Below are 138901 nucleotides of genomic sequence, written 5' to 3'. Positions count from 1 at the left end.
TTGTTTTTTAAAATGGAAATATTTTTGTATTTTTTTTCTCTTATAGAGTGTGATCACTGTGGAAATTTAGATAATATACCAGTAAAAGCCTCTCTATTTTTACTATCCCATAAAAATAACCATTGTAATAACCTAATTTATGTTTGCCTTTCTTTTTTATGTATTTGCATTTAAAATTAATGAATACAAGAGGTCTTGGGAGGTTTGTTTTTTGGTTTTGTTTGTTTTTTGGAGGGGCCACCTGGGTAGGATGTTTTGTTTTAAGATGGTAAGAAGAACAGCATTTTGTGTGCCAGGAGAAAAGCTCAAAGAAAAAAAGGAGGCATTAAAATTAATGAATACATGCATATACATTTTCCTGAAATCTTTGTAAATATGTTTCCTTTGACTGTGATATGTTTTTCAAACATTTCCCCTGAGCTCCTTTCTCCTCCTCTTCTTCTGGTATCTGCTCTTTGCAGACAGATTGTGCTTCTCACCTGGTCAAACGTGCCAGGATTTTCTTATGATGATGTTGGACCTTACTGTCACTTTAGGCAAGGCTTCCTTCCCTAGCCTCATATAAAAATATTCCCTTATTTTTCTTCTGTTACTTTTGTTTGTTTGTTTTAATATTTAAAACTTTAACCCACCTGGAATTTGTTTTTGTGTCTTTCGTGAGGTAGGGCTTTGTGTTTCCCCAAGTGTACAGCTAGTTGTTTCAGACAATTGATTGACTATCCTTTCTTCACTAATTTGAAATGTCACTTTTATCTTAGACTTAATTACCCCCTATACGTTGTAAATTGGATTTGAGAGTTTCTTTCTTTTTTCTTTTTTTTTTTTTTAAAATATATCTTTATTGATTTCAGAGAGAGGAAAGGAGGGGGAGAGAGAGATAGAAACCTCAATGATGAGAGAGTCATTGATCGGCTGCCTAGCCCGCAACCCGGGCATGTGCCCTGACCGGGAATCGAACCCCGATCTCCTGGATCCTACCTCGATGCTCAACCGCTGAGCCACACCCGGCCGGGCGAGAGTTTCTTGATATGCCTGTTTCTGTGCTGATATCACAGTGATTCAGTAACTGTAGCTCAAATTGCTTTAAATTTAACAAATTGGAGATATTAATATCTTTAGAATATTGAGTCTTCGCATCCAGGAACGCGGGTTGTCGTTCTGGTCATTCTTTATTACGGCTTCCTGCAAAAGCTCTGTAAGTTTCTTCATAAGGCTTGACAAATTTTTAAATGTCCCCCCCCCCAACCCTGGGGTATTTTGGCTGTCTTGTTAATGGGATTTGTTCCCCATTGTTTTCAAACTGGCTGTTTGGGGCATGTACAAAATCTATTAGCTATGTTTAATTTATTTTGTATATAGCTCCTGCTCCGTTCCGTTGTGAACTCCTGAAGGCCGCGTACCGCGCATGGAGCACACGGTGCTTTGCTCAGCGTGAACACGACGCAGGATGCTGTAGGTGGCTGTTGTGTTAGGCTTTTCCCTTATACTCTGCAGCCAAGTGGAGGGCGGCCTCAGGGAGCCATGATATTTGTGGAAATGATAATGATTGAGGGAAGTTTAGTGGGAAGCCAAGGAGAGCTGGATTTAACGCTGACTTTGCCACTTCCTAGTTGAGTAAACTTGGCATCCCTGAACCTCAGTTTCTTCCTTAGGCTCACCTCTGAACCTAATTTATAAAATGAACTAACGTACATAAAGCATATTGTGACTGGCTCCCAGTAGGTGTTCCAGAATGGATGGCTGTGAAGACCATTATGAATCCATATTGTCATGTAATCAAATCTATCCAGTAAGATATCCATTTAAGAAAGCACAGCCGGGCCTATGTGAGATGTAGATTATAGATTCAGTGAACATATTCGAATCATCATTCAAGGCACATGTTACAGAAATTTTCTAAAATCCTTTCTCCTGAGAAATGTGTTAGGTATTGGTCTCCTCGCTCTAACTTGTAAGTTTCCTGAGAGCAGAGGCCAAGTATTACCAGTCTTTTTATCCCCAGAACCTCACACCTGGTAGACACAACTTAGGTGGCTGCATTTGATAGCATGAAGCACAACAATTTATTTAACCATTCCCTTCCTACCTTCCTTTTCTTTTGTTGTTGCTAACAGAAAAGAAGCTGAATTTTCATTTTTATTAGGAAGTGTAGGCAAGTTTAAGAGAGGATGTGTAGATGGCAACCATCACTGCAGTAACAATTATACTACATAGTTGGCTTTAAATCTAATTGCTATGTCAGGGCCAGCAGAGGGAGCACAGAGCACAGCTTTGAAAGAGAAAGCTTTCAATTAAAGAGAGAGAGAGAGAGAGAATTTAAAAAGGCCACTCAGACTTTTACAGAGAAAGGAAATTGGAGCTAGGAGGAGGGCCATTCCTCATTTTCATTCCCATCTGCCTTGTTTTTTTCTGTAACTCATTCAGGCCCAGACAGGCCTATTCTCATCTTTCTTTAGTCCCTTGCTCAGCAGCTCTTCACAGCCCTTTCCTTTCCTCTAGTTAATTACACAGGAAGACCAACAAGTGCCATCGCATTCTCCAGGCTGGTTTCCCTTTTAGCCAGCTCAGTTACTTAGCTCAGATTCAGGGGGTGGACACTGGTGAGCGTCTCAGAAAAACACTGAGGAACCTTGATTCAGCATCCCCACTGAACACGGCCGTGTGGGGGGACTTGAAGGGGGGAGAGAAGGCCGGGGTTGGGTTCTTTTCTACATGAGGCAATTCAGAGGCAAGTGAGAGCTAGACAGGGTTGTAGGGAGAGGGGTTTCTAGAGCGTAGGGGCAATGCCACTTCCTGCTTTATTGTCTTGTGTAAGATCCATAGTGCGTACAGAACCACATGTGATGTGCCTCCAACCACATAGGAGCTAATATAGGCCAGTGTTTATCAATCTTTTCTGTGTAGTACTAGGATATTAATAAGTATCATGTGAGAATAAGATCTGTGATAAAATAAATTTGTGAAAACTCTGGGTTTTCTCTACTGTGGGAGTTCTTAGATCCTTTTAGTAGGCTAATTAATATAGTTGTGAATCTCTGATAGATGGGGATATAATATGTGCGATTTCCCAAGCTTATGTGGACTGGACCTTTTTAATAGATCTGTGGAGTATTCTTTAAAATTTTTTTAAAAATTGAATTTATTGGGGTGACATTGGTTAATAAAATTATGTAGGTTTCGCCCAGCTGGTGTGGCTCAACTGTTAAGCGTTGAACCTATGATCCAGGAGATCGCGGTTTGATTCCTAGTCAGGGCACATGCCTGGATTGCAGGAGGCAGCCAGTCAGTGACTCTCTCATCATTGATGTTTCTATCTCTCTCTCTCTCTCCCTCCTCTCTCTGAAATCAATAAAGATATATTAAAAAAAAATTATATGGGTTTCAGTGTACAATTCTATAATACATCATCTGTATTGTCTTGGAATGAGTCTTCTGTGAATTACATTTTGGCAAGTAGAGAAATACACTTGTCTAATGTTTAGGAAATTAGGCAATTGCTCCATGAAATACAGCCATTGAAGCACTTTCAAAAAGGCAGTGTTTTCTTCAGAGGTTTCCTGTGGCTTTTCATTCCCACTAAGGAAGGTGTGGAGGGATGAGTGAAATGCTGAAGGAAGGAATATTATAATCTCAAGTGGGGCTTTTTGAAATCTCTCCTGTGTCTTACTCCCCCACTCCCCCCAACCCGAGATTCTAATACCATCCTTACTACCTCATCTCCAGATTTGAGGATCTCTTGAATTGTGAGTCATTGCTGTTACTGGGCGTGATTGCATCTCTCAAGTGTATTAGAGGGGAGAAAATGATTGTGCACCTTTGTCCTGCAAGTCAAGTCCAGAACTCTCTGCCGGGTGTTTAAAATTTTCTCTTGTCTTCTCCAGCCTCAGTGTCTCCCTAACTTTAACCTTCTTGTCTTCCCCGTATTAATCACCACTGTAGCCAATGTGTCTGCTCGCAGATCTGAGATCATATTATGCCAATTCCATACTGGAAGCTTTTGGTGATATAATCTTTCTCACATTCTTCTAATTCCTTTTATATCCTTCAAAATCTAGTTTAAGCCCAGCCGGGTGTGACTCAGCAGTTGAGCATCGACCTAGGACCCAGGAGATCAGTTTGATTCCCGGTTGGGGGTATGCGGGAGGCAGCTGATCAGTGAGGACTCTCATCATAGATGTTTCAACTCTCTCTCTCCCTCTCCCTTCCTCTCTCTGAAATCAAGAAAAATATATTAAAAAAAAAAAAATCCAGTTTAAGTGTTACTTTCCTCAGAGGTCTCCAAAAATCCGCCAGTTCACACTATTTAGTTTTTACAATATTGGTTTTAGCCATTGATTGCATACAGCCAATTCTTTGTTAACAAATTGTTGGGTTTAAAAAGTTTATAAGGTGATTGTTTGGAATGTAGAGCTCATTTCTCTGCAGAAATATTAGAGCCGAGGCAAGGTGTATTTGAAATGGAAATAGTAGAAAACAATCTCTAGTAATTAAACAAAACAGTAACTCTAGTGATTAAACAAAACAGGGAATTGATGAGATTGAATTAGCTTAGTCTCATTTATCTTGGTGCTGATGTTTAAGGAAGAGCAGTTTTAATTAAAGGAGGCCAAGGAGGTGCTGGAATTTAGCGGATGTTCTGAATGGGCCTTATGGGGCAATTTTCACAGAAGACGTAACCTCTTTGTTACGTCTTCATTGTTTCACAACTGCTAACGCTCCATTTCCATGCTGCTGCTGTCTAGCTACTAGTGCTTTTGCACTTAGCCATGGTTTTGATTATATTTGGCTTAAGAAAGGTTATGGGGAATGTCAGCAAAAATGGCAGAAAAAAGGACTTCCAAAATTTTGCTCTTCCATGAGAGCATTGAAAAAAGTGGCAAAATTTTTTGGAATTAATTTTTTCAGAACTGTAGAGATTAACCAAAGGCTTACAACAACTTGGGAGTCATTTATTCAAGAAAAATGGCTACATCTTAGTAACAACAGTGAGCTCTGTGGCATTTTAACTCGCCCTAGGTCTCCTCCCCACTTTCCAGCTATGCAATAATGTAAAAAAGAAAAAGAAAAAAAAAAAAGCCTCAGCCATGGGGCAGCTTGGTAGCCACCAGAGGGAGCAGAATGTATTTAGAATTCTTCCAAAGCCTCATTCTCATAGAATTGTCACCATCTGACCTGTCTGGTGGTTCTCTGGCAGACTTCACTTACAATGCTGACTCCAGTTCATTCAATGCTAAAAATCTCCGCACAACACCGTGTATTGTCCAAAACAATCAAGGCAAGGTTTTAACTTTACAGGTGCCTTAGGCGATGGATAACAGTTGGGGCAAACAATAGAGTAACAAAAAGCTTAAAAGGAATAGCTGGTGAAATGCACTGTCCATGGTGTTTTGAAAAGCTCTGACATATTCCTGGCAATTTAGAAGGCCATGTACATGGAAGAGCTTTGAAATGCTTAGGAAAGACCTCAGAAGGCCCTAAGCTCTCACTTCTGGTTCACCTTGAGGTTCCATGCACGCAGGAAGTGAAGGCTAAGATGGAGTTATAAACTGAGTTTTAAAGGCTTTTCCCAACACCCACGCAGAGCCACTCACAGCAAGGTCTGGGAGATTTATTGGCTCCAGGTGGTTAAGAAAATTTCTCTCTAATCATTAGTGGCCCAATAAGCTACCCAAATAGAGACACAAAAATGACAAAAATGTAGACTTTACAGAGTTAGTTCAGAAAAGTTACTAGACAAATGAACAACTATAACAAGTGACAACAAAAACAAACTCTGTAGGTGGGGTAAGGGGATCTGAATGCCAGAGTTGTCATGTTATATTATTTTAAATGTCTGGTTTATAACAAAAAATTATGAGGCATACACAGAAACAAAATATTCTCCATACAATGAAAAAAGCAATGAACAGAAATTGTTCTTATGGAACCACAGATGTTGGACTTATAAGGCAAAGACTTTAAATCAGTTGTTTTAGATATTTCCAAGAGCTAAAGCAAACCATATCTAAAAAATTTATGTGTGATAAAGACATCTCACCAAATAGAGAATATTAATAAGAGATAAAAAAAGAGAAATTATGATAAGAACAAAATAGAAAATTTGGAGTTAAAAAGTATAAAAATGGAAGTGAAGAAAACAAATAAAAACCAGAACCAGAGGAGCTCAACAGTAGATTTGAACAGCCCCCCCCCCCAATCAGGGAACTTGAAGATGATACATTGATATTATCCAATCTGGAGAACAGAAAGAAAAAAGAATGAAGAAAAATGAACAAAGCCTCACGAACTAAGAAATGTACTAACATAAGTATAATGAAAGTCCCAGAAAAGAGCAGAAAAAAATACATGAAGAAACAATGGGTGAGATGCATAGTGGAGGTAACTGATCGATGTTTCTCACATCAGTTTCCTTCTCTCCCTCTCTCCCTCTCTCTCTTCCGCTCCCTTCTTCTCTCAAATCAATAAAAAGCATATACTTGGGTGAGGGGAAAAGTCATGTAAGCCAGAAGACAGGTGACATATTCAAAGTGCTGACCCACCTCCTCCCCAAAAACACACGCACACCTGTCAACCAAGAATTCTATATCTGTCAAGGAGAAATAAGTCATTGCCAGGAAAATGAAATGTAAGAATAACTAAATGAAAGAACTCTATACAGTAACTCAAATCCACATGAAGACATAAAGAACAATGGTAAAGTAAACATATAGGTAAATATAAAAGGTAATATAAATGTAGCTTCTGATTGTTATTCCCTCCATATCCAATTTAAAAGATAACTGCATAAAACAGTAACTATAAATGTATGTTGAGCACACAATGTATACAGATATAATTTGTGATAATAGCATAAAGGATAGTGGGGAATGGAGTTATTAAGAGCAATTTTTTATATACTATTGAAATTAAGTTGGTATTAATTGGAACCAGATTGTTATAAATTAAGATTTTAATAGTACTCACCACGGCAAACAGCAAGAAGATAACTCAAAAATATATAATAAAATAATTGATGAGGGAATTAAAATGGCACACCAGAAAATATCTGCTCAACACAAAAGTAGGCAGTATTGAAGGAATTCAGGAACCAAAAAAATCAGATATATAGAAAACAAATAGCAAAATGGCAAACATAAATTGTATCTTATCAATAATTAAATATAAATAGATTATATGTTCTAATTAAAAGGTAGAATTAAAAGCCATGATCCAACTGTATGCAGTCTACAAGGGACTCACTTTATTATTATTTAAAAAAAATAATGCTTTATTAAATTTATTGGGGTGCCAATTGTTAATATGAACAGATAGGTCTCAGGTGTGGGTTTCTATGTTACAAGATCCATATATTGCCCTGTGTGCCCACCACCCAAAGTCATATCTTCTCCCTTCACCATATATTAAGACCCCCTTCAGCCCCCACCCCCTTCCCTCTGGCAACCACCACACTGCTGTTTGTGTCCACAAGTTTCAGCTTTATACCCCACCTATGAGTGAAATCATATGGTTCTTAGCTTTTCCTGACTGACTTATTTCACTTAGCATAATATTCTCAAGGTCCATCCATGTTGTTGCAAATGGCAGTATTTCATCTTTTCTTATGGCTGAGTAGTCTTCCATTGTGTACATGCACCACATCTTCTTTATCCAGTCCTCTATCGCAGGACATTTTGATTGTTTCCATGTCTTGGCCACTGTGAATAGTGCTGCAGTGAACATAGGGGTGCATATATCTTTGCAAATACATATTTTCAAGTTTTTCAGATAGATACCCAGGAGAGGGATTGCTGGGTCATCGTATAGTAGCTCTATTCTTAATTTTTTGAGGAATTGCCAGCCTACATTCCCACCACAGTGAATGAGGGTTCCCTTTTCTCCACAACCTCTCCAACACTTGTTATTGCTTGTCTTGTTGATAATAGCCCCCCTAACAGGTGTGAGGTGGTATCTCATTGTAGTTTTGATTTGCATTTCCCTAATTTCTGGTGAGGTCAGATATCTTCATGTATCTATTGGCTGTTCATATGAAGAGACTCCAGAGATGCAAATAGTTTGAAAGTAAAAGGATGAAAAAATATATACAAATAGTAACCAAAGAGCTGTTGTAGGTATAAGAGACTTTAAGACAAAAGTCACTAGAGACAAAGAGAACATTTTATGATTAAAGGGTTAATTAATCAGGAATATATAGTTATAAACATCTATGAACCTAATACCAGAGTCTCCCCCTTACATGAACTCACAGAATTAAAGGAAAAAATAGAAAATTAAAAAAAAAAGTTGAGACTTCAATACCCCACTTTTAATAATGTATAGACCAACTAGGCAGAAAATTAAGGAAATAGAATTGTGTAATGCTGCACACTAACTAGAGTAATAGATAACTGTAGAACACTCTACCCCAAAACAGCAGAATACACAATCTTCTCAAGTGCATGTGGAACATTCTACAGGATAGCCATATATTGGGCTATAAAGCAAGCCTTAATAAATTTAAAAGGATTGAAATCATTATAACATATGTTTTCTAACCAAAATTTTTTTGGTTAATTTGTCTTTATTGTTGAAAGTATTATAGGTATCCCATTTTTTCCCCCCACTGACCTCCTCCACCTCGCTCCCACCCCCTTCCCAGGCCTTCACCCCATTATTGTGTGTGTCCATGGCCTTCACCCCATTATTGTGTGTGTCCATGGTTATGCCTATATGCATATAACTTCTTCGGTTAATTTCTTCCCACTCTCCACCCCCCTTTCCTCTTCCCTGAGATACCATCTGTTGCATGCTTCAATGTCTCTGGATCTCTTTCATTTGTCAGGTTATTTTGTTCATTAGCTTCTTCTTAAAGAAGACCCTTCAACATTTCATGTAGTACTGGTCTGGTGGTGATGAACTCCTTTAGCTTTTTCTTATCTGTGAAGCTCTTTATCTGACTTTCAGTTCAAAATGATAGCTTTGCTGGGTAGAGTAATCTTGGTTTTAGGTTCTTGCTTTTCATCACTTTAAATATTTCTTGCCACTTCCTTCTGGTCTGCAAGGTTTCTGTTGAGAAATCAGCTGACAGTCGAATGGGTGCTCCCTTGTAGGTAATTAATTGCTTTTCTCTTGCTGCTTTTAAGATTCTCTTTGTCTTTAGCCTTTGGCATTTTAATTGTGATGTGCCTTGCTGTGGGCCTTTTTGGGTTCCTCTTCTTTGGGACCATCTGTGCTTCCTGGGCTTGTAAGTCTATTTCTTTCCCCAGGTTGGGGAAGTTTTCTGTCATTATTTTTCCAAGTAGGTCTTTAATTTCTTGCTCTCTTTTTTCTCCTGGTACTCCAATAATATGAATGTTGGGTCGCTTGAAGTTGTCCTAGAGACTCCTTACACTATCTTCATATTTCTGGATTTTTTTTTCTTTTTGCTCTTCTGGTTGGGTGTTTTTTGTTTCTTCATGTTCCAAATTGCTGATTTGATTCTCAGTGTCCTGTACGCTACTGTTGATTCTCTGTAAATTATTCTTCATTTCAGTTCGTGTAGACTTCATTTCTGATTGGTACTTTATTATGTAATTGATGATCTCACTAGTTTCCTTAATAGTCTTACTAATATCCTTGAGCATCCTTGTAACCATAATTCTGAATTCTGTATCTAGTAGCTTGCATGGTTCTATATCATTTAGTGCCTCTTCTAGAGATTTCTTCTGTTCTTTCCTTTGTGTCATGTTTCTTTGCCTCCACATTTTGGCTGCTTCCAGGTGTTTGTTTCTATGTATTAGGCAGAGCTGCTATGTCTCCTGGAATTTGTAGAGTGCCTTTGTGTAGTAGGTGTCCTGTAGGATCCAGTGGCTCAGCCTCCCCAGTCACCTGAGCTGGGCCTTCTAGGTGCTCCCCTGTGTGGGCTGTGTGCACCGTCCTATTGTAGTGGAGCCTTGGTTGCTGTTCACATCACTGGGAGGAATTGACCTCCAGGCCAATCAGCTGTGAGGACCAACTGCAACTACAGCCAGAGAGCTGCTGTGCTGGAGACACCCCTATGGGTCAGGATTTACTCCAGTGGGGCTTTGGTGTTCACCAAGTGTGCCCCTTGAGTGTGTCACTAATGGATGTGGTAGGATTGTGGTTGAGTCTGACCACCAGGTGCACTGCCTCTGGGGCCTCCTTGGAGGTTGCAAAGTCAGTCTCTGCCTGTGCTTTGTCCAGGGCCACCCAGCATGAGCTACACAGGAAACCATAGTTGGCTGCTACTTGTGCTGGACTTAGAGGTGTCCAGGAGAGGCCAAGCTATGAACCAATGCAGGCTGCCACTAGTACCAGGCCTGGGGCCACTTATGAAGAACTATAGGGAATGCTGCTGCTTGTTTTAGAGATTTTAGGGAAGTCCTAAGCATGAGGCTTGAGAGGCCACTTGCATAGAAAAGCCCCTGGAAATGGCCTGGATGAGCTTGCAGGTAGGGAGGGGCTGAGCCTCCCGGAATCACCGGGGCAGGGCCAAAGGTGTGAGTCAGGTGCTGGTGATTTAAATGTGGCGCCTGCCTGCTGGCTATGTGTGGGGAGGACTCACCAAACGACCAGTGGCCTCCGCCAGCCCTTCTGCCTGGGAGAAAGCTGCCCCTCCACTCTCGCCCCGATTTTAGGCAGGTTAGTTCCTCCCCAAGTGTCCCTGGTCTTTTCAAGCTGCTGCCCGGCGCTGGGGCTCAGAGGGAGCGAGTTTGAGTGAGTCTGTGTGTGGGCCCTTTAAGAGGGGAGCCTGGGACTCCTGCAGCCTCCGTGGCCCTCAGGGACAGTGCCCACTGGTTTCACAGCCTGAGGGTGTGGAGATTTCTCTTCCCGGCCCTGGAGCCCTGGGCTGGGGGCCTGTTGTGGGGCTGGGACCCCTCACTCCTCCGGGAAACCTCCACTGCTGACACACCCTCCTGGGTTTAACCCGGGGCACTGGGTGTGGACCTGAGGCTGAGTCTTCACAATTCAGCCCCGATCCCCCTCGTCCCTGCCCCTCCTACTGGTCTCGATGCTCCTTTAGTTCCCTGGTTGTAGGGTTTCTGTTCCGCCTGATTTCAGGAGGCTCTGAGTGATGGTGGTTCTGTATTTTAGTTTTAGTTTTGATGTGGCTGTTGGAGATGTCGGGGACTGCAGGTACCTGTGCTGTCAATCTTTTTGTCTACCTCTAACTACAATTTAATAAAACTAGGAATTAATAACAGAAGGAATTTTTGGAAATTCAAAATATGTGAAAAATAATACATTCCTGAAATAAGCAGTGGGTCAAAGAATAAATCACAAGAGAAATTCATTCATATGTTCACATGAATGAAAATGAAAACACAACATGCTAAAATACAGGCTGCAGCTAAAACAGCCCTCAGAGGGAAATTTATAGAAATAAAAATCTTAAATGCAAATTTTATAAACAAACAAATAAAAAATACAGAAGGTTATCCAGGGCATGTTCTAATGATGATAGCAGGGGAGCAAGAACAAATAAACTCAACCAAGCAAGCTCTTTGAACCTCTGCTTGTGTTACAACTGCTAATACCCTATTGGCCAAAATAAATGACCATGACTGAGCCAGAGTCAGGGGGAGGGGCACAACATACTCTCCACAGTGGGAGGGTCCTGTGCACTCACTGGATTATACTTCTCTGTAAATTGCTTGTTTTTGTTTCCCTGTTTGTGAAGTAGGCACTGAGTTATAAAAACCCAAGAAAAAAGCAGTGAAAACCTTGTTGCTTTCATTGTTTAAGATCTGTGGTTGTGAATTAATATTTAGCATGAATTCACATGTTAGAAAACTGCTTTAACTGTGTATTCTAATCATTCTTATATTTTGAGGTTGTCCATCTTCAAGTAGTGAGTCCTGCTGGGCTCTATTTATTAGCTAGGGATTAATAGCCCTTTACTAACCTGTGAAGTTGGAGAATGGAATTTGAAGAAGCCTGAATACTGTATCATATAAACTAATTTTTGCATTGTCCACTTGGTGGTAGAGTTGTTTTTAGAAAGCAGTATGAAGAGTAATGAGCCCAGTAAAAGAAAATAGAATCTCATGAATTTGTAGCCATGAGAAAAATGCAGCATCCATTCTTCTGAGCAGCATCATTACTTTTATTAAAGTATAAAAGATAAAAGTAATCCGGGGTAGACATTGTATGTAATAGTTGTCTGTTTGCTAAGGAGACATGATAATTCCATTTCCCAACACATCAGATGAAGCTGCTTGCTTACTGGTTAGAGGTCAGTCCTCAGGAATATAGATTTCAGAGATTGTCTTAATTTGGGTAATTCTTTTTTTTTTTTTAGTATTTTATTTATTGATTTCAGAGAAAGGGAGGGATAGGGAGAGATAGAAACATCAATGGTGAGAGTCATTGATCAGATGCCTCATGCACGCCCCCTGCTGGGGTCCGAGCCCGCAACACCCGCATGTGCCCTGACTGGGAATCGAACCTCCATCTCCTAAGTCATAGGTCAGTCTTCAACTGCTGAACCAAGCGGGCCAGGCAATACTTGTTCTTTTTTTTTTTTTTAAATTAGGTTTAGAAATACTGAAAAAATAAATAAGAAAAAAAAGGACAACTTGTAATCTCATGAAAAAGAATAATTCTATAGAAAAATTCCAATAATATAAAGAGGAAAAGTTAAAATAAGACTTTCCTTCTCCCACCCCTGATCTCAACTTCTTTTCTCCAGTTTTATTTAGGTACAATTGACATATAACATTGTATTTGTCCAAGGTATTTAACATAATGATTTGATATGTGTATATATTGTGAAGAGGTTGCCACAATAGATTTGGTTAACATCAGTCACCCCTGATCTTTACTTCTTTGTGACCAAACTGACCAAGCTATTCTTCCACAACATTTTCACGCATATGCAATATATGTTTAAGTCCTTTTAAGATGTTCACAAAAAGATCATATTACTGTATACTCTTTTGAAAAACTTATGTCTTGAAGACAGATGTCTTCATATTGGTACATACACTTCTATCTTACTCGTTTTAATGGGTTTTCCATTTAAATGTATCATATTTCTTTTAATCAGTCCTCATATGTGGATGGATATTCAGGGTATTTTCAGGTTTTTTTCCCCATTATAAAAATGTTGTGATAAACATTTTCATGCTTTTAGGAGTACCCTCAGGTAAATTCCTAGTGGTGGAACTCTGATATCAAAATGTATGTGCGTTTAAAGTTGATACTATTCACCTGTTCCCCAGTCTTTGCCCCCAGTTTAAACTGGCGATGTATGAGAATGCCATTTTCCCACAAACTTGTGCATGTTTGATAGTAGGCATCTTTTGCTATTTTTTTGCCACTTATTTTTTGAGAATTGCTAGTGCCTAGTAGAGTGCTTGTCTTGTAACATAAATAACAATAGCAACATCTAGCATTTTGTGAGCCGTTTTGTACTTTAAATATATTTTAATATTTACAGAGAATGAAGTAGGTACTATTATTATCTGCCTGTGGCTGGTGGGGAAACAGAGAGAGATTAAATAAACTGCTCAAAGGGTGGCATGTGCCCTGAGCGGGTGTGCCCACCCTAGAAAGGGAGGATGCAAATGATACTGAATCTAAAAAAATAAAGAATAGTTGTTGAATGAATGAATGATTTGTTTGCTTCCTTTGCTCATTTTTGTACTGAGTTGTTTTTCTTTTTTATTGGTAGAAGCTTTTTTATATATTATGAATATTAACTCCTTTCCCGTTCTATGTGTGGCAAATATTCCACCCCCACACCCTGAGGTTACTTGTCTTTAACTTATTTACTTTCCAGATTTTGGCATTCATTTTTTGTTCATGTTAGAAAACCCCAAAGCAGTAGTTAAAAATATGACCTCAGATATTGTTGTTAAAACTTGTACTGGCCATTTGAAAAAAATAGTGATACTTTAGGCAAACAGAGGAACTATGATGTGGGTAATATAAAGTCTCTCTAAGTTAATCTAAATATGAAAAATAATCTCAAGGGAATTTAGTTGCTTTCTTCACATTGAGATACTTAAAAATTACAATTCCCCTTTAGCCATGTTTATAATTGAAAAAACAAGGAGTTGGGGTTTTTTATATGTATTAGATTGACATTTGGGGAAATGAGTTTTTACTTCATCTGCAATAAATGGATCCTAATCATTTAAGTGGCTCTGGGCTAAGGGAATTATAGCAACTTCCTGCTTTTATTTTGTTTTCACTTTTGGAAATGCTCTTCTCGATCCTATGGAACTCCCCCATCCTTCTGGCCGAGTCGCATGTTACTTCCCTCGAGGCCTGTAGCCCTTTTCTGACCCCCTGAAACATTTTTTTAATCCTCACCTGAGGATATGATTTTACTATTATTGATTTTTAGAGAGAGAGAGAGAAACATTGATGTGAGAGAGAAACATCGATCGAGTGTCTCCTGTATGTGCCCTGACCAGGGATCAAACCCCAACCTATGGATGTGTCCTGACAGCGAATCAAACCTGCAGCCCTCAGGTGTACTGCACGGTGCTCAGCCACCCGACCAGGGCCCCCTGAAGCGTTTTTCATAGAGACTCTCAGGCCGGCAGAGTCTGTCTTGCTCTCAGAGCCCCAAATTTGTTTAGGTGTCCACTTTCCATCCTGTGTCCTCAGGGATGTGATCATGCCGTAGCCTCAGGGGTGGAATCAGAACTGTTCAAAGCCTAAGGCAGTGTTAGCAAGCATTACCTTCACCGGGGGCTCCTTAAGGCAGACTGCTGAGCTCCACCCCCGGAGTGTCTGATTCGGTGTGTCTAGGTGGGGGGGCATTCCTAACAAGTTTTGAGGCGATGCTGATGCTGATGGTCCAAGGACCATACTTTGAGAATCACTGACCTAAGCTGGTCATAATCCAGTATCCTTTACCCATGATTGGTTTACAGATATTATTTTTGATCTTTTCTATTATGTCATGCAGACTGACTGTCGCGCCTGGAAAATGACACAAAAACAATTTTTTCAGATGATAGCTTTCAATATGCACTGTGTAAAAATGGTCACTATTTTATATAATTTCTGTGCTTTTGTTTCTAAAGGCTGTGCCCATAACACAGACCCAAGTATATAAACACACAGGGATGCACAAAGATGCGTTTGCAGCTGCCATTACTGGGCTTGTGAGGAAGGCCGATACACGGGCTTGGATGCCAGAGTGGCCTGTGTTTGAATTATGCTTTGTTTGCACTGTAGTAGCTGCATGAGCCGTGGGCACATGATTTAATTTCTTGGCCTTTGATTTTTTTTCATCTGTCAAGTGGGGTTAATCATTCTGATCTCTTGGAGTTGTTGTGAATGTTAATCATAATGTTTTCAAGGTGCCTGTCATATAGTAGAAACCCAAGAAAAGGTGGCCAATTTCCAGGGCTGCTAGGCTAGTAGAAACTTGGTTCTTAGGTATCAAGTCCCTACCACCAGGCTTCTAATAGCCACATTCTTAGTTGACACTATATGCTTACTCTGGTTCGTCTGTCATTCCCTTGGCGCCTGTTTTATGGACCAGCATCCTAACTGGGAACAGAAAGCAGCATGGAGACTGCAGCAGGCGTAGCTTTGTCTCACTCTCTGTATCTTGGCGAATGTGGCTGCTTCTAAATGGTGAAAATATCACTAACAGATAATCCTTGGTTCCTTTTTAGCTGATCAAAAAGGATACTTTTTGAATTACTTACTGAGGGCCAAACCATTAAAGATTACTGCTAGTCATTTGTGAAATTTATTCAGGGAGATGTTTTAAAAGGGTGGCCTTCATAAGTTTTTCTTCTCTTTCAGTACAGATTCAATGAGAACTGCTGAGAATAACTTGGAAACCACAGGCTTTAGGACTTATTGTTATTTCTCAAGCCACTTAGACCCTAACCAAATATTAACATAATTGAAAATTCAAAAGAAACCATGATGAAGCCACCATTTTTCCTAATGTACTTCTATATTCGGTACATATAGTCAATAACGTTTGATAATATTCATGTGGCTACTTCATGCATGATTACTAGCTATTCATTTAAAATCTAATTTATCTGTAGGACAAAGGTTAACTCTGTTTTTATGAAAACTGACTCCTCAAGCCATTAGAATTTTTCAAATGCAGGTTTTCACTGAACTTGTAACTGCTTGAAGGCTGGCTTCCAAATCCGTTCTATTGGTACAGTGGAAACCTTTTAGAGTTGTGCATGGGCACATTATTATAAATTATACCTCTATCTCATTTTGATGCTTTTAATATTTTTTAAAAAACTTGAAAGGCCAGGTAAAATGCTTCACAGGGGAAAAGCAATACAGTAATTTTCTTTTCTTTTTATTGCATCAATGCTCTTTATTTGTATGTTTTAAAGTATAAGTTGCTCAAATTGCCAATCCTCCCCAAAACAACAACAGTCTTGAAGTAAATAACAATATAGAATTCCAAAACTAACCTTTGCTCCATCTAAGGATAATTAGATTGTAAGTATAGTTTCTAATCTACTTATACATCAATAGAAGCCACATTTATCAAACCACTTTGGGTTATCTGTGATTATCACTCAAACTTATTTACTAATTATTTTTCTAAATAGCAAGATAAATCTCCACTCAGCCTTTCCCCTCCCATAGTCCCATAAGAAATCATTTTCCTATTAGCCTGGAAACATTCCAAAAACAGAACAGTGTGGTGGCAGTCTGCAGCATGGCCCCAAGGGAGACATCAGATGTTGGTTCAAATGTGACTTTTATGCTCCTGATCCCACAGCTGCAAGTGAAGTTGCAGTGTCTCGGTAAAGGTAGTACTGAATAGGAGTGTTCTGTCTCTGCCAGCTCATCAGCCCCTGGGGAGGTGCAATCTAAAAGCTATCAGTGGACTCCTGGGCATTGCCTTCGATCTGCGTCCTTTTGGGGGTCTTGAAATATGGCAGGAGTAACCAATTTAAAAGCAAATGCTAATCATGCAGCAGCCGGCTGTATGAGCAGCTCCCATATGGGGATTTACAAACACTTTGCAAAACGTAAGTCATTAATCTTCAGAGTGGCTTTCGGGAGTCGTCAACATCCATCTCCACCCATCTTTGCCACTGGGAAATCTAGGCTTTCAAAGGCACAGCGTAGGGCCGCACCCAAGGTCCCAGGTGGGTCCTGTAATACAAACTGTGTTCCGAGCATCAAGCTCTGGAGCTGATCTCGTGAGCAAGGCACTGTGGGCCTGTGGACAGATGTGGCCGACATTGTGGGGCCACGTTTGGGTCTGTGGAAGTGTTGGCTCTACCTGGACCCCACTCAAGTGCTATGTGTTGCCTGAGGAAATGTTAATGGGAAAAGACTGCCCTGTTACATTGGGCTTCGGTCTTTTCCTTTCATTATTTCTCTCCCTACAGGCCTCTCTTTCTTATAATCACTCTCTTAATTTGATTTCTCCTGTCTGAAGTCATAGAGTCACAGCTTTTTGGAACACAAAGAAACCCCAGAATTTGGCCATTTTTAGTTTTTCCATAAAACTTTGATAACCTGGGTAGTGGTATGAAGTTATTGACAGTGAAAACCTAGGCGTTAGGGGAGAACTCTGTTACTATTGCTTTATCTTTCCTCCTGAAAATTTCTAGCCCATGGCAGGTCCTTCATAAATGTCTTATGAATGAATTTATGAATGAGTAAAACCATGGTGGGGGTAAGGGTTGGAAGAAAAGGACCTGTGGGAGTGATAATTGTTCAGATACCACTTGAGTAAGGCTCCGTGATTTACTAGATCATCTCTTCAGGGTGTTACACTGATGGTTGGCAACCTTTAATCCATGTAGGGCCTTAATTTTATAGAACAAAATATTAAGGACCATAGGCATGCCTCAAGTCTCATGATTCTTTGTTGTTGTTGTTTTTTAATCTTCACCTGAGGATATTTTTTCCATTGTTTTTCAGAAAGAGGAAGGGAGAGAGAGAGAAACATTGATGTGAGAGACACATTGACTGGTTGTCTCCTGTGCACACCCCATGGGGATTGAGCCTGTAACTGAGATAATTGCCCTTGGTCAGAATTGAAACCGGGACCCTTCAGTCTTCAGACCGATGTTCTAACCACTGAGCAAAACTGGCTAGGTCAGGTCTCATGATTCTTAAAAACATAGACAACCAGTAAAATATGAGCATCACTGGATTCTTTCCTATTTGTCTAGAATCTAAGAGTCATTGCTATCTGTCTCAATAAGTGAGTTAAAGCCCTAGTCTGTCATTTACTATCTGTGACTGGCCAAGGTCACTTTATTCTCATGGGCAGTTGTGTCTTCATCTGTAAAATGCTAATGATACCAATCATTCAGGGTAATTGTGATGATTAATATGATAATGAATATAAGTGTGTTTACTAGATGGTTCAGTATTATATATTAATAAATAGCTATTTTATAATTCTATTTGCGTATAAGGTAGTGGAATGTTTTTTCCCCCCTGGATTATTGAATTATGGGTAGCAACCTATTCATAGTGACTCATTAGACTTCCAGACAAGTTTGGTAGTTATTAAGCAGAAGGGTTTATCATCTAAAGATGAAATGTTGTAAATATGTCTGGCTAACGTCAACCATTCCAAACAAAGAACAATTAGATATTCTCTCATGGATAATGTTGAAATGAAAATATTTAGGAAACAATTTCAGGAAGCTTGCTGGAGGCTTCCTGTGTTTGAGAGAGACAGGGGAGCGGGCAAAGCAAGGCAGACAGAGTGTGTGTGAGTCATGGGATAGACAGAATAGAAACCGTGAAGGCAAAAAGTGGGGCCTCAGTTTTTTTTAAGAAGGCTTTATTTTTTTGTTGGTATAATATGTATACATATATTTATCCATCTGCTTACTGCAACCCCATCCATCCATCCTGTATCTAGCAAACACTTGAGTGTCTACTCAGTATTTCCTAGCACCTCTTCCCTTCAAGAAAAGTCTAGTTCTCTTAAAGGAAGTTGAAAATGTTAGATTCTCATTTTCTCAATGTATTTGCAGCTTATGGCATCCATGTGACCCGGTTCTGGCCAGTGAGATAGGAAGAGAGGTCTGCTGAAGTGCATCTGGTAAAGCTTAGAGATTTGTATTTTTCTTTCAGTTTTATGTACTGTGTGAGAGAAAGGGATATTTGGAGTTGTTGCAGCCATTTTATCACCATGAGACAACCAACTAGGAGGTGAAAATCCGAAGTGTTGAGGATATTAGAGTAAAAGGATGAGAGATCCTGGGACCAGGATGGCATCCCTGAGCTGCTGGACCAATTCTTGAACTGTATGCCTTCAGAATTATTCCTTTAAATGATTGTATGTTTTTATAGTTTAAGTCACTCTAAGTTGGGCATTCTGTAATTGCAATCATAAGTATATGGATTCACTTTTTCTACTTTTTTGTCCCAGGAAGAATTTAAGGTACCCACAATATAGTATGATTAAAGAAATTTGAAATAGGTGAAAAATGATGCCAAATTAAAAAAGGATAGGACAAAAAGATGGAATGAGGACTGATGTTAATACACAAAAGGTGTGCAATGAAATCCTATATACTTTCTAGAAGAGTGTTATACTTTCATTTTGTGGTGAAATAAACACTGTTAGGGCACAATATTCATAGTTTCTTCTGAAATTTATTGAATGCATACAACCCACCCCCCTAAGAAGGACCTCCCTCTTTCTCTCTCTCCTCCCCTCTTCTGAGTATGAAGATTTTAATGTGGAGAGTCAGGGAAGTCAATGTACAGACAGACACAGATACTGAGGCCTGAACATACCACCATCAACTTTTTTCCTGTTGGCCACTCTGCCAGAAAGAGAAAAGGAACTCTGCCACAGAGCTGTAGAAGGCTGAGAACATTAGAAAGGAGTCCCAATTCTATGACTCTGTTGAAAAATTACAAAACATGGAAAGTGTTATTGCTACATAATCTGTAATGGCAAGAACTGCAGATAACTTAAGTGTTATCCTAAAAAGATGGGGAATGGTACAGTAAATTGTGACTTATCCATTTGATGGAAAGTTATGTGGCTAGCATTTTTTATACACTTCTACCCATATCGAAATTTCTAAACTACAACAATAGCATGCATCTGCCAAAGAAACACCCTCTTCCCGGAAAAGGGAGACCTAGCATCCCGTCCTTCAATGTGCCCACCTCCACTGCGTCTTTGCACCTCTCCCTTTACTGGACCGAGCTTACAGAACCCTGTTCATCGTTGTCTTGGTTCGGGACGCACTTTCATCTTTATTTCTGAGTGATGTTCAAAACTCTTCTAATTCAATCAGAATCCCAACCTGATTTCCTATAACCTAAAAACTATGTTATAAAGTTTATCACATCAACATACCTTGTATAAAATAGGGAAGAGATGAATGAAAAAAGTATAAATAAAAAAATATATGTGTACACTACAGTCCTCCTTTATGCAACTGGCCATAAGATTAGAGTTGTTTATAACTTTTTTTGCCTTTTTTTAAAAAAATGTCTTTATTGATTTCAGAGAGAGGAAGGGAGAGGGAGAGATAGAAACATCAATGATGAGAGAGTCATTGATTGGCTGCTTCCTACACGTCCCCCACTAGGGATGGAGCCTGCAACCCGAGCATGTGCCCTGACTGGGCATTGAACAGAAATTGCCTGGATCGTGCTCCACCGCTGAGCCACGCCGGCCGGGCTTCTTTTTTCTTTAGTGTTGACACTATTACAGATGTCCCCGTTTACCTCCCTTTGCCTGCTTCCACCCAGCCCCTGCCTCCCTTCCCTCTGGCCATCACCACATGTCTGTGTGTATGGGTTATGCATATATACCAATTCCGTGTTTCCTTTGCTTTCAGCCAGCACCTCAGCGGGCTGTGATTTATTTACCTGGTGGTGACTCAAACTCCCACTTCTACTGAGTGTGGGCCTTTGGTTGTCCTGAGTATATTGGATTGTTAAGTCTTCTGTTATTTTTCACAAATGGCTAGAGCGGCACTAGGAAGCACCATTTCCTGGGTCCAGACTGACTCATCCCAGCCCCAAGCTGTAACCAGCGCTGCCTGTTTCCGATCCCAGGGTAGGTCTATGTTTTCAGTCCTTATTTGTCACTAGATTTTCTTTTTCTGGGTCATAGTTATGCTTATTTTATTTTCGTGTGTAGCTGTATCTTTTTTTAATATTTAAAATTTATGCTTACTATACTTTTGGAAAGGAGGCGGGGATGGGCTTTTCCGTGCTCTACACATTGACACATTGTGATGCTCACCTGATCCCCTCTTCAGGGCAGGCACATCCATCCCCAGCTGCTGGGAACAGGGGCTGCCAAAGGCTCACAGCTGTGCCCTTCACTGTGATTCAGCCTCTGCTGTAGGGAACTACCTTGCCAAAGTTATGCCTCCTCCTGGCTGATGTGGGTGTACAAACCCTTCCCCCCTTGCCTCAGTTGGGAGCAATTCTGGAAGACCATGCTAGCTTTAGAGCTCCTGCAGGATTGGCTGAGATCTGTCTCAGTTGGACTTGCATTGTAGTCAGCTTCCCCCTCTGCCCACTCCTGTCTTCACTACCTTACAGGTGAAATATCTCCAGAGAACACTCCCTAATATCCTCCTGCACACACCTTCCACCTTAGACTATTTGAAAACCCAGTCAATCTAAGGCAGACTAGAGATTCACCAGAGAAATGATTCAATGGCCTGCTGAAGACACCTATGCTTTAACTGGGATGGTGAATGTCTATTATTTTTTCCTGGCAAGCCGCCTCATCTCTGGAAATTGTTCTTTCTTTTGGAAACTGTCATTCTCTGTGACTCCATCACATTGTTTATTGTAGGCTCTGCCATATATATATATATATATATATATATATATATGTATTATATGTATATGTATATATCTTTATTGATTTCAGAGAGAGGAAGGGAGAGGGAGAGAGGGAGATAGAAACATCAATGATGAGAGAGTCATTGATTGGCTGCCTCCTGCTGTCCCCTTACTGGGGATTGAGCCTGCAATCTGGGCATGTGCCCTGACCCGGAATCGAACTGCGATCTCCTGGATCCTAGGTCAATGCTCAACCACTGAGCCACGCCAGCTGGGCTGCCATATTCTTCTGGGACCTTACATTTATTTATTTATTTATTTATTTATTTATTTATTTATTTATTTATTTATTATTTTTTATTTTTTAATGAAACACAGCCAATTTTATTCAGATTCTCCAAAATTTATACTCAATACATAGTCCCTAAAATGTATACCATTCTTTATATAATGGTTTTATTATCTTTTCTTTATAGTTTTTTTCTTTTCTTTACAGTTCTTTAATAGAAGCCAGAGTCTTGAGTTGTCCAGTTAGGAGCCTCTGACCTACTATTCTAATTATGTTTCTTCTCAATATTCATGGCCAACATCTGGCTTCTAAATGAGTCTTTTGGTCATTTCAATCACTTGCTGATAGCATGAGACTGCATTGTTACCCATAACCACATGACCTAATTTAGAATCAATCTTGGCATCCAGTCTTGCATTTCTAATCAAATTTACAATCCACCTTTCAGTCTCTTCTGGAGTCATGTTCAGTTTATCTGCCAACATGTTAGTGCTGATACACTGGTGGATGCGACAAAAGTCTCAAATATGAAAAGATGAGCATTTTCAATAAAATCCTCAAGACAAGCCACCAAGAAGAAGTCATTTACAAGCACAGATTCACATTCCTATAGTCACTCAACAAACTCTGTAATTGGGTCTTTATATGTGTAAGACTCCTGTTGAATAACTTTGACTAGATCTTTTAGCACCTGCTGGCATTTTCAAACATCTTTGTTATAACTGCAATATTCAAATAGTGAAGAGTATGTGGACACATCGTCTGAGTTGCATTAAGATATGGTGGCCGGTAAAGGAAGAGATCAATAATATTATCTTGCCCTTTGGGGTGGTTGAAGAAAACAGAGACCAGTGAATGAGCCATGTTTGCTGCTGAAGACACTGGAGAGGAGAACTCACAGAGTTATTACCTATGATGTCTTTTAACCGTGTAAGGTCTTCCATGCTGCATCCCAATTCTTCATTAAGATTTAAGAGGCCGGTTTTCCCCAGAGTGAACTCAAAGCATTTCTATCTGTTGCTGAAACCAACACTCTAAAGAAGTAAAGATCTTCTGCTGCTCCAGAGTAATTCCCACATTCATGTTGTAATTTTGCATACCTGTAGAGTGTATCTAAAAATCCTTGCCTAAAACCATGCTTGTCTGCCAGGTAGTCAAGCAGCATCCCCAAATCCCTGGCCGACGGCATTTGCCTTATAGTTTCTGGATCTTCAAACATCTTCACAATTGGTTCTGTTCCTGCCCGAAGCTGTTTCATTTGTGCAACAACTGTGGTTCTTTTTTCTCTCAAAGCATGAGGAATATCATCAGAATAAAGGTTTTTGTATATATCCATGCAAATTAATAGGCCTGGTGTATTAGATTAACTTACTGCAGCCCAGCAAAAGGCAGGTTTTAAGAAAGGATAGATAAATTAAAAAATGTATTTATTATTTTTTCCCATAATGTGAAAAGTAGTACATGATCATTGTAGAAACTTTGAAAGTAATAGGGAGGAAATAAAGCTCAATCCCACTATCCAGAAATAATTACTGTTTATTATCAATTGTCATGTGTCCTTCTAGTCTTTTATCTAGGGTTATATGTTTATATGTTTATATTTTCTTTTACACCAATGGGATCATACAGTTGGTAGTGCTTTAAACTGGTTTTAATATATTGTGAACATATTTCATGTCATTAGGTATTCTTCTCCCACGTGCTTTTAAATAGCTACATAGTATTCCACCACATGGTTGTATCGTAATTTATGGAACCAAGTGTAAAGTTAGGTTGTTTCCGAATTATTGCTGTCACCAGTGATATAGTGAATGAGGTCTTAGGGCAGGCCTTTGAACACAATTCCTTGAAGCATAATTGCTGAGTTGAGATGTTTGTAGATTTTAAGGCCTTTGATATGAATCACTAAACTGATTTCTGAAATGTTTGTAACACTTTACACAGTTGCCAGCAGAGTATGAGCATGAACTTTTTTTGCACTTTTCTAATATTGGGTTGTTTTCTTAAAAGAATTTTGTCAATTTGATAGGCAAAATGATACTTGCTTTCTTTAATTCATATTTCTCTGTTTACCAATGAATGAAACATTTCCACATGTTCATCTCTCTTTCTGTGTGTATATGAGTATGTATACACACACACACACACATACACATGCACACTTCATACAAGTGTGTGTAAGTGTATGAATTGCCTATTACATCCTTTGCCCAAATTTTTCTTTGCATGTTAAAAATTTTCTATATTGTATCATGCAAAATTGTTTTAGTTTGTCACTTGCCTTTTAATTTTGTTCATGGCGTCTTTTTATGTACTCAGTCAAATTTAGTAATTGTTTCTTTTGTGGTTTCTTTTCTGCTTGGGAAGGATTTCCCCAACCCTAGGGAAGGGGAACGTTGATGAGAGGTGGGTCATCTGTAGGGGACGTGGTGGGGGCGAGACAGAAGGCAGTCCACAGAGAAAGCTGATTAAGCCTGCGGCTAACTCCAGGATCCTGACAAAAGCCCTGAAATTGTGTCTTCTAACTCCTTCATTTTACAGATGAAGGAGCAGAGATCTGGGGAGAATAAGAAATAAGATTGAAGCAGCAGATTACAAAGTTTCCTATTAACAGCATTATCCGTAAAGGGCTATATTACATTTTTATAAGCAATAGTTTGGTGAAGAGAAAAAAAAAATCTCCTTTTGTGTTCTTATGTTCTTATGTTAAATTCTTTCTGACAGAAAGAATTTAAAATGCCTCTGAAAGCTGATTACATCTTTACGCCTAGAATTGATGGTTCTAATTTCTTTTTATTGATTGTGTAGCATTTTATAAAAGCTGTATGGATGTCATGGTGCTTACCCAAAGCAAACTCACTGCAGCAATCATCATCCATCTGTAATTGTTAACAGTGCCTACAAATTAAACCGGAGCTACTTGAAACTGAAGAGGAAGAAGAGACCATATAGTATTCAATCTATAGTAGTTTGTCTTGTCAAGGACTGGAATCAAACAGCAAATAATGGAACATTCCAGAAACTGGCCTTGCATCTATGAGGTGAGATGTAGGGCTGCCAGGTTTAACAAATAAAAATATAGGGCACCCAATTAAATTTGAGTTTCAGATAAATAATGAATAATTTCATAGTATGAGCATGTCCCAAATAATGCATAGGCTTCACTTGACTTCTCATAGGTGTGAAGTGGTATCTCATAGTGTTTTTTAATCAGCATTTCTACATATACGGTGTAGTAGTCAGTTGTGATCTAAATTACAAGTAATGTTTTTTAAAACTTGAAAATACTGAAGTTTGTAAATGGTTTACTTTAAAAAAACTAGAGTGGATTTAACGTAATTTCTTGAATAATATCGGCTTCGCCTGCTTGCATTCTGGTATGCTTTCCTGAGTGGGGGGGTAAAGGGTAGAAGTATTTCGTGCGCCAGGAATTAAGTATAACCTGTACAGTTGCTACTCTGAGCATATGCATGTGAACACTTTGCCAGATGTTAATGAAGCAGGTGAATAAAACAAGTTCCCTCATTGTATGTTTACAGATGTGGGGAAGCATTTTCGTTATTAATGCTGCTAATGGAATTTTATGTAATGAAATGGCCAGCTATCTCCAGGCAGCGCACTGGGACGATGCTCTGCCCGGCGTCCCTGCATTACCTCCTTCCTCTGGTGGAGCTGCTTGCCTTCTGATCGGCCAGCAGGGGCTGGGCCGGCAAAGCCCTCCTCATGCCTTCCCGGGCTGCTCGGGGAGGTTGCTTCCAACAGCCCTTTCAGAACAACCCCAGGCGCCGAGTGAGCGCTCGGGCCGGGGACCTGCTGTGTCTCTGCAGATTGCCGTGAGGTGCTCAGGGGTCATTCGGTGGCACTGTGTCACATCGCTTCAGGTTTTCCCTCGCCTCGCTTCCCCTTCTAATCCAAACCATCTTGGGCTTGCGACTTCCAAATAAACTATCAGCACTTTAAACCATAAGTTTTGCATCCTAGAGTGTTTGGGCTAAGACAGCACTCAGTGTGTATCTTGTGCTGAATTGTTCTGAACTGACAGCGTGTAACTGTAGGTGGTGATATAAGACTCATTGAATTCTATTTCCAAAAATCCCTTTTCTAAAAGCAGTTCAAACTAAGATCCCATTTCTCCTTGATATTAAGCTGTGGTTCTTGAAGCTTACTGAAAAATTCCTATTAAAAAACAAGGTAAGCACTTCTTTTGTCATATATGATTATCTTTTATTAATCATACATACAATACATGTTCATTGCAGATCTATCAGAAAATAAAATAAACGAGAGAAAGGATAGTAATCACAACACAGAGACCACAGTTGGTTGATATCTTTCCAGGCCCTTCTCCATATATTTCTGTATATACATATGTATGTATATGTATGTATGCATGTATATATCTTTTTACAAAAATGGGATCAGGCAATCCATTCCATTTTGAAACCAGCATTTTGTACTCAATATATTATGTATATATTTCTGTTATTTTGCCTGGCAGCATAATAGTCCATTATTGTTGTAGTATCCTCTAATGTTATTAAGTAGGCTGTTGTGAGCGTCACATACAGAATAATACATTTAAAATTTCTTAGTAAACTCTAAAGCATTATAATGTAAATTATAATAATTATTCTTTTTTGCTGAACTGGAAACCTTTTGTTCGTGGTTATGTTTTCCTGCTGTATCTATCATTTTAGCCTTTGAATTTTCTTTTTTAATTTGTTATTGATTTTAAAGAGAGAAAGGAGGGGAGAGAGAGAAAAACATTGATTTGTTGTTCCACTTACTTATGCATTCCTTGGGTGATTCTTGTATGTGCCCTGATCAGGGATCGAACCTGCAACTTTGGCATATCAGGATGATGCTCTAATCAACTGAGCTACCCGGCCAGGGCTGCCTTTGTCTTTTCTGAGTCATCTATTCAGAAGAGGTTACGATAATGGTAACTGAAGTTAGTGAAAGTTTTCCTGCTCTTGGGCATGGGATTTGAATTCTGCTGCCCTGAAGAAAACTCCTGAATGGTATTATGTGAGTTTAAGTTATATCTCTTTGTTTCTAAAATTAAATTGATTGGTGTAATGTTGGTTAATAAGATCATATAGCTTTCAAGTATACATTTCTATGATACAAGATCTGTATATTGCACTGTGTGCCCACCGCCCAAAGTCAAATCATCTTCCGTCACCATATATTAGGCCCCCTTCCTCCCAACCCCCACCCCCTCCCCTCTGGCAACCACCACAGTGCTGTGTGTCCATGGGTTTCAGTTTTATATCCCACATATGAGTGAAATCATATGGTTTTTAGCTTTTCCTGACTGACTTACTTCACTTAGCATAATGTTCTTAAGGTCCATCCATGTTGTGGCAAATGGCAGTATTTCGTCTTTTCTTATGGCTGAGTAGTGTTCCATTGTGTGCATGCACCACATCTCCTTTATCCAGTCCTCTATCGCAGGACACTGGTTGTCTCCATGTCTTGGCCACCGTGAATAGTGCTGCAATGAACATAGGGGTGCATATATCTTTGGAGTAAATGTTTTCGAGTTTTTTGGGTACTCAGAAGAGGGGTTGCTAGGTCATATGGTAACTCTATTCTTAATTTTTTGAGGAATCACCAGACTGTTTGCCACAGTGGCTGTACCAGTCTACATTTTTACCAGCAGTGAATGAGGGTTCTCTTTTCTCTCCAATACTTCTTATTACTTGTCTTGTTGAAAATAACCATTCTAACAGGTATGAGGTGATATCTCATTGTAGTTTTGATTAGCATTTCCCTAATTGCTAGTGAGTTTGAGTATCTTTCCATATATCTGTTGGCTATTTGTATGTCTTCTTGGGAGACGTGTCTGTTCAGGTCCTCTGCCCTTTTTTAAAAAATATATGTTTTTATTGATTTCAGAGAGAGGAAGGAAGCGGGGGAGAGAGAGAGAGAAACATCAATGATGAATCATCGATCGGCTGCCTCCTGCACCCTCCCTACTGGGGATGGAGCCCTCAACCCAGGCATGCGCCCTGACCCGGAACCAAACTGCGATCTCCTGGATCCTAGGTCAATGCTCAACCACTGAGCCATGCCGGCTGGGCCTCTGCCCATTTTTTAATTGGGTGGTTTGTTTTTTTGCTGTTGGGTTTTATGAGTTTTTTTACATATTTTGGTTATTAAACTTTTGTTGCAGCTATTGTTTTCAAATATCATCTCCCATTTGGTCGGCTGTCTCTTTGTTTTATTGTTGGTCTCTTTTGCTGTGCAGAAGCTTTTAAGTTTGCTGTACTCCCATTCATTTATTTTTGCCTTTACTTCCCTTGCCTTTGGGGTCAAGTTAAAAAAATATTCTCTATGACTTAAGTCCATAAGTTTAGTACCTATGTTTTCTTCTGTGTAATTTATTGTTTCAGATCTTATGTTTAGGTCTTTGATCCATTTTGAATTAATTTTAGTACATGGGGACAAACTGTAATCAAGCTTCATTCTTTTGCATGTATACCATATTTTTTTCCTTTATAGTGCATCTGAACTCCATCTTCCTTTGCCAGTTCAGACCTTTCCGCCCTCCTCTTTTATGTTTTTGTCATAACAAATTATCCCTGTTTATGCTGTAAGTTTGGTGGTGATCTTACTTGTAGTTTTGTGACCTATGCTCTTTGTTTCAGGTAGAATAACCCCCTTAATTATTTCCTGCAGTGGAGGTTTTCTGGTGATAAATTTCCTCAGCTTTTGTATGTCAAGGAAAGTCTTTATTTCTTCTTCATATTTAAAGGATAATTTTGCTGGATATGTTATTTTTGGCTGGTAATTTCTCTCTTTCAGTCATTTGAATATTTGGTTCCACTCTCTTCTAGCTTGTAGAGTTTTTGCTGAGAAGTCAGATGATAACTTGATGGATTTTCTTCCTTTGTCAGCCACTTCCTTCTTTTTCCTGGCTGCTTTGAGAATTTTTTCTTTGTCGTTAATTTTTGAGAGTTTTAATAAAATGTGCCTTGGAGAGGGCCTCTCTGGATTAAGTTAACCAGGTGTTCTATTTGCTTCTTGGATTTGATGATCTAGTTATTTCCATAGGTTTAGGGAAGTTCTCATTCACTATTTATTTGAATAGGCTCTCTGGTTCCTTCTCTCTCTCTTCCTCTTGTGGCATGCTTATTATTTTTATATTGCTTTTTCTGATGGAGTCAGATAGTTCTTGTAGAACTCTTTCCTTTTCTCCCCTCCCCTCCCCTCCCCTCCCCTCCCCTCCCCTCCCCTCCCCTCCCCTCCCCTCCCCTCCCCTCCCCTCCTCTTTTCTTTTTTTTAATGTTCAGGTCTTTCTTCTTCCCTCTGCATCATTTCTAGATTCCTATCTTTGATATTACTAATTCTTTTCTCCATCTGGTCAGCTCTGTTTCCTATGCTCAGTAGTTCATCCTAATCTTAATTTAATCCTTCATTTCCAGAATTTTTTCTTGGTTCTTTTTATAAGTTTCAATCTCTTTGTTAAAGTACTCATTTTGTTCATTAGTTTATTTTCTGAGTGCATTTAATTCCCTGTCTTTTTTTTCTTGCATCTCCTTGAGTATTTTCAGAACTGCAATCTTGAATTGTCTGTCATTTATATCACACATTTCCATGTGTTCCACTTCGTTTTTGGAGATTTTTCATTTTCTTTCTGGGCTGCCTCGCTAGCATGGCTATTCATAGTATTTTCTGGTCTCCTCTGCTTAGGCATCTAAGTATTATTGGCTCTTCTCTAGCAGCTTTCTATGAAGAGGTCTTTCTACTATTTACCAGTAGGTGGCACTGAATCATAACATTTTTCGCTTTGCGATCCCCCAAAGCTGACCTCCCTGGCTGCCATCGGTCAATATACTCCTGATGCTTGGGGGTAGGGTTTGTTTTGCCCTCTGTGACTGATCCTCTGCCCACGCACCCCAACCAGGGATCGGTCACAGAGGGAAACAGAGAGATTCTGCTGCAATAGCTCTTGGTTTGCAGATAATGTGCTCCTCTACCTGACACCAAGGGTGACGGGAGGCGAGTTTTGGGAGTCTAAGGGGTGGCAGGGCTCTGTGGCTCCGTTTCTTTGTCTAAAACACCCACCGCCCAACAATGGACAACCAAACAATGGACAATGGACAGGCAGAGGGTGGAAGGCCATGATGGGACCCTTGCACTGTGTCCTTGCCCAGGCATCTCTGCTGGCTCAGGTGCAGTTACTCACTCCTGTAGGAGTGGTTACCGAGACTGTCTTCCTCCCAGCTGAAAAAAGTGCCTGCTACTGCTGCTTCCTCCCCTCTCTGGGCCGAGTTGGTTGTGAGCTCCTGGCTGCAGGGCTGCATCCATGGCCGTCTGAGCTCTCCTCCCTTCTCACCTCCCCTGTTTGTTCCTGTTTGCCCACCTTTAGATACTTCAATGTGCAGATCTCTCAGACATGCCTCTATATTGAGCAGGGAATCCTTTGTTGAGTTACAATTGATCAACTTGTTGAAGTTTCATGGGGAGAGACAAGGTGATCTCTCACACCACCATTCCTCTGATGTCACTAAATCATCTTGTCTCTTTGAAGGGCTGGTGAAGCTGATTAAAAAATGAGCTTACTCTGTATTACTTCTTTATGCATGCTCATCTTTTTACATTCCTAATAAGAAATGTGAAAAAAAATGCATGCCCACTACCTACTATTAGGGGGAAATGTGCAGTGTAATTTCAGACATGTCAACCCTTTCTGACACCGCCTAATGACTTTTGCTGTGCAAAGAGTAGTGTCACCTGGAGGGGCTGTAGTAATGAGCAATTTCTTTATCAATAATAGATAGAACTAGTCAGTGTCCAGGTCCAAACTTTTAGGTAAATTGGGCACAAATTCCCAGTGGTCACCAGTGTTTCTCCATGATTATCAGAGGATAGTTTCACTTACTGGCTAAATGGAAAGCTGGGCAGGTAATTTAGTAGTGTCTCCTAAGGGATATCTTTTGCCTGATAGCGAATGCCTGGACATGGATGGGAACTGGTAGAATGTTGGTACTTGTGTGTTGAAATAATCTTTAGTTGAATTTGTTAAACATTTGCATCTTTATGTTACTCAGAAAGAAGCTAAGACACATACACAAGCAATAATATAAGACTGTTTTGTTTGGCAGTTGCAGACAAGATCTTTTTACTCATGCCTTTGACCGTGGTGTTCATCATATTCAAGGTGTTTTCCAAACTTAAAGATTTTTTTTGGGATTTTACCTGAGTCAGAAAGATCTCAGTAAAAAGAACAAAGCATTTCTCTCAAGAGTAAATACTTCTGAATTTGGCCTAGAAAAATGTGGGTTGGTCTCTAGCAGAGCATTCTTTTTTTCAGGTAGGGATAATAATGATTAATGTTTTATTTATAATGTTAGCCAGAGCAAAATGCGAGGTTGTTGCTTCAGAAATCCACCTAAGGAATCAAAGAGAGAGGATTCTTCTCTTTCTTGGGAAAGACACTGTTCATTGTTGTAGCCAAAGGAGGCTCAGGAACAACTCTGGCATGCCTTGAGCCTACGTTACTTTCCAGGCTGCTTGTGAAATGATCTTATTACCCCCATCTCTAACTGCCCTTCTTAATTAGATTACATATTGGAGAAATATGTGTTTAGCTGCAGTTAAATATCTAGAAACTCATTGGTGTAAAAAACACATGAAATAGAACTCTAATCAGCTTGCAATATGGTAATAAAACATGAGGATTGTGAAACTGACAAATTGTTTAAGTATTTTTAATAGTTCTGTTTATTGTTTTGAATTCTATTCCTGTTGCCTGTAAAACACAAATCTACCTCCTGTGGTGCTTATCATAAGTTTGTTTTCTTTATTTATTAGTTAAGTACTTTTGTCTATATTTTCCTTATTGGAGGATTTGTCTTTGAAGAAGGGTGGTATCTACTTGTTTATTGGTCATTAAGATGTTGAACTTGACTCTAGATCTGCTTCCTCCCAGAAAATAGACTTTAACTATGATTTGTGTTTATTCTTCTGTGACATTTGACATAGTTTTCATGAGCAAAGCTGCCCTTTGTTCAATTTCAGTAGCTATTTCCAAGTGATTTCTTTATGCTCCTTTTCTTCAGTGAGTCTTGGAGAATGCCATGTCCCTGCTGTGAGATGTCACTCAGCCATTAACATGTGTCATTGAGGAGACAGTCCTAGGAGAGCTCAACAGAGGCTTTAAAGGGAAGGTCACGCAGACACAGTATCACCTCTGTCATCATCGCCCCCTCATATTTCATCCAGTGTATACCACATATTGTTTCCAGAGACTTCACCATCCTTCTCTGCTACCACGTTGGCTTTTACGTATTTATTCCCTGGCCACCCTGCTTTGTTCCAACTGTGGATAGGTAATACTCCCACCAAGAACCTACATTTTCAGGAGAAACAAAGGAAAGACATTATTTGTATTTCTCTTCAATGATGTCGACATTCTGCCCCCATTTGGTGACTGATTGCAGAGGTCTGATGTGGGACCAGGAAGGTGCTGATGGGAGAAGGATTTCCCATTCTTCAGAGCTGGTCCTCAGCTGCATAACTGTACTTCATTTAACAGTGGTTTGCATCCTGCCAGGCACATAGTAGTTGCTCAAAAATATTTGTTAAATTGTTAAAAATAATAATCAGTTTTTGTGGAGTGCTTACTATATGCTGGGCACTATTTTAAGTGCTTGATCTTCATTAACTCATTTAATTTAACAAATAAATGAATGTTATGAAAGATAACAGAAGACATGGCCTCTGAATTGGACAGACATTAACATGGTGAATACTTAATTAAAATCTCGGGATGTTCACACTCACTTTTGAGGTTAGTAGGAAATATTTACTGAACATAGCTACTCAACTTATAACATTTTTACTCTCAATTTCTGTGCTTGAGGCAGGTGTTTAATCTTCTCAAGAATCTGAGGAACTAGAAAAGAAGTTTCTCTTTCCCCTTTCTCAGATTTGATATAATGGTTGGACTTTTGGAAGTTTGGAAGGTATTATTGTAAACCAAAATTATTAAACCTCAATAGACTTTTCTTATACGTATTTGAAAGTGGATATTGCAATTTTACACTACAAAAACTTGTGTGATAACACACTATTAGCGGATTGTTTTGTGATACATCGCATTATTTTCTCTGAGAACTCTTTTGCAGGGAGGCAATGACTGTCTTGAATATTATAAAAATAACTCATGTGCTTTAATAAACAACATGGCAGTTTCTTATCCACCTTTGTCCTAGTTTAGGACCTTTAACTTAGGATCTCAAAAAATGTTTGTTGAGTTCAATTAAGATAATTTGGAAAAAAATCATCCATGTTCTCATCAATAAACACATCCACTATTAGCGTTTACAAGTACTTCATTCTAGATCCTTTTTATCGCCAAGGTTAATGAGCAGTGTTTCTGTGTTAGGATTGTGATCTTTGTAACCATCATTTATTTTCACTATTTTTTCTAAATGAAAATACCTATATATTTTTCCTCATTATAACAAGGAAAATATAACAAATTTAAACCTTTAGACATGTATAAAGTACAAAATAAAAATTCTTTTTTCTTTACTTCCCAGAGATGATGTGTTTAATGGTTTTACTCATCATTTGAAATACCTACTTGTTACTCCATTCAGTGAATATGATCATAGTTTACTTAGGTTTTTCATTATTATTGGGTATTTAAGATTTTTATTCCAATTTTTGCAATTATAAATACTACTCCAGTGAATGCATATCTTTGCATATAAAGTTTTTTCCATATTTATTTCTTTAAGATAAAATTTTCAAAATGGAATTATTAGGTCAAAAGCTATGAATGAACTTAAGGTCTTTGAAAAATATTTTCAAACTGTTTTCAAAATGGTTGTGTCAATACATATTTTCAGCAAGGTTCAAATGTTGAAACCTAGTATAAAAGTATCAGGCTCATAATACTGGTGCTAGTGTAGAACATTATCATTCACCAAAGCACTTGCTAATTTCATGAGAAAAATAAGACTTTCCTGTGGTTATTTTGCATTAAAAATTTTTTTTATGGAAACATTTTCCTATGGTTGTTTATTAGTTGTATTTTCTTTTGGGGATTGTTTACATTATTAGGCTATCAGAGTTGTGAGGTTTCCCTTGTATACTTGAACCCTATAAATAACAATGAGAATAATCATTTATCTACCACATAAACTAATTTTTTTCTGAGTTTATGCCTTTTAATTTTGACTATTTATTTATTATTATTATTTTAAATTTATCTTTATTGTTGAAAGTATTACAAATGTCCCTCTTTTTCCCCCATTGATCCCCTCCTCCCTGTACCCCTCCCCCCAGGCCTTTATCCCACTATTGTCTGTGTCCATGGGTTATGCATATATGCATATAAGTTCTTATGTTAATCTCTCCCCACCCTGCCACCCACCCCCTCCTTCCCTCTGAGATTCGTCAAGCTGTTCCGTGCTTCTATGTCTCTGGATCTATTTTATTCATCAGTTTATTTTGTTCATTAGATTCCACATATGAGTAAGATCATGTGACACTTGTCTTTCTCTGACTGGGTTATTTTGCTTAGATAATACTCTCCAGGTCCTACCCTGCTGTCTCAAAGGGTAAGAGATCCTTCGTTTTTACAGCTGCATAGTATTCCATTGTGTAAATGTCCGAGGAGATGCTTAATATGATTTCAATCTTCTTGAAGTTATAGAGACTTTTTTGTGTCCTAACATGTGGTCTATTTTTGAGAATATTCCATGTGCACTTCAGGAGAATGCCTAATCTGCAGCTTTGGAGTGGAATGTTCTGTAAATGTCAATTAAATCCGTCTGATCTAGTGTGTCATTTAGAGTCACTGTTTCCTTGTTGATTTTTTTGTCTGAAAGATCTATCCAGTAAAGTCAGTGGGGTGTTAAAGTCCCTACTGTGACTGTATTGCTATTGATCTCTCCTATAAAGTCCTCCAGAAGTTTTTGTTTTTCTCCAGGTTGTGTAAGTCCTTTGTTCTGAGGTGGGCCTCTTGTAGACAGCATATATTTGGGTCTTATTTTCTTATCCATTCAACTACCCTATGGCTTTTGAGTGGGATATTTAATCCATTTATATTTAAGGTTATTATTGATAGGTACTTATCTATTGCCATTTTATTTCTTTATGCTTATGTTTCTCATTCTCTCTATTTCAACTTCTTATTACAGCAGTCCCTTTAACATTTCTTGTAATGCTGGTTTGGTGGTGATAAATTCTTTTAGTCTATTTTTTGTCTGGAAAGCTTTTTATTTCACCATCTATTTTGAATGATAGCCTTGCTGGAGAGAGTATTCTTGGTTGCAGAACCTTGTTTTGCATTACCTTGAATACTTCATGCCATTCCCTTCTGGCCTGTAGAGTTTCTGATGAGAAATCAGCTGACAGCCTTATGAGAGCTCCTTTGTAGGTAACAGATTGCTTTTCCCTTGCTGCCTTTAAGATTCTCTCTTTGTCTTGAAGTTTTGGCATTTTAATTATGATGTGTCTGGGCTTGGGCCTCCTTGGGTTCTTCTTGCTTGGGACTCTCTTTGTCTCCTGAACTTATGTGACTTTTTTCTTGACCAGGCTAGGGAAGTTTTCTGTCATTATTTCTTCAAACAGGTTCTCTAATCCTTGCTTACTTTCAACCTCTTCTGGCATTCCTATGACGTGAATATTGTTATGTTTCATGTCCCACACCTCCCTTAAACTGTCCTCCTGTTTTTAAATTGTTTTTTTCTTTTTGGATCTCTGATTGAGTGATTTTTTTTTACCCTGTCTTCTAATTTGCTGATCCGATCCTCAGCTTGCCCTAATCAGCTGTTTATTCCTTCCAGTTTTTTAATTTTTATTTCTACTATGTCATTCTTAATATTCTTCATAGTTTCTATATCTTTTTTCATGCTGTTGAGCATCCTTATGATCAGTATTTTGAATTCTATATCTGAGAGATTGCTTATCTCCATTTCATTTAGCTCTTTCTCTGGAGAATTCTTTTGTTCTTTCATTTGGGGCTTGTTTTTTTTTTTGTCTCCCCATTTTGGCTGCCTGTTTGGATTTGTTTCTGTGTATTAGGTAGATCTGCTATGACTCCCAGACTTTTGGGTGGTCTCTGGTGCAGGCCAATGTCAGATACTGTTTGTGACTGGCCTTGAGTACCCTGTTTGAAGATTTCCACACTCCACAGCTTCTGGTTTCCTCTGCTGGGGCTGGGTGTGTTTGGACAGGACCAAGATGCCCACCAGGTCTGCTTTTCCAAGCCCTGGGTCCAGAAGCAAATCAGACAAAGACTCAAAGCACCCAGAAGCTGTTATTCAGTCTCTTAATGAACCTCAGGCTGTAGAAACTCCATGGGTTGGGGCCAGAGGTTTTCTAGCAGGGTGGGGAAATTGCTTCCCCCCCGCCCCAGGCAAAAGCTGCTTGTAAGGTAAGTGTCTGCCTGAGAAAGATGCCCTCTGCCATATGGGGGAATGACTCAGCACCAGGGTCCAGATGAGTGTCCTCTGAGATCTACTGCCCCAGCCAGGCCCCCTGGATTCTCTTCACAGTGCTCTAGTCCACTCTGCCTTCCCTCCACTGGAGCCCAAGGTGAGTGGCTGCACACAAAACTTTGTGCATTGACCCTTTAAGAGGGTGCCTGCATTTCCAGCCGCCTCTCCCTCGCAGACAGAAACTCAGCTGCTTTTCACAGCCAGATGTTATATGAGTACCTTTCTTAGTTCTGGTGCTCTGGGCTGGGGAGCCCAGCCTGGGGTTTAGACCCCAGAGTTCTCAGTGGGAACCCCCACAGCTGAGATATCTCTCCGGACTTTCAGCTGCTGCCTGTGGGAGCCCAGCCAGGCCTCTTGTGCCCCCACACTTCCTACCAGTCTCTGTGCGGGCTCCACATTTCCTTCTTGGTTATGAGGGTGCTCTCCAGCTCATCTACAGTTGCAGTTGATTATTCAGGGTGGTTTTTCTATATTTTAGTTATAATTCCAGTTTGGTCCTGGGAGAGTGTCAGTGTAGCTTCCACTTAGTCTGCTACCACCTTGGATCTCTCTAATTTTGACTTTTGAAACCTTGTGTAAGTTTTTAAGTTTTGAGTAGTAAGACACTTTTTTGTTGTTAATCCTCACCCAAGGATATTTTTTCCATTGATTTAAAAATTTTTTTTTTAGAGAGAGAGTGGAAGGGAGGAAGGGAGGGGGAGAGAGAGCAAGAGAAATATCTATGTGAGAGAGACACATAGATTGGTTGCCTCCTGCATGGGGATTGAACTTGCAACCCAGGTACATTCCCTTGCCTGGGAATCGAACTCGTGATTCTTCTGTGCATGGGCCGACACTCTAACCACTGGGCAACACCATCCAAGGCTGTAGTAAAACTCTTGATCTTTTATTTCTTATTGCTTTTGAGCTTAGGAATTTCTTCTCTTTTCATAGATTTTATAGTTTTTCTGCTTAACTACTTGATCCATCTGGAGATTATTTTAGTTATGGCAAGAAAGGAAGTTGTCTATGGGTTTGTTTTTTGAATTTTTATATCATTTCTCAATATTATTTATTAAATAATTCTTCCCCTTTCTGCTGATTTATGATGACTCCAGTATCATCCTTTGAATTTTAGGTAACAAAAGTTCAACAGAGTTTAACTCTGAGTTATTTATTTGAATCTAGGATATGCACCTTTTATGTATTTACTTATATATTACTTGATTTTAACTACCTTAATTTTATAGTTAATTCAGCACAGTTATTGAGAGCCCACGTGTATCAAGCTCAGTAACTTGATACTAAATGTACTAAAACATCCTATTTATACATTTTTATTTGATATTCTTACTTGCTTACTCTTTCAGATGAATTTTAAAATATTTAAAGTCTCCTCCATAATCCAGATGGAATTTTAAATGCAAATATGAGTTTTGGAAGTTTTGATATTTTTACAGTAACTTTCCCATTTTCATTTAAAAAATCTTATTCTATAAATAAAGATTTGTATGTTTTTTGTGATGTGTATATTTCTCATGGAAATTTTCCCTTTTTAATTTTTGTTACTTTTATAGTAAATAAATATATTTTAAACTTATATTATCTAACTGAACTACTAAATAGGAATGCTGTTTCTTTGAAGAGATACTTGTTATATTGGGCCATTTTTCTAAAGTTTTTTCTTAGTTCTAGTTTTTGGAATTCTCTATTTGGATATCAAAGTAGTCCCTTATCTGCCAATAATGATAGTTTTGTATTTTTCTTTACTGCATTTATAACTTTTATTTTTTATATAAATAATATGAAAAATAGGTAATAAAAAGCTTCCTTGTTTTGTGCTTAATTTTAATATTATGCATGTAGAATTTCTTTATTAAGCATGAGGCTGATTATTGGTTGGATATAAAATATAGCTTCTACTTATTGGCTATTTATCATGCGCTAGGGACTGTGCTATGTATACATGAAGTTAGTAGCGGTGTTATTTGACCCTGAGTCTGTTTAACTTCAAAGTTTTCCCTCTTTTTTTGGTCCTAATTTTAAGCTATTAAGAAAATCAGGAATGGAGGTTAATTTCATCAACTGCCTTTTGGGCATCTGCGAAATTTTATTTATTTATTTAATGATTTGATGAATATATATCTGATCCTTTATATAAATTGATATTCTTCTTTATTCAAAAAAGGACTGCAGTAACTTCTAAGTATTCATATGTTGCTGGTGGGAATATAAACTGGTGCAGCCACTATGGAAAAACAGTATGGAGGGTCCTCAAAAAATTAAGAATATGACCCAGCAACCCCTCTTCTGGGCATATACCTGAAAAATTTAATATATTTCACAAAGATATGTGCACCACTATGCTCATGGAAGCATTGTTCACAGTGGCCAAGATGTGGAAACAACTGAAGTGGCCTTTAACAGATGATGGGATAAAGATGATGCCAAAGAATATATGCAATGGAACACTACTCAGCCACACGAAAAGATGAAATACTGTCATTTACAGCAACATGGATGGACCTTGAGAATATTATACTAAGTGAAGTAAGTCGGTGAGAAAAAGCTAAGAACCATATGATTTCACTCATATGTGGGATATAAAACTGAAACTCATAGACACAGACAATAGTTTCATGGTTAGCAGAGGGAAGGGGGTTGGGGGAGCAGTAAAGGGTAAAGGGGGCCATATATATGGTGGTAGAAGATGATTTGACTTTGGGTGGAGGGCACAGACTGCAATATACAGATCACAAATCATAGAAATGTACTCTTGAACCCTATATAATCTTATTAACCAATGTCACCCCAATACATTTAATTTAGAAAAAGGTAAGAAAAGTGTTTTTGTACTGTCTTTGTGAGGTTTCAATATTAGGGCTTCCTTTCCTTTTCTAGAATTAGGTGGTTTTCCATTTCTTCTTTATTTCCTGGAGCTGGATCCATTTATTTAATATGATACTGTTCTTAAAAAATTGAAAGACTTCACTTGTAAAACAATGTGAGTTAGGAACACAAGCATTCTGGTAAGTAAGGCAAGAAAAAGTGTGAGAAGATAGTATATATATATTTTTTATTCCTTGCAAATGTCTGCCCCTCTTTATAAGTTAATTTCCCATCTCAAATAAGAACAATAACAAGGACCTTTGTACCCTTGAGATCAATCTCTATGCTAAACTGGACTTTTTCTGCTGCAGTAATTACATTTGCTGCTCCCTCTGCTCAGACTTGATGGTCTGTTGACATCAGTGGTCCTTGAAAAGCTTCTTGATAGTTTATTATTATGTTTCTGTTCTGCTCATGTGACAAATCCACTTACTTTTTTCTTTGTTGGCATCTTGTTAAGAGTATTTCATGGTAATGACTCTCGGGCTCCCCAGGGGGCACAGTGTCTTCCTCTTTTGGGGGAAAGCATGGCCCAGTCTTGAAAGGCATGGGCTGCTTTGGAGATAGATGGATCTCGCTTTCCAAGCCAAGCACATTGCTTAACTGTCACTTATTAACTAAAAAGGTCTCATTTTCCTCATCTGTACAGTAGGAACAGTAGTAAAACTTAAGCCATTTATTTTATGGGGAAATTCAATGAGAAAAACCCTTTAAAAATGCTGAGCCCTGGTTCTGGCACACAGCAAACACAGTAAATGGTAGTTCTCCCTATTCCATGCTTCGTACTCATTGCCTCTTTTTATTACGCCAACAATGTCAAAATGTATTTAGCGATGTAAAAAATGTTAACTTTTTATTTAAAAAATTTGGCTTTATTGAAGTATAATTTATATGCAATAAAGCGCTTCCATGAGTTTTGTTAAATGTATGCACCATCAAAATATAGAACATTTCTATTTGCCCAAATGATCCCCGTGTGCTCTTTCCCAATCAGTTCCCATTCCCCAACCCCAAATTTGTCTTTTGTAGAGTTTCACGAGGATAGAATTATGCAGTAGGCACATAATCCTTTGCATTAATCACCTCCCCTCCCCCACCATTCAACATGTTTTAGAGATTTATCTGTGTTGCTGCATGGAGCAGTTTATTTTTTAAATTATATTTGGAATGTTTTCAGTTTTTGGCTATTATGAATAAAACTGTTATAAACTTTTGTGTAACAATTTTTTAAAGAAATGAGTGTATGTTTTTTTTGAAGAGATGCCTGGGATAGGAATTCCTGAGTCACATGGTAAGTGTATGAACTTTCTAAGAAGCTGTAAACAATTTACCAAAGTGGCTATGTCATTTTACATATCACCCAGCAATGTCTGAGTGGTCTAGTTATTCCACATCCCTACTAACACTTAATATTATCATGCTTTTTAATTTTAGCCATTTGAATGGGGAGGTAGTGATATCTCATTATGGTTTTAATTGCATTTATTTTATGACTAAAAATGTGGAGTGTCTTTACATATGCATTTTAGCATTCCGTGTATGGTCTTTTGTAAAATTTCTGTTCATATATTTTGTTCATTTTAACTCTGCTATTTGTCTTCTTTTTATTGGGTTATAAGAGTTCTTATATATTCTGGATATAAGTCCTGGATGTCAGATATATGTACTTTGAATATTTTCTTCTAGGAGATTTATAGTTTGGCTTTTATGTTTAGGTTTATGATCCATTTCAAATTAATTTTTGTGGATAGTGAGGTAAGGAACAAGGTTCACTTTTCCCATGTGGATATCCAGTAGTTCTATCACCATTTGTTATTGCACACAGATTGACAGAGTATGGATGGGTTTTTTTTCTGTACTCTATTCTGCTCCATTGATCTATATGTCTATTTTTATTCCAATAACATTCTGTTTAGATTACTACAGCATTATGTTGTCTTGAAATCGGGCAGCATGGTTCCTTTGTTCTTCTCTTTCAAAATTATTTGGCTATTCTAGGTTCTTTACATTACCATATACATTTTTTTCTTCAGGATTGTAATTTATTTTATTTTTTAAAATTTATCTTTATTGTTGAAAGTATTAAAGATGTCCCCTTTTCCCCCACATTGACCTCCTCCTTCCCACTCCGCCCCCTCCCCAGGCCTTCACCGCACTATTGTCTGTGTCCATGGGTTATGCATATATGTATATAAGTCCTTTGGTTAATCTTCACCCCCATCTTCCCTCTGAGATCCTCAGTCTGTTGCATGCTTCTATGTCTCTGGATCTATTTTATTCATCAGTTTATTTTGTTCATTAGGTTCCATATTTAAGTGAGATTATGTGATATTTGTCTTTCTCTGACTGGCTTTTTTCACTTAGCATAATAATCTCCAGGTCCCTCCATGTTGTCTCAAAGGGTAATAGACCCTTCTTTTTTACAGCTGCATAGTATTCTGGTGTAAATATACCACAGCTTTTTTATCCACTCATCTACTGATGGGTACCACATACATTTTAGAATCAGCCTGTCAATTTCTACAAGTAAGTCTGCTGGAATTTTGAATGATATTATGAAGACTCTATAGATCAATTTGGTGAGAATTGACAGCTGATCAATAGTGAGTCACCTGACCCATGCATATAAGTTATATGTCTCCATTTATTTAGATCTTTATTTTTTTCTCAGCAATGTTCTGTTGTTTTCAGTGTAAGGCCTTGCACCTGTTTAAAAAAAAAAGTGTCCCTAAGTAGTTAATATATTTTCATTCTTTTGTAAATGGTATTTTTTACTTGAAATTCTAATTGCTTATTTTTAGAATATAGAAATAATTTTTTTTGAGTATTGCCCTTGTTTCCTACTACCTTCTTAAATTCACTTATTCTAGTAGCTTTTGTCTAGATTCCTCAGGATTTTCTGAATAGATGAGCATATTATATCTACTAATAAAAACTATTTTACTTATTTTTTCCAATCTGTATACCTTTTTTTCTTTCCTTTTTCTTTTAAAAAAATCTTTATTGCATTGGCTAGGACTTTTAGCAAAATGTTGAATAAGAGTGGTGAGGGAAGGATTCATTGTTCTGATTTTAGGGGAAAAGTATTTAATCTTTCACCATTAAGTATGTTAACAGAGGATTTTTCATATATCAGTTGAAGAAGTACCACTCTATTTCTAGTTTCCTGACAATTTTTAATATGAATAGATTTTGAATTTTGCCAAATGCTTTTTCTGCATTTTTGAGATGATCATATTGTATTTAGTTATAAATACAACTGTTAATATAGTGAATTGCATTGATTGGTTTTCTAATGTTAAACCTTTAATTTATGGAACAAACTCCATTTAATCACGGTGTTTTATAAAGTTGGGACAGATCACATAGGATTTCATATAGCATTAATTCTGTTAAAAGAGAAAGTGAATTGTAAGGTATAAAGCATAGCAGATGTTTCTCTAAAACTAAGAATAAGATTGTAGCCATCAAGCATAATAGGTGATGTGTTTTATTGCCATGGTATTAACTAAACCACAGCTTTCTGTTTTATAGAAAAGTCTTTAGAAATGAGGGAAAATTCAGGCTGAATATAACATAACAATTTTCCTTCTTTATTTTTTGTTGATGTCAGTTTATATTCTTGTTAGTGAGCTATAGAAAGCTTTACAAATAGACTTCTATTGTTCTACCTGCCTTGAAAGCTGACAAATGCAATAGCCTAGATGTTTTACGTGGCTTCTGCAATCCCATATCAAGGCTTTTCTTCCCAATAGAATTTAAATAATATGAACAAATAAAAGGGGTTGGCAGAATGAAAATGTGCAGAGTAAAGTCCTTACAGGGAAGTCAGTTTTGAGTAATGATCCAAGGGTTATGCTTGTGATGTTATTGAGGATTATTTCGCATTGTATTGTTCTCTGAGGCTGTAAGTGTAAAATGATCTTTAAGCTTGTCATTCAACTTGTCACAGTGGAATCTCTTCCTCTAGTGGAAAAAGTTCTAACCAGAGCCTCCAGAACAAATGTGTTGGGAACACTTAAAAACATACAAGAAAAAAATCCCTTAAATTTACACTGAAGTGTGTGCACCCTTCTTTGAGAGTACCAGAATCCTTTCCCAGGAAACTCCAGATTTTTCTAGTGCCTCATGCTGTGTCCACTTACAGAAAGGGACAATCATTCCAAAAGTTAATCTGGAAGGCATCTTGCAATAAAAAATCTGCATGACTGTGTCATTTCTTTACATATGAGAATCGGGAGTTCTGCTCTAATTTGAGGACTTAGCAATGTCTGGTACATTGTAGGGGTTCTGGAAGTGTTTGTTTAAAGACTATATAGACATTTCAGTGAAAGAATGTGTTTGCTAATATGATCAAAAACTTTGATGTCAGAACTACCTTTGTTCCATAACTATAGATACACTCCAGTTCCTGGTTTATAGATTTTTACTATCGGAGGAACATTGACTCTACATTGATAGAGGAATATGAGGAGAATGACAAGAAGGTTTGATGCGCAGGTTTAATCTTATGAGGAAGTCAGCATAGGTCAGTGGTTCTCAAAATGTGGCCTGTGCTCTGTGGACCAGTAGCATCAGCATTACTTGAAAACTAGAAATGCAAATTCTCAGGCCCCACCTTAGACCCATTCAATCATCAACTCTGGAAGTGGGGCCCAATCATTGGAGTTTTAACCATACCTCTAGGTAAGAGATGCATGGTAAGGCTTGAGGGCACTGATCAAAGACAGACTCATCTGAAGAGCTTCTAAAATATACTGAAGGCTGGGCCCTATCCTAGATCAATTAAATCAGAATTTCGGAAAGTTGGGGCCTGGGCATTAATATCTGTTAATTATTCCCCAAGTGAGTTTAATAGTCAATTGGTGATATGAACAACTAACATAGGGTACTGATTTTATTTTATTGTTTGGTTTTGGCATTAGTTTTTGACTTTTAATTTTTTATTGAAGAAAAACTTACATACAGAAAAATACATAAACCATAAGTATGCATCTTGATAAATTATTACAGGGTAAACATACCATGTCACCAGTACCTGGGCCAAGGCATGGGCCGTTACTTGCACCTCTGCAGTCCCCTCAGCCCCTCCCAATCACTGCCCTTTCCCACACCCGCTCCTGTAACCACTATTCCAACTTCTTACACTATTGATTAGTTTTGTAGGATATTATTTTTTAAGAAGTGTGGTCTGTGTCACTGACAGCAGAATCATCTGATACTATTATTAAAATACAGATTTCTGCCTCCCCTTCCGGAAGTTTCTAGTTAAAATCTTTAAGGATGGGGAGTGTGAATTTTTAACAAATTCCACATTTGTTCTTTGCACTGAAATTGAGAACTGTTAAAACAATCATTGCTACCAGTTGTTGAGACTCTTCTATGTGACAGTATCATTCTAGGTGTTCTTCATATATTTACCTGATTTAATCTTTATGTCAACATTCTTAGGTAGATCTTAATATCATTCTCATTTTTCAGATAATTAAACTGAGGCTCACTGAGGTTAAATGACTTGCCCAAGGTTATACAGCTGGTGAGAACTAGACTTCGTCTCTAAAGTCTGTAAGCACCATCACTTCTTATTCTGTTTCTAGGGAAACTGTCCCATCTCTAATTGTTGTTTTTTTAAATTGATCTGGAATTAGGAAACATTCCAAATTTCTTTGAGGACCACCCTTGTTTACTTTCACATCTTTTGGTGTTCTTTTATTTTTCATACCTTGTTCAAGATTCCCACATGTAGAAAAAGTTCATTTGAGAAAATAATTTATTGTTCAAGTTTTAGTGACTTAATGTACTGCCCCTCAAAGTGTGTTCATTAAAAAAATGAATCTATTGAGTGCAAAAAATGAAGTTTGAATGGAGAAATTTCAGGCAATAGTAGATGGGTGATTTCAGGTGGAAATAGGTGAGTTTTGGGCTTGGGGAGACATTAGGATTCACAGACTATTTCGTGTAGGTGAGTGAGCATACAGTACACCTCCAGAGAACGTCTATTGGGTGGGAACTGCATTCTTACTTGTATTGAAATTTATAAAACAATGTAACAGTTGCAACTCTTAGTTTCATCATTTCAGAACAGAGGTTGGCAAATTATAGACCCCAGGGCCACATCCAGTCCTTAGGCTTTGAATGGTTTTTACATTTTTAAATGCAAAATTGAAAAAGACTGTTAGCCTTTCTACTAGGGCAATTGCCTAAGAATTGAGGATACTGCTTCTTGGCTCGTAAAGCCTAAGATATTTACCATCTCGGCTTTTGAAGAGTTTACTCACCCCTTTGGAAGATAACTGACATTGCAATTTACACTAAAGAAAAGAAATAATAATATGTCATATTATTATAATATGCAAACCCTCTTGAATGGAGATGTGCTTGTTGGATGGGTGTCATTGCGTTTGTGGTGTGTGTGTGTGTTTGTGTATGTCTGTGTAAGACAAAGGTCTGGGATCCTGTGCTTAGTTGTGTTTGCCTGTAGCCCGGTAGGGCAGCCCCCAGGCTGTGATGATGTCCTGCTTATTGATCGGCCACTTGTAGACTTGAGCATAGATAGCTGCCCTTGGGTGGCGAGGCAGTTAGGTTAGCCTCTTCCCATGCATATCTGTATTTTCAAGGGTCTACTTGTTTCCTTCCTAAGAAGTCAGTAAGCATTTGATAACTATTTGTATAAAGCACAGCCTAAGATTTGATTGTAATCTCTTAAAGTTGGAGTTTGTTGGGAGCAATGACCTCTCGAAACCTGCTTTCCTAAACTTCCCACAGTACTGATAGTCTCCGCAGTACTGGTCTCTAAGTGCTTTACATTATTTTATTTAATTCCCCCAACTTCTCTGTGAGGTATTATTAGCTTCCTTCTACAGATGAAGGAATGCGAGACACACAGACTTTTCTTTGGGCTCTGAGATGCAGGGATGAGGGACCCAAACAGGTGTAGCCAGAAACACAGAGGAAATTTCCATACTAAATAGCGAGCCAAGAGAGCATTATTATCCAAATGTCAAATTCATCTATAAATAGGAAATCTCTATTTTTTTCTAGAATGTGCAAGCAAATTAAAAAACATCCTTTATGCACAGCAAGACTTCAGAACAGACCTACACATTGCCACTTGCTGCTCAGTTTTCAGTTTGTTCTGCAGGCTGTGGGGACAGGCCAGCTCTATACACGCAGGTGGGAGAGGAAGCTACCCCATACCTGGCAGGACGAAATGAGTGACCTGCTTAAAGCTGACCAGAAGTGTTGGACTGGAAATGCCCAGGAATTCATCCCTCTGGGGAGCAATCCTCAACCTATGGCTGAAGGGTTTAGGGGAAAATACTCCACCCCCTTGCCTCTGGAGTGGGATGTCCTGGGCATGTGTGTTTATACTGTTTCCCAGCTTCCCCATGGGGTTAAGCTCCAGTTACCCTCAGTGGCAGTTACTTTGCCATCACAACTTCATTGGCTTCCTTCTCTTGCCTTTCACTTGCCACTCACCCACTGGAGCTATCCTTCCCAAGCCTCCCGAAGAAACTCCTTGTGCCTGAATGGTTGCCACAGGGTCTGCTTCTGGGGAACCCAAGCAAAGACAATGGGCTTTGCTTATTCCAAAGTACACATTAGTATCTTGTGCTAATCACTTAAAAACTACTGGGCCCTGGAAAGGTTGCCGGTTTGATTCAGGATCAGGGCACATGCTTAGGTTTTGGGCTTGATCCTCAGCAGGGGGTGTGCAGGAGGCAGCCAATTGATGTTTCCCTCTCACATCGATGTTTCTCTCTCCCTCCCCCCCCTTCCTTCCTTTCTTTCTCTCTAAAAATAAATAAAAAATTATTTAAAACAAAACAAAAAACGGCTGGGTTTGTTTCGTTTAGTTTGCTTTTGGCAAGGGTTGGGAAGGGTGCAGAGTGGAGCCACAGGGATGGAGATGTATGGGTCTCACTGACAGCTGACTTCCCTGGCTGTGTAGACGGCTAACTCTTCAGTGCTGAGGGGGTGAGAGTCTTTGTCTACTAGTAATTGCATCATTCAGGAGAATCTCCTCTGCTTTGTGACCAGCCTACTCATCAATTTTTGCAAAGCTGACGTTGATGGCCTTGTGCAGCAGCACCTCCTCAGAAAAGCCCTGATGAGAAAAGCCATTTGGCTTCCATTTCAGTCGGGTCCCAGGCCCCTTCGCCCTCATTCTCGCGCACTTCCTTTCCTTCACCCGGGCAGTGCTGAGCACATGGCAGCACATGGTAGGGCATTCAGGCGAGATGCAGGGTGATGCCGCTGTGCTCAGCGCAGGTGTCCCTGAGCTGCACGGGCCAGGCGGCAACCCCGTGGCATGGGGTGTAATAAGACAGCAGTGTCAGGGTATTATGAACGTGTCAGGATGATGAAATTACTATAACAGTGTCACCATGGGCAGCACACGCAATGCACTTTATCTCAATCTGTCATTTTCCATGGTCATGCATTGTGTGGAATCAAGCTATTTTTTTTTCTTTTGGTTTTGAGTGATGCTTGTAATGGTAGAGCTGAGAAAGGCAGAAGTAGATAATGATTTTGGATAGCCTTGTTTGAGTTAACTATGTTGCTAGGAGACAAGGGGCGGTGGGAGGAGAGGAGAGGGAGGGGAGGAGAAAAGAGGGAGGTGTGTGGGAGTGGAAACTGAAAGGGGCAAAGGGGATGGAAGAAAACTTATTCTTAAAGCATTTAAGTTCTGGGGTAAAAGTCTTTATTTGCTCCCTTTTCAGGGTGAGCTTGTTCAAACACAGGGTAGGAAATTGGAAGTTTTTATTTGCAGGCTCTATTAGAATATCAACTTGGAAAATGATCTTCAGCATCTTATGCTTTTTTTCCGTTGCTTTCAACTCTACCACAAACCCTCACTCACCCGGTGGGCCCTGGTCGTTTCCTGGAACTGTCAGACGCATCTCACTCGTGGCAGACTGACTGCGACTTCTCTGCACAGGGACAAGCAGAGGGTTTAATATAGGCGAGGCGTCCTTCCATTTCGTGCCATGCTTTCTTATTTTCCACTGTTACCAGTAACTCACACAGGGCTGTGCAAGGGCGTTTCACATTCTTTGCTGAAAAGTTGGGGGACAACTAAAGGAAATTAAGGGGTAGGAGTTGAAAATTTAAATGTATGTGATAAATATGGTCTTTTAGAGGATCTGAGAAGAAAACAGGTAAGAAATTGAATCTGTCACAGGAGGGTGACTGTGGATGCTGGATAATGGTCCCTGGAATCTGTAAATACTACCTTAGAATGAAAACATCTTTGCAGATTAGATTAGATTAAGGGTTTGATTCGAGGAGATTATCCTGGTAGGCCTTAAATCCCGTTGCAAGTGTCCATATTAGAGAGAGGCCCAAGGATATTATACACATAGAGGAGAAGGTGATGTGAAGAGGGAGGCAGAGATTGGAGGGATGTGGCTTCAAATGAAGGAATGCCAGCAACCCCAAGAAGCTAGTAAGGACACTATGGAATCCTCTTACGAGTATACCCCATCCTCAGCACTGTTCCTATTTCATATAGTTCCTGCTTTTAACTCCCTCGGAGTATCTCCAAGAAGTGTTTGGGAAACCTCACCCCTCTCCATAGGGTTTGGTCCCACCCTGAGAACCATTCCTTTCCCTCTTTCCCCTTGGAGAGCCTTTTCTCGAGTCTGAGTGGTTGGGCCTAAAGGAATGGCAGTCCCCCCCCCCCACCCCCCCGGGCGACGCGATCGTGATCTGCACACAGCAGAACTGTCTAGATGGACATCAGGACCTTGGTACTCAAGTCTCACACCATAGTCCAGAGTGGGCAGTAGTTCTCCTTTGTGTCCTTTTTAAGATCTTATAACCAGGTTAACTTGCATCGCTTCTGTTTCTTCTCCCAAATTGCCCCCCTTCACACACACACACACACACACACACACTCATTTTATGGACAACATGGATTTCCAGAGACAGAGCAGTGTAGACCAATAAGAAGAAGGGAAAAAAATATGCCCCATAATTTGTGAGGTGCGCTGCTGTTCATTGTCAGTCCGCTACCCTGTTATGCCGGGTAGTATTGGTTTATTTTCTCCCTTCTCCCTTCCAAGTTGTGCCCGTTGGCATGTGCTGGGAACAGCAGAGGATCTGGTGCTGGACCCTTTGGCTCTTATGGCTGTCTCCTTATTTACCCAAAGATAAGTATTGAGATAATTGCCTTGATAAGGTTGAAATTAAAGTTTTGTTCTAGTTTCTTCATGGCAGAAGGGAGGTGAGGGATTTATTTGTTTTTTAGTTTACTCTGTCGACTGGATCCACTCAGTTGAGGAGTCAGAGAGGCTAGGAGAGAATTAGTCTCATTAAAGGAACAGGAAGGTCTGGTTCAATTGGAGGCTGTGTTGGCAGTTGGTGGTTGGTGAGATTTAAGGAAGGGCTAGAAGCTGTCTTGCCTGAAGACTTCTAAACCTTCTCACCAGCATACAATTGTACTGACTCCCCTTTCTCCATGACTTGAAATTCTCACCATTATCAAGAGCTGATTATACTACAAAAATGGAGGTGTTGTCTCCAGAATTCTGGTTTTCTGGAAAGCAAAATGGAGCTTTAGACGGTCTTCTAGAGCCCTCGCCCAGAACGCATCAGCTAGGAGTGAGTTTCCTTCTTTAACATTTCTGCCTGTGTTCTTTGACTTTTTAGTCTTTTGTCAGAATTTCAAATGTGAAATAGTATCTTACTCTGGTTTCAATTGGCATTTCCTTGGTTATTAATGAGGTTAGGCATCTTCTCATGTGCTTCTTAGCCGTCTGAGTTTTTTCTTCTACAAATTCCCAGCTGATGGTCTTTTTCTGTTTGTGTCATTTAGGTTTCTCAGATTAACTTATATATTCAGGATATAAATAGGCACTGAACTATCTTAGGAGTGATGCTAAGATGTAACATAGAATGTTGCCAACTTTAGCCCCTCCCCCAAGAAGACCAAAGGGCAGCCGTCCACAGACTAGACACCATTGTGAAAGCCCCAGAAGCCAGGAGGGAGGCTGAAGCACTCCCCTGGACAGGAGACACTGAGACAGGCCACATGGCAAGGGCGAGAGGAGCAGCTGCACTTTGAATCCATCACTCTCCCCCAGGCCGGCATAGTGCATCACTGACAGGGCCCCCTGGGCCTATGGTTTCTCTGGGAGGAAAAGGAGAGCTTAAGGTAGATGTGGGGTCTTACCTCGCAGGGATCACTGGGGGCCTGCAGTCCCTCCTGAACTTGGAGTCCAGCCAATGGCACCATCTAGTCCAGAAGCACAGCCTGAGGCCCCACCCAACCAGGAGGAATTTTGGAGCAAGGCCTGCAGCCCTGCCCAACTGTGGAATCCAGCCAGCGGCACCCCACTATTAGAGAACATAGCTTTCGACCCCCACCCACCCAGAGGCAATTGCAGAGTCCCGCTAGCGGCCCACCTGACACAGAACAAGGACAGCAGCCCCACCCCTCAAGGGAGCTTACCCAGCAGTCCCACATGAATGCACTTATGGAACCAAAGAAGCCCCGAATAGCCAAAGCAATTTTAAGAAAAAGAACAAATTTGGATTTCAAACTATTTTAGGAAGCTATCAAACAGTATGGTACTGGCATATCTATCAAAACAGTATGGTTTTGGCATAAAAACATACATAGACCAATGGAACAGAATCGAGAGCCCAGAAGTAAACCCACATGGTTTTGGGAAAACTGGATATCCATATGCCAAAGAATGAAGCTGGACCCCTATCTTTCATCACTCACAAAAATGAACTCAAAATGGGTTAAAGGTAAGACCTAAAATCATAAAAGTCCTAGAAGAAAACATAGGGGGTAAGCTCCTTGACCTTCACAATGACTTTGATAGGGTCATTGTTCTTGGCAATGATTTTTTTGGGGTTCTTACACCAAAAGCACAAGTAATAAAAGCAAAAATAAATGAGTGGGATGATATCAAACTAAAAAGCTTCTGCACAGCAAAATGATCAACCTAAAATTTAGAGGTAACCTATGGGACAAGAGAAAATATTTGTAAGTCATACATCTGATAAGGTGTTAATATACAAAATATATAAGGATCTTACACAACTCAATAGCAACAAAAAACAAAACAGAACAAAACCAAGACAAAGCCAAAGAATCCAGTTTAAAAAATGGTCAAAGGACCTGAAAAGATATCTAAAGAAAACATACAAATGGCCTACAGGTACATGAAAATGTGCTCATCAGGGAAATGCAAATCAGAACTACAGTGAATGAGCTCCTCACACCTGTTAGAATGGCTGTCATAAAAAAAGACAAGCCCTGGCCGAGTAGCTCAGAGCTTTGGGTTAGAGCTTTGTTCTGATTCACCAAGGTTGCAGGTTCCGTCCCAGTCAGGGCACGGGCAAGAATCAACTCAATGGCTGCGTGAACAAGTGGAACAACTAACCCATGTTTCTCTGTGTCTGTATGCTTCTCTCTCTCTAAAGTAAAAAAGTAAATTAAAAAAAAAGCGAGATAAGTGCTGATGAGGATGTAGAGAAAAGGAAACATTATGTGCTGTTGGTGAAAAACAATATGGAGGTTCCTCAAAAACTAAAAATAGAATTACCCTATGATCCAGCAACCCCCCCTTCCAGGTATTTATACAAAATATACGAAAGCACCATCTTGAAGAGTTGTTTGCACTCCCATTTTTATTGCAGCATTATTTACAATAGCTAAGACATGGAAACAACCTAAGTGTCCGTTGAAGGATGAATGAATAAAAAAATTTGAAATGCATGTAAAATGGAGTATTATTCAGCCATAAGCCTGAAGGAAATTCAACCATTTGTGACAGCATGTGTGAACCTTGAGGGCATCATGCTATACTAAGTGAAACGGGCTAGGCAGGCAAAGACAAATACTGTATGATCTTACTTATATGTGGAATCTAAAAAAACCCCAATTCATAGAAACAGAGTAGATTGGTAGTTGCCAGGGGTGGGAAAGTTTAGCTCATCCTATTTAATAATGTTGTCTCTAGCTGGCCCTGAAAAAAGAAAATTTTCTAAAGACACTGAGCAGGGAATGGGCTTGCAATAATTGTTTACTTAGGGATGGCCTTTGAAGGAGAGAGAGGAGTTTAAAAAAATTAATCCCAAAGTGGTTCTTTTGATTTGGAGTTAGGAATGAGGAGATTTCTGTTGGCTTCACTAACTGTACCCTCGTTTCTTCCTCATGTCCCCTGATCCTGTATGCAGATTGTAGAATATAGTGGCTTTTTGACAGATTATTTAAATCCCAGTGAGGTGGAACAGTATTCAGATTGTTTGTAATGACTGTCATAAGTGGCAAATTAGTTTAGCCTGTCTCAGTTTATTCTCTTTGACAGCTTCATGCTTAATTCACACCATAGAAGCTGAAAAAGAAAACACATACGAATAATTTGCTTTATTTTCATTTAATTATATAAATAATAAATACGATCAAGAATGTGTTTAGGACCCTGTCCCAGCCACAAAAGAAACTGAACTTGAAAAACCAAGCCAATCAGACCTTTTTAATAGGTTTACTTTACTGTTTTTGTTTCCTTTGTACTAGTTTCTTTTTTTATTGAATTCTGTCAAATTTACGTTTTTCAAGAAATGCAAATATAGGACATAGACAAGTCATGGTAATTTTCAACCATCCATGATTGTGAGACCTTCAGAATGTACTGTCTGGGATACCATATCTTTGAGCCATGAGTTTGAAAAATGATGTGCTTTTACCTATTACTGCAATTAAAAAAGATTAGGAATACATCAGGTGTACAGAACTCATTCATTTTGCTTAATTGAAACTCCGTGCTCTTTGACCAGCATCTCCCATTGTCCTCTTTCCCTCACCCTGGCAGCCACCGTTCTATTCTCTGCTTCTGTGATTTGACCGTTTTAGATTCCACATTTAAATGAATCGCGCAGTGTTCGTCTGCCTTGTTTTACTCAGCACAATATCTTCCAGGTTCACCCCTGTTGCTGCAAATGGCAGGCTTCCCTCTTTTTAGAGGCTGGATAATATTTCATTGTTATGTAAACCACACCCTTCACTCATTCATCCGCAGGCAGGCATTGAGGTTGTCTCCGAGTCTTGGCTACCTATGGTGAACAGTGCTGCGCTGAACATGGGTGTGCAGGCATCTCCTTACCGTACGGGTTTCCTTTCCTTCAGCTATATACCCACAAGCGGGATTGCCTATGGTAGTTGTATTTTTAGTTTTTTGAGGAGCCTCCATAATGGCTATCCCAATTTACGTTCCCAGTATCAGTGTGTAATGGTTCCCTTTCTCCACATCCTTGCAAACACCTGTTATCTTTCATTTTTTTGATAAAGTCATTCTCACAGGTGTGAGGTGCTGTGTCATTGGAACAGTATGGTGACTACAGTTAACGATAGTTTATTGTGTTCTTGAAGTTTGCTAAGAAGGTAGGTCTTAAGTAGTCTCACTGTCAAAAAAATAAAACAGAAAACGGTAACTGTGAGGCGACGGATATGTTAATTAGCTTATTGTAGTGATCACTTCACAATGTAAACAGTGTTTTGATATCAAATCATCAAGTGATACACCTTAAATATATACAATTCCAATGTGTCAATTATATCTCGATAAAGCTGAAAAAAAATTAAATTTTAAAAAGGTGAAGAATAATTTTCTTCTCTCTCTGTCTCTCTGTCTCTCTGTCTCTCTCTCTTTGTCAGGCTGCCTGGAAGCCCAGAGCCAAGTTTTTCACCTGAATATGGTGGCTCTGTCAATCATCCATTTATTTTATTAAAGACATTTATTTGAGTAGCTACTAGAGTCCAGGTACCAGAGACGCAAAGATGAGAAAGCTGCGATGCTTGCCCTCCAGGAATGCTAGTACAAGAAAGAGACCTGAGCACACACACTAATTAAAGCCAATTGTAGGAGTTCTGTTGGGCTGCAGTGGAAGGACCGACTAATCCCATGGGGGCATAGGGAAGCGATCACAGCGGGTTTGTATCTTGATGGATGGATAGGATTTCTTCAAGTAGACAGGAGGGGAAAGTATCAAAGACCAGGAGAGAATTCTTGGACTTTTAGACAGGTAAACAGCTCAGGCCTGGGGTGCTATGTGGAGAGGGACAAATCTGAATGGGGAAAGCTGGGCAACCAGATCATAAGGGCCCTATGGATTTACCAACGAGTTCAGCTGTCATACTGTGGCAATGACAAAACCTTTGAAGGGTTAAAGCATGTGAACAGTATAAGTTGCAATATTTTATACACATTTTGTATATGGATTAGAGAGGTCTAAGACCAGAGGCTTTCACTATTATTTAGGTAAGAAGTGGTGTCTGAAATAAGCGATGGTTGTGGGCTTGGAGATGAGGGTGCACTGAAGTTAAGAAACATGTGAAGCCGTAAAACTGATAGGAGGTGTGGTTAAGAGTGAAGGTCTGGAGCCAGACTGTCCGAGTTTGAATCTTGGTTCTGCTGCCCCTTAGCAGCCATGACTTTCAGTTACTACTTAAACTTGGTGTTTCAGTTTTCTCATGATCCCAGGACTTTTATTTGTTGGGAGTTTTTTGATTATTGCTTGAATTTCATTGGCTATAATTGGTCTGTTCGGATATTCTTGATTCAGCCTTGGAAGGTTGTAGGTTTCTAAGAATTTAACCTTTTTTTTTTTTTTTTAAATCCTCACCTGAGGACATGCTTAGAGAGAGAGAGGGAGAGGCTGAGAAAGAGAGAGAGATTCCATATGTGCCCCCACTGGGGATTGAACCCACAACCCTGGTATGTGCCCTGACTGGAAATTGAACTGGCAACCTTTCAGTGCACAGGACGGTGCTCAACCAACTGAGCCACTCCAGCTGGGCCTGCTGTTTCTTTTGAAAACTATGTACCTACCACTTCTAACTCTGAAATTTTCCTTCTGATCTTTTATCTACTGCATCAGTGTAATGGTTTGTCATTTTCTGGAATTTCTCTCATATAGTAGACAGAGCTCATCGTGGATTATAAGATCATTATGCATCATCATCTGTATCATATTAGTATATCATCATCACTTATTAGTTGCATTATCCTAGTTATGCATTTTACCACAACGTACCACCAAACCAATGGAAGTTGAGCTGATTTTTATTCTTTCTGTTTTGCTGAACCTAGAATATTTGGGGTTTGATTTTTTTTTTTGACTGGGGAAACGGAGTAAAATTTATGTAGAAAACATCAGTTCTCCAGAGATTTATGAGCAAGCCAGAAGTCAATTTTTTTCTCTCACATGCACAACTAGATTGACAAATGATCGGGTAAATGGCAAAGAAGTAAAATGAAATTTTCGAAGTGGACTCCAAAAGAAGAATTTAATGTCACAGCTTATCACAATGGGGATATATCAACTATAGTATTTGGACAAATATAGTTTGAAAGAAAAACAAGATGATGTCTTATTTTATGGGGCAGAAAAGGCACTTAGTTTTTTTTCTGATTTAGTAATATCTGTGGTCTCTTTTCTAGGAAGTGTTTCTGCATTTAGTAATGTGTATATGCATGCAGACTTCCACATTACTCCTGATTACTCTCATTACTTAGGGCTTTTCAAATGTGGGTTATTATCATTTCATAGTTTATGTATGCACATTATATTGAATATTTCTTTAGTGTCGGTGAGAAGATAAATCACTGGTATGAGAAAACACTGGCATTACAAGGTATTCATCTGGAATTATTCAACCTTTCACAAGCAAATGAGAAAGATTATAGGATTAGACGAAATCCTGGATTCCTTTTCCTCTCTGCCCATCTGTATTCATTATGGTTGAAAGATAGACAAATGAAACTATTGGTAGCTCGGTCTTTAAAACTTTATTACAATTTAAAAGCATTAAAAAGGAGAGAAAATGGAAAAATCTTATCAAAGGCTCGAAATGATCTTCATATTGAATAGCTGAACTTTCCAGTTTAATGACAATGAAGAATGAAGATAGGTATTGTAAAGATATGACTTCATTATTGGTATCACTCAGTATTTGCAATTTTAAAGAATTGATTATAGAGTTTTTAAAGGCCTCTGTCATAATGTAGAACTGATAATTGGGCACATCACTAGAGGAAATGAAATGGCTCAGTGGCTTCCATTCTCTGTAAATTACAGAGGGCAAACCCACAGCCTTGGCTAAAACTCACACCAGCGACCAAGATACCTCTGGTCTATTTGCTCTGGCTATTGTCATGCTTCTTGGAGTCCAGGAATGTGCATTGAGAAGATGGGAAAGGCATTTGGTATAGATAAGTCTGGAGTAGAGCTAGAGATAAGGATTTGGGCATTGTCAGCTTATAGATAAGGCTGTTGAGAGTGTATCCCAGAAAAGCATACACACTCAGGACATCGAAGGGCCAACAGCAGAGCCCCAGGGAGTGCTGTCATCCAGCAGGTGAACAAAGGACACTTGGGAAAAAGCCCTGGAAAAGTGGGACAGAATCTGAGAGCTCTTGTTTAAGATCAAGGAAAGTGGAATCCTGATGATTTATTATTTGATCAGACAACCCCAGCGAACAGTGCACCAACAGAACATGGTGCTCAGTTCGGAGCGCCAGCCTTTTGTAAGGACATTGATGAACAGAGCGTGCTGGGAGGACGGTGAGGCCTCCGGAAGCCGTGCCAACGCGGAGTGCTTAATCATGTAGAGAAGATGTTTAGGGTGAGCCTGTTTTCCATGGGGAAGAATTTTAGCTTTGTTTTTGTGTTCCAGAAGGAATAATGAGGCAGTACAAAGGAACACACTTCAGTCAATATAAAGAAAAATTTTATAAGCGGTTAAAAAATGGAATAGATTGACTTGTTTGGAGTGAGAATCCCTTTGAGCAAGAGCAAGATTCCTGTCCTAAGAGTCACTTATTGATGTAGCTTCTAACTCGAGAAGCCAGTGATTCTGTGAAATTGTTGTTTGTCTCTCTCTGTATACATATTTAATGCGTATATTTCAGGTCACTACACATGTAGAGCCAGTGTGTCATTCCGTAAGCTCAGGGTGACTACCGGGAATGGCATTTTATTCTTTGGTGGCTGTAAGTGAAAGTGACATGAACCCCCACCTCATTCATATCTGCGCTCATGAAATTTTGTTGAGAATTCCCGAGAGGGAACGTCTCAGCGTTGAGCCAGTTTTGTGGCCTTGAGCTGAGACAGTTGACGAGACGTCTTTTGAGAAGAAGAGGGCAAGATGCCCTAAGGGCTTCACATTTATATCAAAATTCTGTGAAGGAAAATCAATGTTTTGCTTCTGGCAATGAAAATCCAAACCTCACCAAATTACTAGGGATGAACACTTTATTTTCAAACTCCAGAGAGGGAGAAAAAAGAACCCATCAAGCTGAACAAATGCTTCACGATGTCCCTGGATGTAACATGGCGTGATGGGCTTGGCAGTGACCCTGTTTGGGATCTACAATAACCTCCTTCCTTTCAAGTCTTTTTTAAAAATTGCCTCAGCGACGCCTTTTCTGATCACTCAATCTAAAATTTCACCCCACCCACTGCTTCATTTCCTCATTTTCTGCACCATGTTCCCCTCAACACTTGTCCTGCCCTGAAGCAGGGTCTTAGACAAAGACTTGAGTGGTTTATATGGGAGATGATCCCAGGTAGGCCAGTGGGACACGGGGGAGTGAGGCTGGAAGGGAAGAAAGCTAATGCAGCGTGTGGCCATCAGCAGGTTACTGCTGGCAAATGGGACTGAGTCCTCAGGGAGACTGCACGGACATGCCTTGGAGACGCCTTGGATTTTGTCTGAAGCGTCAGGAAGTTGGGGTGTTCATACACCACTTCTCATTAGTCCGTGGTTGAGAGCTGCTGTGAGGGGCTGGGACTTGAACTTCCTGGCATTTCCAGTCTCTGTGCTTGGGCAAGTGTCCTCCAGCTGCCAGAGAAAGCCCCCTGCTTTTCAGGAGCTCACAACTGGAGGCCTGGGGCCAGGTGCCTGGGAACTGAGAGACCCAGGGAATCTGCCAAGGACACTGATAGCATCTGCTAGAGAACTTGTTCACTCTCTACTGGACTGTATATTCTACTTATCTTTATTGTTTGTTTCCTGCTAACATAAGCTTCACGAACACAAGGACTTTTCTGTTTTGTTTACTGGGTGGCGCTGGAAACATGGTCTCTGAGTTATTTATTCAATATTTAACAACTACTAATCAGTGCCTACCTGCACAAAGCACTCACATTCTCTGATACTATGATCTCCAAGGGGCTGGCTAGATTGCCACTGTTTTCATAACTAATCCTTAGCCTATCTTGAATCAAGATTAAGAATTACAAGAGAGCCCTGGCCGGTGTGGCTCACTGGTTAGAGCTTTGGCCCATGCGTCGAAGGGTTGTGGGTTCAATTCCCGGTCGAGGGCATGTACCTGGGTTGCAGGTTCAACCCAACCCTGGCCCTGGTTGGGGTGTATGCAGGAGGCAACCAATCCATGTATCTCTCTCACATAGATGTTTCTCTCTTTCTCTTTCCCTCACCACTCCTCCCTCCCTTCCATTCTTTCTAAAAAAATCAATGGAAAAATATCCTCAGGTGAGGATTAACCACACACACACACACACACACACACACACACACACACACACACACAGAATTACAAGGGAAAGATGATAATTAGACAAACACTTTTGTTGTAATCCATATATTTGGTAACTAAATAAATAACCGTGACAGCATGAACTGCTGGATCAGAGAAAGATCAATAGGGGTGGGAGAGAAAATACAAACAACAGATTAGAGTGCTTACTCTAACCCCAGCTTCCAGAGAGAGCCTCTTTGCTAACTGGGTCTGGACACATGGCATCCAAGTCCAAGCCAACCTCTGGCTGTTGGTTGGGTTTAGGTCTCAGGAGGAAGTTTCAACCTTAGGATCATAATCAAGGAAGGTGCTTTTGCTCTGGACTCTGACCTTCAGTTCCTGCAGACTCAGATCTGTCAAATGGCACAGATGAATCAATGAGTGTGTAATGAACAGTGACTCCAGAGTGTTGAACATGTATGGCTGTTAAATTACACTGCCCCTGCCCTGAGCTTTTTCCAGCAACTCTAAACCTAAGTTTAGAAAATTTATCTTAAAAAAATTTGGCCTATCTTTCCAGCCCATCATTGGGCATTCTCTGATTCCCATTTTATTCCTTTCAGCTTCCTGTTATTTCTTAATTTAACAAGCCAGTATTTAGCACTTATCTCTGAGTCCTAGTGTATTTTAAAATTTCTACTAATAAGCAAGTATACACTAATTTTGATGGTACATTTTTGTATACAGCCACACCTCTTCTCCCTTATATTAGTGGTACTCATAAAGGACTGATCAGATTGGAAATCCTTTCAAGTTACATTTACACAATTTCTAACTTTGATTTTTTTTTCTCCTGTGGTCAAATCCACAGGCAGCCAAAGCTATAGATACACAGCTCATAGCTCCAATTATTCTTGTTAACACTTTCTAGTGTGATTTCTAATTGGAGACTTTTCTGTACTCAACATTGGAATAGGTTCTGTTTTAAAATCATTCATGGGGACATCTACTAGAGTGTATCTCCAAAGTTGGGGAGGAAATTTATTTCTAAGTGCAAATCTAAACATTTAAAAGTATAACTGCAGGGAGGAACATTTATAGACATTTGTTTTATGCAGGCACATCTGGCTTGGAAGTAAAACCCTAAGAAGAGGTAACTTAGGAATTTTTGGTAAATTAAGTGATCATCATCAAAATAACATTTCTGAGTATTATTTATCACAGGTTATCAAGCTGGGCATTTCACAAAGCAAAGCGGTCATATCTAAATGCCTGTAGGAGCAGTAAACATGGCTGCGAGGTCTGTGCCCAAATTCATCAAGGTTTGCTAAGAGAGCCTGTTAAGTAGAGGGATTAGTATTTTTGGGACCCTTCTTTCCCGAAGATGGTATTTAATCCACAGCAAATCAGCCAAATCATTAGGTCATATGTGGACCCACCAAAGCCATATAGGTCTTGCCTGAGACTTCGGGCTTTCCATCTGAGAAGTGACAAACGACAGACAGTGGCACAAACCAGCAAATGGACAAATCATGTGTTTGTGAAAACACTAGAAAATAAATTAGACAAATAGAGAAAAAGCCTTTACATTATGTTAAAAAAACAAGGGACAAGAAAATGTACATTTTTATCTACGAGCTCCCTTGGTATCCCATAAAGGTTTTCTCTCAAGTAGAACAGTGAGCTTGCTGGTGTGATAAATTAGCAGACACTGCCTTTGGTGTGAAGTATTCCTGTGCTGCAAATCACTGATTTTATTAGATGGCAGCTCTAGCAGCAGTCTAATGCTGCCTCATGAAAAATCCATAACAATTCAATCTCATTTTAATGATTCTGGAAAATAATAGGACATATTTGAGAACAGCCCACTTACTCATAGTCCCACTCTCTAGTCATGCCTGTTAAAGTGAATGTGATTCATGGACTTTGTGGCTATTATTATTATTTTTTAGCAATGTATGAGCCCAGCTCAGTTTGTCTTTACCTGCCTGTTTCACACCTCATCTCTCCCTTTAGCATATATCCTGCATCTTGCATTGGTTACAGCTTGTTTACTTATTCATTTGGTTTCTAAGTTCATTGGCGAAAGATCAAAACTAATTCAGATGAACATTTAAACCCATTATGATACTTGCTTATGGGAAAAATGCACATAATGGCTTATATTTTTAGTTTAGAGAATAACTGGAAATAACTGTACCTAAGGTTCTCTTCAGACATATAATTAGAGAACAGTAGGAGTTTCTAAGATAAACAAAAAATTGATGAAAGCCTGTCTAGAAATAGACAGGAACTCTGTCCTATTTGCCTTCTAATTTCATTTTGTTTACTTATGTGTAAATCTTTATTCATGTGACACCCTCATTGTGTGAAAGTCATGCTATTTTCCTGTCATCTCGAACCCTCTGGGAACACAAGAGCTTGATGTGTACTTTCAAATAGGTCACTTTCTTTGAATATAGTTAGAATAATTTATCTTTGCAGGCTCAATATTGGAAAAGAATGGGACATTCCTGTATTTTTGTATGTTCTGATTCTTGTGTTAGGACTACTATCTATCCATTGATTAGACTGAACACACCCTTCGGATGTCTCAAGGTAGGAAAACAAGTTACATCTCAAGTTCATAGTTGTTTAAATTCCTTGTCTAGGTGAACATATTTGTTATCAGAATATGCTCTTGCATGATTTTCCCAGCTAGGATCATCATTTATCAATAGCAAATATTTTGTCTGCTAATAAAATATCAGTTAGTCTGTACCTATGTTTTTATTGCTGTCTATTTTCTGCTACACATGCGTTTAGTGCGATGTATATTTATCAGTGTACAATTTCAGCAATATGAAAGCTGTTGACATTATTCTTTTGTTTTATTACATTTTAATGATTTTAACCACCATTTGTTATCTCCTGCTATTAAGAAATCCTTTGAGATATACAATACTTTGAAAATAAGTGGCAACAAGAATTTCCTAAGAGAAAATGAGAGTACTGAAATAATGATAGAAGTCTGTTCAGTTGCCTCAGTTTGCCCAGTGAGACTTTGAATAGACTGGTCTGGAGAGATACAGATTGAAACAAATGCAGCGTTTTCTGTGTGGGTGTGCATGCCTGTATAGGACCATTTGCCCAGCTCACCTTTGTTGGAGGTTAGGGACGTCACATTCTATTATCTGACATATTACATAATTAGTACTTCTGGAGACATTGGTGACCATTCATAATCCCTGGCCTTTCATGGGTCAGATTCCATCAGTTCTCTAGTCCTACATTCCTGAATTTTTACAGCCAAATATACTTGCCTCATCCTATTGTACCTCAGGTAATTAAAAGATTTATTAACATACAAAAAACAGAGAGCATAGCCCAGATAAACTGTTTATATAGAAAACAACTGATTCGGACCATACCATATGAAAATCTTTTAAAAACCTAAAGGAGAAATAAGTAAAAACATAAATTTTGGCTGATTTTTATTATCAGACAGATGGGAATGTCAACGCACCATTCATAAATTCTCCAACAACTACAGAGTATTTTGTTTTTAAATGGATTTTATATTTTAAGTATGAAATGTCTCACTGCAGTGTCTATTTTTTCACTTTTCTCCAGAAATATCTGCTAGGGAGTATGCTGTGGGATAGCTGACCCTTTATCTTCTCCATCCTCTATCAGTATTGGTGCTGGTATCTTCAACATATAGGTTCAGTCTCTCTAATTCCTAAGTCAATCCTTGATTGATCCTAACAAGATGGACTTCAGGGTAGATCTGGACTCATGGGCTGGTGGTTATAGGCTTATTGGTGCAGTGGTAGGTCCTGTATCCAGGATGCTTGGGGTAATGCTTGGGTTGTCAGGCACAGTTGTACTTTGGGGATATGTGCGCTTCAATATAGATAGATACAGTGTCTTACCAATATGATTACTTCTTTTATATTATAATTCATTCCAGTACTAGCATAGTGCCTTTTTCTTGACCACTTTTCCAAATGTTCTCACTTGGCCTTCAGCCTACTGTCAAGAGACCTAAGTTGCCTGAACAAACAGATAGAAGGGATCCTGTTGTCCAGAAAGTAGTAAAGAACATCTCTAGAGCATGTGGGGGGCTTTTTCTGGTTTGGCCTAACCCATATTTACTCTCCGAATCCTTGTATTCTTCCTCGTACCTGTGATGGGTCCTAAACAATGAGGAGCTGGCCTGCGAAGACAGTTTGCATCCTGCACCCATTGTCTCTTCTTAACTTTCCTTCAGCTTCTGAAGTTCTCCACAGGATCAGAGTAATGGATCTATGATGCTGCTGATGGTTGGTGCTGGAGTGTGCAGAAGACATTTAACATTTCTCCAAGGAATATATAAAACCACAAGATAAATTTGGCATAGTTTCCAAAGGCCAAGTTCTGCAATTTAGATTGGGCTCAACAGGGTTGTTCACAGTTCCACATGGCGACTCCTGGACCTGGACTGTTTAAGGTATCTTCTTTACTTACATCTGGTGCCTTAGCTGCAAGGGCTACAAGAGAGGGTGGCTAGCCATGCATCTCTCTTTCTCTTTCCACATGGTCTCTCCATTAGGATAGTTGGACCTGTTCACATGGTCAAGAGAGAGCACTCTAAGAGGACAATCCCCATAGCGAAGTCACTTAGCAAGCTTCTGCTTGCATCATACTTGCTAATGTTCCATTGGCCAGTGTAAGTCATGTGGCCTAGCCCACGAAAGGGTTTGAATTCTGAAGAGAGGATTCATTTGGGAGTTGCCAACCTAAAAGTCTACCATATAGAGTAATTTTACATGAATTTTAAATTTACATGAATTTTAAAGATGAAACAGGTGATTTGAAGATAACTTTGCCTTTATGGTGGGCTAGGATTCATCCACCCTGGATAAGGCATTTAGTTTTTTCTGCTGCTGAGAACTGACCCAAGCCAGTTTGGTGTGCACAACTACTAGGTTCTTTTCGGTATCTTGGGAGTTGTTAATGGTTGGTGGTAATGAGGGTTAAGTACTCTCTCATAACCATGTATTAGGTTATTAGGAAAGCAAATCTCAGACCAATTTCTGCTACTCATATAGACCTTTCTGCAAGCAGGCACAGCACAATCCTAAACCAGTTCTACAAACATCATTTAAGCATCTCACCTAGGGTCCCATTCCTAAAGATAAAGATTCCAGGGCTCACTAGAGTCTTATCTCCTGTTTTAGCAAGCATGGAGAGTGCCTATAAAATATTATAGCCAATTAACATTTCTTCACTGCTACTAATTTCCCAAATGAAAGCTCTGTTTTATCAATGAACAAGCCACTAATTCCACCAACGAAAACCCACTTTTAACATTATGTTGATTAGGAAAACCTCTGGCATTGAAGGGAGAGGATAATGACTGAAGAAGACCTTTTAGTCATTACTTCTAGTGTATGACTTTTCTAATAAAGTTTAGCTAATCATCCCCAGAATGTAGGTTTCTGATTAGGCAATATCCTGCCCCAAGTTTGTAATTGTAACTAACACACAGTCTGTACTAAAGGATATTAAAATAAAGTATAGATACCATAACATGTGCCTTCAAGGTGCTTTAGTGGAAAAATTTGCGACATTTTCACCACAGTATAGGATATTAAGACTTTGGGATTAAACTTTGTGGATTCATTGCCTCTGGAAAGAGCAACATACCAGTTAGGTAACTCTCCAAAAGTAATTTGAGTTTTGTGTACATATGAAAAGTTCATAATTAAAAATTTTATTAAAATATTTTATTCATTTATTTTTCTGTTTTCTATTATCTATTTTCAAGCATACACATAAGTAGAAGAAGCTGTATCTATCACCCAGCTTCATGCTGATTATGACCAATCACCTCTGCCCCTCTGCACTTCCCTCCCAGCTGCATTACTGTAAGTTCCAAATATCATGTTATTTCACCTATAAATACTTCAGTGTGTATTTCTAACAACAGATAAGAATTTTTATATTAGCATAAGCAAAATGCTACTTATACACCTAAGAAATGAACCATTCCTCAATATCCAGTCAGTGCTCAAATTTCTCTAAATAATAAATATCTATTTATAATTGGTTTGTTGGTCAGGGTTCAAACGAAGTTTGCAGGTTATATGTGGTTGATATGTACCATAGGTTCTATGTTTCTTGTGGTAGACAGATAGGGTTTCTCAATCTCAGCACTATTAACAATTTGGACTGGATAATTATTTGTCATGGGGGCTGTCCTGTCATTGTAGGATATTTAGTAGCATCCCTGGCCTCTACCTACTAGATAACAATAGCACCAGGCCCTAGTGTGACAAACAAAAATGTCTCCAAACATTGTCTAATGTCCCTTGGAGGCAAAATTGCCCCAGTTGAGAAATACTGATCTACTTTGTGGTTGTTAACATTTTTAAAAAAATTATACATCAAAAGTATAAAAGTTGCCTAGGTACAAACAAGTTATACAATGCATACAATACCACATTGGACTACATGTGACAGTTCTGTTTAGCTTTTATTTTGATAATTTTATATCAGTATCCAAAATACTAAACTCCAGCATTTTTTCTTAATCTAGTGCTGCACGATTGCAATTCCTGAGGTAAACTTAGTGCCCACTACCAACATCTTTGGACGTAAACCAAGTCCTCTGAGAAAAATTCGGATATTTGTATTCCCACACACAATAGAATTCATAATTATAATCAGATACTACAGATTTCATTTAAAAAATAGAAATGAGCCCTTATGACATTTCTACATCTATATATGTAATTTTAGCCGCCCGTCAATACGGCCTCTCAAAATCCTTTGACTTGTAAATTATGGTTTAAGGGGATTTCTTTAATAATTTTATGTATTCAGATAAAAATTCTTGGTTAATCTGTAAGGACTAAATACTGACAAGCACCAAATATAAAATCGAAGTTTCAATAATTTTCAAAGGTAGCGCAGAATCAATACCCTAAAGAGAATGCCAATTTTGCCAACTACAGCCCTGATCACTTTCCCTGTGGAAGATGCTTGAGCTAAATGTTGTCAGTGTATAGGGGCCCATGCAGTTGTGTTCTGAATGTACCTATGATTGTCAATCAGGTGCTGTCTGCCGTAACAGTTTTCTGTGAAATCAGACTGTAGACTTCACATTATAAAAATATAGTAATAAATATCAAAGCAGCATTTTAGAGATAGCACTGTAATAGCTCTTACTATTTTTTCTATACTGAGAATAAAAATTGACATTTAATAAGACTTTCAGAGCCCCCCAAATTAGGGGCTGGCCTTTTCATAGCTCATCTTATAACTGCACAACTGAAGGCCACATGGAGGTTACACAATGCCATCTTTTAAAAGGTACTTGCTGGTAGTCTCCTAAAGCCTGTCTCTTCATGCTGATTCCACATTCTTCATGTAATTAAATAAACTCTTTGTTTTACTTACAGCAAAATTAAAAGAATTATTTTCCTCTCTACATTTTAATTAAACCTTTCAGTAAAAGCCAAAATGATAATTTTAAGATAAAAGATGCCCCAAATGGAAATGTCACTTCTTTGCAGTTTGAAAAACATGATCTTCAATATTAGTACTTTTCCCTTTCTCTTTTCTTAGGTGGTCATCCATTTCCTTTTTTCTACTGGGTTGTCTACCAAGATTTGGGATTGGAGACCGAAGTGAAGATCCTTTCAGAAATGTGTTTTGGATGCCATCCTTAGTTCCAGGCAAGAAGTGAGCTAAAATCCCATATAAAAGAGGTATTGTATTATCCTTTGATTCTTCAAATGCATTTAGTTCTCAGATGAGAAATTGCCTGTCCAATGGAAGTACAGGTTAACCACGTTCTGCTATGAGGACAGACACTGTAGACTTATATTTGTTGAATTCCAAAAATTCCCAAATTAAATCATTGATAAGAAGGTTTTCATGAGACAATGGTGGTCGGGGTTCACTTTCATATATTCTATGGCATTGAAAACTTTGGCTTGAATTCTAGCTTTTAAATACCCTAAATCCCCTTTTTTCCAAGGTGTCCTTTAAAACTCTGCAGTACTTTTCCGAAAAAGCCAGGTGAATGGCCAGGCGAGGCAACTTTCTACCTCCAGTTTTTCCCCAGGTTGTAAGGATGCAGTGAGACAACCAACCAAATGGCTTAGGATTGTGCCTAACACTAAGAATGGTTGTGGAGCCCTAACGGCATGGCTCAGGGGTTGAGCATCGACCAATGATCCAGGAGATCACAGTTCGATTCCTGGTCAGGGCACAAGCCCAGGTTTTGGGCTCGATCCCCAGTAGGGAACATGCAGGAAGCAGCCTGTCAATGACTCTCTCATCATTGATGTTTCTATCTCTATCTCTCTCCCTCTCCCTTCCTCTCTCCGAAATCAATAGACATATTAAGAAATAATAATGGTTGTGGATACTGTAAACATCAGCCCCACTTGAAAGGCCCAGGCCAAGGCCTTGGCTCCAGGCGGGGTCCAGAAAAATGTGCCAGGGACTCAAGGTGCAGAACTGTAGACCTCTCAGGTACATGCAGATTCTGTGACTCCTACTCCAATTCAAAGCTGGTTTAAAAATTGCCCCTGTGCAGTCCCCTCCTGTACAGAACACTGGGCCACCACATCAGCTAGCTCCACAGGCCCTGACCCCCATAGAGCGATCACCCGAAAAGGCTGACTCCTGCTCAGGGCGCCCCTCTTTCATCCCATCCTTTTCACAGCCTGCAGACCAGATGCATGTCACCTGGCAAGCCTCCCACTCTCACCAGCCTCACCGCTGATCTAGGATTCATGTTTAATTTTGTGGCAGAAATATTTCAGCTGATATTGTATATTTCTTGTTGCATCACAAAACAGAAAATAATTGGTTAGCTCTCTTTTTGATTAGTGGGTCCAAATGTTGTCTACCTGATTCATATATGCTAAAATTTCTCATTTATCTTTCACCAAAGAATTTTAATAGCCATTGATGATCACTATAGCCACTGTTTTATTAGGGATTGCAAAGTGGAGATTTTATTTAGTCATTCATTCTGTATTTATTAGCCAGGGTTCTTCTATAAAAAAGAATGTTTCCTCATCAATTATTTGATTACACTGTAAATGAAGAAACATTGTGTTCCTCTGAGCACAACACTTCTGACACCAAATGTGTGGGTTTTCCACTAAGCAATTCTCCATCCACAGGTTAAGGGCACAGTGTTACAAGACTGCCCCCCCCCCCCATGTCAGTTGCAAGTCCTAGGCTGCCACCTAGGACTTGACCAACCAATTATAAATTGGGGGTTCCTGTGACTCCCCCTCCTTGGGTTCAATAATTTGCTAGAATGGCTCATATGACTCAGGGAAGCATTTTACTTACTAGATCGCTGGTTTATTATAAAGGACATAGCTCAGGAACAGCCATATGGAAGAGATACATAAGGCAAGGTATTGGTGGAAAGGGGCACAGAGCTTCCATACACTCTTTGGGCATGCCACCCTCCCAGCGTGTTGATGTGTTCACAGACCTGGGAACCCTCTGAACCCCATAATTTAAGGTTTTTATGGAGGTTGCATTGCATAGGCATGACTGATTAATTCTTTGGCCATTTGTCATTGAATTTAATTTGAAGGACTGATCCACTTGGAGGTTGTGGGTGGGACTGAAAGTTCCAACCCTGTAACCACACAGTTGGTTCCTCTGGCAACCAATCCCCATCCTCCAAGGGTCACCTGATTAGCACAAACTCAGGTGTGGTTAAAAGGGGGCTTATTATGAATAACAAAAGATGCTCCTCTCACTACTATCACTGAGAAAATTGCAAGGGTTTAAGATGCTCTATGCTAGGAACTGGTGATAAAGACCAAAATACAGTTCTTATTATATCACAATATCACAGTTCACCCTCTGGTTTTTGAACACAGATTCCATACAGTAAAATGGTCATAAAAGTCCAAAGGTACTGGCACATGACTAGAATTCACTCGGTCATTAATAACGGCCCAGTCCACCATCATATCATGTGAAAGTGTCTCCTAGGGAGAGGGCACTCAGGTTTGCAGGCTTCCATTCAGTCTCATCAGGTTCCAAGAACAGGAGTATTCTCAGCAATACATGTTCTTCATTTGCTTTTTTCACTTAACAACATATCTTGGAGAATACTCTACAGCCGGGTTTATCAATAGCAGCGCCGTGGGCCAGATAATTCTTTGTGTTGGGGACTGGCCACTGTATTGCAGGATGTTTAACAGCATCCCTGGCCTCTACCCACTAGATGCCAGTAGCACATCTATTAGGCAGTCAAAAATGCCTGCAGACATTGCAAAATATCCTCTGGGAGGCAACATCACCCCTAACTGAGAATCAGTGCTATATAACAATATTGAGAGCTTTCTCATTTCTTTCATGACAGCATCCTACTCCATTTTGTGAATGTGTTATAGTTTTTTCATGTGGTTCCTTATGGTTGGGCATTTAAATTGTTTCCAGTCTTTTGCTATTACAGTGCTACAGTGAATGGTGTTATGCCTATATCATTTTATATTTTTACTAGTGTGTTTTTGTTAGGATGGCTAGAAGTGGGATTGCTGGGTCAATGGGTAAATGTGTATGTAATCTATCTAGATATTACCCAAATTCCTCTCCTTGGGGATTGTACTATTTTCCATTCCCTACAACAAGGGAATATTTTTCCATAGCCCCACTACAGAGCATGTTATGAAATATTTGGAATTTTGGCCATATATTTAAGAGGCATTGGCTTTTCTTTTTCTGTGAATGATATCATTTGCCTATTTTTCTGTAGGTATTTCCATCCTCTAGAATCATTAAGACTTCTCTTTATATTAGAGATATTAACACCTTATGAGTGTTATAAGTTGTAAGTCTCCATCACTCCCTCAGTTTGTATTTGTCTTTTGATTTTGCTTACGTTATTTTTTTCATGTGAAAGTTTCTATATTTATGAGGTAAAATTTATGCCATTTCCTTTATTGCTTTTGGATTTTAAGTCAAAGAAAAAAATTTTCCCATTTCCAGGTTATAAAAAGAATGACTCATGTTCTCTTCTAATACTTATGCATTTATGTATATATATGTATTTAACATTTAGATTCACTTGGGAGTTATTCAGTTTCATATTTTTCTATATAAATAACCAGCTTTCAATCAGACAGTCATTTTGTTTTCCATACTGACTTGAGATTCTGCTTTTATAACATCCTAAACTTTTATTTTCAGTTTGATGTATTTTGGGATATTTATTTCTTTTTCTGTGGCTGTATCTATCAATTCATGTGCCTACAATGAAGGCTTTATAATATTTTTTAGTATCTAGTAGGGCTATCCTTCCTTCTCTATTGTGTTTTTTTTTAAAGTGTTTTCCTGGATATTTATTATTGCTTGTTTGTTCTTACCTAACTTTGGGGAAAAAACGATATCTATTTTTGTTGGGATTATGTTATATTTATAAAGTCACTTAGGAAGAACTGACATTTTCATGATGTTGAATTTTCCTATCTAAAAACATGATGTGTCTTTCCATTTATTTGAGCCCACAAATGTATGTTTCAGGAATGCTTTATAGACAAACTTTTTTTCTTTATTTCTTTTTAAAAAATTTAAAAAATTCTTTTTCAATTACCATTTACATTCAGTATTATTTTGTGTTAGTTTCAGGTGTAAAGCATAGTGGGTAAACAATCATATACTTTGCAAAGTGTTCCCCTCAGTATTTCCGGTACTCACCTGGCCCCATACATAGTTATTACAAAATTATTGACTATATTTCCTATGCTATATTGACATCTCCGTGATTGCTTTGTAACTACCAATCTGCACTTCTTAATCCCTTCACCTTTTTCACCCAGTCCCCCAAGCCCCCTCCCCTCTGGCAACAATCAGTGTGTTCTCTGTATTTATGAGTCTGTTTCTGTTTTATTTGTTTATATTCGTTAGATTCCACATACAAGTGAAATCATATGGTATTTGTCTCTAGGTTCATCTATGCTGTCACTAATGGTAAGGTTTCTTCCTTTTTTATATAGTCTATAAACTCATTTTTTGTTGTTAATCCTCACGAGAGGGTATTTTTTCCATTGATTTTTAGAGAGAGTGGAAAGGAGAAAGAGAGAGAGAAACATCAGTGTGAGAGAGACACATGGGTTGGTTGCCTCCTGCTTGCACCCTGACCGAGGCTGGCGACTGATCCTGCAGCTCAGGCATGTGTCCTTGACTGGGAATTGAACCCACGGCCCTTTGATGCCCGGGCTGATGCTCTGACCACTGAGCAACATGGGCCAGGGCTAGCCTATAAACATTTTGATCGTGACACATTGTGAAGAGTAAGGCTGTCCTCCCACTCCACACATGACTTCCAGGGCACATATATGTTTTGAGACATCCTGTTATTTCTGTAACCATGATCATTTAAACTTGATTCTACCTTTCTGAAAAGTTGGAAGGTAGGGAGAAGACTTGCATGTAGAGTGGTAAGAGTACGAGCTTTGGAGTTAGACTGCTTTTGGTTTGAATCTGGCTCATTTATTTATCTCTGTGACCATGGGCAAGTTCTCACTGGCAAAATAGAGGTTTTTACCTTTTATTATAATAAGGATTGAAAGAGATAAAATATGTAAAGCAGCTAGCACAGTGGCTGGTACAGTAAGGGTTCACTTTCAATGGTAGCTGATATTTGTTGTGTGCTGAATTTCCCAGTAAACCATCCTGGTCCTGAGCAATTTCCAGTATGGAATTGAAAACTGTATCACTGGCCTTATGTGAGTATCTTATACCTCATATATATTTAAAAAGATAAATTCATCCATGTTTCATTCATGTTAATTTCATTGGTGCTTGGCAATACTATGCCTTTGAGCTTCTCCTTTTTTCCATGAGTTGGCATTTTTTTAGACTTTATATTTTTTGTCTCATGTTTACAAAATGCTGGAATAACTTGCAAGTCGTGGCAGAAGCTTCTTTCATCTGAACAGTGATGGATCTTTTCTGGGAAGCCATCAATCAACAATAGCTAACAAGAATGTGGAGTGGGACAGGAGTGGGAGGGGGCTGAAGGTCACTTTACTTGGTTCACTGGCTACTTGCTGTGGATCCTTTTGACTGATGTTGTGGAAGTTTCTGCTGATTGCATCACTACTTCAGGACAGCGTTGACTTGCTTTTCCTAAGCAGATTTCTGATTTCAGTTGAGAATCAGCATTCTAAACTTTTGAAATTTCATGCAGATGACAACATTAATTGAGCACCCACTGTCTACTGAGCATTATGCAACAGAGTTAAAAATAAATACAAGGGCCACTGATGGCCTTCTTCCAGGCTGGGGTCTGGGTTAGGCATGCTCTGCTCTAAGGACGAGAGCCTACTGGCAGGGCAATTTATAGATTCAAGGAAGGTGGGCTGGTGAGCCCTCAGCTACCATAGGGGTTACAGGGCTGGGGGTGCTGGTTCATGGAGGAGGCTCATCACAGGAAAACCAAGGTAGGGAGCAGGAATGAAAGTAGGATCCTTTATTGGACAACAAGGAATGAAGTTTGGTGCTGTGGCCAACAGCAAGAAGAGGCAGCCCTATAGTCTGAAGCTGTGGTTGAAAGCTGTGGAAACTGAGCAGATGGTGGAACAGGAGTTAGGCCAAGGTCAGAGGCAAATGGCCAGCATTTCTCTTGGGATTGGGCTGTGCTGACAGGGTGTGAGGTGCAGTGCCACCTTTTTCAAAGGGCAGAACACAACATCCCTGGGAGTTAAGCCAGTGAGCAGCGGGCCCTCTTCTTAAAGGGATCTTGTCCTCAGGGTTGAAGAGGCTCTGTGTGTGGCTAACAGGCTCCCTACTCTATAAAGCAAGCCTGCTCTACACAGCAAGGATGGGATCACATTACTACTAATAACAGCATCTTCATTTCGTTGGTGCTTTTAATGCTTTTAGTACTTTCTTCTCCTTTACCACACATGTACAAGGCTCTGCCCTTTCCCTTTGAAGATGGTGCCCATGGCTTCCCGTAATACTTGTCCTTGGTGTTGTTTTCCTGCAAGTGTTTTTGGACTTAGGTTGGTTAAAAGACACTTTTTAGTCTCCTGGTAACCCACAGGAATTAGAGGTGTCAGTGAAACTATGGATTATCTGTATTTTCACACTTCTGTGAGATGCATATGTTACCAATGGGGAGAGGTCCTTGTCCCCACCTGTTGCTCTTGGGAGTGGGATTCTTGTGTTACCCTGAGAAAAGGAATTTTCTGAGACAAGTGGAGGACAAGTGATTTTTATTTCTGTAGAATTAAATGCCTGAGTTTCCAAAGTCCCATTTCCCTTTGTCTCACCATAGAAGAAGTGTAGCTGTGGCTTTAATAGGGCTAGAATTAGAGCCAGTGTCGAGTTTCCATTCCATGTCTGCACAGTCCAATCCAGCACCAGGTTAGTTTAACTTATGTCACCCCAACTGCCGTCCATCAGTCCAGTGCATATGGGGTCTGCAGGACCACATGGCTATGGAGGAAACACAGCTGAATGCAGGGAAGCAAGAATGAGAGAGCCTCATGAGTCAGGAGCCAAGAGAGTGAACTCCTTTGTTTAGGGGATTAGGTATTCCCAAATTTTTGCTGGCTTGCAGTGGTCACACACATTCTGGCCAATGATCTCTGTTCCCAGGTGTGACTGACTGGCACCTTCCCTAGTCACCCTAACTTTATTGCATGTGCGTCTATCTCCCCTTTGTTGGACCCCTTCTCCCAGTGATTTGTAAGAATGGGCCCTGGGGAGTGTAAAATTACAGCTTCCTGATGAAGCTGCCCAAATGACATGCCTGTAATGCCTGGCTTTCCCCTTTCTTCTTTCCTATTATTAATAACTAGCTAATTACAATGGTATCACATACACACACTCAATCATTAATTCAACTAAAAATCCATATTGTGCACCCACTAAGTAGCAGGCTCTGCTTTGGTGTTATAGATGTACAGTTATTTCTGTAGAAAAGATATGTCTATATGTTTATTATCCTATAATATCACCTCTTATCCAGAGGTCAGACTGATAGCAACCTCAACCACTTGAAACATAAACTGGAAAAAGGCAATGAGAGAGGTTTGAAGCTGCAAACTGCTGAGGACTTTATTCTGTAGGAGAGACAGAATTGCCCTCAGGCGGTTGCTCAGAACAACTGTGTGTGTAGGCAGCAGATGATCGCAGCTGGACTCACTGACATCCTGAGAAATGATGGCTGGCAGCAGAGGGAGGAGACAAAAGAACTTTCGAAAACAGAATAATTTCTTTTGAATTCACCCTAGTGCTTTGACACAATGGTCCAAGCCATTTAGTTAAGGAGCAAACAACCACAAGGGTGACAAGTAACCTTTGAGAGCAGCACTCTAATGAATAGCACTATAATTGATGTTCATAATGCTACCAGCTCATGTTTGCATAGATTTTTTTTTTTTCTTTCCTAAACACAGTTCTTTACATTTCTGGTCTTATTAAAGCAACACAAAATCTCTATGGCTTCATGCATCAGAACCACCTGGAGGGTTTGTTAAAACACAGATGACTGGACCCCACTCCTAGGGTTTCTGATTCAGTAGGTCTGGAGTGGGTTCCCCAAACCTGCCTTTCTGACAGGTTCCTATGTGCTGATGATGATGCTGGTTCAGGGCCACACTTTGAGCTGCTTTAGAGGGTATGTTTGGTCTCTTGCATTACTATTGTCTCTATTTTACATGAGAAGAAATGAGATTTCAGAGAAGCTGAAGTACTTGACCAAGGTTACCCAGGTGGTATATATTTCAGACTCAAATTTAGGTCTCCCAAGAAGGAATCAGATGCTTTTTTAACTATGTGCTGTTGTCTCAGATTTTTCCCTTAAGAATTAAGAGAAGGTGTAATACAGTTTAGATTTTAATCAAAATAGTTGGGATTAAAAACATTGTTATTCTGACTATTATAAAAAATATGAGATTACAAGTGTTAGTGAGCATGTGGAGAAAAGGGAACCCTTGTGTGCTGTTGGTGGGAATGTAAATTAGTGCAGCTACTATGGAAAACAGCATGGAGGTTCTTCAAGAAATTAAGAATAGTACTGCCATATGATTCAGCAATTCCACTTCTGGGTATAGGTCTGAAGGAGATAAAATCACTATTTCAAAGAGATAGCTGCACTCCCATGTTCGTTGCAACATTATTCATAACAGCTAAGACTTGGAAACAAGCCAAGCATTCATTGATGGATGAAAGGATGAAGAAATGTGGTACACACAAAATGAAGACGGCGATCCTGACATTTGTGACAACATGGAACCTTGAGGACATTATGCTAAGTGAAATAAGCCAGGCAGAGAAAGACAAACACTGTATGATATCACATATATGTGGAATCTTAAAAAGCCACATTCAGAAACAGAAAATAGACTGGAAGTTGTCAGGGGCTGGGGGGTAGGGGAAATGGGGAGATGTTGATCAAACTTCTAGTTATAAGATGAATAAGTTCTGGGGACCTAAGGTACAGTATGGTGGCTATAGTTAACAATAATGTATTGTATACTTGGAAGTTGCTAAGAGAGGAGATCTTAAATGTTTTCACACATGCACAAAAAAGGTAGCTGAGAGGTTATGGATGTGTTAACTAACCTTATTGTGGCAACCATTTCACAATATATATGTATATCAAATAATCACATTGTACACCTTAAACTTACACAATGTTATATGTGAATTATACATTAATAAAATTGGAAAAAAATGGCCATTCTAGTTTATTAGAAAATTTACATATATGGCAAATATTCTTTCTTCACAATGCTGGATGAAGTTTTGGGGATGTCCAGCCCCTATGACACTAAGAACATTTAAACAAGTGCTAAGAAATTAGGATGAGTGGATGGAAAAGGAATACAAGGAGTAAGTGGGTGTTTGCATTTACTGGGGCAGGTGAAGATCCTTCAGGAAAGAGCCATGAGAAAGTGGGAAAGCATGGAATTTGGCAGACCAGTAGAAAGCTGGTATTTTAGGAGCATCTCTCTACAATTATAATTAACCTAGAAGGCTTGTATTGACTTTGATTTGATGTTGCTCTTCACTGGATGGAGTCTGCAATGGTCTTTTCCAGCTGAACAAGAATTCTACTTCCAGCATTGTGACATCTAAGGAAAATTTGTTCTGTTCATGCTTATGTGACCATTTTACTTCTCTGTGAGTGATTGCCCCTGAGCTCTTTGTTCCAAGTCCTTTCTGAATCAGTTAGAGAATTATGATGAAGCCTCCTAAGAATCTCTAAAGAGATCTTAAATAAAATTCTGGGATCATCTATGTCCTTTCATTTTAAGACTTTGATAGCTGCCTTTAATGTGGAGAAATGGCATTCGTGTCTCAGGCCATAACCAGGCTGTATCTGCAGGGTTGCTCAGGAAAGCAAAACCACTGTAGGTAGTTTAAACATGAAGAGATTTAATACATGATTGAGGTGCTTACTCAGTCATGGAAAGGCTGGGAAAATGGAAATCATGGACGTTCCCTGCCACAAAGAAGTGGAGAACTGATGTGTCTTCCTGTGGGCCTCTTTCAGTTCCTCTTGTCGGACTCTCTGTGCTTCCTGGACTGGTAAGTCTATTTCTTTCCCCAAGTAGGGGAAGTTTTCTGTAATTATTTTTTCAAACAGGTTTTTAATTTCTTGCTCTCTTTCTTGTCCTTCTGGCACCCCAATAATACAAATGTTGGGCCTCTTGAAGTTGTCCCAGAGACTCCTTACACTATCTCTATATTTCTGGATTCTTTTTTCTTTTTGCTCTTCTGGTTGGGTGTTTTTTGTTTCTTCATGTTCCAAATTGCTGATTTGATTCTCAGTGTCCTCTACTCTCCTGTTGATTCCCTGTAAATTATTCTTCATTTCAGTTCATGTAGCATTCATTTTTGATTGGTACTTTATTATGTAATTGATGATCTCACTTGTTTTCTTAATAGTCTTATTAAGATCCTTGAGCATCTTTATAACCATTATTCCGAACCCTGTATCTAGTAGCTTGCTTGGTTCTATTTCATTTAGTTCCTTTTCTGGAGATTTCTTCTGTTCTTTCTTTTGTGTCATGTTTCTTTGCCTCCACATTTTGGCTACTTCCAGATGTTTGTTTCTGTGTATTAGGTAGAGCTGCTATGTCTTCTGGAGTTTATAGAGTGGCTTTGTGTAGTAGGTGTCCTGTAGGGTCCAGTGGCTCAGCTGGGCCTTCTAGGTGCTCCCCTGAGTTGAGCCTTCTAGGTGCTCCCCTGTGTGGGCCATGTGCACTGTCCTGTTGTAGTTGAGCCTTGGTTGCTGTTGGTGTCACTGGAAGGAATTGACCCCCAGACCAATTGGCTCTGAGAATCAACTGCAACTACAGCCAAAGAGCTGCTGTGCTGGAGACACCCCTATGGAGCAGGATTTACTTCAGTGGAGCTTTGGTGTTCACCAAGTGCACCCCTTGAGTGTCACTCGTGGATGTTGTAGGGTTGTAATCCAGCGTGGTCGAGTCTGACCACCAGGTGCACTGTCTCTGGGGCCTCCTGGGAGGTGCAAAGTCAGCCTGTGCCAGTGCCTTGCCCAGGGCCCCCCAGCATGAGCTACACAGCAAACCGTAGTTGGCTGCTACTTGTGCTGGGCTTGGAGGTGCCCAGGAGAGGCCAAGCTATGAACCAATGCAGCTGCCGCTAGTGCCAGGCCTGGGGCCACTTATCAAGAGGTATGGGGCACACTGAGGCCAGCTGCTGCTTGTTTGAGAGATTTTAGGAAAGTCCTAAGTGTGAGGCTTGGGAGGCCACTTGCACAGAAAAGCCCCTGGAAATGGCCTGGATGAGCTGCAGGTGGGGAGGGGCGGGGCCTCCGGGAATCACGGGGCGGGGCCAAAGGTGAGAGTCAGGTGCTGGCGATTCAAACATGGCGCCTGCCTGCCGGCTGTTGCGGGGAGGACTCGCCACAGGAGCCATGGCCTCCGCCAGCCCTTCTGCCTGGGAGGAAGCCGCCCTCCGCCTCTCGCCCGGATCTCAGGCAGGTTAGTTCCTCCCCGAGTGTCCCGGGTCCTTTCCGGCTGCTCCCGGTGCTGGGCTCAGAGGGAGCGTCCGAGTGAGTCCGCGCCGGGCCCTTTAGAGGAGCTGCTGGGGCTCCCGCAGCCTCCTCGACCCTCAGCCACAGTCCTCCTGGTTTCACAGCCCCAAGGTGTGGGGACTTTTCTTCCCAGCCCTGGAGCCCTGGTCTAGGAGCCTGATGTGGGGCTGGGACCCCTCCCTCCTCTGGAAAACCTCTGCCCCTGAGATTCCCTCCCGGGTTTACCCCAGGGCACCCGGTGTGGGCCCGAGGCCGTGTCTCCAGATTCAGCCCCGATCCGCCCGCGTCTCTGCCCCTCCTACCCTCTCAATGCTCCTTCAGCTCCCTGGTTGTGGGGCTTCTGTGCAGCCAGATCTCAGGAGGCTCTGAGTGACGGTGGTTCTGTATTTTAGTTGTAGTTTTGATGTGGTTGCGGAAGGTGGCGGGTATAGCTGTTACCTAAGCTGCCATCTTGTTCCTGTTAATCCCCCATTTCCTTTTAAAAGTTATTTTGTTTTCTTCATTTCTTAGGTACTGCTTAATTTTTTCCTGTGTGTATGTGTGCCTTCATACGTGTTTTCATATGTGCCTGCATTAGTAAAATGAATGTTGCTTGACATTATCTTAAAATGTCTCAGTAATTTCTTTGATCAGTAAAGCATTATGCATATGTGAGATTAGTTATCAAAGTAATAATTATTTATAAGACCTAATGAGATCAATTCTATCATGAATATAAATAATAATGTATCTCAACTTAGGTATGATCTATGTAACTATTTTGTTTGATAAAATATAATCTAAGTAATTAATTACTGCTCACATTCTTCATTGATGGGCATTCATCAATAATTAAATTTTTTTATTGATTGATTTTTAGAGAGAGAGAAAGGGAGAGAGAGAGAAACATTGATTTGTTCCACTTATTTATGCATTATTAATTGATTCTTATATGTGCCCTGACCAGGGATCGAACCCATAACTTCTGCATATCAGGACAATACTCTAACCAACTGAGGTACCTGGCCAGGGCCAATAATTTTTCAAAATAATTTTGACAGTTTTGCATTTCATATATTATTGAGCAATCTATATAATGAGCTTGATTATTTGAAGAAGACAACATGATTTCATAGTTTGATGGAAAACATGATGAGATATAGCAGCAATAAAAATGTGGTAGTAAATATCATTAATAGTTGTTACATCTGGGTTGTGGAAAGTTCTATTTTTCTCCTTTTGCTTACCTATATTTAAAAATTTATTTATTATAACCACATATAACTTTGTTTAAAAATTAAATAACATCTTAAACACAGTGTGTTTTTCAAGAGAGCTCACGGGAGACCCATGAAAATAGAGATCAAGAAGGGACTGTGGAGTATACTATTGTGGCTCAAAATTTGCAATTTGCAATTCTGTTCCTTCACTGGCTCTTAAGGGAGTTGAGCAAAAATAATTTTTATGTCCTTCACTATTTCTAGGAATGCATTATTTAAGCAGGTGAACACATTTAAATTTTCAATATTTATTACTTTAATGTGAAAAGGAAATGTGAACACTGGAGACCTCCTACTTGTACATAGCCTTTTGGTTTTTCCTGACCACAAGTATATGTATTCTGAGATGAATATACCAAGCATCTGTATTAGTTTACTAGGGCTCCCATAGTGAGTACACAGACTGGGTGGTTTAAATGACAAACTTATTGTCTCACAATTCTGGAGGGAAGTCTGAGGCCAAGGTGTTGGCAGCATTAGTTCTTGCTGAGGGCTGTCTTCTTCTTGTGTCTTTCCATACACAGTCCTCCCTCTGTTGGTGTCCATGTCCAAATTTCCTCCTCTTATAAGGACCCTAGTCATATTGGGTCAGAGCCTACCCTAATTACCTCATTTTAACTTAATTATCCGTAAAGATCCTGTCTCAATGTGCATTCGCATTCTGAGATACTGGGGTTAGGACTTCAGCATATGAATTTTTGGAGGGAATAAATTCAGTCTGTAAGAGCACCTGAAAAACGTGTCTATCTCTTCAGATGCTCTTTGGTTCTATAACCACAAATGCCTCATATATACTGGTATTGAACGTCTTTTGAATTAGGGGCTCCTTTGAAAATGAGAAGTAGGGGTCTTCTATCCAGAGAAATGCACATATACACATAAATTTCACATCAGGGAGTTTACAGACATGCCCCTGACCCCTGCCCCCTCACCTTGTGTATGGATCCCTAACGTCTAGATCCCTGGTCCAGATGATATTAAAACCATGAAGTCAGGGAATTCAGTGATCAAGTCTAGTAGATGAGTTGTTTGTAAGTCACAAAACTTAGCAAGGTTTGCCAGTAATAAATTACAATTTTAGATCTTTCACCTAAATGTTTATAGTTCATTGGTTATAAACTCAACAATTCAAGGAATTAAAAGTAGCAATAAAACTCATCCTCACTCTAGCAAAACCAAATTCCAAGTGTGTACCAGCAACTCTCCTGAATGACGGGAGCAGTTCTCTTGGTTTCCAAAGATGTTTCCTGACATCACATTTTAAGCACAGATTAATAGTGAGGGAGGCCGGGCCTGCTCTCGGGCAGTCCCTGGGTCAGGGCCTGTTAAGAATGAGATGGGGTACACCTGGCTACCTCTGGGGCTCCCTCAGAGGAGTCCTCTGGCTTTGGCTAATCAGTGGATGGGGGCACCACAGGCTAACTGTGTTGACTTTCTATTTGGGGCCTTTTTCCATCCAAAATCCACATGTCTTTGTTGCTCAAGGCTCAAAAGGAACTTATTATTATTTGAAGCTGATTTCCAAGGGTAGGGCTTCTATGCAGTCCCTGAGAATAAGCAGCATTAAATAACTTTCGCTTTGTTATCATTTATAAATAAAGAAAAGGGAATAATCTGAGCTAGTATCTGTAGAAATGAGCTCGAGATGGACCCTATGCCGTGCTTATAGAGCTTTCTATAGAAGGTATGGACTTGAATGAATGTTTAGATCAGTGTGGAAAATATTTTGATGACCCTGTTTTTTTTTTTTTTTACATAAATGTGTCAATCTGAGACCTGTTACTGGTTTTTGTGTTGTTAGTACAGTATTTTGACAGGGGTTGTGAGTCAGGAAAAAAATAGATATTTGGGTTCAATTTATTTCAGGTTCTGAAACATTATGTGTTTCTTTCCGGCTTTCATTTTACAGTCCATTTATATTTGATTTAAGTCCATTGTCAAAACAAAATTTAAAATGCTTATTCAAGAATACAGTGAATCTGGAAATCACGTAATATCCTGCATTATATAACTACATCAAAATTCTGTACATATACTGAAGAAAGAAAAGCTTGCTAATCTACTGGAAGCTCTTTAATTAAGTTATACATTTTTAATGTAACTTTTGTTTTGTGTGAGCATATTTTATTTTCTTTGTCTTTTTATTCATCTGAAAAATTATGCAGTTTTGAACGTATGTTGTTACAAATATGCTTATACTGAATATTAATTGACATGCTAAAAATTATTAACAAAATCTAATTTTACTCATAACAGATTGACTCAGAAATGTATGAAATAAATCTATGTAATCTATAAAACAAACTTGTTTAAAAAAGGAAATTTAGAGATCCTATACCTTGATAAAGTAATATCAGTGCTAATATTTTTATTTCATCTCCCAAATATGAAAACTCTCTTGATGTACCATTTGCTTTTATGTTACTTTATCAACCTTTCATTGTCTGTGCTACTTAGGTAAGGGAAACCATGAATATACAAAACAAATGTTTGGGGTTTTTTTCTGACAAGTTTTTCCACGGAAGATTTATGGGTTAGATGTTTTGTGAAGTAAATACTCAAAACAAATATTAAAAATTTATTTAAATTGCTTATAAGCAGTGATCAACTTTTAACCTTAATAATGTCAAGAGTACTTACAGTTTTGGATACAGATATCAGGAGTTCCTTAGAAGTGATTTTTTTAAAAAAGGCAGCTCTGATTTTATTGAAATTTCATTACCTTTCCACTAATGATTTTTTCTATTCCAGGAGCTAAACCAAGATATCACATTGTAATTAGAATGCATGTTATTTTACCAAGTAATTTCTATTGTTTTCATATTTTATAATAATTGCTGACCAGTAGAAATCCTGACCATTCTCTGTGTGTGTGTGTTTTCATGTATTTTTTCCCTCCTCCATGGCAGAATAGCAAAATAATCTTAGGGGATTTGAAGTCAAATTGACCTGAGTTTTAATCCTAATTGGCTACTTAATTTTGGGGTGTTGGTCAAGTCCCGTAAGTTCTCTAAACTTTCTTCTTCATCTGTAATAGAGAAATAATACTAACAATACCTACCTCACTGAGTTGTAAGGACTAAATGTGAATATGCAATGAACTGTAGTAGCGATTGTTGGTATTTTTATTAATTACAGTCTAATGAAGATACTGAAGGAAGAGAATTATCCAGAGAGCAGATGGTCAAGAATGATTTTTAAAAATTGGGGGAGGAGGAATGGCACAGAAAAGCCTCAACTTGAAAAACCAACTCCAAATAATCAGCAATTGATTGTTCAGTAAAATTAAGAAGCTTTTCACTTTCGTGCCAGAATATTTATATCAAAATGTGTAACATGGGGCCAGTTTTGTTACTTGGCATGTTTCTGGCCGTTTGTAAAGAAAATGTTCAACAGCTGTTGCTTTGGAAGGCAGATGGATGGATGACAGTTATGAATTGTATTTTTCAGATGGAGAAACTGAGTCACCAAGTGGTTAATTGTTTTTCCCAACCTTCCACATCCATGAAACATCAAATTTGAAATTGCAGTTCATGAATATCTTATGCCTTCCAGCTATGCGCTACAGAAAGTAATTGCCAATGGATGAGATGGTAAAAACGGGGGCTTTCTCTGAGGGAGGCCAGCTGAAGACTCGCGCTTTTGTGCCTGGTACAGATGGCCAACTGGTAGTGCTTACCAGGGCCTCCCCCCCTGCAGCCATCCACCCTCAAGTGACAGCTTTTTGCATCTTCTTGTCTAATTAAACCACCAACAGAGAATGCCAGTTATCTGCCTGCGTGACACCTCTGAATATTAAGTAGCTTTTGTAATTAATTATTTTTTGAAAGGCTTGATCCTCCATAATTAAATAGATCTTTGAGAATTAATAATATATGGGCTGAAAACTCCATGAGCAACCACTTGGCAGTGTGGGAAGAACTCTGCATCCAATATAGTGTCCCTATTGATCAATCCTTAATGATCTGAATGCTCCCAATACTAACATTACGACGTGTTTCTTCCTTTCTCTATATTCCTGCGCACCCAACTGGAACCAATTGTTTCTGCACAGGGTAAGATATAAAAATGCAGATTTGCTTAAATAGCTTATTGTCCAACAAGGCAGTCTGTGTTGTACATGAGAATATGCTACAAGCAGCTGTCTGCTTTATATTGCCCTCTGGGTTATGACTGTGACGCTGTTTAGTAAGTTTAGTGTCTTTTTGTGCTGGCAGTGACATTGAGACCAGAGAACGGATGCTGGCAAGATCTTGAACTCACAGGTGTGGACAGAGTGCCTTTAATCGGCTGGTCATGTTCTTCTGTGGTGAGCTTGTGGGGTGTCACTGAGCTGGCTCACCACCGAGGACAATCCAGTACACCACGACTGTCTAGATGGGGAGCCTGCTCTTTCGCCCTTGAGGGGCCTGGCATCAGGGGAAGCAGGAGACTGGCTGCCTGGGGGGTACTCTGCCTCCAGGGCCTGTCATCATGTGATTTTGCTTTTTTGGTGGAGGCCGTTTAATCTTAGTCTGTGGGGGTCTAGGTTGTTGGCTGCCAAAACTGGGCAGAACAGGTGTTTAGCTAGAAGCAGTGTAGGGGAGGGGAAGATGGGTGGAGTTAGGTGAGCAAAAATGGGAAGTCAGCATCTCCATACTAACATTTAAAGAATTGTTTCCTGCCCTTTCCTTTCACCCCCCTCTCATTCTCTTTCCTTCTTCTTTCTTTTCCTATCCCCGTCTTTCCCTTTGTTCACTTGTCCTGATTTTGTGTTTTTGTTTTAGTGGTTGGCACCAGTAGTGTCTTGCTTAGATTTCAGCTTTCAGAATAGCAGGATCATGCCTCAGCATTATAGAGTTTTAGATCTGGAAAGTGTCTTGGGAGTTCTGGACCAGCCAGGGAGAGTCTTGAATCTAAAAGATTCTGGAAAGATTCCAGGGTTCCTCCCAGGGGGTTGACTTTTTTGTTAGATAAACCTAGGAGTGCCGCCTGGCTCAGAAACTTACATGTAAGGGTAATGGTTCTAATGGTAATTACCACCATAATTAAAATGCATTGAATGATGTACACTCTATATACCTTGTCTTGATATTTTGCTTTTAAAATAGGCACTACATCTGCATGGTTCACAATTCGAGCATTATAAAAGGTATCTGGTAACAATTTCCCCTTTTCCCTCCACTGAGTGACCACATCCCAAATAAATAAATAATAACCATTATTCATTTATTATATATTCTTTCATAGATTTTTGTGCATAAACAAGAAAATCTGAATATATATGCATTTTTTCCTATTTCATGGCACAAACAGTAACACATTATACATTGTTCCCTGCTTCATGCACATCTTTACGTAATTCTCACAGCAGTCCTACGTGGAAGGAGCTGTTATTACCCCGGTTTACAATTAGGATTCAGCTCTAGCTGAGTACTTGCTCAGGGCAACATAGCAGGCGATGGAGCTGGGATAGCCCGGCTGTCTAACTTCATCAGCCATCATCATCACTAGCTTCTTCCTCGCTGGGGCGGGTACGGGCTCCTCAGGGCTCCTGCTGATACGCACACGTTTTCAGGGGCTCAGTAGAGTGCTGGTTCCTAACCAGAGGCTCCAGCCAACAATGAGGGAAGGTGGCAAAACTGATTCAGCTCTGCATCAGTTGACATTTCTTTCCTTCTTTTTCATGAAGTAATAATTTTTTTTTGGAAATTATGGTCAAATACATATAACCTAAAATTTACCATTTTAACAATTTCGAAGTGTACAGTTCACTGTCACTGAGTACAGTGATGTTGTGAAACCAATCTCCAGAGCTCTTTTCTTTTTCTAAGCTGAAACTCTGTTCCCGTTAAAAAGTAACTCATTCCCTGCTCCCCCAGCAGCTGGTAACCACCATTCTATTTTCTGTCTCTATGAGTTTGACTGCTCCAGGTACCTCATATAAGTGAAAAGATCCTGTATTTGTCTTATTTCACTTAGCATAATGTCCTCAAGGTTCATTCATGTTGTAGCATGTGTCAGAATTTCTTTCCTTTTAAAGGCTGAGTGACATTTCATTGTATGTATATATTTTGTTTACTCATTCATCTGTTGGTGGACATGGGTTGCTTTCACGTTTTGGCTACGGTGTATAAAGTTGCTGTGAGCGTAGGTGTACTAATATCTGTGTGTGTTTCTGTGTTCAGTTCTTTGGGGTATATGCCCAAAGGCTGAGTAACATTTCATTGTATGTATATATATTTTGTATACATATATATACACATATATTTTGTGTGTATGTGTGTATATATATATATATATACCCAAAGTGGAACTGTTGGGTCATATGGTGGTTCTGTATTTAATTTTTTGAGGAACTGCCATACTGTTTTCCGTAGCGCCTGCACTGTTTTACATTCTGTGCATGAAAGTTCAATTTCTCTGTATCCTTATGAACATTTGTTTTCTGGGTGTTTTGTTGTTGTTGTTTGTTTGTTTTTATAGTAACCACACTGGTGGGTATGAGGTGGCACTTCTTTTATAACATGTCGTTAAACAAATTCTGTAAGGCCCATCCTGAGCCCCGCCTCAGGCTATGGGCGCAGGAAGGGCCAGGCCTATGGAGGGGCGGCCAGCTGGGCAGACCCCCGGGGTGGCTTCCCTGGTGGCCTCCCTCTGCGTTGTCGTGCCTGTATCTCCTTGCTCGATATTCTTCAAGTAGAAAGATATTCCTGCCCTTTGCCAAAAAGACGGGATGGGCTACGAGACGCAGAGGAGCCTTCCCTGTTCCCTAGGGTACTCATGGGCCTCCTCCTTCCCTGATGGCTCCTCCGTTAGAGTGGAGCCTTTTTAAACCTAGTAATGCTTCATTCAACGAGCCCCGTCCACCTCCCATCTTTACACTTTATTGTCCCTTAGAGGAAGATGGGAATGCTTCTTTTCCACGGTGTAATACTGCAGGACATATCAGGTCTCCTACAGGCTGTCCAGGTGAGGACTCGGTGTGGCAATTTAGGGGAGCCATTTTTCCCCCATTTCCCAGCCTGTGCTCTCGTGGTGTTTCTTGGGAATAATCAGGAATCTTTCATCACTCAGGACCCAAGTGTGGCCTCGAAGCTGTACCAGAAGGAGGTATATGTCTCTATTCCCAGCCATAACCCAGCATCTAATCCAAGGCTGAGGTGCCATGAGGAAGGATGTGGAGCATCTTCATTTGTGGTGTAATCTGTTCCCAGCCCATCTTCTGCACACCCCGAATATGCTCATTTACAAAGTGGTGTCTTCTTCTAATTATGACAGCAAGTACATGTGCAAAGCAGAAACCTTGGAAAATGAAGAAAAACACACCACTATCAACATTGAGGCGCATGGGATCATAACATAGGAAATTTATAGGCTGCTTGTTTGCTTAAAAGGTTGTATAATTTTTCTACACTAACAAATATTATTTTGGCATATAACTTTTAGTGATAATATCCATGGCATAATATGGATATTCTGTACTTTATTTAAAAATTCCTTTATTTTTAGAAATTTAGACAACATCCTTTTTCGGCGGTTAGGAATTTTCATGAACATCTTGGTACCTATATCTGTGAGAATTGTGCTACTTTTAGATGCTGTTTTTGGAAAGATGTACATGAAGATCAACGGTATTACAGGTGACCCTGACTCCACAGAGAATCGAGGTGACAATGTAGGGACTAAGAAACCTTCTCTTTGGGTTAAGACAAAGAGTACCTATCTGGTCACTGACACCAGCACCAGAGAACCCTGAACAAGCTCAACTTCTTTATTGCTTTGCTGATTTTGCTGGACTCCCAGAGTTCTAAGATGCTCAGGATGCTCTTTTTTCTTTCCTCTCTGCTGTCCCTGGTCTCCATTAATGGAACCCTTGAAATATCTCTCTAACAGATCAAGCCAACCGCCACACCCTCAAAATGCAGAGCAGTCTTTGTTTGTTATGTGAGATGTTAGATCATCTTAACAGTGTATTTCCTGCAGTGGCCTATATTTCCCCAGGACGTTTCTTCAGTTCTTTATCATAGGACAAAGAGCATTATATCATTGTTATTCTCAGTGTTATTCTGGGCGTATCCTCTCCATTGGTGATTTACTACAGACAGTCCTGGCTTTTTTGCCCCAATACATTCCTGGAAACTGTGTCCACAAGCAGATTAAAAAATAAATAAATCATGTTTTCTAATGAGAGTAGCATTACAATTGGAAACCAACATATTCTTACCAATTAACTTGGAATCGAATAAATCATGGGTATGGTAAACAATATGTCATTAAAACAAACATCTTTCTATAAATTTTCTAAATTTCTTTAGAGCAATCAGAGATAGAGCTGATTTTATGGAAATTAAATCTGAGGATTTTAAAAGAGAAAAGTATGGGAAAATGAAATGATATAACACATATACATGTATCCATTACCCAGAATTAGTATTTGTTAAAAAATTGTCATACTTAATCTTTTAAAGTATGAAATAAAATGTTAAAGACAGAGCACTTAGGATTTTCTCTTAACAACACTGTGGAGCCCTCAGTCCTGCCTGCTCTCCGTGCTTGGCTGGATCACCAGCCAGACAGCAGCAGATCTTTAACACCAATATCAACCAAATGGCACATGTGGACAGGGGCCACGTGCAAGGGCTGCTGGGTAGCATCAGATGAGCAGAGTGAGGAAATGTGTTGAGAGCAGAACACACTTCTCTGTACATGGACATTCACCATAAAGGAGCCAGGAAGGTACAAACTGGATTCCAGGCAGTGAAACTTCAGTGAGCAGACCCTTTGGGAAAATAGCTCTTTTTATAATGCTGCAAATAGCATGTTAAGAGTCTTCAGAATTTGTGGAGATTGAAGAGCTTGTGTAAAGGGGTTCGGATTCATGATGAATTAGTAAATAACGTCTTGTTTTCCCAGACAAGTTTCTTCTCTTTCGTTTCATGGAAACCTCCTGCTGAGGCACATGAGTCAGAAACCTGGGCATCCTCCTAGAATTCTCCTTATTGGACACACCCAGTTGATTTAACCTTCTAAAGAATGCTTTAAATCCATTCTTTCCTCTCTAGGCTTCTTTTCCTGTCTTTATTGGACATCTCATCAGTTCTGGCTGGGCTGTTACAGAAGTCTGCTAAGTGGTCTTGATTCCTTTAACCTTGCTTCCCTATCACCCACCCCACATCAGAAATAGGATTCACCCTGCCACCAGCCCGGTTTTCCTAAAATGCAAATCTGGCATATCATTCTTTTTTTTTTTTTTATAGAAAATATTTTTATTTTAATTAAAAATTTTTTATTAAATTTGCTGGGGTGACATTGGTTAATATGATCATATAGCTTTCAAGCGTACAGTTTTATAATACATCATCTGTATATTGCATTGTGTGTCCACCACCCAAAGTCATCTCCTTCTGTCACCATATATTTGACCCCCTTTACTGCCTCTCCCCAGATGTGTCAGATGCAATCACGTGCCGTGCATGAGTTCAACAGGGTGGAGATGTATAATTTTCCATCAGGAAAGGCACCTATGTGGGGGAAAGGTACTGCACTGTGCTGCCTCTCCGTGACTCTGCCATCTACACAGCTCCCTTCTCTTCTTGAGAAGAGGTTTCAATCCCTTACCTGAAATCCTTGGGGCAAGATGCATTTCAGAACTCAGAATTTTTCAGATTTTATACAGCCATTATTAGGTAGTACACTAAATTGGATCTAGGGAACACCTTGTATTAATATTTCTTCAGCAAAACACATAATATCCACATTAAATGAGATAAATAAAGCCTAAACTCCATTCAGTTTAGATGTGCTATTTCCACCAAATAAATTTGCAACTGACTTATGAAAAAAATGAAAATTTTCAGGATGGTTTGGAATTCAGAATCTCAGGTAATAGATTGTGGACGAGTATAATCAAGAATTAACTATAGAGTAAATCTGCTTAATGTCTGTTCTTCCAACAGAAAAGAAGCAAAAGTCATAATCAATGAAGAGTTTAAAAGGAAAATAAAATATTTTGGCAAGGCCATGAGGCTTCCGTTCTACTTTCTGTCAGGACAGCATGATTTATCGCACTACTTAAACCCAATGGCCCAGGTCTAAAGCATCCAAAGAATGAAAACCAAATCCTTTGAACATGCTTCAAATTTCTCTTATTGCCTTTGATATCAAAGATATTAGTTTATTTGAATAAACTCCAAGTAGGTAAAAGTTCAATATTTATTCAGGAATTTGGACCTACTAAGCAACAGTATGCTAGGGAAATCATCCCAAATAAATATTAAAACTAAAACCTCTCGAGAAGCACGTATCTCACACCAACCACGATCTTCAGATGATCCATAGCAATGGAGATTAGTTAGTCTGCTCTTAGCTCCAGAAGAATGTACAGCAGTCACTATTCCAGGAGGGGTGTGTGGAAAGAAGCCAGATTTATGCTCAAAAGACCTAGGTTTGATTCTCAACTCCCTCTCTCACTTACTTGCTGAGTGAGATTTAGCAACATTTTGAGCATCTGTTTCTTATGCGGAAGATAAGATTAGTGAACAATCTTGTCTATCCAACTACATCTCAGGATTGCTGACAAGCTCAGAGGAGGTAGCACTTGCAAACATACTGCTCTGTACCAGCACTAATCACTATCATGATGCTGGCCCCTTAAATCAGTCCTTAGATCAGATATTAGGATCCCTTTTCAGTCCATCTTTCCTCCTCATGAACATATACCAGAGACCAACTTAAGAAGTCACTGGGCTCATCCCATCTTGAGGTACACTCTGCTCTTCTAAAATCTATGTAAAAACCAATATGGTCTTATCCAGAGTTTGGCTTTGACTTAGGGTCTAGTTGCTTTCTTTAGGTCTTTCTATTGGGGAAAAAAAATCACATTTTCTAAGAGAATGGTCCATGTAAATTTTTCATAGGTGTGGGTGTGCTCTAGCAAGAGCCTGCTGTGGGTCCTTTGTCTTGAGGCTCTTTATCTTTTGTTGGCCAGGAAGAATCTTAGGGGAGGTCTCAAGGGAGGGTCTTAACAGAATATTCATTAGCTTTCCAGGTGTGTCCTCCAATATATTGATTCATCAAAATGTGCATATAGCTTAGCCAGGGCTATTTTCTGGTTAGTTTTATTTTCAAAGAACGCCATCAAGAATATCATCAAAGAGGGACAGAGACTGAGCCGGTCTGCCCTGGGACAGTCTTGAATGTGTAAACCATTTGCTCCTAAATGTCCTTGGTTAAAGAAGATAAAACCTTGTGATTCATTAGCCGGCTGTAAATTGCTTAAATTGTTAGGGCTTGTTTAAATATTTTGTCTCAGTTTCCCTTATTCCACGTCTCAAGGAATTTGCCTAGCTTCTTACTATCCTGCCACCATATGACTTTCCATCCCATGTACTAAGATAGACTGGGCCTGCTGCCGTGCCTCTGGCCCTGCAGCTTCACTGCCCGCCTGCTTTGCTGGTGGCACAAGGGCTGGCTAGCTGAAGCCTCAGGACCCGTACAGAGCAGCAGATGAATTAGGCTGGCGCTTGGATGCAATTCACAGCCTACAAAACAGACCACTTCCCTGTGTGGTTTTATTCAAGGTCAGGATTATTCTCTGGAAAAAGGCCTCCCAGGCATGAGTCGGGCAGACAAATACAATCGTGGTTAAGCTCCTCTGGCCGGGGTGTCTCCGGGGTCATGGGCACTGTACAACCACTGCTTAGTCAGCTCACCAGGGAAGAGTCTCCCACGGCCACCAAGGGGCCCTTGCCTACCACTCGGTCAGCCCCTAGAATCTCACCAGCTTTGACGTTTGTGTGACACGAATGGTATCACCTACAATTTCTGACTCTAATTCAAAAATTCCTGACAGCAAACCACGTTTTCCATCCAACATGACTCAGAGCTTATGTGATGTTTCCTCGCTTCAGCCCACGCTGCTTGGTACTGGCCGTCACTTTCATTATGTACATCTGCGGGCGCTACCTGGGCATGATGCAGAAAATGGGCATTGATGGCTTTAAAACAAACTGTAGGGCCCAGCACCCACTCCCTGGTATTCTGATCTTATAGATCGGAGGGCCCAGGGGGGCAGGATGAAGTCATCCATTAATATAGCACCTGTGGGCACCAACACAGTTAATGACCAGCAGTCAGTGTCCACTAGGGGTTTGAAGTCTAGCGATACAGATAAACAATTAAGAGGAGACACCAATCAGGCCTGGCCCGCCACACCTTCTCCCAGTGTTGGTTTCCATGTCTAGGCCCAAGGCTAAATGTCTCCTGATTTTACATACCCAAATATATGCTTGGAAACACACATTTCTTCTTACTTTGCTGGATTTAACAAGTTACATAAATAATAAATGTTTATTATAATCAAACAACATGAAAGTATGTGAAGAAAAAGTTAATTTTATTCTTCCCCTCTCTCCTTTCTCTGGTATATATACTCCCATGCCTTTTTCTGTGGTAGGTAAATATATATAGGGTCAGTTTTTAATATTATCTTACCATGAATATTACCCTGCCAAGGACATCCATTCAGTTACTAACTCTTACTAGACAATTAATTCTTTTAATTACTAATAGCTTCTTTTATTGGATACTTACTATGTCCAAATCACTCTTGTAAACACTTTATTTAATCCCCTTGTCAACCCTGTGAGATAGGCACTGTTATCAGCATTTTCCACTTGAGAAAACTGTGGTCCAGATAAATTGAATAGTTTGTGAGAGTCACGCAGATTAGGGAGTGGTAGAGTGAAAAACTCTGGCTCTACACCATGCGCTCCACCTCCAAGTTACATCGCTTCCCTAATTATGCAATAGTCCATGAATGAATGGACAATACTTTTTTTCAGTCATTTCCCTATTGATGCAAACTGAGGTGAGTTCCTTTTTTTCTCTTTTTATTTTTCTACCACCCATAATGTTGAAATATACAACGCTGAAATACATTCTGACACTTTTTTTTCCGTTGAACAGAGAGACCCACATTAATTTCTTCCTGTGCCTAATTTGGGAGAACCCTACCCATTCTGGCAGTCTGTCTTGGTTGGACAAGGGGTCCTGGTTATCGTAATTCGTATTCCAGCGACCACTCAGGAATTCTTGCTTCACCAACCCCTCTGAATCCTCCTCATATCTCTCTAGTACAGGGCAGGATGAAGGGCCCTGGTTAAGTGAACAGAGCTTCCACTTAGAGACGGGGGAAGTGAGCTGTAAGGGATACCGTCCCCTAGATGTGTCAGATGCGATCACGCGGCCTGGATTTATGAAGTGCACTGAAATATTTGTTTTGATTGCTCACTGATTAGAATACAGTCTAATGCACAATCTTGACAGACATCTAGGCCAGCTACCCTTACTTTAAGAATCTAGGTCAGGGATGCCCAACTTCTTCTAATTCAGCAGTCTCATCTCATTAAAGGGTTATGCAAAGAAACCTCAGTTGGGTCCGTACAACTGGCTGCTTCCTTTCCAGTATTTAATATGACAGGGACCCGGCGGCCGCCAGCGGTCCTGTCCATTGATTTGCGACGCGCCCTTCCTCATTGTTTGGTTTAGAGTCTGAGAAAGCAATTAGCTGGGGATCTTAAGAAAAATGGATGTACCATACGAAAAGTGGACATATGATTTAATACTGAAATAACTCATAAAGATATTTGGGGTAAGGTGTTAGACAAAACCCCATATGTTGCAGATGCTTACAAATGGGGTTTTGTAAAAACCTGAGAATTATTTAGATGGAAATGATTAAAAATCTCAAGTGGTATGTTTTAAAATTTTAATCTAGAAGCACTGCAGGGTATATATTTATCAGCAGATTGCTACATTGTGCTACCATATGAAAATGAGACTGAAATAGATTTGGTTACTTTAAGGTAAATTACCCAGTGAAATGCAGGAGGAAAGTCATTGCATAATTTGGGAGATCTTGTGTTTGTTGCTGGGTGGTGCATTTTTGTGTGGCGTAGGGGTTAGGGGTGGATAAGCATGTGGTTTTCTTTTTTCTTTTTTTTAGTACCATACAGGCTTTAGGGTAACCAATAGTCACTGTCTATAGTATATGCTAGAAAGAAATGCATTCAAGTTGCCAGTTTGATTTCCGGTCAGGGGAACAAAGATTTCGATAATGCTTGAGACTTTTATGTAACTTTTTATTAAGTCTTTGTGTATCTCAACTATTAATAAAGAAAAGAGGAAAGAAAGATGCATTTATGATCTTAAAAACTGATGATTACATACGCAAGAACTTCTGCTGTAGAAAACAAAGCATCACATAATCTCTCTCCTGCAGTGTCTGTCTGTCTGTTTCTCTCCTCGGCAGCCCTCTCCATTTCTGTTTGCAATCCTATTAATGTAGGGTAGGGCCCAGGAGCATTGAAGTATAAAGCTTCAGCCTTGAGCATGGATGCAGGCTTCAGTCTGTTCTTTTACTCTGTTCATGCAAGGTTGGGTAATATGACAGATATTGAATACCACTGTCTTCACCAGCCAGAGCCTGTTTCTTCATCCACGGTGCTGGCTGAGGTGCTGCTGATATCACCAATGGAAATTTTTCTGATATTCTTTTTGTTTTTTTTTTTGAGAAAATGGGAGGAAGGTAGGGAAGGAGGGGGAGAGAGAGAGAGAGAGGGAGAGAGAGAGAGAGAGAGAGAGAGAAACATTGATGTGAGAGAGACACATTGATTGGTTGCCTCCTGCACATACCCCAGTCAGAGACAGGGTTGAACCTGCAACCCATATAAGTGCCCTTGACTGGGAATTGAACCAGAGACCCTTTGGTGAGTGGGCTGATGCTCTAACCACTGAGCGACACTGGCCAAGGCTAAATGCATTAAGTTTTTGCCTGAAAGGAGAGGAAAAACCAGTTTCCCCTTGGTGTGGGATGCCTTCCATCTCACTCCTTTGGGGTTTGCTTCCTTTCACCTGTAAAGTGAGGAATTTGGGCCAGAATAGCTTTTCCTTCCCTGCCAGCTCTGATAATCTGAGATGGCCTTCCTTGTCTCAGCAGTTACACCTTGGGCTAAACCTGCAGCAGCCTGTGAGGCAAAGCTATGGATCAGGGTCTGTGTTATTAAGGGCCTACTGACTTTAGATCTTTTCCCTGGTGGTGAATCAGAACTCCGGTCATCACTATTTGATAATCCAGCCAGCTCTGTTCCTATGATGACTAATGGATGTACATGGCGATGGCGCCCAGCCTCTCCCATAGGTGAGGCATCCCTCAGACCTGGAAGTACATCAAAGGCCTAATCCATGGGATTCAACTGCTTCCTTCAGTTTCTATGCAGTCATTGATCCAAAAAACATGAAGAGTACAGGACATCTTCCCATCTTTGCTTTTAAATTGAATTCTGCTCTCTCAGCAGGTTGCATAATTTTTTTCAAGGCAGCAAAGACTCTGCCTCTGAATATTGAGAGTTGTCTTAGAAGTTATAATGGGCTGGCACTGATGTCTGTACAGAAGTCCCTGGTTTATGCATTATAAATTACTTAAGATAGTCAACACTTTATCATAAAATGGGCTTTGTGTTAGATAATTTTGTCCACCTGTAGGCTAATGTGTTATGATCATGTTTAATGTAGTCGAAGCTATGATGTTTGATAGGGTAGGTGTATTAAATGCATTTTTGACTTATGATATTTTCAATCTATGATGGGTTTATTGGGATGTAACCCCATTGTAAATTGAGGAGCATCTGAATTTAATCTCAATTTAAATATTATTTTATTGTAGGTATTTGTTTCAATGTCCACTTATTCTTTCATGGCAGAGTTATTTCTCATTACATAGACATTCAATACAGTGAAACTTGAAAAAAGAATTTATAGGTATAGGAATTTATTCAATATATGGTACCTGTTCACCAAATTCAAGGAATGTGCAGATCCCTTGTCTGATATTCTAATAAAAGGGCACCTTCATTCGTTCATTTGTTTAATAGGCCATTTGTTGTTTGCATCTCTCTTTTCTTTTCTTTGGTTCCCATGATTTTGCTCATTTCCAAAAGGGAGCCATGCAGACCATGTGCTTGGGTACTGTCTGAGCTTACTATTTACTAGAAAATATGGGGAAGGAGGATTGGCTGAAATTTGCTGTTTTTTCAGTTCAATTATTTTCCCTGGATAGTTTAATTCAACTTTTTGCTTTTTCTTTAAGTCATTAAGCCTTCAGGTCAAACATAGAAAAACACAAGCAAACTTACAGTTATACTTCGATGATTCTTAATTTATCAGAAAGTAAAAATTTAAGGATATATTATTTTTTTTTCTGTAGTCTTAAATGAGATTTAAAAAAAATCATGTTTTAAGCCAAACCTTCTCTCTTCCCACCTCTCACCCTCATCCTTCGGAATAATAAACCTTTCTATGCCTCTTTCTGATGACTCTGAAAAAAAAAAATCTCATGACACTATGATTCTCATTTATATTCATGTTTGATCAACCTGTTTTCTTTTTCAGATCCTCTCTTCAATTTTTTCACCTAGTTCTGTGCCCTCATGGTTGGACTACTTCACCAGCCTACCTCACCCTCTGGGCCCAGGTTGGTTTGGTCAGTGGGAGCTTTGGCAGGGATTAGAGGGAGGGAGGGGAATGGGGCCTGTGCGTTTATTGCCTGTCCCACCTCTGTGTTGTCCAGTGCCTTGGCTGAATTTCTGGACTAGCTTACAGTTTCTGTAACACGTCCCTCTCCACCCAGCCTCTTTGTTTCCAAATTCCAGCAGCCCCCTTGCCCTTTTAGGCTTATGGGGATTAACAGGAATGGACTACTGATCCCAACTGTATTGTCTCTTGGGGCTTCCCTACCCCCTGCCCACCCCATTGTAGATAGGTCCTTTATTAAACTTTCTCCATTTCTAGCTGGGGCTCTTGATGGATAAAATGATACAATGAATGCTTCTATTACTGGGAAGTAGTGTGGTATAATGCTTATTTTCCATTTCATGTCAGATTGATCTAGGTTTGAGTATAACCTCATCACTTGATTATTGAAACACTCTGGGCCTCTGTTTTCTCACACTTAAAATGGGGAAAATATTATCTATTTCACAGAATTGTTACAAGAATATGCATGAGTACTCAAAAATGTTAATTACTATATTAGTTTAAATGTAAATACAGGGTGCCCCCCAAAACATATACACACTTTAACAGCTGATAGCTCAATTTAAAAAATGTATTTTAATAAACACTGCCTTTATAATTATTCAGAGTGTGTGTGTACATTTTGGGGGGATACCCTATATGTGTATGTAATAAATTTTTTCATTTCCCTTTGATTTACACCGAATAGCTTCCTCACTGTGAGGCCCAGGCAATTACAAAGCAGTTATCTTTAGCTCCTTTACACTTTGTATTGCTGATCTTTGTGTTCACGTTATGTGCCCCCCTCTCGCCCAGCGCTTCATAAGTTCCAGCTTATTTAAATGACACTTCATTTCCCACAGATGGTCCTGGCAGCTCTGGTAGTCCTACCTCAGGTTTGTGGAATTTCTTCAGATGGTGAGTGCTAGAAGCAGGGGGTCCTGGGGAAGTGAGAATCTTTTGCTGGCGTCTTAACCATGAGTAGAGTCTGCTGGCTGCTCAGGTGCTATACATCACTGGGTAATTCAACTGCTTTACAGAAGGGCTGTTTTTTGTTTCTGTCTCTTAATATATATATATACCTCTAAACTGTTTTGAGAGCACTGGCTTAGCCCAGAGAGGTGCTGCAAGGATTAGCTAATTGATTATTTTAAGTGCTTTGAAACTGGCAGAGTTTAGTGAGAAGAATGGGCTAAATAATTTTAGCAGGCTCAGTGGGATAACACATTCTATCAAATGGCTCCTAATTTGCTTTGTTATCTAGTAGGACTCGCTTATTAGACAACATGTCCCATAAAAATGAGTTATAAATGTTATTGCATATAAAACATGACCTGAGGAAATGCTCTAAGATGGGAAGAGGTGTTGGAAAGTACACAAAGCTTTCGTCAAATGAAGCTGCAGCTACTGAAAGCACTTGGATTTCTCTGACTCCAACAAAGCTCTGTGAAGCGTGAGTCAGTAACATTTGTTTTTCTGGGCCTGCTGTGTTTCAGAGCTGGGTATAGTCACCATGGTTCTCTGCCTCAAAGTTCCATAGACTAGAAGAGGGGACAGATACACACAGTGAAAACCCTTCAATAAGGTGTAATAGGGGCTACCATGAAAATATACAAGGTACAGAGTTACAAAAAAAAAATAAAAAATCAAGTGTTAATTAGCTTAATCTGAGGAAAATAAGGAAAGGTTTATGGAGGAGGAGAGGCTTGAGTTGGTCTTTAAGGATGAGAAATTTGCCACAAGAGAAAGGGGTTGAGGGTATTCCAGAGAGAGAGAGAAGAGCACATGAAGAGCCCCGCCCCTGCCCACCCTGTTTCATTCAAATATATTTAAGACTTTCTACTTCCTCTATCTTATTTTTTTGTACATAGTAGATATTCAATTAATACTTATAAATGGATAGTAGTAGGTAGTAGGATTATAGGTAGTGACTTCAATATTATTTGTTAGGTTTTTCTTTATTTTCTAAATTTTCCATAATAGACATCCCTTTCTTTTGCAATTAGAATATCCTAAAACATTCAGGGAGTGTTTATCAGAGTCAGTGGCTGCTTTGGAGTTGAAGATTATTATGTTCAAAGATGACAATGAACTTTGGGATTTGGGGATTTTTGTTAACCTGGTGGGGCAAAGGCTTGAGACTGTAGCGAGTATCACTAGAAATGAAGCTGAAATGATATAGGTCCGGGCTCACAGGTTTGGACTTTATGTTGTAGACAATGGCAAACCATTGAAATTATTGGGCTGTGGTCAGAGTCCTCTGGCTTTGGGAGAGACTGGAGGGAAAGGACCGATTGTGACACTTTTATAGTCCAGGTGGAAAGTACTGAAGGATTTTAGGCTTGGGTAGGGTTGGGGAGAAGGTAACGAGTTTGGTTATAGACAGGATAAATTCACAGTGTCTGTTGGATAGTCTGTAAGTTCTTGGAACTGTCCACGAGGAAGAATCAGCACTTAAAACACCAGACTCCCTGGAGAAGGGGAGGGGAGGAGGCTTTCTGGAAGCCCAGGGAGGCAGTGAGGGGTGTGGACAGCAGGGTCAGAAGGAGAGAGGAACAGAAGAAAATGGTGCTGTAAAACCACAGGGGGAAGGAGCAAGAGGTGGGTCAGAAATGAGCAGATTTTCCAGACAGGAAGTAGATTATTTTCCTTTCTTCAGATATTTCTCTTCCTCATTGCTTACAGGTTTCTGCTCAAGATCACCTACCTAAAATATCGCCACTTGTCACTCCATCTCACCTTCCCCGAGCACTGTTTTAAAATGTAAGTTATTTTATTCAGGTATAGTGAGGCCAACAGATCGGGAGCAGATGACCATTAATTCTGGGCCTTCTGTCCAATGTCTTCATCTCATCACTGGAGGCAGATCACTTTCTAGGGGTAGAAAGCTGGGGAAATGGATCATTACATTTTTCTTTAACTACACACTGGATACATTATTGATTTAGAAATCTCCCTGTCTTGAATTTAAGATCCAGTCAAGTGGCATGGAAATGTCTGAGGTTCTTATAACATCTCATTAAAAAAAGAAGATTTTACAAATTTCATAGCCTAGATATCCCAAGGTCAAACCCGCATTTGGCTACTTCACAAAATGTTAATGTGGAAGAAATAGATTTACTAAAACTGGAAGGAAAAAAGAAATGGAGAAAACATCCTGAAGAAGTCACATGTAAGTGGAGATGTGTGTATGGAGAGGGAACCCCGCCTGCGTGGTTGTGGAAGGAAAAGTCCATGCTCATGATGGACGAGCATTTGGAGCCTCCATAGCAGTGTTGATTGCCATGTCTCCTTCGCCTTTTCCCCTTTGCGTTCCTGAATTACAGTGAGCCTGGAGCCTCCGCTCCTGGTTCCTATGATTGCCCTTTCCAGGAAATTTTCAGGGGAGGGCCTTCATTTCTGTGCACAGGTCGCACAGCTGTCAGTTGTACCATGTTTTACTACAGGTCCCTAAAGTTAGATGGGCTCTAGAGAAGTGACCTACCTAGAACTTCTTGTCTTCTCCTTGGAAAGACCCCCCCAGAGATGGATGGTGTCTTCACATGAACAGCCAAAGATGCTTTGGCAGGGCTGATCCTAACTACATTCATTGCAAACTAATTGAAAAACCCTTCCCACCTGTTTTTGTGTAGAGCATATGGTGGACTCTTTCAAGTCCTAGATCCAAGTTCATTGCCAAATTTAATATTCTACCCTTGAATGTATCCAAAAATCCCTTGGGAACTGAAGCTTCATTCCAATACCTTTGAGAAATACGCAGGCTATTTCAAGTTATGCTCCAAGTGCTCGGCGTCTTTCATTCATCCAGCCCTCACTGTGCTGCTGTGAGATGGCGCCTTGTCCGTCTTGTGGTACCTGCTCTGGCCACTGAGGCAGTGTTTTTTCTCCTGCTTGTCCTGAGAGCCACTGGACCCTAGGCGGCTGATGTCCACTGAAGGCACTGTGAAGATAGTACCTCTATTGCTGATGTCAGCCAACACCTGTGCCCAGGATGCCCAGGATGCCAGTGCCTGGTGACAGGGGCCTGTTCCTGGTGTCTTCACTAGGAGTGCTGGGTCCCAGGCCACAGAGCTGCCTGCATCAGTGCTCGGATGCCCTGCCTCAGAGATTAGAATCATGTTTTGCTTCTCCACAGGCATCCTTCCTTTTTTAAAAAAAAGGGTTGTTTTTTTTTACTGACTTTTAGGGGGAAGGGGGGAGAGGAACATTGACTGGTTGCCTCCCACACACGCCCTAACCAGGGGCGGGGAGTGAACATGCAACCTGAGTAAGTGCCCTCGACTAGGAATCGAACCTTCAACCCTTCCGCCTGCAGGCTGATGCTCTGAACACTGAGCCACACTGGCCAGGGCTCACTAAATGTTGTTAATGATGTGACTCCATTTTACTTTTTTGCTGTAGCAAAAATTTAAACTATGCTGAAAAGCATAAGCATATGAAGAGACATCTCATATTCTCACCCCCAGACAGAACAAAGGTTAATGGTTTGTGTATCCCCCCACCCCGAGATTTCTTTGATGCATGCCCTCACACACGTAGTTCTTTTTTTGTTTGTTTTTCTAACACATACTTTAACTTCCTTTTTCACTATCAATGCCATAGGCCTCTTTCTCTGTTGGAATGTAGAATTATATCTCCTTTTAAAGAGCTGCTTTAGTAGCCACATATTATTCCACTGCATTAATGAACCATAATTTATGTTTGCATGTTCCCTTAATGATGGATAGTCAGGTTTTAAATTTTTTTGCTAGTTTTTTATTATCATAAACTCTGTGGCAAAGATGCTCATTTGTTCTCCTAGTAGTCTGCAGATTTATTTTTTAGCTTTAAATCTTTAATCCACATGGAATTTATTTTGTGCAGGAGGTAAGGTGGGGATTACAGTGATTTCTTGACTTTCATCATTCAAATGATTACCCACCTGAAGAGATTCAGTCTCCAGGCACCCAGGTAAACACGTTGCATCTGTTATAGAAATGCATTGAAAATTGTAATAAGGGGACTCTCTCTGATGGAAAATAGTGGGCAGTGCGTTGGGGAGAGGGAGCAGAGACAGCAGGCTCGGCCAGTATGGATGAGCGCAGGGGCTCTGCTTGCAGTTGGAGCGCTGCATTTTAATCAGCAGTATGACTCCCGAATGTTTAGCTGCAACAGCAGGGGGATTAGAGACCCCTGCTTGCTCACCATAATTCCGAACCTGCACATCAGAGTGTCTAATTAGATCTTCTCTCGTTTGAAAGGTCAGCCAATAAAATTGTCATGTTGTGTCATTCAAGGTCGAGAAGTTACTCTGCTATAAGCTTGGTGGATTTTTTTTAAGGTTAAAAATTGCCTGTTCATGTCTAATGTCTTTAACAACCTTTACCAGATTAAGAGTCTGGCAGGCCATCATGCAAAGGATCTCTGAAATCTTTCAGACACTTAGAGCAATTCTTGTCCTTTGTATTTTTTTTTTTTCATTATCACTTTGGACACTATGCTAGAGAGAGTCAGTATCTTAAGCCCTTTGGTATTTTTTCCTGTTCACAAAGAAAACAATATTTAATTCAGTCTTTGTTTTGGGTGTTGGATTCTATAATTGGATATTATTTTCAATTAATTTCCATGGGAAGAAAACTCCAAATAAGCTATGCTCTTCTGGAAATATTATTATCATATAGAAATTAATGGAGCTAGATTTTTAAAATTTTTATTATATTACTTGGCTATAAGTGAAGTAAGTTATGGAGCTATCTTAATTCTTTGAAGCCACTAGGATCTTAATTAGAATTCTGTATGGGGTGACAAGTTCAGGGGGAAAAATGTGAATTATGGGCAACCCTTCTATGACAGTTGCTGCTGTCTCGCTCCACTTACTTGGCCTATACCAGTGGGGCCACCTCCTGGGTTCATCAGACCCCACACCAGCTTTCTCCATACTCAGGGCTGTTGGGCTGATAGCCTAAGGATCTGAGACTAGGGGGAGGGGTACTTAAAGCTGAAAATTACATTACTCCTATTTCAGTTATATTATGGGTTAAATTAGCTTTTGTGAGAGTATCAAGAAAATCTTATCACTAATATTATTTTCCAAAATGCAGTTGCATCAGAATCACCTGGGTTTTTGTTTTTTAAATCCTCACCCAAGGATATGTTTCTTACTGATTTTTAGAGAGAGGAGAAGGCGAGGGGAGAGAGAGAAACAATGTGAGAGAGAAACATCAATTGGTTGTCTCCTGTAAGCACCCCCACCAGGAATCAAACCCACGGCTCAGCCATGTGCCCTGACCAGAATTGAACCCGAAACCTTTTTAGTGCACAGAAAGATGCTCCAACCAACTGAGCCACCGGGCCAAGGCTTACCTGGGTGTTTAGGCAAAATGCTGCTTGTTGGATTCAGAATCAGAATCTCCAGTAGTAGAGTTCAAGGATCTGTTTGTAAAAAGCCTCCTATGCTATTCCTTTGTGCATTAAGGTTTGAGAACATCTGACTGATAGCATGACTTCAATGGGAAACATGTACTGCGGCTCTAACCACCTGCCTTCAAAGCGCGCCTTTGGAATGCAGTGTGCGGGGCGCGGGGGCCGGCCCGCGTGTCACCTCGGCGGTCAGGATGACGACGGCATTGTAAAGTGTAGGGCTAACGTTAACTGGTGAGTGGATTTGGGCTCAGAGTGTTCGGGTTAAGTTCTAAGGTAGCCACTTTCAACCTTTTCATCTGGCACACAAACTGATTACTAAAGTTCTGCGGCACACCAAAAAATATATTTTTTGCTCATCTGACAAAAAATAGATATAATTTTGATTCATTCACACCAGATGGCTATTTTTGGTGTTGGCTGTTGTCATTTTTTTATTTGACAGTGTAAGGGAAAAGAGGTTAGTGCCCCTGACTAAACAGTCAGGTGTTGCATGTTTTAAAAATTCCTGCGGCACACATGTTGAAAATCGCTGTGTGAGGCGTGGAGCTGGGGAGTCCACAAAGAATTCAAGCAGGGCGTGGATATTCCGCTGGAAGGGGAAGCCCAAGAATAGCTTCAACATCTGCTCCTGATGTCAGCGGGCCACTCTGCTCCTCGAGGCTTGGCTAAGATGGCCCAAACCCTTTTCTACAGCCCCGGGAATGTCAGTGCCCTTTCCAAGATTACTACAGATCCTGGGGGACCTGTCTGCTCAGGGTTACTTCTGGGGGACCCCCTTTTCCTGCTCTGCATCTTGTGATGGTCCTTCAGCTCTGTCCAGTGTGGCAGCCCCCTTCTGGATCCCTCCAGCAGCAAAGGGTTATGTCATTAGTCAGAATCTTCACAGAGGATTGTGGAATCAATGGGCAGGAGTCCCATTGCCACGTCACACATCACAGAACACCAGTCACAGTTGTGTCTTACACATCCCTGTCCTTGAAGGTGTTTTTGGTCAAACCATGACAGGGATATGTCTCACTGGTCAAGCCGCTTCATGTCACATCCTAGCCTCTCTCCATCTTGCTGGCTCCTCCCTCTCCTTTGTCTCAGCCATCTCTCCAGGCTTGCTTGGAGCTCCAAATTCCCCTCACTCTTTTATTCAGAAAATGTCAGCTCTCTTGAAACCCTTTTCCCAAACTTACCCCACAGGACAACGCCAGCCAAGGTGCTTGGCTGAGCAAAAGGGCCATCCAGTTTTTTCTTTAACAGAACCCATCCTCCTTAGAATATAATTTTGGGATTAAACAGAATTCTCCTAAGATCTACTATATATTTCTTCCATGGAAAAATTAATTCTGTCTAGGCCCTACTGGATGCATAATGACAGAAAGAAGCTTTCTTCCTATATCACTAAAGAATCTTTTTTTATTGGGAGATGCTCATCTGGAAAAAGTGAAGCAAGATTTCTCTAAGGTTTTAAAAGAGGTGCACACCAGTGAGCTCCCATTAGGTAACCTCACCAGTCTTTTACAACACCTTTGCTGCCATGTTTAGGAAAGATCCAAGTAAATGCAGGCAGAGTTATTCCCACTTGCCAGCAAAAGGAGTGGCGCCGATGCCAGGTGAGTGGCATTTGCAAGGCTACTCGGGGCATTCTTTGTCATAAATCATATTTTGAGACTAAAGCAACAGAAATTGTTTTCAGGATGGTTCGCTTTCTTGCTATCTTATCTTGTGTGTCTGACAGCTTTCTGTGTTGCTTGAAATGGAAAGTCATTTCCCAGATGAGAGATTATTTTATTAGTGCTCTTATTTTCTTGGTAAGTATTCTGAAATTTTCCCTATTAATTTCTATTTTTATGCACAGTGACTCTCAATGGGTGAGAAAATGATGATTTCATAATCTCCTTTCGTTGTACTTGCTGAGTGATTAGCCTCATTTGCTGTGTGAGTTCCACTTCATGGCTGTGAGATGATGACTCTCCCCAGCTCTGGCTGAGCATGTCGGCCTGATGGCTTTGACCTTTTCCACGAAAACAAGAGAGATGAAAGGATACGATGTGTGCGTAAATCGTCGCTCAAATGGGGTTATTTTCGCTAACAGCTCGAAAGACATGCTTTGCTAAACTCCTAGAAGGTACCAGTGAAATGTTTTGTGGTTGGGGTTTTCTAAGGCCTTTGAGAGTTATTTTTAAGACACAAGAAAAAAAATTCTGATTTCCATTAAATACAAACAATAAATTTACATCCTGAATCACAAGCTGTGTGAATAAATGCATTATAGATTCCCAAGAATGTACAGTTAAATTCGCTTCATCTGCTCTGTGATGGATATTACTTCCACTGCACTTAATTGGGATCACTGACAAATTTAGATTCAGAGCATCTCTGTGACTCCAAGGGATGTATAAATATCTCATCAAATCCATTCAAGTGGTATTCTGGATTTGGTCAAGGGTCTCACTGTAGTAATTTGCAGGTGTGACTGATATTAACTTATAAATTTCCCATGACTGGTCCTTTGTTGACTTCAGGCTCCCCCCCGTTTCGTAATGATTGCTCAGCAAGCCTATTTTACCTTCCTTCTCTGCAGGCCCTTTATTGCTTTGAGACGTGTCTGTGTGTGTGTATGTGTGCATGCATGTGTGCATGTTCTTAATAGTACTGCAAGAGGCAGTATTTCCCACTGGAGCATATTCATATGAGCGTGTGGAGCTATTTCGTACTTGACATATTTCTCTCTTCACTTGGCTGTGCTTTTAGTTCAGGGGACGTGGACTCTGACTGGATGAGCAATGACAAAACAATAGGGACAGCGTAGCAATATTCACATGCTCTAACGATCTGTACAGCATCACGCTTGGTTACTGATCCTGTGATATGATGTTTAGTAATCACCATCAGGGTGGGTCTGAAGTCCAGCATAATAACCTGAATGTGTTGCTGTAAAGGAGCTGATAAACTGACTTATGGGTGAAAATGATTAATTTAAAAATTCATTTTTTTTTCATTGTTAAAAATAAGATTCTCATTCCCTAACATTAGAACATCTTTCGCCCGGCTGGCGTGGCTCGGCGGTTGAGCATCGACCTATGATCCAGGAGATTGTGGTTTGATTCCCGGTCAGAGCACATGCCTGGGTTTTGGACTTGATCCCCAGTAGGGACTGAGCAGGGAGCAGCTGATCAATGACTCTCATCATTGATGTTTCTATCCCTCTCTGCCTCTCCCTTCCTCTCTCTGAAATCAATAAAGATATATTTTAAACAAAGAACATCACCTTTCTATCATTTTCTCTTTTTTTCTATCACTAAAATTTTGAACTGTATTGGAGTGTGGGATATGGATATGACCCCAAGGACTTCAATGTTATACTCAGAAACCTTACCCTAGACAGTTGGGAGCCATTGAAGATTTTTAAACAGAGACGTGATTTTAGACGTGATCAGAGGTCCTTGAGGGCTCCCAGGGTCTGCCTAAGGATGGTACTGGGCAAATTAACTGAATGCTTAATCCAGTGTCATCTGAGTCTTGGTCATGCTACCTTAGGTTGTAAATTTTATATTGTTAGAGGTGAAATGATATTAGAGAAGATACTAAAAGCAAATGGAAGGCAGTTCAAGAATGTATATTTTTGGGCATTGTAAATCAGGGGAAGAAAACAAGTTGCATGAGCCTAAATATGGAAGGAAAGATCTGGATTTAACAATAAAATAGAGGTATTAAATGAAAACTAAACACCCATTTATTTCATCCCATGATATTAGAATATACAGATGGTTATATAACATAGACATTGAGTAGGAAACAAATATATGTGAAACATTTTGCAAACTATGTCATCCTATATAAATGGAAATTATAGTAGTAATCCTACTTTTCAATATTATACCATTATTAGGATTCTTTGTCTAGTCGTATTTCCCAACTTTAATTCTTTTAAGGGAAAATGTGAGGGCTACTTTTTGATCAAGGTGGCTTAAACTCAATCTCATTTGCTTCAAGTATTTGCTGATCTCCTGAGTTACCTTACAACCTCAGGCTTCTGTGAGATGTAGGACATAAATGCTTTAGCTCTTGAAAGGAAATCTGAAATATGTTCTAAACACATTTTGATGATGCTAGTAATAATTTTTGAATGTTTTGGATAAGAGGATCTGAAAGCACTATGAGTAAAATACGCAACAGAAGGTCTGACACAGGCAGAGAAGGTGAAGCAAAACGACCGCCTGGCACTGCGGATGCCTGCCGGCCTCGGAGGCACACAGCGCCTACACCTGCCCGTGTTCCCGATGGAGCCTCATTCCACGCCACCTGGGGGAAAGCTAGTCTGCGTCAAACTGGGACTCTGATCCAGCCCCCCGAACTTTCACTTTCAGGATAGCTTGTCCCAGCTTTCACTCTGGGACTCTACGAGGCTAGTGGGAAATTCTTCCTCATGTTGAAGGAGAGCGGAGCCAAGAGCCTGGGGCACTCTGCTCAGTCTCTCAAAATTTTGTGATTCGCTGTTGGTGAGAAAAAGTTAATTTGGCAACAAAGCCACCATAAGGCTATAGTCATCTGAGAACCATGTAGTTGGAACCCAACCCAGCATTGTAATGGGCACATCCAGCAGGTTCCCTACCTGGATCTCAGAGCAGAGAATAGATGTTGAATTCAGAGAATAAAGGCTTATTTACATCTCCTGTCTCTCTCTCCCTAGTGTGTTTCTTGATAACTTTTGTCATCAGCTCTATTTGTATTTGATGAATTGACCCTTACTACTTTAAAATGCTTCAAATAGTCAAACCTTTATTTTTGACCTCTCTTTGGAAATCTTTGGTAAACAAGCAGAACTCCAAGACCCAGATGAATAATAGTGCTCAGTTGTAAAATCTAATGCAGTGAAACTAACAATTATAGCAGCACTGCCACCCAGCTCAAGTAAATCAATAGCTTCCTAGTTGCATTTGTACTTGAGAATCATTGTGGCAGCAGCAGAAGTATGGCTGCGAACCTGAACTGGGAAGAATTCATTCCAGCGGCTCTGGTCACCCAGCTGGAGCAGGAAAGGCTGCTCTGGTGCACTTTTTATGGTTAATGCAAATTAGCAGATAGTTGTGGGAATAAAGTTCTCTTCTTGATCTATGGCAGGAGATAGCTAGTCTGCAAGAGTTCATTTCAGACTGTAATTAGTTTATTCATTAAGGTTGGGGAATTCAATGACACAGCTGCATGAGGTACCTTTGAAAGCTACCTGAACATATGGCAGATGGATAATGCAAATTTTGTTCCTGAAAGAAAAAGGCAAAATGGTAGAGCTTCGAGCTCTTATTTCACATCCTGCAGAGATTTTCTGAAGGGCGATGGTGAGCTAATTACATTCCAAATCTTCTAATATGCATTGATTTTAGATGGTGAGGGATATTTATTTTCCTTGAATGTTACATATAGTACGTATAAATGCAGTAATACCTCCCCGCACACATTCCCAGACACTTAAACACATGTGAAAAGACTGAATGCTGCTCTTTGGTTCTTAGCAAGAAAGACTAACACCTATATCTATTAATAATGCTCCTGTCTCCCCTTCTATTTTTGGAGTTAATTATTCATCTAACAAGGTGTGGAGTCTGATTAGAGGCCTATGTACAGAGGTGAGATAAAACTATTGGTTATATCTGACTTCTGTAAGACTTATGGATATGTAGACATAGATGCAAAGTTCAGCTTTGCTTGTGAAATGCAAGCACTTGGATAGAAGAGACTCTCTTAAATTTGCCTTTTTTTTTTTTGTACTTACAAACTAATCTGACTTCAGACATAGCCATAGTTATGTAAGGTTTAAAAATCCATATTGTACTTGACTTACAAAGAAGCAAGGCCTGTAATTCAAGTAGGTTATAGAAAGAATCAAATATGCATTGTTAGGAAGAAGCCCAGCAGGTTGAGAAAATTGATTGGAGCAAAGCAAAGCTTGATTTGAACTATTATGCCAAACCATTCTTCTGTCTCTTCCTATTCTTTGTATGTCACCTATATAAACATTCTAAATGAAAATGTTATTGAAGTCAAAGCATTCAACCCAGGGAAAAGAGGTGTAGAATTGCCACAGTTCCCTGATATTTGTTCTTTGCAATTGATTTACTTTATAATTAGTGCCAAAAGCTATTACTGACTACATCATGTGCTCATAACACTATGGCCTCTTCTTGTGACTCTCAATCTAAGTTGATGGATAACACAGATGAAACAAAATTCTTCTGCCAAAACTAAGATGTTGAATTATGAAGGAACTCACAAGAATGTACAATGAGATGATGCTAGTGATTGTTCCAGGGGTGCCTGGTCATAAGGAAGCTTTACATCCTATTTTGTGGTTTTCTGTATCATATAAATTTTATTAAAATGTGTGTGTGTGTGTGTGTGTGTGTGTGTGTGTTACTTTCATAATAATTCAGAGCCTTTTATTTTCAGGAATGTAAATTTACTTCTGTGCCAGATCTAATGATTGTGGCTGTGGCTCTGAATGAGAGGTGGTGTGGGAGGCAGACGGGTGTAGATAAATGGGCAGGAAGGGAAAACCACAGCTGTAAGTGGTAGGTTAGAGATCAGAGTGAGGATGGGCTCTGAAATTAATATGCCTGTCAGAGCAAACCCAGCAGTAAATTCAGCCAAGTAATGGGTTGAATTAATGAACATATTAAGAATGAAGCAATGATAAAAGCAAAGTGTCAGGCCAGTAGAATAATCCAGGATCTAGTCTGATGATGGTCAATGAGATTTGACTTGAAATGAACCAGAGGGAGTCAGAGGGAATCAGGAGACCCTCCTAGGTAAGGCAGCTTTCTGCCTCACCCCCTCAAACTTTCATACCTTTAGGCAGAATAATCCTAAGGACAGAGAGAAACCTACTCAAATGCACATAAGAAAAGGCAAATGAAAAATACCTGGGTGGGTTAGGGAGTATAGGCCTTGACCCCAAATTGCATTTATAGTCCCGGGTGTCATGAATATATTGCTGTTGAGAATAACAGACATTTCTGACAGTCAATGGACAATACTCCTCCCTTCCCCCGAGGGGAAAAGCAGACCGAGTTCTGTGCCTCCTGGGCTCACACTAACTTGTCTGGGTTGTGTCGTGTGTTTAGAGTCTGAACTGGTCTGTCTTTTGTATTGGGGGAGAGTGAAAAATGTTCCTCCCCAGAAAATGTTTGCTAAGGAACATCTATTGACTGATTCCTAACCCAAATCTCTACTGATGCTTTGTCTGTGAAGAAGAAATAAAAATTACAAATTTTGAGAATTTTATAGCCCTTTTGAAGAGACAAGAGATACAATCGTCCATTCATTTTTTACATCCATTCACTGATTAACTATGCTGTATGCCATGTCTCTAACCATAAATGAGGTGGAAACATCATTGCCTTCGTGGAGATTACAGTCAAATGATGCAAATCTTCTGTCCTTTTTTGTTGTTAACCCTCACCCAAGGATATTTTTTCAATTGATTTCTTTTAGAGAGAGTGGAAGGGTAGGAAGGCAGAGAGAAAGAGAGAGAGAGACATGGATGTGAGGGACGCATTGATTGGTTGCCTCCTGCACGCTCCCTGACCCGGGCCAAGGATCCAACCTGCAACTCAGGTATGTGCCCCTGACTGGGAATCGAACCCATGACCCTTCAGTGCGTGGGCCGAGGCTCTAACCACTGAGCACACCAGCCAGGACTTCTATTCTTCTTGACTGCTCCATTATGCCCTACCTTCTGGCTTAAATCACTTTTTATTTTGCAAATGCAGACTAGAATAAAATTAAACAAGGCCTTGTAGTGTTGAAGCTTTGTTAATTTTATAGGACGGTTTCAGCACATTTACTAGTGTCTGGTGAAGAATTGTGATAATTAAAATTCAGCTATACTAATTAAAACAAGTGAACAAAGTCTGTTTAATGTCCTTTTCCCCACAATTTTTAATTTCCTCTTTGCTTACTCCTGACTTTGCAGAATTCTGTAATCCTCACTGGGATTTTCCTGTCATTAGAGAAATTTATGAAGTTATGCTGTCTAGGACACCTGGAGGAATTCTGTAGCAGTAATATTTAAATAAATTTAGGTTCCTTTGGGTTAACTCATTTAAATCAATGAATTTAAACCAATATGTATTCTGAAAGTCAACCTTTCAGAAGCAATTCTGACCAATGTTTATTGTTTTAATATGCTGAGGTTAAAACGGAGTCCCAATATGCTTCTGCAAGTCCCCTCAGGAATTAAAAGCTATATTTGTGATATGAAATCAGCTAAATAAAAACTGATAGATGTTTCTTTCTTTCTATCTCTCTCTCTCCTCCTCCCCCTCTGTCTTTAACATCAATAAAAAATACACTCAAGAAATTTAAAAAACTGTGTAGAAAATAGGAAGAAGGAAATTATACAAAATGCTAATAGGGGTTGTCCCTGGGCACAGAGATCAAAAGGTTTTTATTTGTTTACAGTTTTTCTAAATTCCTAAATTTAGCATATAAGATATTTAGAAATCTGCAATGATAACAAGTGCTGAATGCGCTCATGGGTTGAGATTTCTGCCATGGATAGGACTTTCTTTCACAGGCAGGTCTCAACTTCCTTTCAAACAATCCGTTCACTTTTAAGAATGAGGCATCCTTTGGTTCGTTTTGTTTTATTAGCTGGTATTTCATTTATTTCTTTAGAACACTAACTCATCAGGTCTTTTCTGAGTTCATTTGATCCAATGGAGAGCTTAGCTTCACCTTTGTAATTTAGTCCAATTTTGAAAATATAGTGCTGCCCTGTGATTTAGTGTAATATCAATAATAATGAAATAAAAAAAAAAAAATAGTGCCTTTACAAAGTGTGTGTGTGTGTGTGTTGGTGGTTTGAGGGAAACCGCATTTCTACCTGTCAATATAATTCCCAACCTCCTTCCTCACTTCAAGAATGCGAGAAACTTGTGTTTCCAAATGAAATGAGAGAAAGAGTTGAGATCTGACTTCATCAGTGTGGGATGAAGTTTGTACCTGGTAAGGATATATAGGCTTTAGAATCTAAGAGCTGGTTTCAGCTCCTAACTCTGCCACTGGATAGCTGTGTGACCTTTGAAAAATTACTTAACCTCTCTGAGTTTCCTAATTTGTACAATGTGGAAGGTAATTTCTACCTTTCAAAGTTGCTTTGGGCAGGTAATGTGCGTAAAATGTTTACCATCGAGCTTGACACACGTGGCTGCTGTTGAAACAGGGAAGGCTGCCTGTGGGTGGAAAATCCTCATGTAAGTTCTTATTATCCCTGACCACCTATTTTAGGAAAATCAACCTTTCTCAAGAGTAATCATCAACTCAGATAGGAAGTCGTGAACTTTCGTAGCACAGGAAGCGCTACTGGGCTTGAGAATCTTGTTAATGACACTGAGTGGTTCTGCAGGCGAGGAGTGAGGACTGTTGCCCACACGCCAATTAACTTCACCGCTCATTAGTAATGTGTGCTTGCAGACATACTCCTTTGCTTTATCTTATCTCACTAGGATGCCATCCAAGAGAACACTTAAGTAAAAATCCAGTTGTCACGTCTTGCTGTTAGCTGAGCAAGTGTAGGGTAAACACCATTAAGGTTAAATGTATTACACTAACCTCAGTTGAATGAGTGACAAGAAGGCCAAGAAACACTATCCACAGCCAATTTTGAAAGACCAAATGGGACCTTTTGAACTTAGACCTGGGTTTAATTAGTTGTTTATTTTCCAATATATCTTTATTGATTTCAGAGAGAGGACGGGAGAGGGAGAAAGAGATAGAAACAGCAACGATGAGAGAGTCATTGATCGGCTGCCCCCCTGCACGCCCCGCACTGGGGATCGAGCCCTCAACCCGGGCATGTGCCCTGACTGGGAATCGAACCCCGATCGCCTGGATCCTAGGCCGACGCTCAACCGCTGAGCCATGCCCGGCCGGGCCAGACCTGGCTTTAATCAGGGGTGTTGGGCGTTCCTACCTGAAATCCCAAGAGGAAAGCTGTTGAGAGCTGTTCCTTCGTTTGGGGCCTGCTGGTTACCTATAGTCATCCTCCTGCCTCGAGGTTGCGGTTGAGGGTCATTTATATTCTTTTCTTCCTCATTTTCTTTCTTCATTCTCATCACCAATTATTTACTAAGGAGCTATTAAGGCCAAATAATTAAGCTTAATTTTAAGAGAGTCCAAAGTGTAAGACAGAATTGCTGCCCTCCATAGCTGTTTGGGCAGGTTAGACACATGTAGAGGGGACAGGACAGCCGTAGTAGGAGGTAGGTTTTGATGACGAACGGCTCATGCATGTCTATATAAAATATTCTGTGCTGATAGTTTAGCAAAAGCAGAAATTGAGCTTTTACTTACCTCTAATCCTAATAGGTGAAAACACTTTATTTACCTTCAGTTTTGCCAGATCACAACTGGGCTGTTGCCTTTGATCTCCCTTTTCTACGGGCAGTAAAATTCCAAGGTGTCATCTGGAATTTGGGAGCCACGCTCCATTAACACTAATGAGTGACTTATGGTTAAATCTTCATGGATCACGTTGAACATCTCCCTGTAGGTGTTGGTTCACATTTCATTTCTGTGGGCATCACACCAGCCTGCACTAAAATTGCTTGCATCATTTAACCTGTAAGGGTGTCCAACAAACCTATGATTTATGGTTTGGAAGGTATTCAGCTTAGTCCAGGCTATTATTGACAATTTCCTGGTTTCTTGGCTACAGTTTCACATTCAGGTAAAATACAATTATAAATTTCCAGGCCCTCATTGTTTCCTGTAGGACTTGGGCCAAGATATTTTATATGTGGAGTAATATGACTTTTAAATGACTGTTCTAATAATAATAATGGAATCATGTAAATTTTCTTCTGAAAGCTAGAGGTTTAAGTTAAACATCCATGACAACTGAGTTGCCAGAATGTATATTTTTGTCATCGTAATGATTTGTAAAGTAATCTTCAGATTCATAGGCATGTGGGTGAGCAATTTTTAAAATACTGTCATGAAAAACCCAAGGAACTGAAAAAAAATCGTATTTCTATTTTCTACATAACTCTGGATAGTTGTTTATATCAATTGTGTCTACTGTGATTGCAAATTTAATGTCAGGAAACATTGTTGAGCTGTATAATTCAAGGTTAATAAGAAAGGGTTCTGTCGTATGATTTAGTCATGAGCCACAGCTTGAGGCCTCATGAGTCCACCACTAATGAGTCTCCTTCAGATTTCCCTCGAAAGCTACAAGATTATAAACCTCTGAACTGTGTGTGTGTGTGTGTGTGTGTGTGTGTGTGTGTGTGATTCTTTGTGCCTGTGCGTTTGCCCTTTTGTTTGGGGAACGGTTCTCGCCAGCATGTTTCTAACAAATCGAATCCCTGTTGAAGTCTGGCTGTTAGATTGAGAGCCATTAATAATTGGCAATTTGTAGCTGTCATAATGATGCTGGGGACTTTCCAGATGGCTTTCCCTTTCTCTTGAGAAGGGCTGAGACTTATGCTTATTCTCTTTGATGGGGTTTTAATCATGCAGACGTTGGTCATGCCCCTTGACCCACAGTAGGGATGGAACTCAGTTGGCTTGTCTCTGGCCTGAGGACAGGCCCATGTCTTATTTTCCCCAGGACAGGTTCACATGCTTTCTGATGAAGGGACAAGGCTTCAGGGGGGTAAGAGTAAGGTGCATTAGGATGCAGATGGTAGAAGTATTGGGGTGTTGCAAGTGTACATTTGAAAAGAAAAGAAGAAATGCCCATTTGAATAAAAAAAAAAATCTTTATTGATTTCAGAGAGAGGAAGGGAGAGAGAGATAGAAACATCAATGATGGGCGAGTCATTGACCGGCTGCCTCCTGCATGCCCCTTACTGGGGATCGAGCCCGCAACCCGAATCAGGATCTCCTGAATCCTAGGTCGATGCTCAGCCGCTGAGCCACATCCAGCCGGGCCGCATTTGAATTTTTCAAGTAACTAAACTAGTTGTTAAGGGAAGAGACAGCAGGGAGGTGAGAGCATTATGTTTCCTTTGGGCCTAATCATAGGCTAGATGACACAAGTTTAAATTAGGAACAAAATGGTAGCTTTATAGCAAAGAATTTTCTCACCTCTAGCTCTGTTCCCCTTCTTGTCCCACCATACCACACACCCAAGCAAAAAAATTTTCTGTAAAGTTTCCTAGTTAATATTACCTGAGCAGTGTTACGTTGCAGAGTGGGGACAGTGGTAGTTGGGCAATGTCTTTCCTGGAACTAGTGAATGTTCCAGCACAAGCTTCTTTCTGCCTCACAGTCCTTGTAGCTGGGCTGCCCTTTGACTAAAATCCTTTTCTCTATGCTTCACAGAAATCTCTATGTAAACATGACCTTCTACGTACTTTCCCGACCTGCTCAACTAAAGGAGGTTGTCCCCTACCTGCCTTGCGACATCCTCAGTCTGGCTCCTCACTCTGCTCTATTCTTCCTCATGGCACTCATCCTCCCTGAGGAACTGCTTGATGTCTGCCTCTCTCATCAGAAAGTAAGCTCCAGGAGGGCAGGGATGTGTCTCTTCTTGCTACACCCTCAGGGTGTAGTATCGGGTACATATTTTAAAAATATTTGTTGAATTAATGTCTTCATTTCTCAGCTTAGTCTTTGCATATAGAACCTGAGCCTCTATGAAAACAGAGCTCTGCTATATGTGTTGCATTATCATAGGTTTTCTAATCCGAGAGGTGCATATTTTTTCACATTTCTGAAATCAGGAAACACATTAAAAATATACATTGAATTAGGAAGTGGTTACCACTGTCAAAGCTGGTATTAATTTGATATACATCTTACAGTTAAATGTGCCTTAGAATCAAGGACATTGTGTTAGACAGAATGACCTCCCAAAGATGTCCATGTCTTAATCCTTGAAACCTGTGAATATGTTACCTTACATGGCAGAAGGGACTTTGCAGATGTAATTCAGTTAAGGATTTTAAGATGGAATGATTGTCTTGGATTATTCAGGTTGGCCCAAGGTCATCACAAAGGTCTTTATAAGAGGAAGGTAGGAAGGTTAGAGTCAGAGAGCAGGATTTGATGGTGGAAGTAGCAGTTGGAGTGATGCAGGATCACAAGCCAAGGAATGTGGGCCTCTAGAATCTGGAAAAGGCAAGGAAATGGATTCTACCCTAGAGCTGCCAGAGGGGACATAGTTCTGCCGACCAGTTTAGACTTCCAGCTCCAGAACTATAAGAGAATAAATATGCACTGTTTTAAGTCACTACATTTGCATTGATTGTCATAGCAGTTATAGGAAACTAATGCAGACATTTTATTAGAGGCAATAACATTTGTTGCATTCTGGAATTTTTTAATGTCCGGTTTCATAAACTTCTTGGGCATTACTAAGGTATGTCATTGACTCTGTCTTTCTGGAAACAAGGTGTCATTGATATTTCAGGATGTAGACAGTATAGTTGTGGAATCTTTTGATGCCATTTTGCAGATGCTGCCAGTGCCCCACCCATATTCCCTTGACCTACTCGAGGTCACCTGCAGGTAGTTCCTATATTAGAGTGACCAGTCATCTCAGTTTGCCCAGGACTTAAGGGAGTTCTCAAGATTCAAGACTCTTAGTGCCAAGTCCAAGAAGTTCCTGGGCAAGCTGGGACGGGTTGTTCGCTCTACCTGTCCATGGGGCTTGTACCTTCATGATGAGGACATTCTCTAGCCGTAGGCCCCTCCTCATCTTACAGACATGGTGGGAGTTAACACTGCAGAGGCACCTCATAAACAAGTTTGAAAGTTGGTGGGTATGTGTCTAGCTTCCCCTCCTCTCCATGGGAATGTTCTGAGGCATGTTTTATGCAGTCTCCCAGAAGGTCCTTCCAGAATTGAGCCCTAATTGCCCATAGCACTCACTAGTGACCCTCTTATTGGCTTTCCTTGTTACCTTGTCTTCAGCTTTCACCAAGCTTTCCCGATTACTTCCAAATAAACTTTTTGTACCCAGTCCTTGCCTCGGGGTATGTTTTTGGATTAGCCCAAACTGGGACATCACCATAGGCTTAAGAGTCTTATGTGATGAAGTCCAAAATCCTTCACATGGCCCCAAACATCTGGACCTGTCTTCCCCTCTAGCTTTATCCCTGCTCCCTTCTCTCTTGCTCACCAGCTGACATCCAACCACACCAGCCATTGTTCAGAATTCAATCGGTTTCAAATTCTTCCTCAGCTCATTCTCCTGCCTGAATGTGCCCGAGTCATGTTCATCCTTTAGGTCCCCACTCAAATGTCACTTCCTCATGGAGGTTTCCGTGGCTCACCTGCACTTTTCCTTTGTGGCATTTACTACAAATGAAATGAGTTAATTATTTCATTGGAGGATGATTATCTGTTTATATGTGGGTCTTGCAAAAGACTTGAACGTACATACTATTGGTATTGGTATAAAATAAGGTTTATGGGAAAACACATTATTGGTGTTGGTATAAAGTAAGGTTTATGGGAAAATCTCAGGCAGAAGGGTCAGTGTGGTACATGTGTCCCTGTCCTCTGGCCAGCCAGCTGAGATGCATGCTGGCCTAGGCACACCTGAACTTCTCCCAGAGACGGACCCTGCCATGTACCACTGTATGTAGTTATAAGGTAATTGGGAGAAGGCAGGAGACATCTAGTCAAACTGTGATAGTGGAAGCTTCCTGGACAGGGAGAGAGTCTTATTAGACCAGAGCTTAATTATCACCCCAAGTTTTAAATGGAAAGGCCCATCAGTTAAAAAACTGTTGAGTCCATACTTTCAACATATGTATATTTATAAGTTTGTACAAGTACCACTGTCAAGCTAAATGTCAAAGAGTAGAGAAACTGAATTTCTTTTCTGAGATAATCATAAACAAAAATAAAAAATAAACAGAACTTAAAAAAATTCAAGAAGTAACATTTCTTTGCACACCCTGATAGATCATTTTGTGTGTGTCCTGATGTGCACACACCTCTCAGTGGGGCTTAGTTTTCCAGAGCAGTGCTTTCCTGAGCAGATGAGCCGCCTAGAGCTAGTTAACAGGAAGACTCTGATTTGGCAGGGCCTGGGAGTGTGCATTTCTAACTTGCTCCCAGGTGGTGCCAATGGAATTGGTTTGTGAACCATACTGTGTGTAGCCAGGCTCTCAGGCATCTTGCTGCCCAAATACTCATAAACCAGAGAGATTTAGGTGCTCAGGTTAACCAGAGTGATATGGCATTTCTACTTTTGGGAATAATTATCTTCTGTCTCATGATTTGCTATTTCCAGGTGGGATCCTGGAAATGTGTGTGACCGCCGCATTGTGGAATGATTGCTCGTCGGAAAATACCAAGTTAAGGACAGTTGGGCAAGGTAATTTGTTTATTCTTCGCTTCTTTTGGCCTTTAAAATCTAATAATCTGTTCTCATTCCTCTGAAAAGATGGCAAAAACACATCAAGCCCCATGAACAAGCTCTATCCTGGGTGCTTTCCATGTGCCATTTCATTCAGATCTGTCTCTAATGGCAGAAACCATTGTGAATACAAAGAGATGTGCTATGTTGTGTGTGTGTATGTGTGTGTGTGTGAGAGACAGACAGACAGAGACAGAGAGAGAGGGAGAGGCTCAGCCTTTTCTTCTGACCCTCTGCCTGACCTGCCATCCCTGCTCCGCGTGCTCAGGGAGGCAGTGAGGATTTCCCAGTTAGTGACAGAATCTGAGTGATTTGTAGGCATTTTTGTGCTGATTGCCTTGCCCTCTAGGCACGAGCAGTGTTGTATCAGGAGGGCAAGAGGGTTCCAAATACATTTAATATTCCTTGTATGCGCTTCAACCATCTGCCCGCCAGCTCTCAGTGTGAGCATAATATATGTTTGCAGAATCAAACACAAAGAGCCTGGCTTTTCTTCTCTTTCTTTTCCCTTTTTTACCAAAGCCTTTTAGTTTGGATCATTTCTGTTTTCCCTGTCTTTTGGGGTAGGTTACCAGGGTCACCCTTTTCACAATTATATTTGCTTTCATTTTATTTTCAAACCGAAAGCAAAGGATTAATCTTACCCTTGCCTCCCCCCCACGCCCAGGTGTTTAGATTTGGTCTGACATTGAGACCTCTTTGAACTGTGCTGGTTGTGAGACTGATGGAGCCCTGGGGGTGACCTTGCATATTTAAATAATTGGTTTCCCCTTTTCTGATCTCCATGTACCCCCTAACAGAACTATGTGCTTGAAATTAATAAATATCTATGAGATCTTGTGATGCACCCATGAGGTGGTTGGGATTAAACTGCAGGCATCCCCAGTGAGTGCAGATTAGACCCTGGATCTCTGACAGTTCTCCCCAGGCTAAATTTGAATGCTGTTTTTCTGACTGATGAAATTTTAACGTATTTGTTCCTTCAGGGGAAATCTTATGACCACTGATGGGCCTATCCTAGTAGCTATAGTTCATTGCAGGACTGTAGTTATTTAGATGTTGGGTGTCTTTGACCTGGAACCCTGTGTCATTTAAGATAATTGAAATATGAGGATCTTCAGCTTTGAAAGATGAAAACAAGTTAATCAGATGGAGTTCTTAACTTAAAATTCCACTTAGGCCAGAGAAATTTGGCAGGGGATTTGAAAAGCTCTTTAATTTACATGAAAATTGGGTGTGGGCACTATTGGAACTCTCCTAGCATTACTCAGCAACCCGGTGTTGGGCAGGAGGTGACTAAGGGAAGGTGAGCTTGGAATATGCTTTTGTGCAGGCTTGAGGGCACAGGGGTCACAATTCTTCCGTTCTGCTCATTTTTATTTAGTCAGCACACTTTGCATTGTCACTGGACAGTGTATATTTAAGGCTTCCTCTTTAAACTCATTTCACATTCAGTTCTCCCTACAGGAGGGGGGCTGTGTTGCTGAAACAGCCCAATTCCTTGCTGCTCTTCTAGGCTAATGATGGAGGGAGGGAGGCAGGGGAAGGATGCGGGCTCTGGAGGACTGCCTGGATGCCTCGTCTCTCTAGCTGCATGACCTTGGGAAGGTAATGAGCATCTCTGCGCTGTATTTTCCTTCAGTTATAAAGTAGGGATTATGATAGTGTTACCAGAAAGAGTTGAAATGATCAAATATAATAATGTATAATAATATATGCAAGTGCCCAGTGCAGTGCCTCCCTCGTACAACCACGCTGGCTACTGTCACCGTCATCGCAGAGCAGACGTGAAGGATGGAGAAAAAGTGTGGATTCCACATCATGACTTGTGCTGTTTTGGCTGCTGAAGATGTTTCTGAAACACACCTCTGCCCATGGAGAACTGAGGGGTCAAGGCTGACAGGGGAAGGAACAAAGAAAATAGAAATAGTATTTTTTTAAAACGGGCTTTTATATTGATTTTAGAGAGAAAGGAAGGGAGAGGGAGGAACATCAATGTGAGAGAGAAACATCGACTGGCTGCTTCCTGCACACCCCCTACTGGGGATCAAGCCCACAGCCCAGGCATGTGCCCTGACCAGGAGTCAGACAGGTAACCTCTCGGAGCATGGGATGATGCCCGACCAACTGAGCCACACCAGCCAGGGCTAGTATTTTTTTTTAAAAAAGCTTTGATTTAAATATGTGGCTGCTGTAGAGCTCATGGAGCTGTGTGGTTAGATGGCAACCACCACCTTCAGGGCGACCTTCAGGGTGGTGCAGGATTATCCTTACCCTCTCCTCCCCCAGGTGTTTAGATTTGGTCTGACTTTGAGTCCCCTTTGAACTGTATTGGTTGTGAGACTGATGGAGCCCTGGGGGTGCCCTTGTCTAGAACTCCTCAATCTCACTGAATATCTAATGCAGAGCAGATCCGGGCTCTCCGGATAGTTAGAATTGAGGCAGCCTTCAGGGAATGGCGTGTTTCCGGCCAGAGCCAAGAGCCTGTCCATTCACTTGTCCCAGCTGTCTTTCAGCACAGGCATGGTTTAGAGAAGATGTGGAGTTTCCCACAGTGGGCATGACTCAATGGAAAGAGCGGACCATCAGGAGACTTAGAATCTGGCCCCACTCTGCCAATATGCTGTGTAAACTTGGGCAAAACCCTTAATCTTCCTGTGCTGCTGATTCTGTAAAGTTGGGTGGGGAGGGGAATGGTCGATTGGACTGAATTCTTAAAAACACTCTCTTTTTGATGGACTTGGGCTTCAAGCAAATACTGTTGGAAAAGGCCTGGTATATGTTAGGATTTCCCACCCGTCTTCTCAGTAAGGCAGAATGGGGACCCGGACTGAAGCCACTTGCTCGCTTGTTGTACCAAGAAAGAAATGAGGCAAATATTAAGTTTCCATCAATAGCACCACTTGAACACAGAAGATGGAACTATTTTCCCCCAAATTGTTTTGATTGCTGCCAGTAGCTGCTATTTGGTATGAAATCCATTCAGATAATCAAAAGCCAAAGGAACATACAGCGCATGAAAAGATATTGTAATTGGCCCCATTGTAACTCTATACAGTGTGTGGTCTTTGCTGGGAGGCGGGAGGTTGTAGGATAACTTGTAATCTAGTTTCCTTTGTTGTGAAACAGAACGTTACCATTGTATTCCCGAGGAATGATAATTATAACACCTCAGACAAATAGAGCGCCTTTCTCAGGAGGTGCTTAAAGAGCTCAATAGACACTCAGCCTTGTAAACAGTGAAACCTGGCTTGCTTATATTTCTCTCAACTGAAAATTCCTACTAACCAGCGTTTCCCCTCAGCCGTCCTATTGGGATAAATGATTTTTATGCTGGCGGATCTGACAACCTGAGAGACACGGAAGTGCCTTCTGAATCATCAAAGAATTAGGAAACCTTCAGTAGAGTTTCAGTGTTAATTGCAATTTATGACAGCCTAATTTTTTGAAAAGTGGTAATTCATGTGTTGTAGAGACTACAATTAGTAGAAACAGTTGATTAATCAGACTGCTCTACTTTCTGACCATACTGAAGCACAGTATTTACAGTAACTGCAACTCCAGCCCTTCCTGAGAGCCCCAAAGGAAGCAACATACGTGACCGTGGTACTCTTAATGGGTTCGCATAGAAAAAATATTACTCATTCTAGGCAAATTATCATTTCCAGAGCTTTATTCAACTTCTACATTAGCCTCTAAACTAAATAAAAAGAGAAAATAGGTTTTAAAAATAGATTATATTTGCTTTTTATGACTTGGCCATTCCCAAGGTCATGGGTAATGTTAATAACCAGACAGTCAGCTCTTATAGCAAAGATGAGTGTCTTTAAAATCAAATTTTAGATGATATTTAGTAAAGCCTCTTCACAAACAGAGATTTTTTTAAAGGAGGTATCAGTATAGTAGATTTAGTTGTGTTAACCGGTCTATTCTAAATGTTTTATGAAAGGGATAAGATTTTAAGTCAGTTAAGATTAGCTTGATAACATCTTTTAATGTCCAAGTTCTTAATGACAAGGTCTTTTATTTTTATTTTATTATTATTATTATTAATATATCTTTATTGATTTCAGAGAGAGGAAGGGAGAGAGAGTTGAAACACCAATGATGAGAGAGTTATTGATCGGCTGCCTCCTGCACACCCCAGACTGGGGATGGAGCCCGCAACCAGGGGATGTGCCCTGACCGGGAATCGAACCGTGATCTCCTGGATCCTAGGTCAACGCTCAACTGCTGAGCCACGCCCAGCTGGGCATGATGGGGTCTTTTAAAAAAGTGTTAGAATTGGTGTTTTGCTCAGGTTCACTGCAAAGAATAGAAAACTCAGGAATGTGTAAAGAAGAAAAGAAAAATAATCCATTATCCTATCACCCAAAGAGAACTATTATTGCCTTTTCGTATATTTCATTTTCCTCCTGTGTATACATGTGAACATTTTACAAAGTTAGCACATACTACATGTACTCTATGCTACCCCCCACCGACATTACACAAAGGAAAATTTCTAGGTCACTAAACAATCTTTTAGAACATACTGAAAGCTGACTATATTTATGAACTATAATATATTAAAACAATCTCTGCTGTTGAATTTTATATGGTTTATAAATTTGGGCATATAATGCTGCAACAAGTCTCTTTGCTTACTTGTTTGTCCATCCATTTATTCAATCAATTTTTATTGAGTACTGTGTGCCAGGCTCTAGGCCAGGAGTTGAGGATATATCATTAATAAAAACCCTCCTAACACTTAGCATTTATTACTATTACTTACTATGGATCAGGCATAATATTAGTATATTAATTATATGAACATAATAATCACTCTAATAAGTTAATATTATGATAGTATTAACTAATTAAATTCTTATAAGGTAGGTATTTTTATTGTTTCTATTTTCCAGATAAGGAAACCTAGGCTTAGAGAACTGAAGTGACTTGCACAAGATCACCCAGGAGGAATGTGGCAGAACCAGAATTCACACCCAGGCAGCTGGACTCCAGTCCTGCTCTTTTAATCACAGTGGTTACTGTTTCAGTAAAAAAGACACTCACTTACCCCTATGGGTATGAAACAATTTTAAATGTAATAATCTTCCAGTGATTCTCTGATTATTTTCTAAGGGTGAATTCTAGAAATGGGAATGCTAAGTCAAGGAGTATGAACAATCCTCCTAGTGATTAATACTGTGGTCAAGTCCTAAGTGGAGGAGGGCCTGGGATAATGAGATTATTTATTTATTTGTTTGCTTTGCCTTTTTTGGGGGCAGGGGAAAGGGAGCTGGGTGTCTGTCCTTGTTCTACCAGCGAGGTACAGCAGGAAATAGACATGGCAGCAGCAGACAATGTTCTTGCTCTCAAGGCTGGGTCAATGGGTGTCTGCCCTCCAGAAATGTTTATTTCCTTTTGACACTGCAAGACTCAAGATGGCAGAGGGGAGGAGGCACGGAGAGGAAAAGCTCATTGAAGGAAAGAGTCTAAATCGAAAGTGAACGTATAGCCTCCGAAGACAAATATCACAAGAAAATGCCTCTGCTCACTAACCAACAACAGTTCAGTTAGATTTTCTCATTTTAGATGATATATAGGTCAGCCTTTTTTGCACCTAAACCACATATTATTCACATATGGCAAGTGATTATCTATAAATATTCCTTCTGTTCCTCATTATTGTCACACTCCTCAAGTCTCAGTTCCTCAAATAAGCATTGCCTGTCCTTTGCCACCTTTCTTTGATGCAGTATCGTATAATAGCATAACTATGGACTTGGTTGGCAGCTACGTTAGGTTTGATTCCTGGCTCTGCAGCTAACCTGCTGTGTGGTGTTGGACAATCTTTTTGGTTCTCGGTTTCCCACCTTTAAAATAATACAGACTTGTAGTGGCAATCAAATGAGGTGACATGAGTAGAAAAACACACCCCCAGCTAACCTTCATTGAATGCTTAAAGCACTGCTCCAAGTGAATGAAATGCATGCATCTACTTATCCCTCAGAACAATCACAGGAACCTAGACTCTAGACACTCCCACGGCTTTCACCCCTGGTGTTCCTTCTGTGATTATGTCACACGATGGGGCCAAACTTTGAAGATGTAATTAAGGTGACTAATCAGTTGACCTTAAACTAGGCAGATTATCCAGACAGCCCTAGGTATTATAATCATATAACCACACGAGCTCCTTAAAAGCAAGACCTTTTCTGTGGCTGTTGGCAAAAGAGGAGGTTGGAGAGACTTGAAGCATGAGGAGGACCCGATGCAGTTGCTGCTTTGAAGATGGAGAGGATCACACGAGGAAGAGCCTGGGCAAGCTTAGGAGCAGAGGGCCAGCCCCAGACAACAGGCAACATGGAAACAAGGACCTCAGGCCTACAGCTGCAAGGGTTGCATTCCACCAACAACCTGAATGAGTTTGGAAGGGGATTCTTCCCAGAGCCTCCAGATAAGGGACCAGCTGGCTGGCATCTTGGCTTCAGCCTTGTGAGTCCTTAAGCAGAGAATCCACTTGAGCATGTCCAGACTTCCAACCCACAGACCTGTGAAATAATAAAAGCGTGTTGCTTTAAGACGCTAAGTTGTAATAGAAGGAGAAAACGAATACAAACCACATATAGTCGCTACCTTTATTATTATGCTCACTTTGCAAATGAGGAAATTGAAGCACAGAGAAGTAAAATCATTTGCCTGAAGTCTCACAGCTATTACACATCAGAAGTGGGATTTAAATTCAGGTAGTCTTTCCCCCGGAGCCCATGGTCTAACCTAGGGACACAGTCCCTGAGACAATTGCAGGTATTCATTGCATATTAGTTTCCCTTCCTTTTTCTTTTTAGTGTAGCCCAGAGGGCACCTAGTTAGCACACTGCTTGATTTTTTGATATGATAACAAACTTGAATAAACCAGAGATTTTATGTTTCTGATAATCTCTTTACTATGAAATATACTCAACTGAAAGAGTTTGAGCAGCTGCCTGCCATATTCAAACTAATTTAACACCCCTCCCCCCTTTCCTTCCTTAAATTCACAGTGAGTTTGCTGTACCAGCTAGAATTCTGGAATGAGAATCAGGACATCTGGACCCAGCTATTCATCTCCATCTATCCAACCATCCATCTTCTATTTGGCCAAACAAGCATTTATAGAATGCTCCTATACTCCTGGAGTCTCTAATACAATGTGACCCGGTGAAGTATTAAGAACTTTTCTAGTTCTGTTTTCCTTGCATATGAAACTACGTGATTTGACAAAATTCTTCTAAGGTGTGTGTCACCAACCTAATGCTTTTACAGCTCTTGCGTGTGCTGACCTGTGGATTTGACAAGACAGGACAATGTTTCTCAAAGCCCAGCCAGAGTACTACCTGCACCAGAATCTCCTGGGTGCCTAATAAAATAGCAGATCTAGTTTTAACAAGCTCTTCGGGTTATTTTTATGCACCACAGACTCCGAGATGTACAGCTATAGGGATGCAACATAAATAGATAACGTAGGTCACGTGTCCTAAAAGTGTCTCCCTCATTAAAAGACAAGCCTTAAAGGCTTGGGAAGAACAACAGGGCCACACCTGTCTGCTATCAGTCTCCTGGCCAAGCCGCCCTCCCCCACCCGAACCCCAGTCCAGCCAAGGCGGCGGAGGGAGCTGTGGCGGGGACGAGGGCGCACAGCCGGCCTCCCTGTGCCTGCGGGGCCACCTTTCCCCTCTGGGGCTTACCTGTGCCTGCCCCTTCCATGGCGCTTTAACCCGAGGGGTTCCTCCTGCCGGGCTTCGGGAGCCTTTCCCTCGGAAAGCGGGGGGGCGCTGGCCGGTGCGGGAGCCCTCTGGGCAGCTGGCGCCTCGCCGCTGTCGCTCGCCGGGGTCACGCAGCCGCCGGAGCAGCGCCCCTTGCACCGCCCTCCGCACGGAGGAGGGGAATCTGGGGAAGTGGGTCAGCCCCGCGGGCCCGCAAGGGCAGACCCTCCCCGCCTGGGCTTCCCGCCCTCCCGCCGAGCCTAGGGCCGGGGCTCCGGGCCAGCGGCGTCGCGGGAGTGTCCGCGCCCGGGGCCGGGCGGCAGGTGCCTGCGCCGCGGCGCCGCGCCCGCCGGCTGCCCTGGCCCCGCGGCCGTCCGCCCCGCGGCGCCGTTGGCCCTCCCGCCACCCCCTCGGCGGGGCCCTTCCCTTGCTCGGGCGCTACCGGCACCGAGCGCGAGAGGCCGGCGCGCGGCGCGGCGCCCGAACCCGCCGCGCGCAGCGGGAGGGCGGACGGGGCTGCGCCCTCGCCCCGCGGACTGCGGCGGACCCGGCCCCCGCCGCCGGGCAGCCCCCCGCCTTGGCCGCGCCGGCCGGCGAGCTGCGGGCGAGACTTCGCCGCCGGGGCTCGGCGCCGGGAAGGACGGGTGCAGCGCTTCGGGAGGGACCCGCCTCACTGCTCGTATATGGCAAAGTTTCTCGCCGAGCTCCTGGGCTGCGCGTTGCCGAGCAAGGGCGCCTCTCCCATGTTGGAGGTAGGTGGCAGAGGGCGTGGCCCCGCGGCGACGCGTGTCCGCGGCGGCGGCGCCCCGACGGCGCCCCGGGTCCCCGGAGTTGGCGGGAGCGCAGCCTCGCTCGCCCGGCTTCCCCCTGGGTGTCCTGGGCGGGGCAGGGAGAGGGCGGCGAGGGGGGGCCTGAAGCCTGAAGTCTTGCCTCCCTGGACCTCAGGGGGTCTTTTCCTTTTTTTTCTTCCCCTTTTTCTTCCTTAGTTGACAGGCAAACACGTTTTTTGTCAACCTGGGCGAGTTTTTAGAGTTGGTTTTTACGCACAATGCCAGGAATGCCTGAAAAGGAGCGGCACCCTGCAGCCCCCCTCTGCTGCCTACTTTGTTTCTTTTCCCTTTTAACCTAAAAACATGATGAGCAGTGCAGTCTCCAGGTCGGAGGGCTTCTACCTTCCTGCCTCCTCCAGCCGCTGCCCTCCCCACCCCCAGCACAGCCACGAACTCGAGAAGTTGGCTCACGTCTTCCTCCGTGGGTGCGGAGCAGGGGGTGTGAGGGCGGGATTGGCCGGCCAGGTGCACAGACCCGAAGGCAGGTGCACCCAGCTGCTCACACCTGCCCGAGCCCGCGGTGCTGCGCAAGCATCCCCGCAGGAAGCTGGTGCCGAGCAGGTGGCTAGCTTGTCCTCCTGGGGGGAATGGTGGCATCAGCTTTTAAAAATAGGAAACCTATTTTGGCCACTAAGTAGAAACAGCCCTACCTTGTGCACAGTCCCTTCCTCACCTCTGTAGCGCCGCAGTGTCCTTTGTCTCTCTCCACCCGCCCTGCTCACCAGAGGACGCCTGACAAGAGGCCTGGACCAGAGGGCCCTGCCTGTGGCCCTGGCCAGGGGAGCCAGCCCTGCAGTGTGTGCTTGCCTGGCCTTCCTCACTCAGTCCCAGGGCCTCACAACTTTCCCTGCCCGGTTCAGGGCTACTCCAGGAGCTGCCTCTGCACTTTCCCTACTGGCCAGAGAGAGCAGAACTTGGTCTCTTCTCTCCTGGGTGCAGGAGCTTGTCTTTCAGCAAGAAAAGACTCTGGCTTGTGTCTTCTCACCTTTGGCAGCTGTCGGCATTCTTACCTTCCGAGGTCCTATGGTCACATTCCTTTGATTTTGTAGCTCAGGTTGCCCAGCCCGTAATCTCTGCTGTGTGACACATGGTTTTTTTTTAACCGGGCGATCCCCATTAGGAGGCGATGAAGAGGAGCTGGGAAAACAAGAGCAGGCTGGCAGAGACCTGCGCACTTGGTAGCCTGGAATCTAAAAAATAATGAAGCACCTGAAAAAGTAAAATTTTCCAGGCCTGCAGCTAAAATGAGCTGTCTCCTCTGGAGGGTAACATCTTGGCTGTTTGCTTCTCTGTGATGTGAATATTAGGCAGCATTTGGGGGCCATTTGGGACACCTGAGAGACTCCTTTAAAATTGCTTTTCTCTTCGACTTTCTCTTTGCTTGTCTTTGGGTTTTCGTAAATTACCAAAACCTGTGCTGTAGGCCCTGCCTTTGGTTGTTTGTAAGCCTGTTTTACCCTCCAGCTGATAGACCCCCACCCTGATTTTTTAGAATCATTGGCTCCCAACCAATGATGGTTGGAGGGGGCCTTAAAAACTAGTCAGAGACATATTTAGACAATTAAGAAAATGAGTGGCTGTTCTGTCTTTGAAGAGCTTCAGGGAAAGGGAATTCTGTCAGACCCTGGTAACTCCTTAAACCTTGCTTTGTGTTGTTTTCTACCCATCTAGAGGCAAGAGCTGCTGTAGCACCTGCTCGCTCCTTTTTACAAATGACTGATTCGGTGTTGGCCGAATCCACTAAAACGCTGCACCCAGGTATCAGTTTTAATCAGCGTTGCCAGTGGAGTTAAGTGACCATCCCTTTCCTACCTGTGAGGGAAAATATGTGCCCAGACAGATGAATAACTGAGTCAGGAATGTGTTTTGAGGATGCTTTCTTCTCAGGCAGTAACCCCTTCAACACACTCTTACCTCATGAATGAAGAGGCAGTTGAGTTCTCTACATCTGGTAGAGAGAGAAATGTGTAAGAAAGATATCTGTAAACCTTGTTAAATATTCATTTCCTTAAAGTGAAAGTGCTAGGACCTAAGAAAATTTTAGGTGGCTTTTAATTTCCATCAAATACTCTTCCAACTGTGGAGGTTACCTTTAGTTTCAGGGAGTTCAGGAGAAGAGATGGATGTTATCATAATGAATGGCCTTTGGTTTCATTTTGGTTAGGAGGTGGCCAAGAATGTAGTTTCTTCCTGCACAGGCCAGTTAGGTTTGCATAGAGGAGCTTCTGCCTGGAAGAAAACCGAATCCCGGCAAGACCTCTTGTGCGTTTGCAGCTGTCTGACAAGGGAGGTTATGGGGAACACAGGGCCAGAAAGCCACTGTGGTTGAAAAACAACTCCAGTGCGTTCCCTGTTCTGTCACCCTCAGAGGCTAAGGACAGATGGTGTGCATTTGAAACCCAGAGTAGGTCTCCATGATCATTTTGTTAACCTTTACTTTCCTTTTTCTTAGTAAAGTGTTTAAGTTTATAAACCAGTTGTTTGAGAAACAATTTTAAAATTTCAAGAAAAAAGCAAAGGATGAGTTTACCCCAGCCATGGCGATGCCCTGAGCACTGGGCTAGATTTGCGGGGTAATGTTTGTGCCTCACCAAGACAGAGCTCCTGCAGGAAGAGTGAGCTTGCTGTGCTTTCTGATGTCTAGAAAGGTAGGACAGTCTAGCCCGGCTGGGCGTGGCTCAGCGGTTGAGCGTCGACCCAGGATCCAGGTGATCGGGGTTCGATTCCCGGTCAGGCACATGCCCGGGTTGCGGGCTAGCCGATCAATGGCTCTCTCATCATTGATGTTTCTATCTCTCTCTCTCCCTCTCCTTTCCTCTCTCTGAAGTCAATAAAGATATATTTAAAAAAAAGAAAAAAAGAAAGAAAGGTAGGACAGTCTAAGCACACAGGTTGGTGGTTCAGACCACGCAGGTCCTACTGATGTGTCCTATAAGCTTGGATGGCTGGACGGCTGGCCCCTGCATCCATTTCTTCCCCTTTAAGCGCTGACATATTATGCACTTGACCCCTGGCCTCCAGCCTCAGTGTTGCTTTGCACTGTGCTTAGTCTGATGGGGTCTGGCCAGGACAGGAAGTGGCAGGAGAATTATATAGTGAGAGGCAATTGCTTTTTCTCCTTCCAGGCCTCTCACCCTTAATCTACAAACCTGCAATTTTAATTCTGCCATCCTTCATCATCTAACCTGGTGGGCACCTTTCAGGAGCCACATACATTGGGCAGAACATGTGGCTTCACAGAAAAGGGATATTCAATTCCATGCCACTGTTCATAGAGGTGATCTCTAGGATTGTCACACCTCATGCCTACTCTACTCATTTCCACATTCTGTTTTCTGTCTCCACCAGTATTGGTGCCTAACTGTGACTATAGCTTTATTTTAATTTATACATAATACATAATGTCTATCATTTATTGCCTAGGCTGGGCCAGCCATTGTTCGAAGGGCATAATACAGGGTGGGGCAAAAGTAGGTTTACAGTTGTCCATATGGAAAATACTACAATAATTAATAACTAATAATACAAAAATAAACTTTTTTGAGTACTCACAACTATAAACCTACTTTTGCCCACCCTTATACATGATCTCAGCTCTTCTTCCAATAGCTTCAAGATATAGGTGTTAACAACCATGGTTTACAGATGAGAAAAGTAAGGTTTGGCAAGAGATAGGACACTCTAAGTACACAGGCTGGTGGTTTCAGACCGGCCTTAATTTGCTGAAGGCTGCTCTAGTAGTGTGTGCTAGAGTGAGGATCTCAAAGTTCACCTCCCTCCCTCAACTGTGGTTACTTGGTATTTAGTTTATTGTTGTGTTATATTTTTTTGTTTTCTACTTCAGCTTCAAGCCTAGATCTACTCTTTCCCTGTGAAAGTAGGAAAGGGAAACCCCATTCTGTCATATTTTCTTTTCATTCTCTCAATATGTCACCCTTGGAAATGTTCAGTCAAGGGCTGATTGGACTCCGAGGAATTGTTAAGGGAAAGATTCAAGTTCAGCGGACTGACCCTTTACAGAGAGCTTCGTTTGTGGAGCATTTCCTGTATGTTGTCCTGTTTCATTCCCTATCACATTATGAGGTAAGTCACGCTGTCATCCCTGTTTTAGAAGGGGGGAAGCCAAGGCTCAGAGTCATTACACAGATCGTCTAAGGTCACTCACCTACTAAAGGTCTGATCTTGGAGATAAATCCCGGACTCTGACTCCACAGTGTTTTGCCAGCCAGCTGCATTGACTTATCTGATCTTTTCCTGGCCTCTGATCCCTGTCTCATCCATTCTGTTGTTTGGATTATTGCCGAAGTCATCCTCCCTAGAGCCCAGCTTAACACAGTGCCCTTTTATATACCCCAGATTCTTTGGTGGATCACTGTGCTCACAGATTCAGCAGGGTATATGCAAGTCCCCTCAACAGTGTAGTCTCTACCTAATTTTCTTGTCCAGCCTTTCTTCCCTTCTACTAGTATTCCAGCAACTACTCCCATTTCTTGATCATGTGATTTCACCTCCAAGCTGTTCCTCTGCCTGGAATATTCTTCCCCTAATATTCTCCTATTGATGTTTCCCCTTTCTTCAAGGTTCAGCTCAAATCTTAACTCCGGATCCACTCCCTTGGACAACATCCAGCCCTCTACCACAGTCCCATGAAAATAATTTGTGTTTGTTTCTATGTGAAACTATGGACATTTTCTCTTATAATTTCTCTATGCTTAAGTTTTCTGTCTTCGATGAGATGAGGGGGGATTTTGGGGGGTAGCAGGGCCAAATGCAAGGCAGTTAATGCCTGGAAAGAACTCAGAACAGTGCTCAGTGTAAGGTCATTGCTGAGGTCCTTTCCTGTGTGTCTCTCACCAATTCAGCCTCAGGAACTAAGTATTTTTTTCTTCCACACCACCTAGCAGAGTATTTTGCACATAGTTTTGCATCAAATAAATGTCTGGCCGAATTGATCTTCCAAACCTGAAGGTTCATGATTTTCTTTGCCCTTAAATAATTTGTTATCTGAAATTCAAATTTAACCAGCACTCTGTATTTTGTACTTGCTAAATCTAGCAATCCTATCTTCCCCCTCCTCCCTCAGAAACCAGCTCCTAGAGTTCAGTTCCACTCAACTGTGGAAGCCTTGACCCCATCCTTCCCTTCTTATAGCCCCTGCTGTATCAGAAAGCCTTTTCCAGCCCACAGGAGCCACCTATAGGGAATTGCAGCTGGGCAACTGCTGCCTTACTAGTATGGAAATGCTGAAGTGAGCAAGCTTTTCACTGCAAGTGTCAGGGCTGTGACTGAGAGAGGCATATTATGGGCACTGTATTTATTCATTCTTCATATGTTCATCAGTTCATTCATTCATTCATTCACTCATCAATGTTATTAGGCACTGGCTTTGTGCTCAGTGCCCGTAGAAGACTTGCTAAGAAACATCCACTGTTTGGACTGTGACCCACAGTAAAAATTTATTTTACATTGCAATCCTGAATTCACATAGCTATTTATACCAATATAACCCCGGAATAAAGTTTCAAGAATAATACTTTTCCTTATGACAGGGGGTGTACTCTATTTGCAACTCTGTTCTTTCCTTTCCATTCTATCTTTTCCATTCTGTTAAGAATTAAATGGGGGAAAGACCCACTGAATTGATTTCATGAGTTGTGACTCATAATTTGAAAATCGGTGCTATATGGGATGGTAAGATTCTATTTTTACAGACCAGTTTGTGTCACCTCATTATCCCAGTAGTAAACTTACACCATGTTACACTATTCATCAGGAGACTGTTGTGGTCTATCTTGGGAAGCCAATCACCATGCATAACATTATTATTTTTGGTAGAAAATATTTTCAGGGCTTCAAACAAGGAACTTACCAAATAACTTTTGATAAATATCCTGCCTAAAGTTGGATAAAAGGTTTGGCATGTTACCTGAGCATATTTTATGACATGTTTTTTTTATTTTGAACGCTATACTCAAATTTCAATTTATTTGTCTCTTTGCATCCACAAACAACAAATGTGCCCCCCTCCCCGGTTAGATTGACTCCCAAGACTATATTTTATGAATCTTACCAGTTTTATATTTTATTTTTATTTATTGATTTTGAATTTTTATTAATTTCAGAGAGAGAGGAAGGGAGAGAGGGAGAGAGAGATAGAAACATCAATGATGAGAGAGAGTCATTGATCGACTGTCTCGTGCACAACCCCTGCTGGAGATCAAGCCCCCAACCTGGGCATGTGCCCTGACCGGGCCTGCCAGGTACCAGTTTTATATTTTAATTGGCCCATCCCTTCTCTTGTGAAGGAAGTTATTCTTTCAGGCAGTTTTCCCCCTCTAATTTGCCTGGTAAAGATCTTGATTTTGCCCATTTCAATGAACTCCTTTGTCTGTTTAAAGGAATCTTACACACTCTCACCCACTTGGCCATTCTGGTTGGCTTCAGTCATCTAAAGAATGAACCACGTGGTCAGTCTGTTTTGAAAGCAAGTAACTTGCTTGTATACAGCTTTAACTTTAGTGATTAGATGTTGGTGGATGATCATAAGCGAGGAGTTTACTTTTAGAGTAATAGCTCCTGTTGCCACAGCAGGGCCATTTGAATTTTACGCTAATGGATGCTGAGTTTGTCTTGTAAATTCACAATTCAGTTTGTTTAGGGCCAGGTGAACTCCTCCGCCACATCTGAGCCATTGTATACAGCCGGGCGACTCTGCTTCCCTTTTGTGTTGGCTGCTTTTAAACTCTGCGTGTGGTCCTAAGTGCTCGCGTTTCATTTATAGGAATATTTGGTCCCATTATGATTACATCTGTCCAATGGCTTCTTGCCGGGAAACCGTTACCTAATTTTTTCCTTGTTGTATTTTGATAAGGAAAGGTTGGTGTTTCTGTCTGTCAATGGCCAGTGCTGGCTGCATGGCATAGGGAGCAGGGATAAGAGCCTAATGCTTTGATTTGCTTCCTTTCGCTAAGTTCTTTTCAACTTGTAGGTGTTCTTGTATAGTATGAATTTCTTTACTTTGCAAGTCTTTGATAAAATGCAATAGGGCCCAATAATGACGTTTATGTTAGGAAAGTGCTACTTAGAGCTACTTATTGAAGTAGCCCATAATATTTAAGGACAACTTTTATTTACCTAAATTTTGTGATGAGTAAGGACTGTGCTTTTTACCCTAAATTTCTTCTAGGCCTGTTTCTCCAAATACCTATAAGATATTAACAGCATTCCATGTCCCTTTCAAACCTCTACATTTTCAAACAAAAATGGAGGACTCATCACCCTCCCTGCAGCCCGCTGAAACCCACGTCTCCTTTTCAACTCTATCAGCCAGAGTACCACAGTCGTCTTTTTACCTAGAGTACCACTGGGGTGCCATCTTTGCTTTCTTTCTTTTCTTTTCCTTTTTTTTTTTTTTTTAAAAAAAATATGTTTTTATTGATTTTAGAGAGAGAAATATGGATGAGAGAGAAACATTGATTGGCTGCCTCCTGCACACCCTCTACTGGGTCTTGAGGCCTGCAACCGTGTGCCCGGACTGGGAATCAAACCCACGACTTCTTGGTGCATGTCACGATGCTCAACCAACTGAGCCACACTGGCTGGGGATTTTTTTTCCTTTTTTCTTCACGAACAATCTCTCAGTGACTACTGCAGATTCTTTTTATTATTTTTTATTTTTTTAAATTAAAAAGCACACACATATCTTTATTGATTTCAGAGAGAGGAAAGGAGGGGGAGAGAGAGAGATAGAAACATCAATGATGAGAGAGTCCTTGATCAGCTGCCTCCTGCACGCCCCTAACTGGGGATCGAGCCCGCAACCCGGGCATATGCCCTGACTAGGAATCAAACCCCAGTCTCCTGGATCCTAGGTTGATGCTCAACCGCTGAGCCACACCCAGCCAGGCTGCAGATTCTTTCTTGGGTTTGTATCTTTCTTTTTATCCCTACTAGTCTTCATCCACGGATCTGACAAACATTTATTGAGTATGTACTATGACCAAGGGGCAGTAGGGTTTGTAGGGGATTTCACAATATGCCACTAATTGGTTTGCTTCCCTGAAGGCTCCCTCCTCTCTTTGCCTGGGTTTGCTGCTGGAAGACCACAGTGCCTTTTCACTGTCACTTTCCTACGTAAGAGTCTAACTGACTCTCTGTTTCCAAAGGCTCAAGTCTCTCAATTCTGCCTAGGTTATTTCTAAGGGGTTCTCTTAACCGTCTCCCTCTGCCTGGGTAACTTTCCTGCCTGCAGTTGATCTTCTTCCATTGGTCCTCACAAGTCAAATGCAGACTCTTGCCCCTGTGCCTTTGTTGCCTATGCTACTGTTTGTCCTGTAATAGGATGACTTATCCGCACTCTTCCCGTTCTTCCTAGCCGCTCACCTTCGGGGCTGTAGTAAAGACCCCGTCTTTTATGAAACCTCCCCCAAAGCCACAGCAAGTGGGCCAGGAGTTCACAGGCTGAAAGACCAGGTACTTGGCTTCCAGTCTTGGCTCCCCCACTTCTTAGCTATGTGACCTTAAATAAATGACTTCTTTGTGTCTCACTTTTATTTTCTTTTTTCTTTTTTTAAAACATATCTTTATTGATTTCAGAGAGAGGAAAGGAGAGGGAGGGAGAGAGATAGAAACATCAAGGATGAGAGGGTCATTGATCGGCTGCCTAGCCCGCAACTGGGCATGTGCCCTGACCGGGAATCGAACCCCAGTCTCCTGGATCCTAGGTCGGTGCTCAACCGCTGAGCCACGCCCGGCTGGGCTCACTTTTATTTTCTGTAAAATTAGAATAATAATAGTAGTGATTTCATTGAGTTGTTATGAGGATTAAATGAGAATTCAAATAAGTACTTAGCATAGTATGTGGCATGTAGTAATTGACAAATAATATATAATAATGATGATGGTTATTGTTATTATTATAGACTCTCACCTTGATTCTAATAACCCTTAGTTGTCTTTCTTCTTTGATGATCTCAGAAATACCTTACAGTTTCCTGAATTCTTCACAGTGCTGAGCACAACATAGCTACTCAATCAATACTTATTAATTTTGAACACATGCCATATGCTGTTTTAGCAAAATCTGGGAACTAATTTATTTCTGGATATATTTAATTGTATTTCATGGAAATGTGACATCCACTGTCCTTTTGTGACTGGCCCTGATCTCTGGGGTGTATATTGATGCTAACGTAGGCTACAGTTGTACAAGTGATGATAATATACTTTTACATACAATCCTGGCAGAAGCAGTACTTGAAAAATGTGCCAATTATAAATGCCACTTAAATAAAATTCAACCAAAGATTGCAATATAATTAAACAGAATATTTTTATTTTTCAAATGGTATCCGCAAAGTAAGTCAAGTGAAGCAAATTCACACTATACGTCAAGATTTTATTCTGCAGACTTTTATGCTCCATGCTCTTGGTAGAGAATTCTTGCTGGAAGTCAGGTTAGATTATTCCAAAATTAATTTACTTCCAAAGAACATTTACCCGGTGGGCTTTCCTTATTGAATTTCCAGTGAGAAAGAGGAGGTAATGATGCCCTGCTCCCCCAGACCCTGCCTAATGGCCTGAAAGCATGGGAATTTACTTTCATGGAGATTATTTGAACTTGGCTGGCAGTCCAGCGAGAGTGCCTGCAGAGAGGCACATGGGGCTGGAAACTAAAGAATAGCAGCATTACGAATTGCAAGGAAGCTGCACCAGGAGTCTTAAGATTGGGATTCTGAGCCTGGCTCATCTCCTCACTGGCTGAATGCTATTGGGGGAAATCTCCTTACATCTTGGAATGTCAATTTTCATAGCTCTAAAATGGAAGTATCACAATTTGATTTGCTTTACTCACAGAAATGATATGAGGCCCTGGTGTGGTAATAAACGTGAACGTCCTTTATAAAATGTCAAGCGTTCTATGGATGTGAGTTGCCATTGCTGATACCATAATGAACAGGACAGAAACGTAAGGTGCATGCTTAGCATCCTGGGTGTGCAGGAGCCTGCTGGCAAATGGACTGTTAGAGATGGTCTGAATGGTAAAGAATAAAAATGCTTCTATCTGAAAGGCTGAGAAAGAACTAGGGAGCAGTCATATTTTATAAGTAGAGCTTCAGCCTCTGTACAATAACCCCTGCAATCTGTTTGCATTCAGAGATTTAGTTAGGGAATAAAGCAATTAAGAACTAACTAATCTTGAACTAGGTTTATAAATGAAATGCCATCAACATTAGGAAGATGGGAGGGGTTGGGGCAGGGGTGGGAAGGTGGGTAGTGGGTAGTGTGGGGGTGGGCGTGCAGATATGGGTGACAGAAGGCAAATTGCAAGGAGGGGCTGCTTTGCCAGACTCAAAAAGAGGGTATGAGAGGCTAGGATTGTAGGTTGCAAAAACATATAGTGGCTCTTGTGTGAATTCCCTCCCCTTTCCCTCTGTCTCCTGAGCCTAGCTACCCTGTGCCAGAAAAAAAGCTTGACATATGATGGATGACCCAAGCAACTTGGCTATGGGGCCATTTCGGAGAGAAGAACTCGGAGCCTTTCAATGCATGGGGAGCATCGATGTCCTGGGCAGAGCAGAAGTGGGTCGTTTGCTGCAGGAGCAGTACAGGCACACAGGTGACCTGGAGCCAGTCCAGTCCAGTGGCTGCTTCAAAAGCTCACATGAAGTAATTTTCCCCAGAGGATACCAACTAATACCACAGGAAGAAGGGATTATTGGAAAAGAATATGATGTCTCAGAGTGTGGGTGGAGTTCTGTGGCTAGCAAAATTCCGATGTAAGTGATAAGATGACTTCATTTGTAACCACATTTGGGTACATACAATTTGTTCATATAATCTTCTCAGTTTTCTTTTTTTTATTTCATTCCCGAATCAGCGTGAAATCTAACCACTCAAACCTTTTTTTTTTTTTGTCCCAACAAGCTTATTCTTAATGTTCGTTTTAACCAAATTTCATGCACATTAAAATGTGTTGTGTGTGTGTTAGGAGAAAGTGGTGTGGTGTGGGAGAGGTCAGATGCACATACAGAGCCACACGCAGACAGAAAGACACACAGACACACAGTGATTTGCTCCTGGAATGGCTCTGATGATCAAACCACATCATAGTCAGTGGTTAACATGAACCCAGAAATCTCACTGATTTTATTTATCAACTTGCTCCAAAACCTGAAATGTGTTTATAGATGTGAGGCCAAGCATGTGGGATACTTCTCAGGGGTTAACAAATTGAACTTTCTTCCTTTTGAGTTTCCCTTTTGCTTCCTTGCTCTCCTCTAGCCTAGGGAGTCCCTTTCTAAGAGTCTGTGACATGGCTGTGTGCAATTTTCATTTTTTCCATCTCACTCTGCAAATAGACACTGATTTCATTTTTTCTCATGTATAAAGAAATAGTGCATCTGATTGCACAGGCCAGAAATAAATGATTGGAAAGCATCCAGCCAGGCTCTGGGGAAGCCCCTAAAATTATCCCCTACCTTATGGACTGTCCAGATTGTATGTGTGGCTGGGGAAGATGGGGGAAGGAAAGCAGGATTTGGGAAATAAAAATTTCTCGAGCCCAGATGCTGTGAGTGAGTCAAATGGCTGGGTGAGTACCCTGATGCCGACTGTGATTTTTAGGAGTCCACTTGCACGGTGCCAGGTTTGGATGTCCAAGCAGCTGGGCAGACCCTCTGGGGTCCCTAGTTAATGTAGCTCTGTCTCTTGGCACGTTGTGTGAACTTCCCTTATGTGTGAATACTGCCTAAATTGAGGGACTTCTCTTGGTTTACCTTGTGTTACATCTTTGATTTGGAGTTACGGTGGGTTAGAATGACTAAGACATATGCCCTTACTTAGCAGAGTTGGTGGATAATAAACAATAATAACAGTTCTTTAGAATTTACCAAAACATCTTATCTACGTAATTTTATTAGAAATGAAAAAACAGTAGGGGGTTATTTTACTCTATTTACAGATGAAAAAAGGAACCAGAATAAAAATTATTAGCTATTGGAAAACAGCTTGGGCCTAAAATTGCCCAACAGCCTTGCAGATAGTAAAAATAATTCATCACCTTTTTTTATATATGTCCTCCTCCTTAATAGAATTGAGAAGTAGCACTATGAAGACACAATCAATTGAAATCATCAATATGAAATTCTTTGAAAATCATAAAGTAGTACAAAAAAAGGTAACGTAGCTTACCTCAAATACAGTTTGGAACAACAATGCAGGGTATACCTAAATCCATAAAATAGTGTTATTATTTAAATTAAACGTTCCATCCTTATTAAAGATATTTCTCATTTTTGGCATTTCAGATGATCTGTTTTCAAAGGCATTTCCTAAGCCCTTCTTTGCCCCACAAAATTAGCATAAGTCCCACCTGACATCTCTAACCACCCCCGTCTCTTCCTTCGAGTTCCTTGTATCACTGGATGAAGAGCTCCCAAGCTGCGAACTGTAGAGAACAAACAGGTTTTTTTCTATGCAGAACCATTCCTGAGGTGTGCAGCACATTGGGGTGACTACCTAGGATTTCATATTGTGGAGTCTCCTGTCCTGCTGCAGGCTGAGAGTATTATCAATGGAAGAGAAGACGTGACAAATTCTGTGGCACGGTGCTTTATAAATTTTGAAGCACTTCGACGGAATCTTCTTAAACAGCCTTTGAAGCATTGTCATCCCCATTTGACAGGTTTAGAAGCTGAGGTTCAGAGAGATAAAGTGAATGTCCCAAGATAACCACAGCTGGAAAGTGATGGAGCTGGGACTTCAGTTCTGGGCCTTCTGTTTCCAAGTCCTTCCACTCTTTCCAGGACAAGCCAGGTGTTCACCCAGGCCCTCACCTATGTAAGGAAGCAGCGGAGTCTCATATATATT

General features: G+C 40.6%; 2 pseudogenes across 2 annotated transcripts; both read right to left on the bottom strand.

Moving 5' to 3' along the window:
- Positions 1–22232: 22232 nt before the first annotated feature.
- Positions 22233–23357, bottom strand: LOC308563007 (eukaryotic translation initiation factor 3 subunit E pseudogene; annotated as a pseudogene). The gene has a single exon. The product of its transcript is annotated as a eukaryotic translation initiation factor 3 subunit E pseudogene (transcript).
- Positions 23358–66383: 43026 nt separating this feature from the next.
- Positions 66384–127035, bottom strand: LOC308564199 (centrosomal protein 20-like; annotated as a pseudogene). Its single transcript has 4 exons — positions 127017–127035; positions 126426–126609; positions 125184–125385; positions 66384–66887 (listed from the first exon to the last, which is right to left on the bottom strand). The product of its transcript is annotated as a centrosomal protein 20-like (transcript).
- Positions 127036–138901: the final 11866 nt, after the last annotated feature.

Source organism: Miniopterus schreibersii (genome assembly GCF_964146895.1).
Source record: "Miniopterus schreibersii genome assembly, chromosome: 1".
Lineage (NCBI taxonomy): Eukaryota > Metazoa > Chordata > Mammalia > Chiroptera > Miniopteridae > Miniopterus > Miniopterus schreibersii.
This window is presented reverse-complemented; position numbering and strand designations above follow the sequence as displayed.